Genomic DNA, 111,450 nt, shown 5'->3' with positions numbered 1-111,450 from the left:
GGAGTGTGACAGCTGGGCGCCTGAGGCGCAGCTGGGGAAACCGGAGTCAGTCACTCACCGGCTCCTCTTTGGAGCTTTTCTGGGAGTTTCCACAATTACACAACATTCGCCTCCTGAAAGGCGGCTGCACATTGTGACCTGGGGCCGAGGTTCTCAGTGCCCTTGGGGAGCTTGCTTTGAGGGACTCAGAGAGCCGGCCTGGCCTTTCGGTGTCGAGCTATCTCCTGTCATTTGTGTTTGCTGCGAATTCTGTCTCCTCTGATTGGTAACCATAGTAATGCTCGCCGCGTCCTGCCGTCCAGTGCGCAGAACACCGAATCTGGTTCCTTGCCATCATTTGAGTGAATGCTTCAGCTGAATCAGAGGAAACCCCAGTTTCATAAAGAGACAAGTAAAGACACTTCAAGAGGCAGCGATGCAGAGAGAGACCAAGGAGAAGGTGGGAGGGATGGAGACAGAGGACAGGGCCTTGCTGCCTGTTTAAACGTTCTCCCCGCTGGCCCCATGCCTCCGCTCAATTCTGAAGGGGATGCCTCAGCACCGGTGAGCTCTCTGTCACTAGAGGCACATACGCGGAAGCCAGGTGACATTTGGCAAGAGGTGAGGTGGAAGATCCCGGCATCAGAAGCCACCAAAACTTGGATCAGATGCCCTTCGTAAATCCCTTTTGGCCTCTGGGCTATAGGTGGGATGGTTCCTGGCCCCCAACCTATCCCGCCACTGGCCCCGCACTGATTCCCTCACCCCAGTGCCTCCTCCCTTTCTGGGTCCTCCCCAGGGGCACACGAGCCTCCCTGCCCTGAGCAGTTTCTCATCTGTGGTATGCTGAGAAAGCCACTGAGACAGAGGTGGGCTGTGGCGGGTGACGCCTGGCCCTGGGCAAGGGTGGGGCAAGTCCGGCTGTTGCTAATGGCTCTTCTCTGGGGCCTGGGGATCTGGGAGGCACCGACATCTCCGTGGGTCAGTGAGTCAACGAGGCAGGCAGGGTGCGATTCCTGGGGGAGCCGGTAGAGCAGATGGAGCCCTGTCCTTGGAGGACCCAGTACACGAGTGGCCCCCGGGCTGCCTCTCCCCTCTCAGCTCTTCCACAGCCTCAAGCAGCTATCTGAGGTTCCGTAGAGGCAGGGTGCTAGATGGGACCACGTGCCCAGAACCCTCCCTTGGCCTTCTCTGGCCAGACCCAGCTTCCGTGCGGAGCATAGCTGTGGAGGGGCTGCCGCCTTTCTCAGAGTCACAGGGTTCCAAGTCAGCAAGTGGACCCCAGGATCCACGGAGGAACACGAGGGACGCAGCAGGAGGGACTCAAGGTAGACTTCAGAGTGAACTTCCAGACAAGTGGTGAGTTCTCGGGGCATGCCAGCCAAGGAGGCCGAGGCCACAGCTTAGCTGAGGCTGACTAGGAAGAGGAGGGTGGGCCTGGGCTGTTGGACTCACGAGGGGTTTGCAGTGCGAAGGAGAAGGGAGGGGGACCATGGCGCCTGTGCGGGGGGGTCAGGGAACAGAGCTTTTTGGAACTGAGGAGGGGCAGCAGCAGAGCAACAGCCATCAGCTACCAAGTACCTGCTATGTGCCAGGCACTGTCCTGAGCACTTCACTGTATTACCTCATTTAATCCTTCCCTCAAACCTACGAGATTGGGCCTGTCCTTATCTCCATTTTATAGATGAGGAAAGTGAGGCATAGAGGATTAAGGACCTCATCCTCAGTCATGCCGCTAGCCAGGGCAGAGCAGGGTTTTGAACCCAGACTCTAGTGCCCAGAAGCTCAACCTTGTGGGAAGGTGTGATGGATGCGTAGGGGGAGCAGGTCCACTGAGCCTTCCTTTCCCGCCCCTCCTCTCTAGTCACGTCTCTGGCAGGCGGGCCTGGGCCAGGGGAAAGGAATGCAAAACCAGTGACAAATGCTGAGAGAGGGATGGGGAGAAAGGGAGAGGAGGAGGGAGAAGGAGAGGAAGAGAGAGAGAAACGGAGAGAGAGAGGATGGGAATGAGAGGGAGTGAACCAGGGCTGGTGTCTCACTTCCTGCTTCCCTGGAAGGGGTCTGAGGGCAGGGCTCACCGAGGCCCCTCCCAGGCTCAGCTGTCCTCAGGCAAGTTGTTGCCACAGGGCCCCAGAGACCAAGCAGGTTCCCCAGCAGAGCTCTACGGGGGGGTTCAGGGGGTCCCCCAGGCCTGCCTCTGAGCCAGCTAGGGAGGGGACTCCAGCCCTGTCCCCAGTGCAGGAGAAAAGGGGATGGCAACTGGAATCGGGACCCCACTGGACAGCCTTGTTTGTTGCCGGATCCCTGGGACCTGGCTCAGGGTAAAAGCCTGGGGAAAACTTATTCATTGAGTTAATGAGCAAGCCTCTCCCAATAACGGTGGGAGGGCGACCGTGCCTGGTCTCCGGGGCTGACTCTGGGGCGTCTAGATTCCGTCTCCTGGGCTGAGTCCTCCCAATCGGGAGCACCCCATGTCCTCAGCGTGGGGGATAAAGTGGGGGTGAGGAGGAAGATCGGACAGCTTGGGTGCAGCATCCCCCCCCCACCCCACAACCTTAGAAAGCAGTGATTCCCAGCTTTAGGGCCACCTGCCAAAGCCCAGGCCAATTAAATCACGTCTCGGGGTGGGACCCATGCATTAATTAGTATTTTTGAAACTCCTCGGGTGACTTCAATGTGCAAATTTGGGAATCAGTGGTAGGGGCTTTACATCTTCTCACAGCCTTCATGGATGCACTTTTGTACCTGGACCTCAAGTTAAAATCGGCCTGTTTCATGGTCAGGGCGAGGTTTTACTTTAAAAAAAAAAAAAAAGCATACCCCTGCATCTATATCTATGGCATTTATCTATCAGGATCCATTCGTACTCAGTGAAGAAGTTTTAGAAGTAAAGAAATAAGGGCCTGACCGACGTGGCTCGGTTGACTGGGTGTCATTCTGCAAAGCGAAAGGCCACCTGTTTGATCCCCGGTCGGGCACCCGCCTGGGGGCACATACAAGAGACACCCAACCGACGGGTGTCTCTGGCACATCCGCGTTTCCCTCTCTCTCTTTCTCCTTCCCTTCCTCTCTAGAAAAATAAATAAATACAGTCTTTACGAAAAGAAATAAAGATACTTAAAAAGGAAAAAGTGAAAATACCGGAACCTCGCCCTTTATGAAAATACTGGATAGTTACTGTTGACATCAGTTTATGTTCTTTATTTCTTCACTGCTTTGCAGTTGAAGAAACTGAGATAAAGAAGCATCAGGTAACTTTCCCAGCCCAGTGGAGCTACCGAGTGGCAGAGTCGGGATTTGAACCCAGGGTGCTGATGGAGCCCACTCCACCAGGTTGTGGCTGCTCTGAAGGGGCGAATGCAGGTCAAGGGCACCTCCTGTACCAGGGTTTGTGAAAAGAGGGGCTCCACACGGGGAAGAGGGAGGCAGCCCGCAGGCTGCGTTGTGTGTGGGGAGCAGGAGAATAGGGCCCAAGGCCACAGTCACCGCAGGCTCACGGCCCCACCCCAGCGACTGCTCTGACTCACCTCTGCCGGGCTCTCCGGCCTCACCCTGCTGTGGCGGCCCCTGGCCCGGGGGCTCCTGCTGCTGGTGGTGGCCCCGGGCCCAGGCACCCCGCCCCCCACCGTCCACTCCTCCCCGACCCGCAGTCTCTACCTTCTCTGCCGGCCCTCCCCCAGCTGTCACACGCGCTTCTCGGCCCAACGAGAAACAGCGAAAGTCAGCTGTGCAGCCGCCGGTCTGGGCCCGTGAATTCCTGAACACCCTCCTTTCTTCCCTGCCGTCTCCCTTTCTGGCCCGGCCGCGGTCAGGGCCCTTCCGAGGCCCTTTGTTCAGTCCAGGTCAACTGTTTCTCCTGCCCCGTCTCTCGCCTCCTGGAAGCAGGCCTCGGGCACATGTGTTGGCCTGGGAACCGGGGAGATTATCTCCACTTCGGTTCCCCAGACAACGCCGTTTACTTGGTAATAGTGTTACAGCTAAACATACACACACACACCCTGACTCCATGGTCAAAAACGCTGGGTTGAGCCTTGGCTGGTGTGGCTCAGTGGATTGTCAGCCTGCAAACCAAAGGGTCACCGGTTCGATTCCCAGTCAGGGCACATGCCTGGATTGCAGGCCAGGTCCCTGGTGGGGGGCATGCAAGAGTCAACCACACATTGATGTTTTTCTCCCTCTCTGTCTCCCTCTCTCCCCCTCTCTAAAAATAAGTAAATAAATCTTCAACAACAACAACAACACTGGGTTGAGCCAAGTCAAACTGGTTTCTCTGTGGCAGGACTTAGCAGAGCCTGCACTACCCTAAAGGCCCGAGGGCCTCTCTGAGAGGTGCTCAGAGCAGACAGTTTCCTCAGGTCCATGCCAGGGAGCCAGCTCTCCGAGGAACACACCTTGGGAAGGAACCCAGCAGAGGAGCCGCAGTGGTGAGCACAGTAGAGATGCCCTCAGCACCCTGAGGCCAGTGTCTCAGCCTGGATTCCCCGGCGAGTGGGCATCTCCCGATGCACTGCCCGAGGGCGCCCGAGGAGAGGTAAAACGGGCCGCTGGCCATGGGAACTGCCCTCTTTCCGAGCTGTGACCCCACCCGGCTCCCACTCAAAGCGTACTGGAATGCACGTCAGAGGGGCGCTAATTACAGGGACAGCCATGAATCAGCTCACTGACTGTAAGATCCTAAGAAGTAAACAACTCCCAAACTTTGGTAGAATTAGTACCAAATTTCTTGTGATGCACAGACGGGGAACGGCTTCCTAGAGGCCTAATCGGAGAGCAGACTGGCCCAGAGAGCGAGTCCCTGGGGTCGGGTCCCAGGTGGCCGCAGGGATTTATGTGGGAAGAGGGCCCAGGTGGACACGGCGTTTGTTGGGCACCCAAGGCGCAGCAGGCCTGAGCATGACACACCTCACGCGCGTGCGCATATCTGCCTGTCGCTTGTTCCGCCACACGGCAGCCCTGTCAGGGAGGAGCGATGGTGCCATCGCACAGAGGAGCAGTAACTAATCCCGGGCACATGGCTTACGAGTCATCCTCTGGTGCCCACAGACCCTGGCCCTCCCCCTGGCTAGGCCTTGGGCCCCCAAGGTTGTAGGATTTCCTTGCTCACTACTCCAGAGCAAGGCTAGCAGCCTGAGGACGCAACTGTGTGAGCCAGCACCTCCGACCCTGCGTGGGGCTCTGCACTAATGCTCAGTAAACACTAAAAGGTGAGTGAGTGAGAGATCAAGTGCAACAGCGACCCCCTTGTTTTGAACAATCTGCTCACGTTACCTCTTTCACCTCCTCAAAGGCCGCTCGCTCCACTCCGAGTCATGCCGAAGACCTCGGCATCGCCTACAAGGCCCTCTGCATTCCGGGATCTTCAGCTCCCTCGCCCGGTCTCCTACACTGCGCCCTCCCAATGCCGCTCCCTAACCACATCAGCCTCCGTGCTGTCTTTCAAACACACTAAGCAGGCTCCCACCTCAGGGCCTTTACACTTGCTGTTCCCTTTACTTGGAGCTCTGGCCTCCCTCTCTCATTTCCTTATCTCACTGCCGTCTCCTCAGAGAGGCCCTCCCTGACCACCTCTTCTAGAACATCACCCTATTACTTCTGTCCTCTTATTCCAAGTTTTCTTCGTAACTTACCCTTTGAAATTATCATTTACTTATTTGTGTATGTGCTTACTGCATTGTCCTGTCTTATCCGTGTTTGTTGTAAGCTCCATGAGGAGACAGGGCGTGTGTTTGGTTCACTAGGGCGTCCCAGGGCCTAGCACACAGCCTGCCCCATAGTAGTTGCTTAGTTAATCCTTGTTGAACAAGAGAATGGAAGAGAGAGGAGAACCTGAACTCTGTCAAACAGCGACCTCTGTGCTAATTTTCCCATGAGAAAGGAAAACAAGGAACTTTAATAAAGGAACCAAATTTACTTCAATTTAAGGCAGATTCCACACAGAGACCGTCTCAGACACAGGCACAGGACCAGACAGTGCAAACACACCACCGTCATGCATGACAGGGAGGGAGAGGTGCCGGGCAGCAGACAGGGTGGGCCTGGCCTCCGCCAGGCAGCACAGGACGTTCAGTGGGCTGAGGGGCCCCATGCAGCAGAGGGACTGGCATGCACGGCCTGCTCCCATGCGGGCAAAGGCTGGGCAGCTGGGCGGGCCCAGGGGTGAGATCACCTCTCTCGCCTTTCCCACGGCAGGGGCAGGGGCTGGGCCTCAGATGCCTGAGCCCGAGGCTGAAGGACTGGGGTAGTGACAAGATGGAACAAGTGACCCTAGAGCCAAGACGGCCTGGGGTAAGAGGTTGCACCGGTGAGGAGGAGCTGGGGGAGCTGGGGATGGGGCAGATGGACTCTCAGGGCATCAGAGCAGAAGGTAACCCCGGCACCATCCGGTCAACCCTCTTGCAGCGTGGATGTGGAAACCAAGACCCGGGGGGCAGAGGTCCTTGCCTGGGTTCCCACAGCAGGCAGGGGCTGCAGGCAGGGCTTGAACCCAGGCAGGGCCTGAACCCGGCTCCTACCCCTGCGGGATAAAGGGGCGATGTGGGAGTGCTGGGGCTGGGCTTTCCGTGCCCAGGCCCCTAGGTGGGCAGAGAGGAGTGGACACCAAAGATCCTGGGCAGCGTCCGGGGGAGGCGGGGTGCCAGGGACCGGGAGCCAGATGCGGTGCTTGTGGGCCCGCGAGCCAGGGAGAGGCTTGTGGATCTGTGTGTCTAGAACCTGTGTCGTACTGGGCTGCAGAGGCACCAGAGAAGACTGCGCCTGAGAAGCCTCCATTCCTGGCCCATCACGCGGCCTATGACCCACCGTCACAGCGTCCCCCTCAGGAGGCTGCGGGGTTCCCACCGCAAGTACTCGTCCCTGGGAGGGGTCCCAGGTTCAGGCACTGCCGCCAACCCATCAGTCTCACGGGGTTCGTAGGAGACGGGACAGGATAGATACTGGGGTGCGGGTCGGGGGCCAGGGAGAGGAGCAGACAGCACAGGAGGAGGGGAGGGAGCAGGGGGCCTGCCGGAGGGAGGCCCGGCCCAGGCTGCAGGGCCGTACAGAGCAGACGGGATTGTCCAGACGGGCTGAGGGCGGCCCAGTCACCCTGGTTGTTAACACCGTCCTGGCTGGTTAGAACCAAGTGCCAGGGGAAGAAGAGAAGAACAGGGCCCAGGGCCCTACCTGCACCACCCGTACCCCACAACTCCCTGGGTTTGGGCCATAAGCGAGGCCAGGACATCGGGAAGGAGTCTGCAGAGGCCTCACCCTCCGCCAGCCTCCCAGGCACACCGGGTTCCAAAGGCTGGGCCGGGCGGACTGCAGTGGGGTCTTAGGGACCCCGCACACCCTCTGGCCTCCCCCAGCCCCAGCCGCTCGCCGTGGGCCAGGCTCAGATGTGGGTGTGCAAGGGGGAGGCAGGAGGCGTGTGGGCTGGGGACTGCGAGGGCGAGCTCTCCGGGGCCTCCGGTGGGGGGCGCGGGCGGATGCCTTTCGCCTTCATGTAGGACACCAGCTGGTCCGGGATCTCAGCCAGCACGTCACGGGCCAGGCGTGCCATGCTCAGCACATGGTTGCCCGTGCGGTCCACGTAGTCCCTGAAGGGCACAAACTGGCCAGCGGGAAAGGCAGGATAAGGCAAGGTTTCCTGTTGGACCCCAGCCCCCCCATCCCCAGGCCTGGGATCCCGTCGCATTCCTCCCCAGCCCCTGCCCGCTTCAGCCCACCGCACACCGCCCCCGAGCTGCCCTGTGAACTCCCGGAGGCACTGTCGTCATGCCGCTATTCTTCCAGTCACTCAAATACTTATTAAGCGCCTACTGCATGCCAGACACATCACAGATCAAGATTCCTCAGTCTCTGGGGTTTTGGCACCAAGCACTTAGCAGGCACTCGGGCAATGCTGAAGGAATCCCCTGGCTTCCGGAGAGCAGGCCCTCTGGAAGCCTCCCGCCCTCGGGCAGAGCCTCACCCCTCTCTTGGGCCCTGCTTCTCCTCTTCACTCAAGTCAGTGCCCACTGGCTTCCTTCCAGGGGTGCCTCCCCAAACCAGGCCTAAAACTCACTCCTGCTTCCAGGCCTTTGCATCTGGGGTCCTACCTCTCAGACTGCCCTTGCTCTGGTTTCTAGCCCCCTAGCTGGTCTCCACACCTGGAATGACCCCTTCCCTATCCCCATTTTTTTTAAACCCAGGGGGCACGGAGAATGAGTTTTCAATTCCAATACTCCTAAACAGCAGGACTCTGTCTGCAGCAGATGCCGGGAGGAACTGTTTGCTGACGTGCCTCTGAGGCTTGGATGCACAGCGATTCAATTAACCAAGCAGTGCCATTCTTGGAGAGGGGCTACAGTGACACCAAAGACCTCCACCTTCTAGGGGCTGGCCATCTCACTGGGAAGGCGTCTGTGCTCCGCAGGGGTGCACGGAGGCCTAGGCGGAGCAATAGTGACGCTGGGGTGAGGCTCAGACCTGGCAGAGAGCGAGCGGTCCAGCCCAGAGAGAGCTGAGACCCGGGGACAGACTCTTGTTCCTTTCTGTGGTGGCCAGGCCACTCTGGGACTCCCAGTGCCTCTCTCCAGGGCCCTTTCCAGAAAAGCCCCCTGCAGGGGTGTGAAGGCAGCCTGGCTGGACGGGCAGGCAGGGGCTGAGCTTCACCTGGACGATGTCCCGCTCGGCCAGCTTCCCCCGAGAGGAGATCCGCACGTCATCGCCGTCCAGCTCCACCATGGCTGTGTGGGGAGGGCAGGCATGGGAGTGGGGGAGCTGACGGCCCCGGCAGGACAGGGCACTTGTCCCCCAACCCCAGGCCGAGACTGTCAGACCAGACCCCCGTGCTGGAGATGGGGAAACTGAGGGTAGGAGATAGGAGGAGCCCCCCAGCTGAGTCTCTGACTTCTGGCCCAGCCTCTAGCTGTGCCCCCCAAAACTCACAGGGTTGGATGAGGGAGCAGTGACTCAGGCCTCCTCTCCACTGAATTGGGGTGTGGGCGTGGGGCACACACCCTGACACACACACGCCCCCGTGCAAACAAACACACTGTGACCCCTCCCTGAGGACCCAGACAATCACAGATGCCAGGTGCGAGTGCTCACGCCACGGGGCAGGGTCTGAGCCTCCGGGGGAGCACCGGGGGAGGGGGGGACTCACCATCGAACTCTGCCTGGCCCACGCCGATGATGATGATGGACATGGGCAGTTTGGCGGCCTGTGAGACAGCAGGGGGTGGGGGTGTTTGGGAGCCAGTGGGGGGGCCAGGGAGAGGAAGAGGATTCGTGGATAGGGACAGAGAAGAAAGTCAGGAAGACGGGGAAGCAGTGGAAGGGAGAAGGATGGAAACACACAGAGAAACACAGAGAAGGCAGGGCAGAGGGAGAGAGGGCCACGGACACAGGCCCGGGGCGCAGAGGCCGGGCACCAGAGAGGAAGAGCAGGCCGACAGAGGGAGGCAGGAGGAATGGGGCACGGGTCCAGTTCTGCCGGACACCGTCCCTTCCTCCGCTCTGGGGCCCCCGTCATGTGGGACACCTTTCGTGTGGGCCTGGAGGGAAGGCCATCTGTAGCTGGGGCCGCCAATGCAGGGGACCACCCCACAAGAGCAGTCGTGTTCCTGGACCGCCCGCCTTCTCTACCCGGCCAGGCCAGCTGCGGTCTGAGCTGGTTGATGAGGGAGCGGCCCACCCAGTGTGATGAAGAGGTGGGTAGGGAGCTCACTGGTGGGACCAGTGCCTCAACCTCACAGCCAGGCCCTCCAGATGCTGCAGCCGGAAGCCAGGAGTGGTCTCGCAGAGGGCGGGGAGAGGAGAAGCCCGGCCCGAGTGTTTCCCTAAAGGAGTGGGAAGGCACCCCCACCCCCGGGCACTGGGAGCCCCCACACAGCTCACATTGACAATAGCCTCCTTGGTCTGCGCCATGTCTGAGATGACCCCGTCGGTGATGATGAGTAGCACCGAGTACTGGGAGCCGTCCTGTACCTCGGCTGCATTCCTGGGGTGGGGCCGGGGCAAGATCTGTCCAGGAGGCTCTGGGCATGTCATTCCCCACCACCCCACCCACCCGCACCAAGGTCCCCTAACACTTTGGTGGGGGCGGCTCTTTGGTTGGAAGGGGTCTCTTTAGGGTCAGGGTTCACTGAAAGGCAAGTCAACAGGAAGAGACATTCCCTCCCGCCTTCCAGAGGGGACAGGTGTGGGGGCAAAGGTCTTGTGAGCTGTTGGGATGGGGTGCTGGTGGCCCGGCACTCACCTGGCCACGTGGGTGACCACAGGGGCGAAGTTGGTGGGGCCGTAGAGCTGCACCGTGCGCAGACTCTGGTGGTACGCCTCCAGGATGCCCTCGATGCCGCAGCACGAGGGGTTCTCCTGGTTGCCGTTCTGCGGGCAGAGGACGGGGAGGCTGAGCCCAGGAAGGAAGGAGGGGTAGAAAGGTGGGAGGCTGGGGGGGGTAGTAGGAGAGCAGACCAGGGCCCTCCTGCACTCTTCTCTGGTGGGGGGCAGGGAGGGGCCCACCCTGAAGGGCAGTGCCTACTCTGGTGAGCAGGGTCCAGACTTGCTCCTCGCCCCACTCCCCACCACCTCAGGTCAGCCCCTCCCCCAGCCCAGCCCTGGCGGGAAATGACTGTGGCCTAGCAGCTCCGGAGGGCCAGGGCTGGTCCATGCTGCCGTGTGCTGTACCAGCACAGGGCCTGGCCCGCCCAGGCCCGTAAGAGACGTCTGCTGTGGGTGATCCAGTGACTGAGTCAGTGTCCCCAGCTCAAGGCAAGGAGGGAGGGGCGTGGTCTGAGGAGGCATCCCCACAGGGCCCCATCTCGGCGTCCACTCAGGAGTCCTGGAGTTACCTGCAGCTGCCCAAACCCAACCCACTCCCCCGTCCTCATTTCTGGGGCTCTGGGGGGCAGTGCAGCACATATCCGCTCCTGCTCCTCATGGGTCTGGTCAGGGAGAGGAGGCCAGCGCCCACTGTGGGCAGGCGGCTCCAGGCGCAGATGGGAGTTCTTGGTGAGCAAGGTGGGGAGTGGATTTCTGGAGGCCCTGATACAAGACCCCTTACACAGGGCAGGCAGCCCTCCCCCCTCTGCCCGCCCAGAGGCTACTCTTTAAGTCCCTGGGTGGGAAAGAAAGATGGGGAGAGCCCCCCACCCCAGCCCCCTCACCACTCCCCCAGCTTGGCCAGCCCTCAGCTCTTCCTCTGGGGATCTCCTACCAGCGGGAACTCATGGGACACCCTGCCGTCAGGGGGCAGCTTGGCCCCGAAGCCGAGGGCGGGAAACATCTTGTCGCTGTCATAGTGCTGGATGATCTCGCCGACGGCGGTCAGGGCCAGCGCGTAGGCGTTCAGCTGGTACGGGCTCATGTAGTGCAGCGAGGTGGACTGCGAGGGGTTCCCTGCGGCACAGACACAGAACTTCTGCCGGCCTGCGCACTCCCCGCCACCTTGGCTTCACGGTCAGAAGGGGGTGTCCAAAGGCTCCCCCGACTTTTGTTTATTTACCCATGATGCCACCTGTCTGACCACACGTCCCATCCTCTAGCAAAACCTGCCCGCTAACCCTTCAACACACACCAGGGTCCCACCCACCCCGCCTCCTCTGCGAAGTCATCTTTGTGCCGGCAGGAGAGCAGGAGCCTCCGGCAGACCTGCGTGCCTCCGACGCCCGCCCTTGAGCCTGCGCTCGGCACTCGGCGCACCAGCCGGGGCGAGCGCGGCGATCCGCAGGTGCTGGACGACGCCTCTCCTCTGCTCTGGGGCTCCAAGGCTGTCACCTCCCCAGAACTAACCCGAAGTCCTCACAAGGCCCCACGTGATCCAGCCTCCAGTCACCTCTGTCCTCCTACCACCCTCCCTGCCCCTCGGTCCCACCGCGGGGCCTTGGCAATGGCCATTCCTCTGCTCTGGGACGCCTTCCCACAGACGTAAGTACACGCGGCTTGCTCCCCGGCCCCCAGGTTTCTACTCTAGTGTCGCCTGCCCCGAGAGGCCTTCCCTGAGCAGCCCACTGAAAGTTACGGCCTCGCCCGGCCCTCCCGACCCCTCTCCCTCACTTCATTTCTCTCTATAGCCCTTGTCACCACCAATATTGTCCATGTTTTACTTATTTATGTAAAAGATTTTTAAAATTTATTTTTAGAGAGGGGGAGTAAGAAGAAAGAGAGGGAGAGAAACATCAACGTGTGGTTGCCTCTCAAGTGCCCCACACTGGGGACCTGGCCCGCAACCCAGGGATGTACGCCCAGACTGGGAATCGAACTGGTGACCCTTTGATTCGCAGGCCAGCACTCAATCCACTGAGCCAGACCAGTCAGGGCTATTATACCTATTTATTAATGAGAGGAAGTACAGCCTAGGCTGCAATGCAAAGGTACCAATCCTTCTCTACTTTCTACGAGCTGGGTGATCTTAGGTAAATTCCTTAACCTCTCCCCCTCCATCTCCTCACCTGCAGAATGGGGATAATAACAGACCCCACCTCACAGGCCTGTTCTGTGCATTGAACAGGTGTTATTATTGTACCTCTCTTCTTTGTCATTGTCACTAAGGCCCTTCTCCAGCTCTGATGTCCTGCCAGGCTACCTGTGATGCTAGGGGCTTCTGACCCGCCCGTGGAGTATGAGACCTGAGCATCTTCTGACAGGCACGGAAATGAGCTCCAGGCTCCGAAGGAGGTTGCGATGTTTCTCACAGTGTAAAGTTTGGCACTGATTGCCCAAGGAGGGGGTCAGAGGAGGGAGGAAGCCGGGGCAGCCCCAGCAAGGGAGAGGACCAGGGTTCCTGGGCTATGCGCCCCCTCACCGAAGACCACAGCGCTCAGTCCTGAGTCCCCTCCTCCCCTGAAGCCTGTGGGCTGCACTGCAGAGGGTGTGGGACTGGACCTGTGAGGAAGCGCCTCTGCTCCAGGCCTCTCCGTAGCCCTGAGTAGCACTGCTGTATCCCCCCAGGGAGACTGTGTGTCCTCAGGGCTGCGGCTCAAGGCCCCCGATCTGTTAGTGACTATGGTTCTGTCTTTGGTTCTCCAGGCCTAAGCACCCCTTCTTCAGTGAGGATGAGGCCAGAGAGTATGGGAGACCTGGCTGCCAGCCAGGGCCAACTACCACAGCCCCCGAAAACCCTCTCCTCCCTCCCCCATCAGTTCCTCTGCCCAACCCCCACTCACCATTGGAGGCTGTGAAATCGATGGCCACAGTGAAGTTGATCTGGGTCCTAGAAGAGGGAGAACAGCAGGGAAGTTACCTGTACAAGGGCAGGGCTGCGGGAGGGTGAGCAGGGCTGTACAGGGAGTGGGAAGCCTGGCTTGCACCCAACCCTGCTGCCGCCCGAGTCTGTGGCCTTTCCCTCCGGGATAGTGACGCCGGCCACACCCTCCCCCAGGGCTGTTGTGAGCCGGCAACAGTAAGAGTCAGGCAGCATGAAAGCTCTTTGAAGATGACGGTGCTCTGTGCGGGAAGTGATCATGGTTACTCATTTGCTCCCCAAACCCTGCCCTGGGCCCACCTGAGGCCAGCGAAGCAGACTTTCACTGTATTTCTGGCTCAGATATGGAGTCAGATTCAGTGTTAAAACTTATTTGACAAAAAAAAAAAAAAAAAGAGAGAGAGAAATAGGCGTACATCCCCTCAGGGAAGAACAAAACGCCACCCATGAAGCTGCATTGCCCCCAAATTGAACCTGAATCTGACTGAGCCTGCAGAGCCATCTACCAGTTGCCTGCAGGAAATACAGAGGACAGAGGAATGTGGTAAATGACACCAAGGGGGTTGTGGCCAGTAAAAGCCAGTCCGTGGGGAGTTCTGGGGCACCACCGGAAGTGACCCATGGACCGACAGTATAGGGATCACCTGGGGACTCAGAGGACCCTAAATCTCCTGCAGACCCACCGCATCAGAAGCCCTCTGAGGGCGCAGGAAGCTGTCTCAGCAAACCTTCCAGGTGTGAACGGGGGACCCAGTGGGTGAAAAGAGAATTAAGAGACAAATCAACCAACTGCAATACAGGGGTGGGCAAAAATAGGTTTGTAGTTGTGAGTATGCAAAACATGGTTTATTCTTGTATTATTTTTATTGTATTATTTACTTGTATTACAACTGTACACCTACTTTCGCCACCTGTGTATGGATCTTGCCTGATTTCTACTTCAAATATGCCACTTAAGAAACTTTGTAAGTCAATTGGGTAAATCTGAACACTGACTAGATGTTATTAAGAAACTTTCCGTTTTTAGGTGTGATTATGGTGCTTAATTATAATTGATAAAGGGAGTCCTTTTATTTTCAAGACACATCCTGAAGTATTGGGGGGATGACATCTCCAGGCTTTGCTCCAGAATAACTGCGTGGAAGGGAGAGGGCGTGAAGAAGATGGGCCATGAGCTGGTAGTTGTTGAATCTGGGTGAAGGGTACCTGGGGTTTCATCATATCTTCTCTCCAGTTTTGCGTGTGTTTGGGATTTTTCCATAGGAAAAAGTTAGCTTTGAGGCTTCAGAATCAGAGTTGAAATTGCTGAGGGTTTGGCTGTTCCAGGTTCTGTGCTAGGTGCTGACGGGGACAAAGATGGCAAGACATGAGCCCCTGAGAAAGCCCAGTCCGACGGTTCCACGCTGAGCGAGCCCAGCCGCCAGGGAGCTGGTTTAAAAAGAGGGTCCCCTCTTCCGGTTGAGCCAGAGACATAGGTACACACACTTCATTTCCTCCCACAACCACAAAAAGAATGACAGCTAAATCTCAAAACAAATACACCCAGCACTGCCAGAAAATGAAACTGTAGGGAAGTCTGACAACCAAGGATTTAAAGAAGCCACATTCATCCAGACAGGTAGGGGGGGTAGAGTCACCGAGAACGGCGGGGAGGTGGGGAGAGACAGTGTGGCACGGAGACGCGGTGGCCATGGCAGTAGGACAGGCGTGGGCGGTCCCACAGTCACTTGTGGTGAATAAAAATCAGGAGGTACACCTTGGGAGCGAGCAACTTCAGGTCAGACCACACGGCTCAGGGTTCCAGCACTGAGAAGATAAATCCTCATAACTTCTGTTGTAAAAACCAGTGGGGGTTGTGGTGGTAGAAGAAACTGCCAGATTTTCAGGAAACTCTGCTTAAAGGGCCTGCACAGTCTTGGAACATACACAAACCCACCCACTCCGGGAATCAACACCAGGGCAACAGCTGGAAGGGCACCAGTTGCCTATGGGGGTTGGGTGAAGTGTCTGGAAACGGGGTGAGCGCCAGGCAAACCTGCAGAAGCCAGGCAGCAGCACAGTCCCCTCTCTGAGCCCTCTCCCCACGCAGAGCCACAAAGCAGTGAGGTGGGTAGCCCCACCCTGACAATTACCAGAGGCTCTCCCCATTTACAGATGCCTTTTCTATATTAGGCCACGCTACCAAGACAGGGAGTCAAAGCAGCTCTACCTAATACACAGAAACACACATACGGAGACTGCCAAAATGAGGAGACAAAGAAATATGGTCCAAATGAAAGAACAGAACAAAACCTCAGAAAAAAGAACTAAACAAAATGGAGATAAGCAATCCACCAGACTCAGAGTTCAAAACACTGGCGATCAGGATGCTCAAAGAACTTACTGAGTAGAGCAACCACATGAAGGAAGAAATTAAGGTTACAACAAGTAAAATAAAAAAAATCTACAGAGAACCAAAAGTCAAGGGAAGGAAACTGGGATTCAGATCAATTACTTAGAACATAAGGAAGAAATAAACGTTCAACCAGAACAGAAAGAAGAAACAAGAAATTTAAAAAAAAAGGATAGTATAAGGAGACTTTGGGACATCTCTAAACGAGCCAACATCCAAATCACAGGGATGCCAGAAGGAGAAGAGGAAGAGCAAGAAATTTAAAAACTTATTTGAAATAATAGTAAAGAAAACTTTCCTAATTTGGCAAAGGAAATAGATATTTAAGTCCAGGAAGCACAGAGAGTCCCAAGCAAGTTGGACCCAAAGAGGAACACACCAAGACACATCATAATTAAAATATGGCCAAAAGTGAAAGATAAAGAGAGACTCTTAAAAGCAGCAAGAGAAAAGGAGACAGTTACCTACAAAGGAGTTCCCCCATAAGATTGCCAGCTGATTTCTCAAAAGAAACTTTGCAGGCAAGAAGTATTCAAAGTGTTGAAATGCGAGGACTTACAACCTAGATTACTCTATCCAGCAAAGCTATGATTTAGAATGGAAGGGCAGATAAAGTGCTTCTCCGAGAAGGTCAAGTTAAAGGAGTTCATCATCACCAAGCCCTTATTACATAAAATGTTAAAGGGACTTATTTAAGAAAAAGAAGGAGACCAAAACTATAAATGTTAAAAAGGCAACAAATTCACAACTATCAATCACTGAATCTAAAACAAAACAAAACAAAAACCCTAAGCAAACAAGCAGAACAGGAACAGAATCACAGAAATGGAGACACATGGAGGGTTATCAGCAGGGAGGGGGAAGGGAGAATGAGGAAAAAGGTACAGGGAATAAGAAGCATAAATGGTTGGAAGAAAATAGACAGGGGGAGGTTAAGAACAGTATAGAAAATGGAGAAGCCAAGAACTTACATGGAACCCATGGACATGAACTAAGGGGGGGAATGATGGAGGGAAGGAGGGTTCCAGGAGGAGGGGGACAAAGGGTGAAAAATTGGGACAACTGTAATAGCATAATCAATAAAATATACATAAAAAATAAAAAGAATAAAAGATCCCAGGGCACCACTCCCAGGAATGCTGGTTCCGTGGGTCTGAGATGGGCCCAGAACCCCCTTCTCTACTGCACATGCTCTGCCCTCATGTGGGATTCCGAGGAGGGGGTTCTGGGATCGCACCTGGGAAATGCTGTCCTGGGGGTTCTGAGCTGGGGCCAGGGATGACATACATCGAGGCAGGGCTCACCTCACCTGCACTCAGCAGATGGTGCCTATCAGAAACCACAGCCCTCTCTCCACCTGATCACAGCTGAACTGTGGCTCATGGACCATTCACCCCCCAGGAGGGGTGAAGGACACGGGTAGCAGGAAACCCAAGCCACGATCTGCTGGCCAGAGGCAGCTCTCCCCTCAACCCCCGACCCTCGTCTGCTGCCCGAGGGCAGAGGGTCCAGTGGATCCCAAGCTCTGAAGGAGGAGACACAGATGACGAGAGCCTGGCTTCCTGAGTGACTGCGTGAAGCCTCTCCCCACCCTTTCCTGCCACCCAAGAATGAAAAATAAGCCTTTATTTGTACTAAGCCTCGAGGGTGGGGGGTTGTTACAGCAGTTGACCCACCCTATTCATGGGCTGCTTCTTGTCACCTTCCAGGATGGAATATAGAGACTGAGACTTCATTAGAGGAAGGGAGACACTTGGAGGGTGAGAGCCTGGCTCCCTGGGCCATCCTGGGAGGGTGGTTTTGATCTTGAGGACTACGCAGCTTAGAGGACAGGCAGGCCTTACTTCTTAAGCAGTCTTCCCCTGCTCTGGGTTCTGAAGTGACTTAGGGAAGGAAGGGACTGGAAAGTAGGTACTTTTGCGGGGAAGTTCCTCCCTGCAGGCTCATCTCTCTTAAGGCGCAGCAGGGCAGAACACAGACTGCTGAGAAACCAGCTCCGTCTCTGACAGGGGGCGGAGGCGCCTATACCCTCCCCACCCCGCCCCACCCCTCCAGGTGGGTAGGGGAGTGAGGCCAGGGAGGAAAGGATCCCTAGACTGATGTCTCTGTCAGCTGCCTGCCCAGACACGCACACGGCTCTCAGTCCTGGAGCCAGCCTCCCCCTCAGGCTCCCCAGTGAGTGTAGAGAGGCGTGGGGCGGGTGGAGGCGGGGAGGGCCAGGGCGGCTCCAGTGTTCTAACTTGCCCAGTACACCAGGCGCCAGCTTTGCACAGCAGCCCACCCGCCTCCGAGGCTCCTTCTCCAGGAGACGCCATGGCCCTTTAACTCGGCGGTCTCCATCTGCACCCCACCCCGCCTGGTCGCTGCCCGGCAGGCGGGGATTTACTGTGGAAGAAATGTGGCCTGTGGTGACAGAAGGCACGCCACCACTGGCTAGGCGTGCGGCCTCCGGAAAGTTATATAAAACGAAGATCCTCCTCGCCTTCCCCACTGGGTTCTGTAAATTGGGGGTATTATGCGAATGAGAAGAATAAATAGGATGAGGATTGATTGAAATTAACAGCTACTACGGAGTGTGAGGGGTGGTTGCTTCATGGATCAAGAACAGAGCAGTACTGATGGGGGAAGGGAGCAAGGGCAGGGTCGAGAGTAGGCTCAGGAGGGGCAGGGAATAGAGGCAGGAGGCTTCCGGGTGACTGCAGAGAGGGCGTGCGCCCAGTGGGTGAAGGAGAGCTCCCGACTTGGAGACCGTGGGTTCAAGGCCTCGGGGAGCCGCGTCATGGGTGAGCAAGTGCGGCTTCCCAGGCCCTGACTTTCCCTCTGCCCTGGCGGCCAGGCAGCCGAGTGCCCACGCGGCTGGGATGAGCCTCTGGCAGCTGCCCTGCCTGTCTCCTTTCCAGACAGGTGTATCACTCACCTGCCTGCACCTGTGGGCTCTTGGCTACCCACACCCTGACCTGGCACCTGTCCTTGGCAGAGTTAGGCTGTTTTCCTATGAGCTCTTGGCTGAAGCCTCCAAGGCTTCCCCAGCTGCCCTGGCCTGGTTGCTGGAACCTCGGGTTTTTCCTGCTCCGTAAACTCGTGTTTGACCAACTGCTGGGCCTGGGACCACCCTGGGCTCAACCCCCATTCCCTCCTGCCCCTTATATGTCCCTGACGACAGCAGGCAGATTAATTGCTACTCCCCAGACAGACCAGAGATATCAGGAGCTCAGAGCAGAAAGGAATCTTAGAATTGGCCAGACTTCAACCTCTCAGAGTTCAGAGGAAACTGGCTCCCAGGGAGGGAGAGGAACCTGCCCCGAGCAATCCAGCAAATTCAGGGTAAAGAGGGGTCTAGAGCCTGCACCTCGTGCCTTCTGGTTCCAGGGCTCACCCTGCCTCCCTAAGCCCTTGGTTCTCTTTGTCATGGAGTCCCTACCACAACCAGGTGTCATCGCTGCGTGGGGACCTGATGCGACCCGCTGGCCTCTGTGGCTGAGGAATGCCCTCTTCAACTGTTTAGGATCCACGGGCAGGTAGGGCTCTGGAGAGTGGTCTGGACCCAGACACGGGGGGCTGCTCGGGGCCTCCCGCAGGCCAGGGTGGGGCCCGAGCTGCTGGAGCCCACCTGTGAGGCCCCTCCCCTCTCCCTGAGGCCATGGAACCCGGCCGCATCTCTTCTCACCCTCCTTTGATGTAGTCGAGAAATGTGCACTCTGACTCCACAGCAAACGAAAGCAGCGTGACCTTGAAAACAAAAGGAGCTTGGTCAGTGGGGAGCACAGGTGGAGGGTGGGGGGGGGATGGCTTGCTGACCCTGTTGGAACACTCTGCCTGCGCCGGTTTGTGCACGACATTGTATACAGGGCTCACGGCAACTCTATGACGGGCTGGTATCATCCCCATTTTATCGCCAAGGAAACTGAGGCTCAAAAAGGCCATGCGATGCGCCCAAGGACACTGTCAGCACGTGGCCACGTGAGCCAGGCCCTCCTGAGTCCAGAGCTGGCACGTTGCACCCAGTGCCAAACTGCCCCCCGAAGGACCCTGTCTCTGTCACGGGACCAGGGAGGTGCCAGCCACGGGCATGGTTTCCCGTGAGTGTGGGGCGTGGAGGGCAAGGGGGTCTTCCGGACGCAGCCCTACAACCGGCCGTGCTGACAGTGCCACACGTCCACACCCCGTCACTGTCAGTCCTGCGGTGTCCCGCTCTGCTCTGCACTTACCTTAAACCCTACTTGTCCCCTCACCCTTCTGGTGTCTCTCAGTCTCTACCCTCAGACCAAGAGCCTCTTAAGCAGCCATTCTTTTCCCAGAGGTGACGCCACCCAGGACCCCCTCCCCCCGGCAGAGGCCTCTTGACATATGCCCGCTGGCGGCTTTGGCACCAGCTTCACCAAGACTGGCAGCTTCCTGGCAGCTCATTACGATGATGATTTAGGATCGCAGAGACAAGCGAAAGCCTGGCAGCCGAAACCAATTAAATGAGGCAAGGTTGGGGCAGGGGACCTTGTACCTGCATCACAGAACTCCACTGGAGGATTCGGCTGCTCCTGCCGGTGCAGACTCAGCCATCTGTACCAGCTCGCTAGGTGGGCCGGTCCGGCCCCTGCTTGACCAAGCCGATGACCCGTTAGCCCCAAAATGGGAGAGTCTGTGAGAGCTGAGGGGGCCCCAGAGGCCCCACCCACTGTGGTTCCGGTGTTAGGCACTGGACAAGGCCTGCTTTCACTAGCAGGGGACTATGGCAGTGGCCCTTCCTGTGACAGTCACTAGGCTCCTTGGGGAGCTTTTAGATTAGCTTGCAGCCCCAGTGAGGCCCTCAAACCAATGACAAGAGTTTCTGGGGCACGGCTGTGGCAGGGCTATGGCCCTGGATCTTTTTGTAGCTCCTCGCCTGGGTCTAACCTGCAGCCAGAGTTGAACTCCACCCAGGCCCTGGGATGGTCTGAGACCCTAAGTCGCCTGACCACACGGATTCCCCCACAGACTTGCTACTCAGTGTGGTCCCTGGACCAGCATGATCAGAATCAGCATGATGCTGGTAAAAAATGCAGAAGTGCAGGTTCTTGGCATTTAAACAAGACCCCCAGGAGATTCTGCACACAGTAAGTGGGATGCGAGAAGCACTACGCAGATGGCTGAACCCCAGCCTGGAACCCTGGGAACTGGCTTGGGCATCTGTATTTTAATAAGCATACTGGACCCTGAGTGGTCTTAAATTTTTTTTAGTCAATTCCAGAGAGAATGGAAGGGAGGAGAAGAAGAGAGGGAGAGAAACATCAATATGTTGATGTGAGAGAGAAACATGGATCTGCTGCCTTCCATACATACCCTGACTGGAGCCACGCCCAAGACCCAGTCATGCGCCCTGATCGCAAACCAAACCTGCGACCTTTCGGTCTGCAGGACAATACCCAACCAGCTGTGCCACACCGGCCAGGGTCCTGAGTGATTCTTTTAAAGTGAAGATTGGGAAATGCTGCCGCAAAGGAAAGTCAAGAGACCCGGGCCCGGGCCTGCTCTGCCCCTAACTCACTGTGCGACCTAAAACAAATTGCTTCCTTTTTCTGGGCCTCAGGACCTTTATTTTTAAAGTAAGAAAGCTGGACAAGATCTGTAGTTTTCAAACCTTTTTTTAAAAAAACTATGCACCCAATATTTCTCGGCCAGGGGAGTTGCTGCCTCCCCTAGGGGCATTTGGGAAAGTGTAGGAGAATTCTGGGGTCTCACAATGACTGGGGCTCTACTGGTAGCCGAGGCCAGGGGTGCTAAGCACCCCGCAATGTAAAGGGAAGGCCTGCGAGGTGCAGAATGACTCTGCCTAAGTCTCCGACTGCATCCCCACTGAGAGACACTGCAGCTTTGGACAAAAGCACTACAGGGTGGGGCAAAAGGAGGTTTGCAGTTGTGAGTAGGTGACACAGTTTACAGTATCCTTGTATCATTATTTATTGATTATTGTAGTATCTTCCGGATAGACAACTGTAAGCCTTCTTTCCCCACCCTGTACCACTCTGAGCCTGTCTGTGAGACAGCTCCATTTGAAGGGGCTGGGACTCGCCCCCTCTGAGTAAGCAGACTGCTCTGCAGCTTACAGGCCTGTGTCTCCGCATCTCCCAGGTGTCTGTCATAGCCACCCTGTGCAATAAGAAGGGTAGGGATGCCACATGAGCCCCGTGTTACAGAGGGAGAAAATGAGGTTCCTCAGAGGAACCTCAGAGCCCCTTGAGCACGGCCTCTCCTGGGTCTGGAGTTGCAGTCTGCCTGACTCACGTGACTAAGCTTGGCTGCATTGGCTGATGGTAATCTGGACCTCTGGGGTGGCGAGGGACACGAAGAGTACGAGAGTGGACACGTTTGCCCTGCAAAGACATTGGCTTGGTCTATAAATGCGCCGTGGGCATATCTATCTCAGGGCCTTTGCACATGCTGGTCCATACTAGAATTCTCTTTCCCCAATATCTTCAATTCCTGCTCCCTCATCTTCTTTGAATCTCTGCTCAAATGTCCCTTTCTCAGAGAAGATTCCCTTGACTCCTTTATATAAAATAGTTGTTTTGTCCCTGGCATTCCCTGTCCCTTTATCTTATTTTACTTTTTTCCCACAGCACTCATAACCACCTGACACACCTGCATGTATGTGTACGTATTTATATTCATTTTCTGCTTCCTCCCACCAGAATAGAAAGGCCAGTAAGACGAACATTTCCATTTGTTGAATACATGCATGAAGATGAGCCCCCAGGAGCGGCTGGGCCAGTGTGGCCCCCGGATGGTCGAACTGAAGCAGGGGCAGTGCCCGTGGCCGCTGCCAGCTCTGAATTAACTGCAGCGCTGGCTGTCCCTTCTACCGCTTTCTAGCTCTGGGACCTTCACTGAGTCACTTTCCTGCCTGCAGCCTTGGTTTCCTCTTTCCTGACAAGGGGATGATAACAGCTGCCTCTCAAGGAAACAACCTGTGAAAAGCACCTAAACTGGGAATTTCCCAGAGGAAAGGCCCAATAAACGCTACTCCTTTTCCTCTTCCTTCCTGCAGGAAGTCCCACGGGAGTTTCTCTCTGGGATTTCTCATTCTGTATCACAGAGCCCGATACAAAGCTGAAACCCCGCCTACCGCCCACTGCCTACCCCGGGGCCGCTGCTCCGAGGGCCCCACCCCTCCCCACCCCTCCGCACCCCAGCTCTCAGGTCTGGTTCCCACACTGCACCAGCACAGGGACACCCATGCCTCCTGACACCAGACCCAGCTCTCGGGGCTCACAGTGTCTACACTGGGTGGCAAAGGGGGGGCGGTGGCTACTCACTGTGCCAGAATTCACATATTTCTTTTTCTTCATTTTCTTTTTTGGATTTACCACCTGCAGGAAAAACCAGTTACCAAATAAGAAGGCGGTTCCCAAACAGGCACAACTGGGTCCCTCGGGCTTCCATTGGCCCCGGGGTGTGGCCCAGACCCCAGTAAGCAGAGTGGGCTGAAAAATTGGGGGTCCCAGGGAGGAGGATTCAGGGAGGTACTGTGAGAGACTATCATTTAGATTTAAGCAACTGGGCTCCCTAATTGGACCCATAAGCAAACACACCAAGAATAATATTTATTTAATCTTTCCCACTACTCCTAAGTAGTTCCAAACACATCCTCCACCCTACGCAGCCAGAGAGGCTGGATGTCGCAAAGGGACCTGTCTGTGCCTGCCCCACTTTCTGGCTCGGGCTGCTCCCTCACCCGGAACATGCCCCCTCCGCCCCGACCAATCCTCCCGGCTCCCGGCTGCACCACCTCTGTCCTCACACTGCAGTTAGAAGCTCCGTAACTGCTCTTCACATGCAAGCTCTTTCCAAACCACATCTGTCATCAGAGAATGTATCAGAGCACTAGCTAGGCATGTAGTAGGTGCTGAAAAAAAAACAACCCACTTCTTGGTGGGTTAACTCAGTGGGTCACCTGGGGACATCCCCACCACCGGAGACATTAGGCAATCTTCTTGGTTGTCACAAGTGGGGGAGTGGGTAGGGACAAGGGATGCTGCTAACCGTCCTAAGAACACACAGGACAGCTCCCTGCAACAGAGACATGGAGTCAGAGATGCCGCCAGAGCCGAGGCTGAGATCTCCGGATGGTGAGGGTGACCCCTTGCCCTGGGAGCCTCCGCGGGTCTATCAAATGTACTGCGTTTGTACTCTGGTCTGAGCCTCCCCGGCACCTTTGATTTTCACATGGGAAATCTAGGCCCAGCCCTTCCCTAACCTCTGATCTCCACATCCACGCTGCCCTCCTCAGGTTGGTTTCCAGTGATCTCACCCCCTCTCCCTCATCACCTGTTCTTCCTGCAGGGGCAGCCAGCAGGTCTCTAGCTGAGGTCTCTTCTGTCTGAGTAACTACTGATACCCACTTTGGCAGATACAAAAACTAAGGCACAGAGACACCAAGTGTTTTGCTTAAGGACACACAGCTGGTGTAGGTAGTGACAGAATTAGAAACCAGGCCACCTGGATAACAAATACAAAACAAAACAAAACAAAACACTTAAAGGGTGGGGGTACCAGTTCCTCTCCTCTAGAACCTTTACTCCTGTTGGGGAAAAGAAGACATGTCCTGGGGACAGGTGACAAGAGACACCAAAGGGAGCTGTTAGAGGAAGAGCCACTCCAGGCGGGAGCACCAGCGGAGGCTCCCAGAGCAGGCAGTGCTGAAGGCAGGTGTGGAGGGACGGGAAGGATTTGGACACAAAGACACGGAAGGAGGCATACCAGTCAGAGGAGATGTTGGAGGGGAGGGAGCACAGAACAGGGGTCCAGTTAAACAGCAGGAGCATGGGGGCGGGGTGGGGAGAGTAAACTGGGCTGGCTGGGAACCTCAAATGCCAATTGAAATGTCAGAGCATCGCCCAGTGGGAAGCAGAGACTACCCAGTGGGATGAGCTCTAAGCTGATAGGGGCAGGTCCCAGCAGGCTCTGGGATGCTGGGACCTCATGGAGGTGAGTACGGGAGAGAAGGGGGGACATCCAGAGGAATGTTTGTCTGGTTCTGCCACCTCATGGCTGTGACCTTAGGCAAGTTACTTAACCTCCCTGGGCCTCAGTTTCCTCATCTGTAAAATGTGAATAAAAAGTACCTACCTCATAGAAAGATATGGGGATTAAAGGGGTTGATACAAGTCAAGTGCATGGGACAGGGTCTGGGATGTAGTAAGCACTACGTACGTGTCGGCTGTTATTATTTTTTATTACTACAACTTACTACAACCACCGCCAGCCCAAGTGACAGGCAGTGAGGGCTTCTGGGTGTTGGAATGTGTACTGAGCTATAGCAAAGCAGCATAGTCAAGATCTGACCACAGATCCCGGGCCCCGGGCATGGCTGTGAGGGTGGGAGAGAGGACAAGGTGGGGGCAACCAGGTAGACACAGGAGGAAGAAGAGCTGGATTGGGGCACAGGTGGGGAGCTCGGGTGAGAGGGCTGGCAAGCTGTGCAGATGGCAAGTGACAGTCTTCGGAGAGGAGCTCAAGACAACCTCAAATCCTCCACGGGCAGGAAAGCCGCCCAGGTGACGCGGTTCACAGACGCATTCGTGGGAAAACAGCCTACCAGGCAAGGTGTTGAGATGAGGGCTCAGTTGCAAACTCCAGTGCTACACTGTGCCTCAGTTTTCCAGTCTGTCCCAGGAGGGCTTAGAACTTTTAGAACTGAGTGCATCCCAAGCTTTACTCCAAACTAGCCCTCCCAGCTGAGAAGAATAAACACGGACTCCTGGGGATCTGGGCGTCGCCCGAAGACCTGGCCACAAGCACATTTCTTTGAAGTCTTCTATGTTGTCTTTAAATTAGCCAGTATTCCACATTTCCACTCTCTAATTATAACTTTTAATATTAAAGCAACGTTTTGTTCTCAGATCTTCATGTGAAGTGGCACTGAAGAGACGCCCTGTTTATCCTGAGGTTTCAGGCACTCCCCAGCGCACGCCCCCTCCCTGATGTACCCACCTCTGGCGGCCTAAGCAGTCGCACCAGGAGGTTCTATGCTTGGGACCAGCGCCCCCTAGGGGTCAGGTCGGGAACCTCCCACATCCCTGGGCTGGCGTTCTAAGCCTATTCCTCTCCCTCTCTTCACACCTCAAACCTTCCCAGGGTGGGTTTGGGACCTACCCTCCTGTACAAGAGGGGCACAGAGTGGCTCCCAGGGGCCAGGAGCTGCTCTGGCTCTAGGGATACAACAGCAAGTGAGATGCCACCCAGACACAGGGGCAGCGCCTGTGAGAATGAGGCCATAGAAGAGGAACCAGCATGCAGGTTCAGAGAGCCTTGGATGGTGTGACCGGCCTGGGAGGGGAGTGGGCCGAGGGAGGGGCTGGGGCCAGACCCTAGGGGCTAGTAGGGGTGTGACACAAGCACCTGCTGACACCGGCCCTCTGCCCACAGACTGCGGGTCACTGAGGCACGGCACCCACGTGAAGGAGCTGGGGCTTCACCCCATGGGTGAGAGGCCCTGCAGCTCTCAGCTTGGGTGAGGCAGCTTTCCAAATCTCCTTCACCCCCCCCCCACCGTGTGAAATGGGCCGAGGGGGGTGGAATGTGCTGCCCGGTTTGAAGTTGGGCAGGGATGTGGTCAAGTGACCGTTTCGGAGGAACTCAGGTTACTGACTGGAGGACAACGGGCAGTGGGAAGGCCATCAGGGGCTGTTGCAAAGCCCCCACTCAGGGGAGATGACGGTGGGGGCAGACGGGAATGAAGGGAACAAATGACAGAATATTTCATTGGTAGCAGAAGTAGGGCGCAGCCATGAATGGTGAGGGGCCACTGCTGCCAAGGATGGCCCCCATGGTGACAGCACAGGGTGGGCTGCAGGGAGACTTTAGACAGTGCATTCAGTTTGGGAAGGCCAAGTGTAAGGAGTGGTCAGCAGACAGCCGAACACACAAGTCGGCCAGCACCAGGGCCCGCCCGAGGTGAGGGTCTCTCGGGCTGGAAGCTGGTTCCGTCTTCAGGTGGTCTGCTAGAGAGCCTTCCCCGGGACACGCCACAGTGCGAGGCCTGCCGGGGGCTGTCAGAGTTCAATCCCCTTTCTGCCCAATGGCATTTCTATGAGAAGATAACGCTTCTGCTTCCCATGGCTTGTCCAGTACCAGGGAGCAGAGATCCACGACCAAGGCAACAAGTTAACCCCACCTTTCTGCTTTTAGCCTGAGAGGCCATGGCCTCTTCTGGTCTGTCAAGCACCCTTAGAAGCCGAACTCCGAGAGATCTAACCCCTTCCTTTCACCTCCCTAAAAATCTCCTTAATGGAGGCCAGAGAAAGACGGAGTCTACTTCTGCCTCCCTGGGTGGGGTGGGAGCAGGCAAAAACAGCCCTTCCTCTGTCGATGCAGAAACCAAAGCAATTAACAGTGAGGAATTCAGACATTCACCCACGCTCTGCCTTCACAATGGCCTTGTTCAGCTGAATTCAGTGCGTGGATGTCTAATGAGCACTTCTATGTGCCCAGCAGGGCCCAGGCCAACGTGAAGAGAGGCAGCCGAGAGGGCCGCCGCCTGCCTGGGGGAGCTTCGGCCTGGCTGGAACAGGAAGGACGGAGGGGTTCAGACTCAGCGACTCAAGCCAAAGCCAGCGCTTCAGTGCCACCAGCTGAGTGGCTGCTAACGTGGGGCTAGAGCCATTTGTAGGACAGTTGTGAAACGTAAATCTCCTGGCACACATGAAGGAGCCCAACACAGGACCCTAGAAGACAGCACTGACATCATGCCCACGCGGGGCCAGACACTGTTCTAGTAACCCATTCAGTTCACTGTGGCACGGCAGAGTGGTTCAAGGTAGAGTCAGGCTATGAACCCAAGTAGCAACTAGGGTGGGAAGCCAGCGTTGGAGCAGGAGCTGAGCTGGATGAGGGAGGACCCAGGGAGCTCCAGAGGGACAGCACAGGCCAGCGAGGTTCAGCCACAGAGACCGTCCTTTGGGGGCAAACGCTGTTCTGTCCAGAGAGAGAGTGGGGGCCCTGTTTTAGGTTCTCCAGGTCTAGACAGAGGTATCCTGACTCCTTTCCTCTGAGCCTCTCCTTCCAGAAAAGGCCCCAACACTGTTCTCATTGAAGGCAGAGGGCCATCTTGAGCTCAGGACCTCGGGTCTCACTTCTGGAACCTTCTGATACTGTCTCCCACCCCTACTTCTAGCCTCACACCTTGTTGGAAGTATTCTTTTGGGGGGCACTGTACCTATGTTATTTGGAGTCAGATCATCCTAGGTTGCTTGCCTCTTGGTTTTGCCACTTGCCGAAACGTGTCCTTGGACAACTCCCCTAACTTCTCTGAGACTCAGTCTCCTTCACAATAGAATGGGACAATGACACCCACCTCGAAGGAGGCCCTGCAGAAACCTCAGCCCTGCACGTTGCTCCCTGTGGTCCTCGGTGGCTGGGAGCTGTGTGCCATCAGAGCAAACCCCAGACACGGAGCGTCCGCCTCACCTCATAGATGTTGAACTGGCTCTGCCCGCGGGCCAGCTCCCGGTAGCTGGTGGTGAACTCCCCGATGAAGTCGTGGCTGCAAAGGAAGGCAGCCGCTGAGACCGCGAGGTCCCTGCTACATTTTGCCTCTGCCCCCCGCCCCCACCTCTAACACCCCTTCCCCGGGCTCCCAGTTCTGCCCAGGCCTCTTCTCCAGGGGCACACGCCAGCAGGGAGGCTGGGTCCCTGGGAGGAGTCCAGTGTCATCTGTGGAGCAAGAAACCCCATGGTCAAGTAACAAAAAGCAGGGCTCTGGAGAATGGGGTCCATTTCTGCTTGGATTCTTGTTTGAACAAACCAGCAGCAAAAGGTATTTTGAGGACAGCTAGAAAATTTTGAATATCAAATGAATATTAGTGGGTATTCAAGAATTAGTGTTCAAAGTATCAGGTGTGATAATGGCATTTGTAATTATGTAGGAAATACCTTTATTTTTTTAGACATTCCCAATAAGATATTTAGGGATAAAAAACCATGATGCCTAAAATTTAAACTATGTAACAAAAACAGATAAAGCAAACACGGCAACATGTAACCCTTGTTAAATTCAAGTGAAAGGCTTAAAAGTGTTCATTAAGCACTTCTCTTTACGTTTCTGTGTATTTGGCATTTTTCCTATAGTGTTTTTTAAAAAGACAATTAGCGCTGTGTGCATCCAGGCCACTGGAGGTGTTTTCTGCCCCTCCTGGGGCCCTGCACAAGTTTACAGTCAGTGCAGCAAAACCTCACACAAAGCAGAGCGCCCTCCACTGCGGCCGGCCGCCTCTGCCCGCCTGCGCAGCGAGAAGTGCCTACTGGAGACAAGGGGGTGTCCCTGGGGCCTTCCCGCCTTGAGTGCACACCGTAGTTTTTCTACAGTTAACAGCTCTCTGCATACAGACTGTGAACTCCTTGATGGTGGGACCCAATTGCAGCTGGTGGCTACCCCCAGCTTTCTCCAGTGAAGAAGTATGGAGGACTCCAGGGTAAGATGAGGCAAGTCACGGGTGGACACAGGAAGCCGACTTTCCTGTGACGCAGTTAAAGAGGAGAGGAGTGGGGGACAGGGGCGGTACTGGAGGCAGTGCGGGCACTGGCCAGTCTCCACGGGAAGCTCCAAGGGGCAAGTAAGCTCCTTGGAAGGGGCTTCACCTTCCCATCCACGTCTCAGACTTGAGAGGTACCAATGGAGACTGTGGGGTATAAGGCCCTCTACGACTCCCCTGCTAGTGCCAGAGAACAGAGAGGTCACAAGAGCCAGGACGGTATATTCGGATTTGGTTCAACAGACAAGTAGGAGCCTGTGAGGGTTCTGGACTAAAGCTGTGAGGCCTTCTCGTCCTCGTCTGTGAATTCCCAGTGACACTGGCTCCTTGGGGACACTAAGGAGGGGAAGGCACTGGCTTCCCAAAGACCCTGAGTGGGCACTGCCCTCCCACTGGCCAGCTCGGCCCTGATCAGTTTCTGCTTTAAGGCTCCTGAGTCCACTCGTTTGTGGAAAAGCTTCCCCTTCCCACTGCCTGAGCCCACCTTCTGTACCTCCGTCACCCGCACAAGGCTTAGCTCACACAGAGAACATGACCACGAATGCTCAGGGCATCACTACTGTCTATACCTTACAATATGCACATTTCAAAAATTCTGAATCCTCCTAAACGTGGGGAGTTTTGAGGCACTGGCTGGCCCTTCTCTGAGGAAAAGAGGCCTCTTATGCCCTTTGCACCATGTCCTGCAGAACAGAGGTCCTCTGGTGCCAGTGGATCTGGACGTGGATGAGTCAAGGGGCAGGGGACGTCCCACAGGAACACCCAGACGCCCTCAACCCCAGAACTGCCACAAGGCAGGGTGTGGGCACAGCTCTCCCCATGTGAGGGCGGGGCCCAGCCTCCCCCAGTGGCTGCCCCGTCCCTGCCCCGCTTCTGCACTTCTGCCTGCTTACCTGCCATCGCGATCCCAGTCGTACACCTCCACCTTGATGGTCCTGTAAGACAAAGGGCCCGTGGTGGGATGGGCTTGACCCAGCACCCACGTGGCCTGAGGATGGGGCCCCTCTCATGCTCCTGGGCCAGAGAGGACGCAGCAACATCCACCAGAAAGACACTGCCCCTCTCCTGCTCCCTCAGTGGACACAGCAGCCCGAGAGACGAAGGAACTGTCTCAGGGCCCGTTAGCAAAGGTCTTAGGGAAAGAAGCAGCCCCAGAGGTGTGCAGGGACTTTTCCCATTTTGGGGAGGATATAGGAAGCCAGCCGCAGACTTCAGTTCACCCCACCTTCTCCTAGGCTAGAGGGGCACGTGTCCCAGCAGAAGCCACACTGAATTTATCAGGGGTGGGGCCGTCACAGTGGGGCTATGCTGCCCCCCTGATCTCAGGCCTAAGCAGGGTGGGCTTTCCTGGGAGGGGTAACAAGACCGAGTGGCAGAACCCAGAGTGTGAGTGGTGGGAGCCAGCCCTGCATGTCAGGGATGGGCCGGAGCCGGCCGGGACAGCCTGCTGAGCTGTTCCGTGCCACGACTGGCTCCTGAGTGAGGGTGTAATTATCTTCACATTTTCGCCTGGCCGCTTTAATTAGTTTGTTTTGACTCCTGTGCATGGGGCTGGGCTCTGGGAGCCCATTTTATTTTTAGCCTGTTTCCCTGGCAACAGGCTAGCAGACCAGAGGCGGAGGAGGGAGGTGGGAGACTGCAGGTTAACCCTTGGTGCCAGTGGTCCTCCAGGGATTCCCCGGGGTGGAGGAGCTGCCAGGTCCCAGGGCAGGGGCAGGGCCTGCGGAGGTAGGATCCACGTGGAGGAGCCAGGCTCTCCAGCCTTCAGTTCTAAATGGGGCACACGGAGGCGGCTGCCTGGACCTGTTTTCCATGAACATCTCATCATCTCGCCCATCCATAGCCACGGCCCATCTCCTCGGGTCTCTGAGGACTTGGCCTTGGGCTTCCAGAAGCCCAGAAGGAGGCGCTGTCTCCCTTCGGATGAGCCTTCGTGGGGACTGGGAGGGGGCAGGTGTGGCTTGGCCTGCTGCTCTGGAGGGAAGGAATGCCTCATAGGTTGCGCACCGACTGGATTTTTGTTACTAAAATGCAAAATGGGGCAGGTGTAGAAGCCCACCTTTTAAAGAAATTCTTTAAATTCTTCTGTAAAACAAAAAGCAATGTTTCTCTGAGGTGAATTATTGTGGGAAATAAACAAAAAACTGGGCCCCTGAAGGCAGGCCGGTGAGCTGGAAAGAGGCCGGAACGTGGACTTGGAGCCAGGCTGCTGGCTGAGAATCCTGGAGGGGCCACTTAACCTCAATGAGCCACAAGCCAGTGCTTTAAGTTGGGATAATAATGTTGTTACAGAATAGCTGCAAAGACAAGTTGGTGAAACTCTCCTGGCACGTGGGTGGTCTCTACAGAAATGCCCCCTTCTCTCCGCTTTAGCATTTGGCCATACTCAAACTGATTTTCACATAAAATGTACTTAAACCTGGGGCACCCAAGCCTGGGTCCCTGAGCTCTGCAATTTCTGATTTCTGGAATGACGAGGCTGGAGTGACCTTCGTGGCATCCAAGCCTGGCTGTCTGACATGTCACCGAGGAGCTTTTCAGACACACAGTCCCCAGGCCCAGTGTTCAGCAGCTCAGGGCCCACCGGCTCTGCCATGCACGTTCTGGAGCGTGACCTGCGGCCCCTCATTTCCAGATGGGGAAACTGCACACTCAGTGACTTGCCCAGAGTCACACAGCTGGTGAGGGTCTGAGGGAAGACCCTGCCCCACGAAGTCTCCCCGCCACTCCGGAACCTTCAGCACTGCAGGGGACCTTCGGGGGCCCAGGAAGGAGTGCCTCTGCTCGGATCACTGACATCAGCCCCTGAGGTGACCTGATCAGTGACAGCCACAAGCTCAGATGTGATAGGAGGAGGACCCCAGTTACAGCCATAGCTTTGGATACCCCCCAAAACAATCACTGGGGGGGAGGGTTTTTTTTTTTAATAATCCCATGGCCAGCTGACCTGATTTAGTCTAGATTAGACTCCAGTATGGGTAGTTTGTGAAGTCCCTGGCTGATTCTAATGTTCGGCCAGAGCCGCTGACCTCTCTGGGTTTCAGCCTCGATTGCACCTTGGATCCTGGTGAGCTCTAGCAATCCTGAGGCCAGTGTCTCGCCCCAGAGATTTGGCATCAGTGGGTATGGGGTGCACCTGGCAGGGGAATTGTTTAACGCTCTGTGGGGGATTTGAACTTGCAGCTGAGGTGGAGACCACTGAGTGCGAGATTCCTGTGCAATCGAGGCTCCAGAAAAGGCGCATGCAGCCTCTGGAGGCTGCAAACCCCGGCGCTGGGGGAGAAGGAGGTGAGAGCAACGCTGCCCAGAGACAGGCACAGACAGACAGAAGCCAGGCGCAGCTCTGACTACTTGTTGACAGTTCCGTCGCCGCCCAGTCCTGGCTGGGCTGCCCGAAGGCCCAGCCTGCTGTGAACGGCAGGCCTTGGCTCCAAACCCCTTAGCATAGGTCCAACAAAGGCTCATGTTGAATTAGCTGCGACTTCTGGGGCCAGCACCCAAGAGAAAGAGCTCCTGGGAGAGAGACAATGAAATGGGCTCTTCTGCCCACAAATTGCAGTATTATTTAGCTTTAAAAGGCTCAGGACACGGAGCCCCTCGTCTGAGAGGCAGTGGGGTAGACAGGGAAGGCTGCAGGCTCTGGTGGCAATCCCAGCTCTCTGACCACTAGCCCAGCGGCCCTGTGCAACTGGCATAGCCCTCGGAGACCCAGTTCACACCTCTGTAAAATGGAATCGGAACACCAGCGTGGGAGTTTCTACATCACCCACACGGCCAGCATCGGACACGTGTTGTTCTGTTCCGTCTAAAACATCAAACCTTTCTTCCAAGCTCCTGTCTCCCAAACAATTCCCATTCACCATGAAAATGTCAGCTCTACGAGGCCAGGGATTTTTTTTTTTTCTTTCTTTCTTTGCTGCTGTATCTTCCGCTTCGAGAACAGCGCCTAGCATATATCAGGTAATATAAGTAGTGTTAAGAAATACCTGCTGGCTGACTAAACTTCAAACGACTTTGTGAAGTGGCCAGAAGTAACAATGCCCTCCCGCCCCAGAATTACAGAGGGAGGCCCAGAGCCCGCGGCTTTCCCCCGGTCACTACTGTGAGTAGCAACAAGCTTTGGGGCGGGAGCCAGTGTCCCGTAGGTCACTGGACGCCTGGGGCCAGAGTGACAGAGCGGGGTGTGCGTGAGCCTCAGCAGGACAGCAGGGATGAGGGACACTGGCAAAGACGCCAGGCTTTCCTCCCAGCTCACCAAGCAGCCCTGTCTATAGTCTCCCACGAACCGGGCTGCCAATCTGCCTCCTAATGAGCCTCCCCTGAGGCTGGAGGGCGCACATTTGCTGCTTCTGACAAGTCCCCAGCACTGACAGGCCCCGAGGGGTTCACCCAAAACTGACAATCAGTCCAACACTCAGAGAGGCTTCAGGGTGGCAGTGGAGCGGGGCCTCACTGGGGCAGGCAGCGAGACTGGACGGCGGCAGCGGGGTGCAGCCCGCGCCGCTGCACTGCACAGACAAGGTCGGCTTCTGCAGGGGCGCGCCGGGGGTGATAAGGCAGTCCCAGTGGAGGTCACACACACTGGCCTGGCCCCCTCCAGCGCTCAGCGGGAGGCGGGGCTCAAAGGAGAAGCAAGTGGTTCTTCCAGGGGAGAGACCGAGTGTGACATTTCAGAGATATGACAGCCTCCAGCTCCAAGGAACCCTCCGTCCTTTCCAGGTGAGGACCCAGCACCCTTAACGCCCTTTTAAAATCCACTCATTGAACTGCAAGCTGTGAGTGAGTGACAGCAGCCCAACCAGGGGAATCTGGTTTAATGAGGACAAATCCTCTAGTCTCTGAATGCTCAACAAGAGAGTTGGGGGGCTTTGGGGAAGGCAGGGGAAGGGCGTCTCGTCGTCAGCCCTCTTCACCCCACTGGAGGGCTGGACTGGCTCTGACCCTCATGCCATTTCCTCTGATGCCAGCTCTGCTCAGCTGGGTCACTTGAGTTGGCCTCACGTGGACGGGAGACATGGCAAACACAGGGGGATCCCCGGAGCACGGGGCCAGCCCAGAGGTGGCTTCTGGAAAGGAGAAAAGCACTTTCCCCTTGCCCTGGTGAGGAACAGAACCTGCGGCCCTCCCCTTCCCCGCCAGTGAGGTGGGCGTGTCGCCAGCTCTCACCTTCTAGGGTCACTGGGAAATTCAATACACACATAAGATAATGTATTGAAACCAATTAGGACACACTTTGCCCCGTATCCTAAAGACTCAGTAATGGTATTAATGTTAACTGGTTTCCACCCCCATCGTTCCAAGAAACTGGCCCCTTCTCAGCAGGCCCCTGGTTCCCACGCTCCTGGCCCTCTCTCACAGGAGTGGCCAGTACTTCGGTGTGAATTCCCCTCTCTCAGCTCCCTGACCACGGCCTCCTCCTCTTGGTCCGCTACTGTCTCTGACCATCCCCTCTTCTTTCTCCTGCTCCTGACCTGGTGCACGCCCCCCACCCCCAAGGGCCTTGAGCACCTGACCTCTGCCAGCCCCTCCTGGGGACTCCCAGGCCTCTGTCCTCTCTCACTAGCAGGGCACCGCTGCCTGCCCCACAGCCACTAGCTCTGGCTCCCTGTCACCCTCCCCATTTCCGTCAGTGGTGTCATCTTCTCCTGTCCCCAGTCGCCAAACCCTAGCGACCTCTCCGTCCTTTCAGCCCGTCTCCAGGCAGACAGCGAGTCCTGCCGAGTCTCCTCCATTCCACTCCAGGCCCGCGGACCTGGCCTGTGCCCTGAGCAAGGCTCTCACAGAGCCGCTTCCAAACACAGCCACTCATACCCTGTCTTGGCCGGTCGGCAGCACAGCGTCGGGGTCGAGAACACGGATTCTAGAGCCAGCCTCAGTTTCCCCACCTGCACAGTGAAGATAGTGTTAGTGTCTTTTTCAGAGCTGCTCACTGGTAGGAGGACTGAATTAGTTCATACACAAATTACCACGTCAGTGCTGCAGCAGCCTCTGCCACTATTATTATTATTATTACCTGTCTGTCTCCCACTGTGGCCTGGAAGTAGCCTAAGAGGGTGGCTTGGGCCTGACAGCTCAGTGCGCCCACAGCACCCAGCCTGGTGCTCCCTGGCTGGCCTGGGAGACAAGGCTGCTGGATTCCACCAAATGCTCTGTGAGGCTTTACAGAGATGCCTCCCTCGTCTTCCTGCACAAGCCTCCCTGCCCCCACACACTGCCCTGAGAGGGCCTCCCCGATGCCTGCACCTCCCGAGTAGCTGTTGGGCACGTGGGTTACCCTAGGGCTCGGCAGGCCTGCCCACTGCCGCCAAGCCAGTGTGATATTCCTGGCCCGTCCCTTAGTACTGCTGTCAGTATGTCAGGGTCAGTCTGTCCCTGTGTTGGAGAAGGCCCGAGGTGCCCAGCCGTCCTGGAGGGAGAGCAGTCTGGGCTCATCCCGGTAGGGGAGACAGCAGCCTGCTGGGTTTCCCCGGGACCTGCACCCCCCACCCCACATCCTCTCCTCCTCCAACGGCTGCACGGTGAGCCCTGGCCTCCGAGCCCGGCTGCCCTCTCACCGTCCCTGACAAGCCGGGTTCTTAGACCCTCGGAGCCCCTCCCTAGCGAAGCAGAGTGGTGGGGACTCGGCTGGACCCCTCAGAACCTCTAGGCAGTGAGGCTGAAGATCCCAATTCATTCCACCCCTTGGGACTTGCATTGCCGTGCTCTCCCATTCTCCAAGCTTGAATCTCCCGTCCCTTCTGCTCCATCTCTCTCCATCCCAACCACTGATCCCAAGTCCTTGTCCCCAGGAACTGACCCCCTCCCCCCCAACCCTGCACTGCAGACTTCCCTGGGCCTCCCGTAGCCTCGGTGCTCCGACCACTCTGTCCTCCCATGCCCTCCACTCTGGAAGCTCCAGGACCTGTACTGGGTGTGTTTGCTACAATTCTACTTTTGTCCCTAGTCCCATTTTGCACAATTACTTCACTGTCTGAAATATTGTGTGCATATCTGAGCTCCCTATGATCAGACACAAACTCCCTGAAGATGGAAATGAAGCTACATTCCCTGGAAAGCTGCGCAGATAGAGGCATGACAAGCATATAGTAGGTGCTCCGTGACCACCTGAGGAATAGACTGTGGTTTCCCAACCAAAAGGCAGGAAAAGGTACCACGTCATCTTCTGGACCATGAGGCGATGGGGTTCCTGGAAGCCCCTGTCACCCCACCACATACAGCCTGTCAGTAGCCATGGTGAGCAGGACCCCAGCGAGCCCGTTCTGATGCCTGCAGCCAGGACGCCCCCGTGTCCTTGTTCGGGTCCAGCAGAGGCTCCGCTTCCTGCAGGCTGCTGGGCAGCCCCGGCCCTGAGCCCCTGCCAGCTGCCCACCAGCTACAGCCCTCACCGGGAAACCAGGAGCACCTTACAGCTCCTGCGCCACTTAGCACAATTTGTAATTATATGTTCCTTTGTGTGGTGATTGGATTAATGTCTGCCTCCCCCACTAGAAGTAAACTCCACGTGGCTGGGTGAAGGGCGAAGACTGTGTTCTGTTCCTTGCTGACTTCCCAGCCTCTGGTGCAGGGCCTGGCGCATGGTAGGGAGTCAGTGAACATTTGTGGACCAACTGTGAACTTGCTGGGTTATGCACACCTGAGTCTCTCTGTGTGGGTCGTGTCACGGGAGCTTCGAAGCAGCCTTATACGGTAGGGAGATGTTTAAATGCACATTTTATAGACAAGGAAACTGCGGCCCAGACAGGTCAAAGTTTGCCCAACTCAACAGTACTTTTCAGTCACGGAGCCAATTAGAAACCAGGTGTACCCACACTCAACAACCTGCACCCATGCGGTGACGACGACGACGATGATGATGATAGTTAACATGTCATAGCAGCAGGCTGTGCAGCACCAAAAAGTTCCATGAGCTCTGTGTCCCACCCTCGCCCCCATTTATGGCAACTTGGCTGGCAGCGAGGGTCTCGGAATCCTGACTCCCCAGAATCCACCCGCCAAGAGCCGGGGCTGCAGGGACCAGGCCACCCCTGCATATCTAGAGCCCATTGGGCCTCCACCTGCACCTCCAGTGGGAACAATGGAAAGACAGGCTGCTAAGCTCCCAGCCAGGACACCCCAACATCCCAGCCTGGGAGGTTCCCACCAACGGGGATGCCGGACTGGGGGGAGGGAGGGGGAGGGCTGAAGGGGACGAAGGCAGACACTGCTCAGGGAGGAGAGGACAGGGTGGGGAGGCTCGCGGGTGCCACCCCGTGCGGGGCCGCCCGGGCGCAGCTCCAGGAGTCTCTGCTCTTGTTGAGGGGACTGCCCACACCGGCGCGAACCAGGCCCCCCACAGCCGTGCACACCGAGGGGCGTTTTCTCAGCTCACCGGTCATAGTCGCCGTTGCAGAGGGCTCTCACAGGAATGGAGAAAGTTTGCCAGACTGGATTTAGGGTGTTCTTCATGACCTCGGTCTTGTGGCAGATGGTGAACCTGGCAAAGAAGAGAGGGAAGGTGTCAGTCCCCAACCCAGGGAAGGCATAATAGAATCCAGGTCAACCGAGGGACTAGCTGGTTAATCTCTAGTTTCCAGGCAGAGCCACGGCTCTGTGAGGTAGGGAGCTGCCTGTCTCTAGCAGCATCCAGACGGAAACTAGATGGCCATTTCCTGGTGATGCTGCGGAGAGGATACTTGTGGGGGCAGGGAGGGGTGCTGTCAGGAGGTGCAGGTTCTGGACCCTGCTCTCTTGTGACCTTGAGCACTGCCCGTCCCATCTGGGGCTGCTGCCTCCTCACCTGTAAACCCAGGAGGCAGCCACTACCAAACGTTCTTCATCCATGGAAAGATTTGTGGGTGGGTGTTAGGGTTCTGCAAACCCCTGAAGTTGTCGGTGAAGTTAGGTGTCTGGGCTTCACTTGCTTGCTCTTTTCCTGTCCATCCCCTGAGATTCCCACGTTCATGGCTCACCTCACTTCCTGCAGGTCTGTGCTCAAATGTCACCTCTCAGACACGAGTACCTGCTGTGAGCACCACATCTAAAATGTGCAATCCCCCAGCCCCTGACATCCATAGTCCCCTTCCACACCACTTTCCATTTCACCTGTCACCATTTGACACGTGACACAGTCTAATTTTCTCCTTATTTATTTTCTGGTCTGTCACTGAAAGGCCGGCTCGGGAAGGGCAAGAAAGGTTGTGTCTCCTTTGACCATCGTATATCTCTAGTGCCCAAAACAGAGCCTGGCACGGAGTAAATTAAGTACTTTTTGTATGTTCATTAAGTATTTTTTGGAATGAATTAACGAGTAAATGTATTTCTCAGAGGAGACTTTCCATAGCTTTCTCTGGCATTTCAAGCCAGAGAATAAAAGCCCCTGAGATGATCTCTAAGACCCTTTCAGCTCTGAATCCTTGAACTTGCTCTGCAAACTGAAAGTGCAGAATTGGCTAACCCCCAGCATGGCACCCCTGCCCACTCCCCACACCATGTCTGGGTGGCCCCTCCTGGAAGCCTATACCCTGCCACATGGGGGCAGCCGGGAGCCAGAGGAGAGCTGGGGCCAGGGGCCGCCCCCCTGAGATTTCCCAGCATCCATCGCAGCCACCTCCCAGCTTGGAAAGGTCACCCAGGAAGGTGCCTGGGCTCCGCCCGTGCCCACACAGGCTCTGCCATTTCTTCTCTGGCAATTTTCAAGTCAAAATGTCATTTCTGTCACTGAGGCTCAGCGTCTCTCTTCTCTGCTCCTTCTCGCCCACCCACTGCAGTGTAGAGGTACACGTGGGAGGCCTCCCCGCACACCCAGAGTCGCTGATGACGTCAGGAATGGGATGGAGGAAGGAGGGGCCACAGCTGCCCGGGGCTGGGCCGGGCGGGGGGCAGGAGGAGGCGGCAGGGTGGTAGGACGGAGGATCGGGAGCAAAACGGGCGGGGAGAGAGCTTCACCCTCTGTGCAGAGGCCCTCACTGCACCATACCACCCCCCACAGGCACACGGCCCTGGGGGTCCCTCCGGCCTCCCCACCCCTTTGGGACCACTGCCTCCCCTGTCTCCTCTCTCCTGCCAGACATGCTTCCTGACCAGGTCTTCTCTCTGTCGCCCGATTTCCTCCCCGCTTGTTTCTCCCGCACCCTGTGTGGTCCGGTTCCTGCTTCAGAGACTTGCCTGAAACGCTTTCTTTAAGCTACCCCTCCCCCACCAAATCCACAGGCCCCTCAATCTCTGCTGTCCCTGAGTCCTCTCACCACTCAACTGGATTCATGATTCACGGTGACACACACTCAGGGGACACACAGGGAGCGCTAACCCGAGTCAGACGACTCGGGCTCCAGGCCCAGGGCTGCTCCTGCCATCTGTGCGGCCCCGGGAAACGACTCTCTCTGGGCTCCCCTGTCAGTGTAAAACGAGGGTGAGCACAGGGGCTGCCGGGCTCTGTTCTCATTACACGGATTAAGTCATTAATCCTCACAGTCGCCCTGCGAGCACACACGTGTACACAACACACAGAGCTGCGGAGGCTATAGCCGCACCGTCCGAATGGGAGCCGCCAGCTGCCTGTGACTACTTCCATTTGAATTAACTACAATGAAATGAAGTTTAAAACTCGGTTCCTCAGTCACACTAGCTCCATTTCAAGTGCTCAACAGCCGCACGTGCCTAATGGCAACCGTCCTGGACGGTGAGTTAGAGAACATTGCCTTCATCCCAGATGGTTCCGCTGAGTCAGAGGCTTTGCCTAAAGTTACACGGCTGGTAACCGGCAGCGCCAGGCCAGGCCCACGGGCAGCCCGGGAGTCCGCTCTCCTCCGCCACATTCTTACTCCCAGACAGTGACCGGATTGAATAAGACACGGTGGGTACAGTGCCGGCAGGACAGAGGCTGCTCTGTGGATGCCACCTTCCCTGTCCCTCCTGGTGCGGCAGGCGTGGCGGTCCACTCCCCTGGCTCCCTCATGGCCCTTCCTCCCATCCTCCCAACTGGCCATGTCTCCCAACCCTGCTGCTCTCCTCTTCGAGAACCCTGGATGACCTCCCTGCTCTCACCAGTCCAGCCTCTGACCCAGGCACCTGCCTCTTCCCAGAGGCCTGCAGACGGGCCGGCCTCTCAGGGGGCCTGTGCATGGGTTTCCCCAGCTGTCCTGGGTGTCGCCAGGGAGACTTCCAGCCTGTGCTTCAGGTGCAACTTGCCCCCCAGGGAACCCTCATGGCCTCCCACACCTGGCCAGCTCCTTTGCCATCTTTGACCCTCCCTCCACGGGGCAGGGGCTGTGACTTCAGGTGCCCCCAAGGGTCTCCGCATGGTCCTTTTGCCCCCCCCCCCCGTTCCTCCCCACTCCTGCCTCCCCTGCACTTCCACTGCGCCTCCCACCTGCTCCGTGTCAGCCACGAGCCTCTCCCTCTTCCCCGCCCCCTCCCATCCATCCTGCACATCCCTCTTCTAGATCAATCATTGGCAAATGCTTTTTGCAACACATACCTTTCCTGCCCCCAGACCGAACCCCTCTTCCCTCCTGGTCAGCCAGCCCCCACTTCTGAGACAGCTCAATGTGGCCTGGCTTTGTGTCTCTGGGGGGATCTGGGGGACCCAGGTGGACACTGCTGCCAGCACCTAGGACGCCACGCAGGCCTTCTCCTCCCTTCCTTGAGTCAAATCAACAAGAATTATTTAAAGAAATTCTGCCGGGAGTCCTCCGGTGAGACAAAGAACCCTATTGTTATGCAAATTATCGTACCTAATTTCCCTTGTTTTGTACCTTCAGGCTTAAAAATCTGTTTTTCCTGGAGCTGAAACAGGCCTCCTCCCTGCAGCTCCCCAGCCCCCCGACACACACATGCACTCACACGCATGCACACCCAGAATTTCAGAACCAAAGGGAACTTGGCAGAGGACTCTGCTTCTGCCCGGGCGCACTCTCTTTGCACACGCCTTTCCTTTCGCCTGTTATTCTTCCCCGTGCCTCCCCCGTGGACCCATTCTCTCCGTCTTTAAACCTGCTTCCCCTCCTCCAGCAGCGGGTTTTCTGATTAACCTCCCCAGTCCCATTGCTCCCTGGTTCTGCAGAATACCAGCCATAAGTGGCTTCAGCCTCCCACAACTGCGGAGCTTAAAGAGACTGTGGAGACCACCTAATCCAACTGGTTCATTTTACTGATGAGAAAACAGACCCAAGGAGGGGCACGCTTTGCTTGGGGCGCCACACAGCGGGCGGGAGGGGAAGACCTGACCCTGACCCTCAGCCTAGAGTCTGCCCCTCTGTGTACACCGCTGACCTACATTTGCAGTGCTTGTGTGTTGCTGTCATCCTGCGGGCGGCTTCTAGATTAGAGAGGGGAGGAAAGGGGGCTTCAAAAACAGGTAGAGTTTGAGTGAAGCCTATGGTGAGGTGTGGGGCCGGGTGGGGAAAGAGTGCAGATTCCCTGTGCTGGGGGCGCAGTAGTGGGGGACATGCAGCAGGGGGGTGTCCGGGGGGCCATGGGTGGAGGAGGACAGGGTTTGGATATATGGACTGATTTGCGTGGAAGAGGGAAGGGGCCCCTATTCCGGCCTTAGCCCTATTTTCACCCATTCCCCTCACCTCCAACATATCCGACACCCACCTTTGCTGAGACCCTCAGGGTGGCGGTGCTGGCTAGGAGGCTGCCGCCAGCCCTCAGAGGCCCACCCGCGTGGGCAGGACACCACACTGGAGCTCTGACTTCCATCCCGATCCCCTGCCCTCTCTAGAGCAGCAGCCCCAAGGCAGCACAGGGAAGAGGGGGACACAAGCCACCCTGCTGGCAGGTCGCCACACCCCATCCATCCCAGACCCCAGGAAAGGGGTGACGTGTTGCCAGGGAACTCACGTTCCATCCTCGTTGCTTCTGTAGAACACCAGAAATGGGTCGGACTTCCCAAAGAAATCCTTCTTGTCCAGCTTGTTGGCACAGAACTGCATCGTGGCGACGTCCTGATGAGGGGGAGAGAGCGGAGGTGTGACGTCAGAGGAGGCTGGGGGCCGATCGCTGCGGAAACGCAGCTTCAGGGCCCCAGAAACATGAGGATTCCAGGCACCCGCTGGTTACAGAAAGCAGCGTCTTGTGTGTGTCCTGCATGGACCCAGGGCCAGGCCCTGGGCTGACACTTCCAAAGGTCTCCCTTCACCTTCAACCACAGGCCAGCAGGTCTAACGGCGCGTCTGTGGTGAAGCAGGTGGATTCCGGAGCCAGCTGCCCCGGTTTGAATCCTGGTTCTGCCACTTTCTAGCTGTGTGACCTTGGGCCAGGGAGGTAACATCTTGGAGCCTCAGTTTCCCCCCTGTCACATGGGGCCACAACACACCTCAAAAGGATGTTGTGAAGAATAATGAGGCCACGTGTACAAAGTGCTTAGCAGAGGGCAGGCCGTCGCCACCACTCGACCAGTGTAACACGTGTGATTTCATTACTATTTTACTGAGCAGCTTCCAGAGGCAGAATGACTAACCCCAGACCACTCTGAGCTGGGCCTGCACATTGTCCAGTCGCCTCACTCCTCACCCATTTGTGTGGCTCCTGCAGGACACGTACATTCAGGCGTCACTCCCGCACCCACTAACTTGCGAGAGGCCCAGTCCACTAACCTCTCAGGTGACCCAGGCCCGGCTACAGCTGAGGCTCAGAGCAGGGAGGGACTCCGCTGAGGCCCCCAGGCAGAGCCCTGGGTGGTGTCTCACTCCCCTGACCAGGTTACGGCCCCGTCTGACCCAACACTCAGACCAAAAGCACGGAGGGTGCTTAGGCCCCGGTGAGGACCACTGGACCCCCCGCCCCTCACATGGTGCCCAGCCCCGTACTCACTGTGGCCGACAGGACACTGGGTAGAGATGCCCCTACATCCTCCTCTCCACCCATCCCCACATGGCCTCTTCAACCTGACAGCTTTGCATGCTGACAAATCACTTGTCAACTGGCCAGAGCTTGAGGCTCTGTCCTATAGTCCCTGGGGCCTGGCCTGCCTTCAAGGGCCAAGGCCTGTGGGGAAGCCACCCAGCTTTCTCATGCTGCCCCCTCCACTCAGTGAAAAAGAGGGTGTCTTGAAAGTAGTATCCTACAGCCCAGCAAGGACCAAATTGGTGGCAGAGATGAAGATGCTGTCTCCCACAAGCTTGAAGATTATGGTCAAAGGTTGGGGTGTGGGTGCAGTATAAAGGGTAAGAATATGGCTGCTGAAGCCAGGCCGCCTGCTTCAACTCCATCCCTTACTGGCTGTGTGACCTAAGGCAAGTTACTCACCCTCTCTGTGCTCAGTTTCCTCATCTGTAAAATGAGGGTACTGGCAGTGCCTACCTCATATGCTCGTTGCAAGGATGAAGTGAGTTAATCTGAGAACAGTACGTGGCACACACTAAGTGCTCCGTGCCTGCAAGTGGCTATGATTATTTGAACACTTTACCCCTCCCCCCAAGACAATGTGTATGGCCTCTGTCCCTGCCCCACCTCCACTTCCACCCCCTCACACACCTTCCTTCAAGGACATCTGACAACAGCAAATATGGAGCATACCTCCATTCACTCACTCATTCATTCATTCGACAAACATTTATCAGATACTATCTATGTGGGCCCGTCACTGAGCTCAGTGATTTACAGCCTTATCATATTTAGGCCTCAAAATATTTTTTTTTCACTTTTTACAAATGAAGAAGCTGGAGGTCCGAGAAGCTAAGTAACCTGCCCAAGATCACCAGCTGGCAATGGGAAGAGCAGAAATTGCACATGCATGATGTCAACGTCCTGCCCACTCAAGCACACCCTCCGCCTCCCTGAGAGAGAGCACATTCCAGTTCCTGAGGCCACTTCCCTGCTTTCCTGGGACTCTCAGCATGTCTGGGCAGGGGGGGCTGGGCTCCTGGTGACCTGCGACAAAAGTGCCCCCTGAAGGGAGGCTCTGGGGAGGGGCAGTGCTGAGGCCCAGGAGCCAGCACATGCCTGACCCTCATCATCACCCACCTGAGAGGGAGGAGGAGGCTTGACGGGGGCTTCCAACACCCAAGAAATCTAGGACCTCAGACCTGGAATAGGAGAATGGCTGACTCACTGAGCACTTACTAGTGCAGAGCACTGCAGGTATGCTATTCTTGGCCATTATTTGCATACATCATTCATCGAGCCCTCATAACAACTGTATGAAGTAATTCCTCTACTTTCCTTTTACTGATGAGGAAGCGGAGGCTTTTAGAGGCTGCCAAATGCCCAAGGCCACACAGCAGGTAACCCCGGCAGGCAGACTTCAGGACTTCCCCCCACCCTCCCACGGAGATCTCTAGCTTTCAAAGTCCATCCCTGGCAGCCGTTGTGTCTCCCGAGGGGAAAGCTCCAATCGCATCCCATGCTGGCTGGAGCGTGTTAAATGCCTCCTGGGGAGCTCCACCCCACAGCCTAGAGCAAGGAGGAAGCCTAGGACCTGGTGGGCTCCTCCCAACACTGGCTATATAAATTGTGGGGTCCGTCGTTCAAGAAGTATTAAGACATTTCAGGACAGTGATGGCGGAGCATCCAACCAAGCACAGGCCCTGTGTGACTGCACAGGTCACCTGCCTCTGGGGCTGGTCCTGGCTCCTCCCACCGAGACCCCCAGCAGGGGCATCAGAAAACACTGGGGGAAGACTGGACTCTGCTGAAGAGAGTAGGGGAGGGGGCGGTCCCAGCAGGGAACCAGGGTGCTGAGTTCTGGGGAGTCCCAGTAGTCCCTCCAGCTCTCTGAGCCTCAGTTTCCTCATCTGTAAAGTGACATGTTGAACAGGATGCCTGCTACTATCCTTTTAAGCCGGGAAGTTTAGGCTTCAGTGCCAAGGCCACGGGGAGCACGCTGGGCCGGGGGCCATCAGGGGAAGGCTAGCACTCAGGGGACAGCCTGGGAGTCTCGGGCCCTTCCGGCCTCCCCAGGACACAGCTGTGTTGTGTCTCCAGACATGACCCCACACATCTGGAGGTCACCTGTGTGACACCTGCACTTGAACGAACACAGGTGAACCGCACGCTACAACCCGCCCTATAAAATAAGCACACATCTTAGAAACGACGGAAAGAGGTAACACAGAATCCAGGGGCAAAGCTTTTATTTTTGCTTCCTGGGGGAACCCTCAGGGCCCTGAAAAGTCAGGAAGGGGAGGATGCATATTAAAGAAAACTGAAGGTGGAATTTAGTAGACCATGCTTCCGGGACTGTTCAGTGCTGCCCCCGGAGGGCCCCTGTCCCAGCACAGCGCCTGACAGGGAGAATAGCACAAGGGAACCAAGGCCACCTGCATGGAACCCCAGCTCTGCCTCCCACCAGCTGGGCGGCCCCGGGCAAGCAACTTCGCCTAGGTCTTCGTGTTCTCCCCCGATTAACGGAGTAAAGGTGCCGCTGTGCGCCTATGCCAAGTTCTGGTCCACAGGGCCCAGGGCAGAGCATCTGTAAGAGCAGGAGCCGCACCTGCAGAGCGCCATCTTCCACTGGCTGACCCGCGCGAACTTGCCCATGTTCAACAGTACTCACCTGTGACAGTGGCAGTGTGGTACGGTTCTACCTCTTACGTGACAGGCACTGTTTTTCATCCATTAGTTCACTTCATCCTCCCGACAACCCCATGAGTATCATTATTATTCTCATTTCAAAGATGAGGAAACTGAGGCACAGAAAGGTTAACACCCTTGCCTGAAGCCAAGAAGCGAGGAAGAGAAGCTGGGGTTGGAACGAGGCAGTCTGGCTCCAGAGATTAATAACAGACTCTAAGTCACGAACCCGAATCATCAAGATGAGTTTATGTTCTGTAGCCTCAGTCTGAGAAGTCAGAGGAGTGTGAAATCCATTTTAGAAAGGCCTCCTCCGTGCAAACTAGTTAAAATTTAAAAAAAAAGAAAGAAAGAAAAGAAAAAAAGACTGGCTCCGAAACTCAGCTAACTGGAAAATCCGCCAGTGAGCCCCTGCACCACTTCCCCCGTGGGGGCACATCTGTGAGGTGTTGCCAGGGCCTCGCTTTGTTCCCCAACCTGATCTGCCCTCTGTAACGCAACTGAGGCCAGAACACTTGCCCAAAGCCCATTATAACAATCTGTATTGTTGTGCTATCGTGGAATCCATGGGGATAAAACAGACCTTAGAGAGATTAGAGAGATTTCTAGGCTGTAACGAAGGCAAGCTTCCCCCATAACGGGTGTGCACCCTGTGGGGAGTCCTGGAGTCTAGGACCGGGTTAGTTGTCTGGGGACTGCGCTTTCGAAGGTGGCTCTGAATTGTGCCGACAGACATAAGAACAAGGCTTCAACTGCTCCCCTTAAATGAAGGCTAGTGCATGAACCAACCCTCGATATGTGTGTGAGCCCAGGAACAGACTGAGGAGGGGTGGTAAGATGGCAGATGGCCTGGGCCAGGAGCGTTAGGGGACAGAGATTCCGGCAGTCCCGCCCTGAGGGAGGGGCTCTCTGTGCATATGAAATGCCGTTCCCAAACCAGAAGCCTCTCTGGAATCAACTGCAGAGAAGATAAAGCAGCTCCTGCAATATATAATTTCCTGCAATTTCTGCCTTTCACCCTATCTTTTTAAAAAACATATTAAGTTCTTCTAAAACAGCAGGATTGCCTCAATTTGCATCTTTCCACATGTTCATCAGGCTGCTTGAGAGACCTCAGCAAACAGCCTTCCTCTCCAGGGTGGCCTGGCCCACTCTAGCAAGTTAGCCCGCCCTGACCCAGAAGAGGACTGTGGAGGTCAGAGGTCAGGCCCAGAGGTCAGCACATGGGACGGAGGCTGGAGAGGGGAGCCACACCCGGGAGGAAAGAACAGAAGGCTGCTGTGGCCTGGGTCTGGCTGGCGGACCCTACGGCCAGAACATGAATAAGGCAAGTGCAAAATTTAACTTAGTCAAAAATCTCAGTAATCAAAAAAAAGATTTTAATGTGATATTTTTAAAAATAAAAATCGATGCAAAAAATCCATGATAAATAAAATATCAAAAATTTAAATAAAGTCATTTTACAAGTGAAGAAATTGAGTCACACAAAGCTCAAGCCACTTGTCTGTGATCACACAGCTGGTGACATGTGACATTTGGTCTTGGTCCAGAACCCAAGTTCTTTTTTTTTCTTTTTTTAAAAATTTTGTTTTTTGAGAGAGAGAGAGTGGCAGGGAGGGAGAGAAACATCAGTTAATCAGTTTCTGTGTCCAGGGACCAAATCCACAACCCAGGCGAGCGCTCTGAGAGAGAATCAAACAGGCGACCGTCCGCTTTGTGGGACGACACCCAGCCAGCTGAGCCGCGCCAGTGAGGGCCAGAGCCCATGTTCTTAAACCACTCCGCCCTGCTGCTCACACGCTGCACCCTAAGGAGCGCTTTTAAATAGATGATGGAACTATGGTGACATTTACTGTCTCCTCTTTAAAGTTTGCTGGGTTTTCCTAAAATTAGTACATTGTCTTTTTTAGTCAGGAGAAAAGAAGACATCAATTAAAAAGAAAAGGAATCGTTGGCCACAATGGCGAAACTCAGCACGCCAGCAGGAGGGAACACAGCCCGGAGCTGGGGGTGACTCTGAACAGTGACCCCCGGGAGGGCTTCTGCACTTAACTCGGGGGCACAGAGCCCTGTCTGGCTGAGATAAGGCTGCAGAAGCAGCAGACCAGGGGTGCTGGCGCCCAGGGACATCAGTGAAGACCCCAGAGACTAGAGTTCATCGAACGCGGATGGCAGGGGAAGTGGTCTAGGAGACTGGGCCTGTCTTTACACCTTGACTGTAATAACCACATCGAGGTCAAGCTGGCTTTTCTCTGCCATCTTAATGACCGACTCTGCAAACAAGTCAGCCAGTTGTGCGTCTGTTGATTTGGTCATTCAGAGGCTGAAAACCCTCAACTGACCATTTTTCTTTCTATTCATTGAGGCTGTATGTCTGGGATACCAAGCCAAACCCATCATTTAAAGTCAAAAGAAAAATGGAACAATTCAGCAATTCAGCCAGTGAGAATGTTCACTGCAGTATTAATTATATTGTTGCTTATAAGAGAATAAATTCAATGAATTATGACCCATCCATATAGTAAAAGAATAATATGCAGTTATTAAATACATGTTTTCCAAGATTATCTTATGACATGGGAAAACAAATCTGGATAACATACTCTACTGACAAATAAAATAAAACTGAATAAATGTTGTACTAATTACAGGGAAAAAAGCACATACGCGCTCACTGCGAAGAAAGCCTTGGAGGCAACTCATGAAATGTCAACAACGATCATCTCTCAGTGATTCTTCTATTCTTTGCATTTTCCAACTTGTCCGTTACGAACATGTTATTTTTTTAGCAGCAGGAAAATGTGTTTTGTCTTGTCTTTTTTTTTCCACTAGGGAAATGATTTCTAAGAGCAAAACATCACAAACGAACTTTTAAAAGGATGATGGTTGCACGCACGTCCACGCTAGCCACAGCACGCACCTTCCCTAAACATCACCCTGCAGGCTCCCGCGCGTCTCAGGAACCTCCGCCACCTCCCTGGCTTCACCTCACCTCTTTCTTCTCCTCTCTCCACCTTCCTCCCAGGCCTCTCCTGAGGTTTGTCTTTAGGAAGATGAGGATTCTAACTTCCCTGCGATTCAGGACGGCTAAGTTCCCCTGCTACAGGGCCCACACAATCTGGCCCCCACTCCCTCCCACGCCCTCACCTCTCTGACATCAGTCTGCCCTGGCCCAGGGTCTTAGCAAAGCTGTTATTTTGCCTGGACCCATCCATCTTCTCCCAGGTATCTGCGAGGGTACACACCCTCACCTGTATGCATTTTGGCATTATACAGTACTGTCCGCGAATTCTTCTTTAGGACAATGAAGAATGCTACAGATTATTTGTTATAAAAACAGAGGCCATGGGTCTAACAAGGCTGAGAATCACTGCTGCGCTGTGATTGCCGGTTGGCATTTCTGTCTCTCACACTCGAATGGAAACTCTGGGAGGATGAGGGCTGAGCCCAAGTGTATTTGCTGAAATGAAATGAATGAACACATGGCAGGCCGGTGACACCTAAGCAGTGAGGACCCCCAGGGCCGCTGCAGTGTGAGGCTTGTGAGAGTCACACCATGGCAGTGTGTGTCCTGACTGGGAGGCAGCCACTAGGAAACTCCTGACCCCAGAGTGAAGCAGGTTTGGGTGACCCACAGGCCTAGGGGGAGCTAAGGGCTCTAAAAGGCGAGAGCAAGGAGCTGCCTCCTCCCTGCACAGCAGCACCCCTGCCTGTCTCCAGAAGCCCACCGCTCACCAGGCTTGCGAAGGGCTATTGGCCCCACAAAGCCCATAGCTGTTCATGGACCATGGAGGCTCATGGCTTCCCTGTGGGTGAAGAAAAGACTCCCTGAGGACTTGGAGTACAAGGCAAGTGCTAGAATCCTGCGGGCCCCTTCAACCTCTCTGTGTCGGTAGCCTGGGATCACTCATACCCACCCAGCCCCAGTCTGTGGTAGGAATCAAAGAGAGACTGTAAACATGAGTGTCCTTGTCAGCTGAGAGGACTGTGCAAATCATGGTGGCTGTTACATGGGACAATAATAAACAATAACAGTTTTACTGCTGAGCATAATTAAATGGTGATTCAGAGCCCTTGAGGAGCTTAAGCTCATCGTTGTCAACATCAACTATCACTGACCAGTGTTTTGGATCAAATGGGATTGTTGGAATTTTCTTGACATTTCAGTTCCAGATGAGAAAGGCTTTTCTGAAACCTACCGAAGTGTGCGGGTGAGCACGCTGGTGGCCTGCTGGAGTCCACTCTAATCCTTTGCTGGTCCCCACCCACCCCCGCCATCCCGGGGGTGAAGGGAGGGTTTGTCTACTTCGGCAGAATGTATTCACTGGAGCAGGAAGCTCTGCTCTGGTGCAAACCGTCTCTCCACTCCACCCTCTTCCTTTGATCCTCCCACTGAATTCGGAGCTGGAACGACAGAGGAAAAGCCGCTCAGATGTAATTATTTTAATTCAGCCAGATGCTGGGAATTAGTCTCTTTTCCTTGCAAGTATTCTTGGGAAACTCAGCCAAAGATGGCCCAAAGAAAAGGAGCTGACAATCTCAGGGAAGGAGGGGACCTCCACCCCCCACCTTGTGCTGGAGCAGCTTAAATCCAGGAAACTGCCATCCTCGGATGCAGGAAGGAGGGGGGCGGGCTAGTCGGTAGTAAATGCAAACTGTTCACGGTCCCATTTTCTGGGTCTAGTTTTCTAGTCCCAGAAAACTAGACCAATAACAGTACCCAGCATTTTCTCGAGCATTAGAAATTCCAAAGCATTTTCACTTTTATGACCTTATTTAATTATAAACTAGAGAGGAAGTCACTGGCTGAGCTAGAAGCTTGGGGGCAGGCTGAATTCAGGCTTCAAGGAATCCGGTCTTGGCCAGGCACCCGTTGGGCACAGTCCCTCCCCATTAACCCTCACAGCAACCCTCCGCGCCCAGGCGCACAGGTGGAGAACCTGACTGGAACAAGCTCCAGCCTCCCGTCAGCCGGGTTCTCTCCCTTGACTGAACTCCAGTAGTGTCCAGATCAGGAGCACACAGAGGTGTGGTTTTCAGCATCGCCACTGCTGTGCTTCCTGTTCATTCAATCACAAGTTATGATAGGACCTTGGGAGCACCTACTGCGTGCCCAGCCCTCTGCTGGTGCAGACCCGGGACAGGTTCAGGCCTGCCGCCAAGTTCCCCCAGACCCCCTGAGGTGAGCGGACCAGCTGAGGAACCAGAAGCAGCGGTTGCATGAGTTGCCTTAGCCCTTGCTGTGCTGCCCTGTCCCATCCATCCTGTCTCATTCTCCAGCTGGAAGCCCCTGAAAGCAGTTCGGGACCCCACAGGCTAGTGTCCTGGCTCTAGAACCAGGCTGCCTTGGTTCGGTCTCTTCCACTCAGAGGCCGTGCGGCCTTGGCAGTCACTTAACCTCTCCGTAAAATGAGGACCATAATATACCAGACGTTGTAATACAGCATAGTACATATTACATTACATAATATAATGCATCAGATAAACAAGTTGATACATGTCGCCGTTTAGCACAGTATGTGGCTCAGAATAATTGTTCAATTAATGTTGGCTAATGATTTATACCTCCATACCAGTAGTTTTCAAAGTACGGACCAGGAACCCCTGGCCCCGGCAGGGGAGGTGGGGGGAATCCATGAGGCCAAAACTATTTTCAAATAATGCTAATGAGATGTGGGATCTTCTAGAAGTTACCTGATGGCGACTCACAACAGACCGACTGCAGACGCACACGTGAGAATGCAGTTCTCGTGTGTCGAGCCAGACATTAAAGAGATTTACAAACATTTAAAACAAGCCACTCCTCTCACAATAAGACCTTTGTTTAGGAAAATACAGTTATTTTTCAAAAAAGGTGTTATTTATGTTAACCAGGAATAGGGTAAACTATTGTTATTTTAAAATGCATTAATACGTAATTTAAAAATTCTTCTCAATTTTAAATAAATATTGATAGCTGACAGACAGAATAGCGGTGACGACTTCCCAGGCAGCTCAGCACATCTCGTTTCTCCTCATCCCTCCCAGGCCCCTACCTTGAGCCGGACCCGGCCCCACTGGAAGCTGGTCCCAGGTCGTCCCATCACCTTCCCCTGCGGCTCCTCGTGAGCCTCCTGGGCGGCCTGGGGAGAGGGTTTCAGAGCCAGGCTGACCTGCGCTGGCTCCCTGACTCTGCCACTTCCCATCCTGTGCCGGGTGACTCAGCCTCCCGGCCTCCATCTCCGCACCCATAACACGGGGACAGCAGTGATAGCTAACTCCCAGGGCTGTTGGTGGGAGTAGTGATAACTCGTGTACAGTGTCTATCGCTTGACAAGTAAAAACTATACTTGATCATTGTGATTAGCCATTGGGTCTTCCGAGCCCTTTCAGCTGTCCCCATTGGCTGCTTCTCCGCAGTCCCACGGCAGAAGTAAAACCAAAAGCTTCCTGGGATTGAGACTCTGCTTCCCAACATGCACACATATTCACACGCACGCACACACACACACACACGCGCTCTCACATCCGGCCAACAACACACCCTCATTACCTCGGCCCTGTGCAGGGAGGCACCCTACTCTAGAGCTAAGAGTGAAAAATGACAACGAAACGCCAAACGCCCAGGCTCTATGACGGAAAAGGCCCCTCTGCTGCCAGTGTCGGTGCCAAGGCGGTCTTGGCCCAAGGACACAGAAGCGGCAGCATGACAGGAGCGGAGGGGGCCCTGGGGCGGGAGCCAGGGGACCAGGCGCCCTGGCCCAGCCCTGCTGCGGACCGCGGGCCACCTCCCTCCCCTCTCTGGGCCTCAGTCAGCTCAGCTGTAGAAAGGACTTTCGCCGTCTAGCTTCGATGTTACAGAATTCTGTGACAGGCAAGACTGGGGGGCCAAGAACACACGTGGTCCCAGGGTCCAGGCCAGCCTCCCCTCCTTGCCCCCCTGCCCCGCACACCCCAGGGCCTGTCCTGGAGCCCCTCTGCCACTCACCCTACAGTTGCTGAGCTCCTCGGCGGACAGGATGATGGTGCCACATTTCTTCCCTGGGATGCCGCTGGGAGAGGAAAGATGAAAGGGTGGAGAACCAGACAGACGGAGACAGACAGACACCTGGACACTCCCTGAGCGAGCCCTCCTCACCTGCCCCTGCCCCCCTCCCCCCGCCCACCCGGCAGATCTGCCCGAGCCGTGGAGGAGACGGAGTCCCCTGAAACACTGGCAGTGTGGCCTAGCGCCCTGCTCCCGGGGCCCGGCCCCAGGCCTGGAGCCTCCCCACCCCGGCTCCCCGAGAGCCCACCAGGAAAGGTGGCAGCGGCAGTGACAGTCCTAGAATCGGAAAAGCATCCAGACTCACCCGGAGGCTTCCAGACCAGTGTTTCTCAAACTTTCCATCCAAAGACCACTTCTGTGGGCAAAAGACCTTGTGGGCTAGCCACCCCGCCCTGCACCCAGCTGACCCCAGAACCCCAGAACATTCCAGCTCCGAGCCACTCTGACTCGTGTCGGGAGAGCAACAACAGGGAGGGAAGCAGAAGGGCCGGCCTCTCTCCCATGACTACTGCCCCTGGGACAGCTTGGCTGGAGTCTCTCTCCCAGAGAAATCCCAGACCACCATGCAGATCCTCGGGGAGATGGGCAACGAGGACCTGAGGTCAGCCCGCCCGGGAGTCCCTCCAGGAGGGTGAGTTCCCCAGATGGGGCTCTGCCCAGGGCACCTGCCCCTCTCTTCCCTTGTTTAGGAGAGACCACTCCCCGGGCACCAGCCCATTCCACCCTGATGTTTAGGGCTAAGTGAGGGTCCCAGTGCAGCCCAGGGCCGCTGGGAGACAGAAGGAAATGTCAGGTTGTCCTGCAGCTGCAGGACTTTGAGCTCCTTACTGTACCTCTCTGAGCCTCAGTTCCCTCACACAGGAGCCGGGTATGACTGCAGCATCGTGTTACTAACATGCACACACAGCGCCTGGCGCAGAGAAGGCCCCCAAGGAGCATCACGGTCCCCCTGCCCCCTTCCTGTCCAACTGTGCAAAGCTCATAAAATCCAGTCCCACACTTCAGGCCGACCCGGGGCCACCCAAGTGCTGTCTGAGGAGCACATTTTGAGAACCACTGATGGAGCTCTTCTCAGCACCGATTCTCGGAGGGAGGGGCTCTCAAACAGAGGAGGCAGGGGAGGCAGGAAAGCCGGTCCTAGGGGCTGATGAGATAGCCAGATGTTCCATACCAGATGAGCAGGGGCTGCATCTGGAGGTTCCCCTGTCACAGGCAGGTAGCAGCGCCTGCTAGCTTGTCCCCTTGGACAGGGCGGCTGAATCGAGCGGCCCGGAGACTCTCCCCACCACCTGTCTGGCCCTTCCTGGTAGTAGAGATATGATTTGTTTGACCAGGCGATAAAATCCTCACGCCAGCCTCCTCGCCCAAGGCGTCTCCATCTGTTCCTCTCTTTGCCTCTGAGTCCCGGTTCTATTTCCAGTCTTTCCTTCCCCTCTCCAGCCCTGCTCCCACCTGCTCGGCCTTCCTTTCTGTCTCCCCCGCCCGCCCTCCCTCTGGCCGTTCTCACGCTCCTCTCCGTTTCTCCCTCCGACTCTGGCTCTCTTTCCATTCGCTGCTCCTCTACTCCCTTGTAAATCAACATCCACGTTCTTCCTGGGCTGTAAGCCTCCCTGGGTCCCCTGGAGACCCCTTTCCCACATCCAGCTGGTCTGGTGGCCAGTGGAGCTTTCCTTACTCAGCCAACATGCTCCTATTCAGGAGGCACCTCCAGGCTGCTTCCCCAAGCCTACACTCCTCCCCTGCCCCCTGCTGAGGCAAGGACCCTCCCTCCAACAGGACAGGAGGAGAGGGAAGGAGTGGGGAGGGTCTGCATTGCCCACTTTTGCACAAGGCCAGGCAAAAGCAGATGGTCAGAGTGGAGGCTGGCCCACCGCAGCTGGTGAGCAAATGTAGAAAGTAAGGACTTAGCTGAAGCCACTCTCTGGACGAGACTGACATCCCTCAGTGGGAGCCATGGACAGAAAGGGAGAGAAAAATCGTGTCAGAGGCAGAAGAAACCAGGCCAGAGGGAGGAAGGGAAGGGAAAGTGCCCAGACCCTCTGACTCCTATCAACAGACCCTACCTAGACCCCGCCCTGCTCACAGAAGTTCCATGAGCCACTGGGGCTGCAGAAGCTCGAGCTCCAGCCTGGATGGGGGCAGGGACCAGCTGCAGAGTGGCCCAAAGTGCCTGAGCCCTTGAGAAGGGACCCAGGGTCCTCTCTGTCCTCCGGACCAGGGTGGCGTGCACAGTGTTGGGAGCGAGGACTGGGCCAGGACTCAGAGGCCCCTCTGCAGAGCTGGCTGAGTGTCTGAGGACCCGAGGGCCAGAGAGGTCTGGTGACCTACCCGTTGGACACAGCCGGCATGGGTTTGCCCGTCCTGGAGTTCAGGCTGAACGCTCCTATCCTGCGCAGACAGGGAGAGAGAAAGCCTGTCATGAGCCACCTGTTTCCAGAGACCAGAGTGCTTGCCATCTGGATTCTTGGAGACTGGTTTCTGGTGTGAATCAAACATCAAAACAGGACCAAAGCCACGGGTCAGGGGAAGGAGAACTCTTCTTCCCAAACCTTGTTGTAAAGTCCTGGGCAACTCTAGCTCAGGGGCTCTCAGAGTGGGGTCCCGGGCAGCAGCAGCAGCAGCCCCTGGGAACGCGAATGCAAATTCTCAGGCCTCACCAGGACCTGGATCTGAACCTCTGGGGGCAGAGCCCGAAGTCCGTGTCCAACAAACCTCCAGCAGATGCCGATGCCTGCTGCCGCCTGAGAACCACCGCGTTCCCTCTCTGAGCCTCGGCGAGCAGGCGGTGAAGTGGGGAAAGGCTGAGAGCATCACCCGAGATCAGCCCTGGAACGGGGCCTGGTGAAAGGGAGCCGCTCCCGGGCCTGGCCGAGGGGACAGCCGCCCTCACACACGTACACCTTCAGTGGGCAGAGCGGGTCCCCCTCCTTCAGCAACACCGAACGTCTCCACCAACCTCCACCCTTGAGGTCCTGCTTGCCTTTGAAGGCGCAGCTCCCTTGCCATCTCCTACCCCGTCTTCCTCAGTTCCCCAGGGGCACCCTCCGCCAAGTGTGAGTCAGGAGACAAAGGCAGAAACCAGACCCGACCGGACCCAAGTAGCTCATGAGCTTTTGACCAAGCAATTGGGAGCTGAGAGGGGTTGACACACACTTACTCATAGGATCCCACGTTTTAGAAGCTTCAGAGCCCCCTAAACCTAGGCTTGCTCCCTGTTCTCAATAAATAATAGCTATTATCATTTTCTGTGAACCCAGAGGAAGTGACCTTTTGGGGGACAGGGAGGTCTTTGTCGGTGTCCTGAAGTTATCACACAGTTCCTGGGGGGGGGGGTCAGAGACAAGGGCCTGGGAGAGAGACCACCCCCCTCCACACACACAGTAACAGGTTCTGCAGTTATCGATCATGGTGAGGGGTGGCATCCAGCGGGAACTTGGCAGAAACAAGCTGGGGGTTGGTGCCCGGCCCGGCCTGACCCCCTTTTCCTGCCGACCTGCCCACGCCCGCGTGCTCATCCCAGTCATCAGGCCTCTGTTGCCTGGGCCCTGCTCCTGGGGTTTCCTGAGAAACAGGGAGGACAGAGGTGACCCCCACCACCTGGCCAGCCCCGCTGGTCCCCGAAGCCATCCTCAGACTCCACTGCGAGAAGCCTTGGGACTCTTCACCCCAAAGCCTGCTTGGAATAATGGCTTTCTCCTGAAAGCACGCAAGCCCCTGCAGTGCAGGCAGCCAGGGGCAGGGTGAGATGGGGAAAGCTTCACCAGACCCCGTGCTGGCCCGCAGCAAGGGTGAACAGTCTGAGGAACGCTCTGTGTGAGTAGGACCCTCCATTCGAACAAACCCCAGCTCTCCTGCTTCCCAGCTGTGTGGCCCTGGGCAAGTTACTTCCCCTCTCTGGGCTTTGGTTTCTTCCCTCCTACAAGGATAGGAGTGGGGGACTAGATTGTATCTCAGAGCCTTCCTAGGAATGTGGGGCTCTAATAACCAAGCTGGGATCCCTCCAGGGTAACTGGGTTAAAGGCCCCGCAAGGGGAGGACCCACGGGGTCTCCTCATTCTTAATCATCCTGCACGACTGGCTGACAGCTTTGCCACCCTCTGAGCCAGCCCTCAGCGGGGCAGACAGGACGTTGGCCCGTCACCGAAGAAGGAACCCAGACAGGCCCCAGTCTCCTCTACACTTACGTGAGGGGCTTTTCCAGGCGGCTCCCGGGGGACCCCACAATCTCTCCAAGGGTGCAGAAGGCCTGGCCCAGGAAATCCTGCAGATCCAGGGTACAGAAAACACCAGTGTCACCCACGCCGCTCACAGCCATCCCAGCTCCCCCATCACCACCCTGGAAGTGTGAAGGCTCTGAAATGACAGGATACAGCATTGACACACACTCGGTGTCACGGTGAAGCCAGAGGCTGACTCAGAGCTTGACATTTAAGAGACTTCAGAATCACTGGGCAGTCGCAGGTAGAACTCACGTGTTTGGATAAGTCAGGGCTCTTTGAGTCAACGTCGTATCTGCAGGGAACACAGAGAGGTGGTGATGGCAGCCGGTGTCCTGCCCCGCCCAGTCTGGCCCCAGGACCCCTGCACCACGGAAAACAGGCTCTGGCCCCAGAAGAGCTTTGACAGAGGGAGAGGCCAGTGGGAACCTCCCAGTCACCGGGGGAGAGAAGGGCTCCCAGAGGTGGAGCTAGAGTCCTCCACACCCAACCGGCAACTACGCAGGGGGCTTTTTCCCTGCCCCACCTCCCTTCCATCTCCTGAGGAGGGTAAGGCTAGACTTCAGCTAATAGTCACTTGTATTCCGGGCCAACCCTGAGCTTCCTCTAACATCACTGCCCCCACCTTCCCTAGTCCTGCGGCCCCACCTCCCACCACTGCAGCCTCCCCAGCTCCAGACTCAGCACCATCTTCCACTCACAGGTCGAAACGGAGGTTCTGCTTCTCCTCGAAGAAGTAATCCACAATGAATTTGCGCACAAAGTCGGGGTTGAGTGTGTTGTCGATGACCTCGGTTCGTCCGAACTGCAAGAGGAGATAAAACATGGACCTCGGGACCAGGCTGACAGGGCAGGGAGCAAAAGCCAAGCCTCTGCTGACCGCCCCATCCCCAGTCCTGGCGAGAGCGCCTCCCTCTAACGATGGACACTGTCCACATTGTGGCTCCAGTGGTACTCTCCCTCTCTCTCCCTCAGCTCCGCCCAAGTTGAATGGTTTTGATACCAGATACCTGAGCAGGTACTTGCTTCTCTTCCCCACCTCGCTGCCTTTGCCTATGCTGTCTTCCAGCTGGCCTCCCCTGCTTGGCCAGTGCCATGTCCTCCATTCCTTCCAGGTCCCTGACTGATGTCGCCTCCTCCAGGCAACATTCCTGATTCCTCCAACCGGAGTTTTACTTTTCCTGAACTGTCTCATTGGACTTGCGCCTGCCCTGACGACTGCCATTCTTCCCTGACTGGTTGCCACTGGGTGTGTACCCACTGGACGCCCCTGCTGTGAATGCAAAGACAAGAGACCCAGATGGTGGGATCAGGCCCCACCTCCTGGCATCCGCGGCCCTGTGTGAGCTCTGCCCTCGAGTGTGGGCTGGACCAGGCGACTCACTTCTAGTGAACAGACCAGAGCACAAGTCACGCCCAAGATTACGTCATCGGGACTGTGACGCCCGTCCCGGGCACCCTCTCTCGCTGTCTCTGGCCGGCCCACTTTGATGAAGGCAGCGGCCGTGCTGTGCGCTGCCCTGTGGAGAGGCCCATGTGGCGGGGAACTAAGAGCAGCCGACCCATCCCTAAAAATCAGAATCCTTCCAACAGCCACTGCGAGCTCAGAAGTGGACCCTGCCCCAGCTGAACCTGGTGACGACTGAGGCTCTGCAAACACCCTGACCATGGCCTTGTGAGGTAGAGGACCCCACAGAGCTGCGCCCCAACTCACGACCGTGTTGTTTCATGGCTACACTCTGGGTCAGTTTGCTACTCAGCAGTAGGTAACTAACACACAGACGTGACTTTCCTGGTATCCCCTGCAGCATATACTCCAAAACTGTTCACGCATTAGACATTCAATAATTGGACACATTAAACTCTCCCAAATGACTTAAGGAAGTGTCTTCCTATTTCTGGGCATCGGAATCACTTGGAGGATTTGTTAAAACACAGACGCAGGCCTTACTGCCAGAGGTTCCAGTTCAGTAGGTTTAGGGGGGGCCTGAGAACTTGCATTTCTAAAGATGGCGGTGATACTGCCACTGCTGGTGCAGCGACCTCCCTTCGAGAACCAGTGGGTGACACTGTGGTGCCCAGAACCCTGAGCTCCCAGGAGGGCAGTGCGGGTGAGACTCCGGGCCGTCACTTCCATCCAAGTAGCTCTCTTTTACACATCTGTTCGATACACTGGACTTTTCTGATGAGATTTTGTTTCAGAAAAGGGACATGGGACTCAAAGACAGAGCCCCAAAGCCCTGCACTTGGCGCTCCAAGAAGGGCGGGCACAGTATTCTCCAAAGTAAACAACAGGCATATACACAATAAATATTTTAAATAGGTTGTTCATCTTTCTTAATACATAAACATTTTTTTTAACTTACATAGTAATTTCCAAAACAAAAAGTCAGTCCTGAGTGCTGGTCCTCCCTGACGGGGCTCCGTAGCCCAGACAAATGCCAGCACACAGTCCCTCTCACACGTGGTGGGCAAGGTCCCTGCCTGTCACTGGGACATACCCGAGTGACCCCTTCTACCCTGAGTTAAGTTTGAAACCTGCAAAGGGAACCTCCCCCTCCTCCCCAAGGCAGGGCGGGGCCATCCGAGGAACACTAGTTTGGCCCCTCGGTGCCTTCACCCCCTTGTCTACAGCCTCTCTCTCCTGTCAGTTCCACCTGCTAACTCTCCTGTGCCCGCCTCCTGTGCTATCGCCTTGGACTGGGCGCATCATTTTCTCAGCTCAGCCACAGCGGCAACCTCCCAGAGGGTCACCCATGTGGGCCAATTGCTTATGCCTGACAACTCAGCTCCCAGAAGTCCTGCTCTCCAATTCCCAACCCCTCCCCGGGCTCCCATACTCCTCCTCATGTCCCTACTGCTGCACTTACCGAGTCCCCTGGCGATAATCTACTGAGGCTCTTTCCACCCGACTGGACTGCGCTGCTCGAGCAGCAGGAGGATCCACACTCCTCACCTGTGCAGCCCAGGACCTGACACTGCTCAACAGTCACAAGCTCACAGATGGGGACAATCATCGCCCCAGGAACTGCGTTAAACATTCTTTAATCACTTTGTGGCAGACTTTCTCCGCTTTATTGATGAGAAAACAAAAGCACAGAAGAGTTTAGTAATTTGTCCAGGGTCACATGGCTAATAGTTGCTGACATCCAGGCAGAAACCCAGGCACTCTGGCCCATGCTGTCTAAGCCACGTTGTGGTACACGTCCCAGGGGCAAGGACAGCAGAAGCTCACCGCCCCCAGGGGCTGCTACACAGCAGGTACCCAGGAACTGATGAATGAAGGAAGGTTTTGAATGAGGAAATGGATGAGTGGGTTAGAGTCCTAACTGCTTCACAAGCTAATTGTGTGCCTTGATCAGAGCCTTTGAAAGCCTCAGTTTCCTCAACAGAAAATGGAAAATACTCCTTGCCCTGCTCACTTCTTAGTTATTATCCAATCAATTCAATTATTAATTCGATGAACAGTTTTTAAGCACTTGTTATATAACCCAGGTCACATGCTGGGTGCTGAGCTACAGACATAAATGAAACATGAACCCCATACTTAGGGGCTTCTCTGTCATTGGTGGGACAACTCATAAACAAATAACTACTGTGCAGTGTGCTAACTGTGCTAACAGAGCTATATGCAAAGGCCTAGGGCAAGGCCCTCCCAGACACTGGACACTGGAATCATGGGAAAGCATGAAGTATTGAAAGGTACCAAAAAGCAGATCACTGGGTGCGCCGTTTCACCTATTAGTCCAGACGTCTGATTTCATAGAGGTCTGCATCTTTCATTATCTTTAAAATACTTTACAACTCTGCAAATCATAGAAGGAATAGAGTAATGCAAATGATTCGTATCTGTAGAAATGCAAATAAATTTAGTTCAGTGGTATGCAATTGATTATTTGATTATTACCTTCTGGCTATTGACTAACTTTGCATCTATTTATGAATTAACTTCAGCATTCCTGATTTCCCATTTGTGTGCGTTACTTGAATTTCAGTAAGTCCTCACTTAACCTCGTTGATAAGTTCTGTGACTTTAAGAGGAATGATGTACAGCAAGACCAATTTTACCACGAGTTAATGATATAAATAAGAGTTAAGTCCCTTTGGTATCTCAGTAACATACTAAATCGACATTGAACGAAAGACCTTATTTGCAGACCTGCTGTACTGTAACATCTTACTGGTTCCTTCATTAATTAATGAGTTAAAGAAACGTTTGCTATGTGTTCATTTTATATTCGTACAGGATTAATCATTTTACTTTTTAAAAAGTCCTCACCCAAAGGTGTATTCATTGATTTTAGAGAGAGAGGAAGGAAGGGAGGGAGGGAGGGAAAGAGGGAGAGAGAAATGGTGATGGGCTGCCTTTGTCGAACACCTTTAAAAACTCCTCTGGCAAGATTTCGAATAAAGCCCAGACGAGAAGGAGAAAGCATTGCGTCGCACACTTCTGTCCCCACCCCACTGCTGGCAGAGGCTCCAAGGAAAACACCCGTTAGGGGAGATGACAGGGCTGCTTTGCAAATGGCACTCGAAGCTTCAATAGATGGGAATTCCCCAGAGATTGATTTCTGCTGGAGAAGAAAATGGAGTTCCCCTGGAAATAGGACACGGGGTGGGGGGGCAGGCAGTGGGGGGCTCTCCAAGGACCCCAACACCTCCTGGAGCAGGAAAGGGGACAAGCCCTCGGGGCTGGGCAGTGATGAATTATCAGGATGCAGGGGTAATTAACATGTGCACATCACAAAGGACTGGGAAATCTACAGCCTGGAGACTTCCTAAAGGTGTTTATAGCCTTCATTACTTGGGCTAATAACAAAGAGAAAACATGCGAAAACTTGAATTTTAAAATCCAAGAAGCCTCCAGGTCCCTGTCAGGGCCGATTTATACTCCTATTAATGATGGTATGAACACAACTGAGCTGATGTTCAAAAAAATCAATGTGGCTGTATTTCATTTTACCCAGAATTGTGGAGTTTTCAAGTGGAAAGGGACTCGGCATGAGGTGCGAGCAGCAGGAAGCACGAGAAGGCAGGTGGTCTGACTGTATGACGGGGGGAGCAGGGGAGGGAGGGTTAGCCCCTTACCACCTGCAATCACAGCCAAGGCGGCCCTGCACACTCTCCCAGCTCCCTGGCCTATCAGTCCCGCCTTCCAGTCCTTCTGAACCCCTGTGTCCATACTCTGGGGTCTGAAGATGGGGGCAGGGGGGCTCAAGTTGCCCACAATCTGGGGCACAGGCATTCTCTGATCAACAAAGCTGAAGAGAAGCCCCCAAATCTTTGTTTTACCAAGTGATTCTGATGTAGAGAGCCCCAGGGTAGGCGGGGGAGTGTGGACGGGGTGGGCTGTGGTGTGTAATGGGAGAGACAGAGCCATCCATCTAGGTGAGGAGGGCCTCCCTGATCCCAGGGGCTGGGCAGTCTCCCAGGGGAGAAAGAAAATACAACAGAGAAAGAAGCCTGGAAATTAGGGTATTCATTCACCTTCGAAAGCTCCCCTGGCAACAAAACCCAGAAGGAAAAGCTCTTGTCACTCCACAAAAGTGTCTCCCAAGAGGTCCTAACAACTCACGACTAAGCCTTGAGAATATCAACGAAGCAGCATTAACTACATGTCATCAGCTACAGTGAGACCCTCAAAGGGGAGGCAACTGGAAACCTCTTTGAGGACTAAAGCATCATGCGCGTGTCGGAACTTAGGGGAGTAGGAGGGCAACTGTCCCTCCAAACCGCCCTGGGGTAAGGGCCAAGGGCAGGGCTGAGAGCAAGAACCCGGGTAAGACAGGTAAGGCGAGAGACTGCAAGCAACTCAGCGAAGTCTCCCAACACCTGAGTCAGCTCCTCACCATTGCCCAGAGGCAGGGTGGCGGAGAGGGGAAGCCGGGCCAAGAGCCCAGGACCCCCACTGGCACAGTCTGTTGCTCATTATCCACATGAGACAACATGGAAACCGCTCAGAGACTGCTAATTCAGAACAAACCATTCCTTCTCCAGAGGAAGATAGAAAGGAATGTGTGAGAAGTACCGCCGTGTCTGCATGTTGCCCTTCAGCACCTGTGAGAGCCCTCACGCAGCCCTCCTGTAGCCCTGCTCTGTGCCAGACATCAACTGTTTCCCGTATAATAACTTGTTTAATCTTCACGACAATCTTATTAGGCAATACTAATACTATTCCCATTTTACAGATAAATTAACTAAGATGAAACTCAGAGACACAGCAAGTGGGTAGTAGGGAGATGATTTGAACCCAGGCAGATTTGGCTCCATGTCAATAAGGATTTGAGGTAGTCACTAACCAAGAAGAGGTTAATACAAAGAATGAGGCCGGAACTATGTTCTATCCAGTCTTTACCACTATTTTTTCTTCTCACCACTAGCCCAACCTCTGAATTCTTTAGTGCCTACTGTCCCTTCTACCTTGTTGACTCTTCTTGTGGGGTCTGTGGGGTCAGGTGGCACCAGTGAGTGTCCCTGACCTATACCTCTGCTCGCCCCCATCCCTTCTAAAGCCCCTGTACTCACACATACACACACACAGCCCTGATCCCTCCTGTGATTTCCATAAACATTCATTGATTAACAAGTTGACCTAGAACCTAAAGATCTCAGAGCTGGAAGGAACCAAATCCTCTCAGCCAATGAGAAAAGAGAAGCAGGAAAGAGGAAAGGGGGTTGGGGTGCTCGGACAGAGGTCACACTGCTGATTAAGGGCTGTGAGGGGCTTCTGGTCAAGACAGTGTTGTAGGGAGACACGGCCCACCTCTTCTCACAACCACGTCAAAATGACAACTCAAATATAGAACCACCACTACTCAGGAATGTTAGAAATCTAGTTGAATGGAAGTCTGACAACTACAGAATTGAAGAAACCACATCCATCCAGACTGGTAGGAGGTACGAGGCACATGGATGAAGAATGGGCTGGCCCCACACCCACATGGATAAAAATTCGGGAGGGATATCTTGGGAGCAAGGAGTCCCAGATCCACACCAGGCCCCCCAGCCCAGGATTCCAGTGCCAGGAAGAAAAGCTCCCACAACTTCTGGTTGCAAAAACCAGCAGGGATTGAGTCAGTGAAGGAGGCTGTTGAAGCCCCAAACATTTCCTCTTGGGGAACACACACAGACTCACCTACTCAGACTTGCTCCCTCTGAGCTCCAGCACCAGAATGGCAGCTTGAAGGGCACCAGTGGTATATACAGGGAGAGACTGAGTATCTGGCATCAGGGTGAGTGGAGGCCATTGTCCCTTTGCTGAGCCCTCCCCACGCAGAGTCAGCAAGCTGGTGCCATATATGAGACTCCATCAACCTGACACTGTGTGACCCACTTTGGAGATCAGTAGAGGCTCTACCCCACCCAATTCATGGGCCTACCCAAACTGCTTTTCCATAAGAATAGCTGGTTTTGCCTTCTAAATCCTATCAAACAAGCAGCATCTAGCTTCAGTGAGCTCTAGCAGCAGCCAGTTTAGAGTTACAGCTTGGCTTCACCTGGGAATCTCCCAGCCCAGCACCAGTAGCAGCCATTCCGGATTGTTCTGTGGCTCAGGCAGGGTGCCCTAGGCAAAACACTGGTGGGCGTGGACCTTGTCCTGCACCACCCAGGAAACCACATGGCCAACCCACCCAGTGGACGGCTACGGACCACGTTGGAGCACCACCACCCTGCCCCCTGCATAGCTGATCCTTCATAGATGGCAGAGACTTGTCACAGCCTGTCCTTGCAGCTGGCTAGATGGCTGCATTGATCCCACCCATTGATCTGCTAACAGCAACCAAGGCTCAACTACAAGAGGAGAATGTACTCAGCCCACATGAAGGGTACACCTTGAGTACCCAGCTTTGGTGACAGGGGAGACTGTGCCACTGTACCCTAGAGGACACCTACTACATTAGGCCACACTAACAAGACACAGAGTCAAAACAGCTCCAGATAATACATAGAACCAAACACAGCGAGGCTGCCAAAATGAGGAGACAAAGAAACATGGCTCAAATGAAAGGACAGATCAAAACTCCAGAAAAAGAGCTAAATGAAATGGAGATAAGCAATCTTTCAGATGCAGAGTTCAAAACACTATTTATAAGGATTCTCAAGGAATTTAGTAAGGACTTCAGCAGCATAAAAAAGACCCAGTCAGAAATGAAGGATATACTAATCGAAACATAGAACAATTTACAGGGAAGCAACAGTAGAATGGATGAAGCTGAGAATCAAATCAATGATTTGGAACATAAGGAAGCAAATAACAAGCACACAGAGCAATAAGAAAAAAAAATCCAAAAAAATGAGGATGGTATAAACAGCCTCTGGGACAACTTCAAGAGGTCTAACATTTGCCTCAAAGGGGTACCAGAAAGAGAAGAGAAAGAACAAGAAATTGGAAATCTATCCACAAAAATAGTGAAAGAAAAATTCCCTAATTTGGTGAAGGAGATAGACATGCAAGTCCAGGAAGTGCAGAGAGTCCCAATTATGAGGGATGCAAAGAGGCCCACTTCAGGACACATCATTATTAAAAAGCCAAAGGTTAAAGAGAGACTTTTAAAAGCAGCAAGAGAAAAGAAATTAGTTACCAGATAGGAGAGGGAAGGGGAGAATGGATGAAGAGGTAAGGGGATTAAGAAGTTCAAACAGGTAGTTACAGAATAGCCATGAGGATATAAAGTACAGTAAAGGTAATGTAGTAGCCAAAGAATTTATATGCATGACCCATGGACATGAACAATGGTGGGGGAATTGCCTAAGGGAGTAGAGGGTGCTGGGTGGAGGGGAGGCAAAGGGAAAAATCAGGACAACTGTAATAGCAAAATTAATAAAATATAATTGAAAAAATGAAAAATAAAAATAAATACATACATTTAAAAAAGAAAGAAAAGGGCTATGACAAGAGCCGAGGTCACAGGAGTGCCCTGTTCTCCCAGAAGCCTGTCAGCATTCCTTTCAGTTTTCTTCCTTCCATCAAATCCTCCTCCTCCTTCTGCTTTGTGTCATGACTTCTCATCTTCGAAACACGTCCACACATCCAGGATCTCATTTAACCCCCCGCTGACCCAGTGGAGCCCATATTATTGTCGTCCCCATTTTATAGATGAAGGACCTCCCAGTGGCCCCCAGCCATGAGGAAGGGCGTCCAGGGCTCCTGGGAGTGACAGCATCACCATGGTCCCCTGCCTCAGTAATGAGTGGGTAGCTCTGCAAGCATAACAATCTTAGTGGTCCTGATTTAAGCAGCTCTTGCCTTTTTACAAATTACAGCTGGGTGAAGCTTGGAGACCTCCCCCCAGCTGCAAAGCCCCCGGTGACTGGGCTGGCCGGGACAGGAGGCCAGGGCTGACAGACTGCTCTCCACCACAAAGCTGCGCGCCCTTCCCCAGCTGAAGCGCCCCTATAATTTTCATACATTACGGATGGCTCCTTCACTGAGGGGTTCTAAAAGCCCTGCTTCAGAGCCTAGCCCTGGCCCCTCATCAATCATGTTCACCGTGATTAAACTGGAGGCCAGAAAGCTATCCAACTTAAACAGAAATAGGAAAAGAGAATGTGTTTGGCTCTAGGAACAGCGCCAGGATGGGCACCCAGGGCTGGGGAGGAGGAGGCCCGAGGTCTGGGCACCTGGAGGGAGGGCATGGCCCGTGGACAGGAGCATAGAAAACCTGTTTCCAGACCCACAACCATCTTGGATCTAGAAAGTTCTCTCAGGTTCTCACACTGGAGGGGTTCGGGATTCTGTAGCCACCCCTCCTTGTAGAGTGGGGAGAAAACCAGGCCCAGAGTGAGGAAAGAGCTTGCCTGAAGTCACACAGAGAGAACCATGACTTCTCGGCCTGCGGGCCTCCCAGTCCCCTCCCTGTTTTGCTGAGGCCTCCGGGTGAGGAAGGGCAAAGATGAGCGAGGAGGCCAGCAGCGGCCTTCCCGGTGCCCAGAGCTACACAGAGAAGGTTCCCCCTCCGGCCCCAGACACCAGCAGTGGCCTGTGAAAATTTACCAAGCTTATAATGAAAGACTTCCAGCCTAAAAGCTTAGTTCCTAATTAGCCATTGTTCCAGATGATCTGTTAAATTATCCCAGCTCCTGGGGAAATAACCCTTTTACCAATAAGCCTGACTGCCAAGCTGCTGGCAAACTGCTCTCCACCAGCCTGTCCCCTGGAGGCTGCACGCTGAGCCCGGGTCTGGCTGCAGCATGTGGGGGGAGGGGCCTGAGCAAGCCCTGCCCTAGAGGCGCTTGTCCCCCAGCACATTCCTAACATCCACAGCTCCTAACAAATGGCATCGGGATGTCCGAAATGCCATCAGTAGTTCCTTCCTTCAGGTAAAGCACTGGTCGCTCACTCAGGGCTGCTTATAAGAAGAGCCATTATTGAACATTTTCTTCGTGCTAGGCACTTCACATGAATTAGTTCATCTAGTCCTCACAGCAGGCTCCTAAGCCTAAGCACTTGGCCAAAGAGCTTTGCTGGGAAGGTGGTAGCCGGGATTTGGACCCAGTCACCTTGACTTCGGAGCCCACGCTCTCAACATCTCAGCCACAGCTGTAAAGTGCAGCTGGACGCTAACACAGAAGAGTAAACAGATCGGTCAGCCACCAAGGGACCTGGCCTGGAACCTCAGGGTTTACTGGGATAGCAAACTCCTTTCTTCAAATGAAACTGTGGGCTCCCTGCTAATGTATTGCCCAGAACGAGCACACACCTCTGCCCGAATGGGGGAAGGGACAGGAGTCACACACAGATTCACAGTTGGCCCCTGAGGCACCACCTCCAACTCCGGAGCCAGAAAAGGCCACTCTGAAAGTCCACACCGGGCAGATGGGGGGAGCAGGGAACCGGACCACGTCAGACCCCAGCTCTGCCACTTTCTAGGAAGCCCCTGGGCAAAGCAAGGGCCCCTCCGTGCCTCTGCTTCCTCACCCAGGGTGTGGTAAGGCTCGGGGGAAGGGGGTGCTGCTGATGTGGAGACCGCACAGGGCAGTAGGACTGTCAGTTGTCCTTCCGTCAAAGAAGCGGCAGCACAGGGGGCAGAGCCTTCCCCCAGCTCTGTCTGATGGTAGTATATAAGTATAATATTTACAAGCATTGGGCACAGCCAGGCACTGTGCTGAGTGACTGTCATTTACTCCAATGAGCGGGCGTTGGGGCCCCATTTTACTGGGACACCGCCTCCCAGACTTACGCATGGCACCACTCAACTCCAGTGGCACCAGCCCCTCAGAAGGGTCTCCCTCAACCCCTCTAACTAAAGCAGCCCCATCTCCCCGGTCACTCTGTCGCATTACACTTTTTCGCAGCACTTATCAATCAATCCCTAAAATTATCCAGTTTCTTGGCTGATTACACTAAGCTCTCCAGAGCAAAGACTCTGACCGTCTTGTACTCCACTATGTGCCTGGACCAGTATATAGCATATAGTAGGTGCTCAACAAATGCTTGTTCACCGACTCCAGAAACTGTGATTAAATCTAAGACCCACACTCCCAACAGTGAGGCACCGCCCTCTGCCCTGAGCTGACCTCTCACCTCTCTCCGCCACTATGGGCCAGTCAGACTGAGTCACTGCCATCTCACCGGCACACAGGGCATTCTCCCCGGCAGGCTTCGCTCCTGTCAGGCCCCATTCCTGCAGTACTTTCCTTCTCCCACCATCCTTCAAGTGCCACCTCCTCCAGGAAGGCTCCCAGCCTTCCTGGATCTCTCCCTGCTGTGAAGTGTTGAGAATTCACCTCTAACCTATTAGGAGGGCTCTTGATCTAGTTATAATCTGACACGTGGGTTTTTCTAGAGGAGCTTTACTAATACACTTATCAAGATGAAGGAAAATGAGGCTTTTAAACCATTCTATGTCTGTGTCTGGTCTCCCCAACTCCCCATATGGTCTCTAAGGACAGGGAACTCCCTGCTTTGCACCCAGGAGGATACCAGAGTCCCATTCAAGTTCTCTCTCTTCCTTTGGCCTCCACAGGCCTATCTATAGAATAAAGTGTGTAAACAGACAGGTACATGCTCTGCTCCCACAGCCCATTGGTGATACTATCAAGGAGAGCTGTCTGTTACCGGTGCCTACCTGGCTCCTCCAGCTTGTCCTGTGTTACCTCTAATCCTCAAGACAATCCAGGAGGTAAGTATTGCTAGTTGCCCACTTTACAGATGAGGAAACTGAGGCTCAGAGAGGATAAATGTCTAGTACAAGGTCACACAAGTCTAGGCCTGTCTGACTTCCAAGAACTGCCCAAGAACCGCCCCTCCTCTGGTTCAACAGGGAGAGAACCCCAGTTTCTAGCCGTGTCACCCGGGGCCGGTTTCTTCACTTCTCTGTGTCTGGGGATAATCTGCACCTGGCCACAGGGTGGTCATAAGGACTGGGGACGATGAGTATGCGATGCCAGCTGCACAGCAGGCGCTCGGTCAGTAAGGAGGCTGCTGTTACACAGCAGATGTTCTGAACACTTTGGTCGACTCTGAGTCTCCGATTCTTAAACAACTGGGGTCATGGAGACCAATGTCGGCTGCTGGGAGAGGCTGTCTGGGAGGCTCAGAGAGCACTGAAGGTGGAGCGGAGTCAGATAAAGGCACGGACATGGCTGGAGGATTTCCTCCGGAAGGACAGATGAGGGCAGGAAGTCCACCCGACGGTCTGGGTGCAGGGGAGGGACAGAGCGAGGAAGAAGGTGGGTAACAGGCCGTGAGGTAGGGTGGGAAAAGCCTGGAGTCAAATAGCTTGGGTCTTTTTTTATTGTCTATAGTCTATTATTTTGTTATTTTTTAAATGAATTTCCTCCATCCTAGGCATGGGAGTTACATTTGAAAGATGCTGCTTAAAAGGAAATCCCTGGGCCCTGGAGAACCCTGTTAACAGGGGGGAGTTAACAGTGATGTTTCACAGCCACTAGGAAGGTGCAGAGACACACGGGGAGGTTAGAAGTGTTGAACGAGCCCCTGAGCACTTGCACGAACTGGGCATGAGAACCTGTAGACACCAAGGCTCTTATGCCTTGGGAGTGGGTCTGGATTCTGACACCCCTGGGCGCTCCCACAAACAGAGGCTGTGGTGGCCTGATCGCACCAACACTGAGCTTCGTCCCATGTCTGCCTTCAGGGAGCCTTTCAGGCAAGAGACCCTGAGACATCACTGAGCTTACAAGGACCAGAGTGTGACTGGGGCAACTTGCTCATATTAGACTAGAGTCTAACCAAACCATGAGACCATATGAAATTGCCAACATTTTCAAATTGCAAATCCACATGGTTCAACCTAACCTGCTGGTGCCTGTGGCAGAAATCAGCCCGAGAGCAGCTTCTGTGGCCGTGTAGGCCCAGGTGTTGAGGTTGTGCGGAGCGGTGCTGGGCCTGCACCCACCTCTGACTGTGGGTGGCTGCTGGTATCTGCCCCAAAGGCCCGAAAGCTGGGGACAGCCAATGGGGTTAGATGGCTTCATAACCGATGCGAATTCCAACTCTGCACCCATGAGCTGTGCAGCCTGACACAAGCCACTTCCTCTTTCCCAGCCTTAGTTTCCGTCTGTGACGTGGGCCAGTCACATCTCCTCACAGGTCGCTGCAGCATCTGGATGAGCCAGCAGAGCACACAGCAGGACCCGAATCAGAGGTAGGTCCTTTCTTATGGCCATTCCGAGGGTATCCAAGTAGGAAAGGTTCTGACACCAGGCTAAGAAGTTTCATCTCAGAGGCTTGGGGGCCAGGTGGAACCCTGAGCTGAGGTCGTAAGAGCCACTGGAACCAGAGAAAAGCCCTTTTCTGTCCAGGAGGAACCAGAGGAGAGAGAAGGAACCAGGACACTGCCTGCCAGGGGTGAGCGTGGGCGACCTTCGCAGCCTGAGCAGGGAGCATGGAGGGGGTCTGGAAGGGGGCAGGAGGCAGAAAGACCACCACGCAGACAGGCAAGTTCTCACGGGCAGACTGAGAGGAGGTGCCCCCGGACAACACAGGAGGGGACAAACGCACCGAGAGCAGGGATCCCGCACTGGCAGCGGCCGCCGCCTGGCAGCCGGCGTGCCAAGGTGTGGTGCTCTGTGGGCACGACACAGTGATGATGATATCCCTGGGTGCGGCCTTTCCTGCAAGAGCCCGGATGAGAGACCCTTCCCACACGGGCTTGGGATACTGCCCTTCAAGCCCCTCTCTTCCTGGAAGCCCTCACTCCTTGGACTTCAGGTGCTGCAGCCCCAGGCTGAGCAGGGGACTCCGGTGTTACAGGAAACCTGAGTATTCAGAAATGCTGGCTGTCACTCTGCACTCCTGATAAGGGAAGACTTGGTTTAGGTCAGAGGACCTCCAAGTGTGGCCATTTCCATGGAGATGGAGCACCCGAATACTCAAACTGGGCGATGTCACATCGCAATTGATATTTCCAGGCATTTTGAAAATATTAACTTACTTAGCCTTCCCGAGAAGGTCTCTTAATTCCACTTTACATGTGAGTAAGCTGAGAGTTGGAGAATGTAAATACCACACCCAGGTCACATAGCAAATATCAGAACTGGGATGGGAATGTGCAGGGTTTTGGACGTCAAGTCCAGGGCCTCACCTGACAAGGCATCTGACTGTTATTCGTGGTGTCCTTAGGGACCAGGTAGAGAAATATAGGGTGGGTTATAACAAGTTTTGTGAACCCTAGGTGGCCGAACAGCACACCCCAAAGGTCAACAGGAGAACTGAGGCCTGTCTGGGCTCTGTTGGAGGGTCCCCCCCCAACCCCCGCCCCGCACTCCCGCCCACCATTCACCTGGGCAACGACGACAGCTGGCCCAGGACCTGGAGACAGAACCAGGACGCTGAATGCAATTGTAATTCAATGTGATCTTCACAGGCCATACAACAGACTGGTTCTACCAAATGACCCACAATAGAGATGAATGTAAAATCACATTTAGACTCAAAAACTCAATTTCCAAATCTGAGCGGAGGGAATCCTTTGTGAACAATGGTTCATGTGAGAAACACACAGGAGCCCCGAAACTTGATGTGAAGAACGTTGAAGACAGCTGTCACAAAGGCCACTGGACACTGGATAGCACAGACGGGTACATGACCCTGAGAAACAGACCCACAGAATGCAGAGACCTGGGGAGGGGCGTGCCTGGGTAGATAAGGGACGAGAGACAGTGACACAAACAGAAACTACTGATAGAAACGGTCACACTCCGAAGTCTGCCCCAAAGCAGGCTAACAGGGCCCTGTGAGCAGACTTCAGACAGTGAGGAAAAGACCACAGGGAAGAGAAGATCAACTTTGTGCATCTACGGAGGGCAGAACTCGGAACAAGGGAGGTTTGCCCTTCACGTAGAACTGCTACAGTCTTTACGTCATGTTCTAGAAACCATCTTCCCATTAACCTCACTGTGCTTCAGTTTGCTCCTCCGTGAAATGGGACAGACACTAATAAAATTAATAATAATAATACCTCCCTTGTAGGGTTGTGAGGGTTAAGTGCTCAGAACAGACCCACACGTTACTGTCATACAGGTGCATGCCATCAGCATCATATGGCTGTCACTGTCACCTCCCTGAACTGAAAGTGAGCTCTGCTGCGTGTAAACAGTGCCTGGTCCCTCCTGTGTCCCCAGCATTCTCCCTGTCACAGCTCACTGAGCCGACGGTATGTGAAGGCCCACGTCAGGGTGCTGTGATAATATTGTTCCAAATACAAGGCGATGAACCGTCATCCCCAGCTGGTGCTAAAATGTTCAATGGGCTGAGCCTGCTCGGGAATAGACTGAGTGCTCCGGTAGGGACGTGTGGGCGTACCCTGCCGGTGGTACGGGTCTATCAGAGGGATACCCTAAGATTTGGGAAAACCCTCTCCTCCTTACTAAGGGGCCTTAGCCAGGACAGCCACCTGGCAAGGGAAGGGCAAGGACCAGCCCCCCGCCTACACTTTTAAATGGGAAACCAAGAGGCACTCCCTATTATGTTTCTCCTCCTGCTAAGAGTGTTTCTGGGACCCTTCCAACCTGCTCATCCTTCCTTCCCCTGGGACATGCAGAAGGCTCTGGCAGGACTTGATGCAAATAGTGCTCTATTTCCTGGGTTAAAATCCCATCTTAAGTCAATTTTCATAAAAGGCAGTGACACATTTAGGTGCCGGGATGATGGAGCTTTCTCGGAAGGCATTAAAATGACCGAAACAGTTAAAATCAGCTGCAACCCAGCAGCCAGGGGCTGCGAGAACAGTTTTCATCCTCTGCCGCCTTGTACAAACCTGGGGTCTGGGCCCTGCCTAGAGGAACATTGACTTAGAGGAACTGGAGGGCCTGAGCTTGACTCCCTCTGGTCACAGGGAGGAAAGATTCCAGTAACAGATGTTTGCAGTGAGCCAGCAAGTGGAGTGGTGGTAACTGGTCTCTGCTCACTGTCGAAGGCGGTCTTCCATCCCAGGGCCAGTTCCATAGGGAGGGATCTGGGTTTTTCTTTAAATTCTCTATTCCTAATACTTTCCTCTGGGTGTCATACACAGAATCAGGCACAGAAGGAGGACCTCAGTATGTCTGAGTGCATCTTCTCTTCTCCAAAATAGCTTGAAGCCTGTGTTCTAGGGCTGCTGCCGGGGCCCGGGGCGGGTGGCCCCCACATGCCCCACAGTAATGTAAGGATCACTCGGAATCAGTAACCTGACAGGCAGCCAGTGCAAGAGGGGCACGTGGACCTATCCCTGTCACGCTGAATACGGGAAATAAGTCTCTGCCGTGAAAGTGTCCTCCTGGCTGCAGGGGGCTAAGAGCAACACCCTATCTGTGGAGTCAAGGATGCAGGGCCAAAAAAGCTTGCCCAAGCCAAGCTTGTCACTCCTCTCCTAATCTACTCCCCAAGCCCAAACTTGGTTTGCATTCCTCAGTAACGAGCACCCAAACTTCACCTTTGTCCTGTTATTTCTCCCCAAATCTATTGTTCCTTTGCCTACAAAGTATAAAAAAGGTGCTGGCTCACCATTCTAGAGAGCATCGTCATTTCAGAGCGCATCATCAATTACGATCTCCCACGCACACATATCAAGTCGGTTTTTCTCCTGTTAATCTGGTGTCAGTTGTATTATTGGTCTAAGAACTCAAGAGAGGTGGTATGGGCGGGGGAGATTCTCCCCTCCCCAACAATACCTGTGGCTGAGTCCTGCTGCCACTGTCACCCCTGAAGGCTGGGCACAGTGCTCACTGCCTCTGGGAGATGGAGTCCGCCTCCCTGATCTCTAGGACCCCTCTTGCTCTGGATTCTGACCCCATGACCCCTCCTGTCCTCAGCCGAACAGCCATGAGCCCCACTCAGCTGCCTCCTCCTCTGTTTTACCCGTCCACACTCTGAACACCAGCCCCACTCATCTGCTCGCTGTCTGTTCCCGTGTCCCCATTTGTCCCTCGGATCCTCTACTCTGCTCTGTGCCCAGGAGGCTGACTCGCATAGACCACATCAAAGTTCCCCCCAACCCCTAGGTCTTCCAGTGGGTTCCGCCAATGGGAAGTGCTGGCAGAGAGCAGAGGGTGGGAAGAGAGTGAGGCTGCCTAGGCTAACAGCGTCCCTCCACTGAGGGTCCCTGCTCCTGTCTGGAAGCCCCTTCACCCCCTCAGGCTCCCCACTGTCGCCAGCCTTGTGATTCATCACCCCTCACTGGTTTCCCTGAAACCTGCCCACTCCTTTATAAACAGTTCTTTATTACATCCATCCTCCAGCTACCCGGGACCTGGCCTGACCTGCCGATCCCGGCCTCCCCCATACTTTGCTTATGCCACAGTCCCTGCTGCCGGGCCCCATGCTGTGTCCCCCGAGGTGGCCGTTCCGCTGCACTGGGCTCCAACTCGCTGATTCAGCCTCCTGAAGCTTGTCCTGTGCCCTCTTCAAGTGAGGAGATTGGATCACAAGACCCGTGAAGTTCCCTTGCACCCACAGCCTCCTCTTTTCCACAGCACGCGCCCCGTAGCCAGACAGCTTGTGTTCAGTCAAATTCCATTTTAAAAAATCCAATGAGCTATGAACACGGCAGTAACTTTCTCTCCTCTGAACTCCCGTTCTCTTCTCAAGGACACCTCTCACCATTTCCTGTGGGGGTCATTCATGTATGTGAGTCTCCCCTTCCAGACCGCACACTCCCAAGTTCCAGCTGGTGCTGTTCCCCTGACTGGCTTCCTCTGTCCTCAGCACCTGCACCCGGCTTGTTGCCCAGCACCCCATAAATGCTTCCTGTTACAAATATTGACTGAAATGGGGTTGTGGCCAGCAAGGCCCCGAACACTCAGGACGATGCTGTGCAATGATATTGACCGAGCAATGACCACGTGCCAGGCACGTTACACCCACCACAGGCCTGCAAGGTGGATATTATTCCCATATAGTATGTGGAAACTGAGGCACGGAGAGGTTAAGCAACTTGCTCGGGTCCTGCCTCCAGACAGAGCTGGAGTCAGAACTGAAGCACAGGTGCGTCTGACGGCCAGGCCTCCCCGTTTGCCTCTGCCGTACGCTGCAGGTGCGGGGGCAACAATCCGGACCCCAACCCCAGTGGGAACAAGTCTCAGTTACAGAATGCAGCCTCCAGCGGAGCCGTGCCCTTCTGAGGAGGCCTCGCCACACTTTCCTGAATGAATCACTAAAGCATTAGCACATTCCTGCTTTCTATGAAGCTTGGCCAAAGGCCTCAGAAGTAATTAGTTCATTTAAGTAGGTTAAATGTTTCCCCTGCAATCTGGTTTACGCTTCAATTGGTGTAGAGTCTTGGAGAGTGAAAAGGTAAACTTTAGCCCAGCCCCTGTGCAAGTATTTCCTACGTGTTTTTTGGATAAAATTCACTCCCTTGGGTTGCTTGCTCTAGGGCCACATCTTGAGGAAACGAGGAGCAGGCAGGGGAGGCTCTGGCCAGGCCCCATGTCACTGAAGCTTCCTTGGCTGTTCTCATGCTGATCATGCCGTCCGGCAGGGGCTCCCCAGGTTCCTGGCAGAGCTTGGAAGCCAAGCTAAGGAGCTGGGACTGGTTCAAAGCTGAGAAGAGTCACTGAAGGTTTCTGGGCAGGGGGTTCACCTAACTCAGTGTTCACATTAGTCAGAACCACGGGATGGCCGCTGTGAGTGAGCCAAGGTGTGACATGGGGTGCCCGTGTTTCCCAGGCCGTGGACATCTGCTGGGCTGGTGCGTCTTCAGTCCCCAGTCTCCCCCAGACTGGGGCTCCCTGAGGACAGGAAGTTTCCAGTCCACCACTGGTTTCGTCCTGCAACAGCAGGACAAGACTCCACCCTCTGCACACCTGACCATCCTTCCCTTGGGTTCAGATGCTGTAGTTACAAACATCAGGTGGGGTGTCTCCAGAGATAGACAAATAAGTGGACTACGGTCAGGGGCAGGCTGGTGTTTCTGGGGTGGGAAAGGGGCAGACCTACCTCCCTCCACTGCTTGTTCTCCATTCCTTGAGTATACATGACACATACTGTGAGGAGAGGAGGAAAAACGTGTTAACACACCAGACAGGCCAAGAGGAAGGTGGTACCTCAGAGTGGGGGTCTCTGGAGGGTCAGGATCCTCAGGAGACTTGGGCCTGGGTAGCAGTGTTGGGTCTGGGGGGATTGGTCAACTTGGAGAGTGGGGCCCAGAACATTGGCATGTCTGGGAGGAGTACCCTTTGGGAAGGGGGTCAGGGGCCGTTTGCATCTAGGCCTGGGCAAGGGAGAAGTGTGAGGCAGGTGGACAGGTGGGCACCATGGATGACTTGAAGGCAGAGGTAGAACAGGAAAGCATCTGAAAATCACCTCATGCCTTTAGGGCTCGAGGTGGCCTCAGAAGACCTATTACTATCCTCACCCCCTTCACTGATGGGTCAACTGAGGCCCAGAGGAGGTCAACGACCTACTTGAGAGGCATATCTCTGGGCTAGAACCCTGTACCAGTTTTCCTGGGGCTGAGAACTTTAGACCCAGACCCCCGAGCCCTCCCAACCCATTGGGTGGCACTGAGGCTTCACAGGTACGGGGGCTGGGAAGGGTTGTTCTCCAGGCAGTGTTGGTGAAGCAGCCTCGGTGCACCTGGACCAGTGCCGGGCACGTACGGAACGCTCAATAAGGACTCCAGTGGGGGCTGCTGCGATCAGCCCCGATGTGGTTACTGTTATTATTATCAGGGCAGGACTTACATGGGTCAGACTTGGAGAACATGTCTTTGTCCAAAAGGTTCCTGGAAGAAGGGGAGAGAGGAAGAATTAGCAGAACCCAGGAGGGGAGGATCTCGGAGGAATCAGGCCGTGACCGAGACCTGGAGGCTGCTGCCACCAGCCCGGCCTCGGACAACACAGCAAGAGCAGGAGGCGCCTTCTGCACTGTTGATTTCGTTCATTAAAGCCGACAGGGCGGGCGCTGGAAGGTCTTCAGCTCAGCTCTCCAAGGAGTGTGGCTTTCTACCTAGCGCCCCACCATTGCCACACTCACTCTGGAACCCTGGTTCCCCCAGCCCCTCACTCTTGGGCCAAATCTCAATCTGTCCAATGTCTTAACCGGTTCCAGGAACTCTCCTTTTACTCCATGTCTGTCTCTCAAAAAATACAATCAAGCCATCGAAATGTATCCATCCAGTGTCCCGTTCTCTCAGGCACAGCTCTTCTTGTAGCCAGCTTATTCCATGTCCCATCTGTGCTTCTGGATTCATGGATTACACCTCCCAGGGGATGCAGATTCATTGAACAGGATCCTCCCGTGGTCAAGGCCACAGCTAACACATGGCCCTGGTAATCAGACTTGCGGGCATACAGCAAGATGATGGTCACAGCCTTTGGGGACTGCAGGTCTTTAACAGGTGTGAGCCCTGCCACCCTGCCTCTGTGCAATCACGGCTCCTGATCTTTGAACCTCAGCCACAGATTGGGCGCTGTGCCAGGTGTTCCGCAAATACAAGCTCCCAGTTCTCACCCTGTCCCACAAGGTGCACAGGCATCATCCCATCTTACGGTCGTGGAAGCGGAGGCACAGGGAGATCAGGCGAGGGTCTCTCCTGCACAACTGCTGTCCCTCATTCTCCAGTGGCCTGCCGCTGGCAGGAAGCAACACAGGAAGTGACTCAAGCCCTCTGAGCCTCTGTTTCCTCATCTGTACAATACAGCAAGAGCACCAGCCTTGAAGGTTGTCGAGGCCCTGTGGTGTCTCCTCGGCCCTCCCCATTCCTGCATACACCTATGGTTTCCTCCTGCTCCTCTTCCCAGGGCTTTCTCTGGCAGGCGGGCTGCAAATAGCAGGTAGTTTATACAGTTTACACTCAGAGGGCAGCCCTCAGCCAGTGATGGGCAGGAGTTGGGGAAAATATACCACTTCCTCACTCCCCTCCCCGCTCTCACCCCGAGTCATGCTCCACCAGTCTCCCGGAGGGGCCCAGTGGGGCAGAACCAGGGAACCTGCTCATTAAAGACCAGTGCTGACCGGGCAAAGCCTCACCCACACACCCCATCCCCGAAGGAGCTTCCTATGAGCCCCTCCTGCCTGCTGGAGCTCCACCCCCACCCCTTTCTTCACTGCCCTGAAGTTAAGCTCTGCCCTGGCCAGCCCTCTCAGCCTCACCATACCTCCCCCCTAGATGCCGATGGGGGGAGTGGAGAGGGATCATCTTACCTCTCGACCCCCACTCTCCCCCCCCAAGGGCCTTTGTGCCACTTGAACCCCTTTCTCAGAGAGGAGAAATGGTCCACATGGGTCTGTGTGGCTTCCTGACAACCAACTCCAAACGTCAGAGCTGGATGGACTGTCGAGGTCATGTGCCCCACCTTCTCCTGAGGAGGGAACATGCACCCAGATAGTGGCCACTCCTCACAGCTCGTAGTGGTCGAGCGAGAAGGATCTAGAAAGAAGCCTTACCCTAAGTCACCATCACTAAAGCCATCAGGAGTGACAGCTTGACCCCATACTCAACTCAGTGCCCCCATAACCCCTGTCCTGATTTGGAAGCCAAAGACCAGCTGACACACAGACAGACAGACAGATGTAGTAGCAACCTGGGGCCAGCATGTGGGCCCCCCCCCCCCACTGCCTGAGGAGGCCCCAGGTTGTATTCATGAAGCACCCAGTGCCAGCCCTCAAGCAGATCCCCAGGGGTGTCTCTGAGAAAGAGATCCCCAGATCCCACCCTCCACTCCAGTCCCTTCATTCGGGGGCCTCTCCCAAAGGTGGCCGCCCTCAGCTAGCTCCCCCTGATCCCACAGGTGCACAGCTCCTCTGCTGGCTCCCACCACCCCTCCACCAGCCCTGCTCCCAGCCTGCTGCCACTTTGGGAACCATCTGATTAACTCCCCAGCCCAGGGCAGAGAGCCCCAGGGGAAATGGTGAGTGAGGCAGCGCTCTGAAAAGTAGGCGGCAGGGGCTACAGGTAGGATACCACGTCACGCATGCTCATTCACACCCAGGCGGGTGGGCCGGTACCCGGGTTGACTTTCCCCTCCTGCAGCATGCTAAGTTTGGAGGCAGGAGCATCTGTGTTGATTTAAACAAAGGACAAAATGCCTTTGCTCCAGAGATGACTACAGTGGTGGAAACTGAGGCACGGTGAGGAGCTAGAAAGTAAGAAAAGGATTGGGCAGAATTTCTCTACTACAGAAAGTGCTGCATTTTCTCTTTGAATGCTATAATGAAGAAATTCGATAATTACCTAAAATTCTAGAATGGCCACATTGGAAGGGACCTCGGAGGTCACTTTTTCCAATTCCTTTATAAATCAGGATTGTAAGATTCAGAGAGAAGGGAAGTGACTTCTCCAAGGTCTGGATTCCTTCCAAGTCTGGGTCTGGAACTCAGGTTTAGTCCGGTCTAACTAAGCTAGTAAGAAAGAGGGTAAGATCCTGGATTTCAGCCTTTTCAGCCTAGAGGCGTGTGTGTGTGTGTGTCTGTGTGTGTGTGTGTGTGTGTGTGTGTGTAGGAGGGAGGGAGGGAGGGAAGGGTGGGGGAGGGGAGAGAGCTCAAGCGAATGACCAAGAGCATATGTTCAAAGAGAAGCAGTCAGGCTTTCCTCGGCTTTGTCTGCCTTTCAAGCTGGGCAAGAGGCACACAGCTGGACTAAGAAATAGAATCCAGACACCTACTTTGGGTGGCTCTCTGCCCAGTGACCTCAGGACTCTCACTGCACCCTGGGGCATGTGTCACCCTGGCCACGCACCCAAAGGCAATGCCAACCCTCCTCCCTCCACACTGCTGAGATCATGCTTACATCCTTCCAGACACACTCTTATCCTTCCTCCTCGACAGACACTGACCAACGGCCCTTCCCTCTCCCCTCCCCTGAGCTCCCTCTGGTCTGTAGTGTGCAACCCTCTGAATCATACCCAGCATCCTCTGGGCTGCAAAAGCAGGGGTGTGTCTGTCTCCCACACTGGCTGTGTGCTCCTCCAACACAGGACCCCACCTCTGCCTCGAGCCAGCCCAGCCCCTGACTCAGAGCAGGGGCCCAGCAAATTGGATGGATGAAGGCAGAGCAAAGCAATGGCCAAACAGGTGAACGAGGCCCTTGTCTCCGTACTGGCACCTGGCCATGGTCAGGGCAAGCCCTGACACTTCCTCTTAGTTGGAGAGCCTAATGGTTAAATGCATGAGCTACGGTCAGACATGCTAGCTCCATATCCCAGATCTGGACAAGTTACTTGCCTTCCTGTGCCTCAGTTTCCCCAGCTGTAAAGTGGGGCTAAAAGCAGTTGCTCCCTCAGGACTTCTGTGGAGCACTTGGACACAATGAGGCACGTCAGGTGGGTCAGCTGTTGTGGGCACAGTGCTGCACAGAGCAGTCACTCCCGTGGTGGATGCTCAGGCTCACTTGGTGACAAAGGAGAGACAGGATGGGTGACATGGCCACCTCTACCCTCACTGTTCCAAGGAAGCCCACCCCCTCCATACACATTCCCAGCACCCTGTTGAAAGTGTGTGTTGAACGCCCCCACAGGCTGAGGGCAGTCCCCTCACCCCAGCCTCGGGCCCCTCTTGGCCTCCCTTCCTTGAGGACCCTCTGCCCAGGTCCCTTCGCCCTACACCCCTCTCTGACCCCTCACCTCGTCCACACTTGCCCCACCTGTGCGTCACCCCAACCACCTGTCCCGACAGACACCGCAGGGCCCACTGAGCCTGCCCTCCTGGCCTTCAGATGGCGGCTTCGCCCCATGAGCGATGGGCCTCTCAACTTCTTGGGACTTGTCCCTTCTCCCACTTGTAAGAAGGCAGATTCTTGGGCCCCGTGCTCGGATTCTGATTTTGTAGGTCTGGACAAGGCCCCAGGAGCCCTGTTTAAACAAGTCGCACACACACACTCACACACACGCACTGTTTCCAACGATGGCAGCCCAGATCGCACACATCGGGACACCGGGTCTCGGGGCCTCCGCTCCCCGCTGTGACAACGTCACATGCGAGCCCCGGAAGGCTCTTACGTTATCCTCACCCGATCGGATCTGCTGTGGACTCTGAGGCTCAGAGAGGGTGAGGGACTTGCCCACAGGCAAGTCAGTAAAAACCCAAGGGGCAGGAAACCCGGTCCTCAAGCAGGGCCTGGACCACAAGGGCACAGACAGACCAGACCCTGAGGCTTTTTCTCCACCTTCTATCTTTGGAGAGCTCAAAGAGAAATTTTTCCAACGGACAAATGTATTTTTTCCACAGAAGAACATAAAACCCTTCAGCTGACCACTCAGCAGCCTGGAAATTGGCTTCCTTTGTTCCTCAAATCAAGACCAGGCCAGCAGAGCTGAGGGCCCTGTGCCTCTGCACGCTCCTCCAAGGAACCACTCCCATTTCAGTGGCAGCAACAGAATGCCCACGACTCGGTGCTGAGGTCACAAGTCTCCAAGGTCCCAGCAAAGGGAGAAAGCGCTGCGGGGGGGGGGGGGGCTGAAATGAGAGCTCCTGGCTGGTGATGAGGGAGGAAGCCAAAGGGCAACTCCTCCCATCTGGGAGACTTAAACATGTTTAGAGAGGGGGCTGTCAGAGAGAGGGAAAATCCCACCCTCAGGGAGCCCCAGTCTGAGGAGACACAATCGCTCTTGAGCTGAGTTGCTGGGTGGACTGACTGCACATCCCTACGTGTCTCTAAGAAAGCCCACGAAGGTGGCGTAGATGCCCTGAGCAGGGACTGTGGCTACAGCGTAGAAAGCGGGAGGGTGGGCGCACCCATCCTTGGCTGTCCTGGACTAGCGGTCCTTAATACACGGACCCCCTGAAACTGTAAGCAAAATGTGGCACATTGGTACATGTAAAGGCATTCTTGATCTTAGCCAAACGGCCAAGAAGCAATATGTAAATGAATTCTTTTTAGAGGGGTTTCATCAATTCCCAAAGTGTTTATTAGGCTGAAAAAGTTAGGAAAACAGGGCTCATTTTATTTTTCAACAACCCTCCCTAAGCACCCCTCCAACCCCTGACAAAAGGTGGGGATGTTGAGAGCACAGACTTGGAGCTTTGTGGCTGGGTCCCAAACCCAGTTCTGCCTATTATTAGCTGTATGACTCACTAGCTCCTTTGTGCCTCAGTATCCCCACCTGTAACATGGTGGGAATAACAGTCTTCTCCTAGGGATTTTCTGAGAAGAGAATTCACATATGCAAAAGAGTTGGAACAGTGTCCAGCATGCGATAAGCTTCAGTCCGGTGCCCGATACACCGCTCGCTACAGGCCTGTGGAGAGCGAAGAGGCTTCCAGCGATGCCCACGTCCCCACCCTGCTGCCCGGTGCTGGGCTGGCAGGAGGGCGTCGAGGGCTGGCACGCCCTTGCCCACACTGCCAGCCTACTCTGCTGTGTGGCCTTCCTTGAGGAGAGCAGACAGGACGGGGACGCTGCTATCAGGGACAAACAGGAACCTGAGGAGTCCCACAGAGACCCCTGAGCTTGAGGGGCCCCACCAGCAACACCCCATTTTCTAAGGAGCAATTCAGCACCAAACATCTGGCCAACGCCCCAGGCAGGCAGAGTGAAGGAGCAAAGAATGCTATCGCCTACAAATCCTCTGCTGGATACTTAATCTGCGACACGCTATCCACCCTACAAAGCAACGCCTGGAGGTGGACGTCACCCCAAGTGCCGGGCAAGGCAGCTGGGCCGAGAGTTGTCCCTGGTGTCACCCAGCTGCCAGGCAGCATGAGGATCAAACTCTGAATCCCAAGCCCACACATCACCAACACCCAGGGTTCCCCGAAGACCCCTCTCAGCCAGAAGTGCCCCTCAAACCCTCACTCTGTTTCTTGCCACCAGCCCCATCAGGGCTGCTCCCCAAGGAGTGGCCCGAGGAGAACTGGGGGCCTTTCCACCTCCTCCTGCCCTGCTCCCATCGCACAGGCAGAAGGAAGCTGGGGCAAGGCTCTGGGCCAGCTGGGGAGGAGAGCGACCTTGGCGCCCAGCCCCTGCCACTCGCCCGTCTCCCCTTTCAGACCCCATCGGAAAGTCTCCTCGCCAAGGTCTAAAAGTAATTTTCACATGGCTTAGAGCAAACTTCTTCCTGGGGCTATTTGCATTATTATTATTATTAATTATTGTAATAATTACCTCTCCCATGCTGCGTGGCCAAGGGGAGAGAGCATGAGCTCTGGCCGGCCTCAGATGCATCCATGCTGCAGTCTCCGGGGCCACGTCATAATTCTCTGACCCTGGATGAGCTACTGAACCTCCGTTTCCTCATCTGTGCAGAGGGCCACATACCTGCCTTGCGCAGTTGTTGTGAAGACATAGCGTTTAACTAGAAACATCGGAAGCATGTTTGACCCCTCTCTCCCTGTGCCCCGCGTGCTCCCAAGTCTTTTTTTTTAATCCTCACCCGAGAATGTCTTTTTATTGATTTTAGAGAGAGAGGAAGGGGGGAGAGAAATATTGATGTGAGAGAGAAACGTCAATCAGATTGGTTGCCTCCTGCACGCACCCCGACCAGGGATGCAGTGCAAAACTTAGGTACGTGCCCTGACCAGGAATCAAACCCACAACCTGTTGGTGTACAGAGGTGACACTCCGGCCAACTGAGCCACATGGTCACGGCCATTCATCAAATCTTAAAAGTTTCTACTTAAAAAACACATCCCAAGTCTGCCCACTCTTCCCCATGTCACTGTCCCCATTATCTCTCACTTGGATGCTGCAGTGACCTCTTGCCTAGCAATGTGCTTCAGTTCCTGCCTCTCCCCTCCCCCTGACCAGTCCATTCTCTTACAATACCCAGAGAAAATATTTACAAGGCCAATCAGATCACATTACTCCTGTTTAACCCTGCCCCTAACTGCTGTTGGAATAATAAATCAAACTCCTTAGCATGGTCACAGGTCATAACCCGTAACCCCATTTCCTCTCTGAGCTCATCCTCTTCCACTCCTCCCTGGGGATTCCCGCCGCTCCAGCCACACCAGCCTCCCTGCAGCTCTGCAAGAATACCAAGGTCTCCTCCGCCACTGGGCCTTTGCACTTGCCCTTCTATCTGAATCACCCTCTCTCTAGATCCTCCCCCAGGCGGCTTTCTCACCCATTGGCTCTCAGCTGAACGTCACTTGACTATCTTGTCTAAAACATCCTCAACAAACACACATCTATTTGAAGCGCACTTATCTGTATCAGACATTATTTAATAAAAAGTGTATTTGTTTATATTCCCCACCACTGATGCCAGTGGAAGTTCTGTGAGAGGAGAGAGCTTGTCTGTCTTGCTCACCACTATACCCACAGGTCTTTGAACTGTGCTTGGCACCAAAAAGCCTTTTAATAGCAAATGAGCATCAGTATCAGTTGTCGAATGAACAGATGTGTCAGTAGTTATCAGTTATTGGTACCTACATCATTATTGAGTTTATTTAGCACATTCTACTTTATACAGGACTACACAAACATAGTCTTTTTTTGTCTTCCTAACAATCCTACAGGATATGGACAGGACCAATATTTCCCCCATTTACAGATGGGGAGACTGAGGTTAGAGAACTTACATGACGTGGCCAAGGTTTCAGAGCAGGGAAGTCAGGAGCTTCATTGCCTTTCAGTGTCTTGCCCAGAATTCTTTAGGACTGAAGGGCATCAAGCTATCCTACTGAGACGTTCAGGCACTGTGCCAGGCCGGCAGAGGTGAGCGACATTAGGAAACAGAGGAACCTTGCAATGTTTTGAAATCACACTAAGTCTTCTCTGTTTGCCCAGGAAACTGGCAGGAAGACAGGAAGTCAGGGGTCCAGCTAAGCTGTGCTTGGATAATCAGTCCCCAGTCATCTAACACGGGCTGTCCACTGACTGCAGGAAAATCCAAGGAGCTGGTCCTCAGAGAAGCCAAACCCTACGCCCCTGTATCCCCTAGGCAGACTCTGCCTCCTTGCAGCAGAGTTTGAGGCTCCAACAGCAAGCATTCCTCACTCTTCCCGTTAGTAGAAGCCACATTGGTTAGGTATTTGATGGCGACTCCCGCAAGTCAGAGTTCTCGTTGTACTGACGACTGAATTGTATACTCCCCAAAACTTATACATTAAAACACTAGCCCCCAATGTGATAGTATTTGGAGATGAGGCCTTTGGAAGGCAGTTAGGGTTGAGGTCATAAGGGTGGGGTTATGATAGGACTAATGCCCTTAAAGAGACACACCAGAGAGCTTGCTTTCTCTTTCTTTCTGTCATATGAAGCCAGGAAGAAAGTCCTAACCAGAACCCAATCATGCTGGTGACCAAGTCCACCCATCTGGGACTTCCATTCTCAAGAACTATGATAGCCTTGGCTGGTGTGGCTCAGGTTAGAATGTTATCCCATAAACGGAAAAGTTGAGAGTTTGATTCCCAGTCAGAGAACACGCCTAGGTTGCAGGTTTGGTCCCTGGTTGAGGATATACGAGGCAACCAATCAATGTTTTTCTCTCACGTTGATGTTTATCTCCCTCTCTCTGTCTTCCTTCTCCTCTCTCTAAAAATCAATTAGCGTGTCCTCAAGTGAGGATAAAAAATTGTGATAAATTTCTGTTTAAGCCACTCAGTCTATGGTATTTTGTTATGGCAGCCTGAGCTGACTAATATACTACTAGTCTAGGGTTAGACATGAGACCCAGCTTTGTCTCTTGAAATAGAAGAGGAAATCTACTGAAAGATTCTGGGAGAGGTTGTGCTTTCCAGATAAAAATAACTATTTAAAGAGAGGTCTTTGGCTCTATGCCTTGCTTCTTATCTTCGGACGTGGCTGTGATGCCTGGAACAGGCAGCCATTTTGTAATACTGAGGCTCACCATTTGCATGGTAGCAGAGTACAAAGTTAGCTGGGCCCTTGATGGCCAAGTGAGTTGAGTAACCAGCATTGAGATAACCTACCTTCAGATTCACTGTGATCTGAAAATCTATTTTGGGTTTGAGTCACTACCAAACATTTCGTTACCTATAGCTGAAGTACTCCTAACTGAACCTGACTCCTCTGGGCCCAAAAGCTTTACAACTTCATACCCCTCTCCTCCTCCCCACCCTTTCTTCCCAGTGGTAGGTCATCTTCAGCAATGGCCTTGGGTCTGAGCTGGGAGAACTGAGAGCTAGGAAAGGAGAGATAAGTTACCACCATATGGTCTGCATGCATGGAAGTCTGCCTGCCATCCCATGATGTTCTGATCTCTGCTACTTGGGGATACCTCCAGTTCTGAGTTTGCCTTCCAGAGTTAGAAGCATCCTTGAGCAAGAAAGACCTCTCCCATCTCTGAAGAGAAAACATCTACTTCTTGGTCACATGGCTGGTAGCTAGGACCTTGCCATGATTCTCACGGAGACCCCTATTCCCAGCCTCAAGAAGCCCTTGAAACTTTAAAGTTCGAGGAAACTAAATTTGAATTCTCCTTTCCAAAACATACTAGATGTCTAATTTTGGTAGGTCCTTTTAACCTCTCTGAGTCCTGGTTTCCTAATCGGCATAAAGGGAAGATACTATTATCTACCTCATGGGATTGTTGTAGGTTAGAAAGATCCAGTAATGTGGTAGGGAGAAATATAAGATAGTGCCCTAGATTCCCACCCCCTGGTATACAAACCCACATAACCCCCTCCCCTTGAGTGTGGGTGGGACTTTCGAATATGAGGAAACACTCACTCCTGTGACTATTGTTATTTTACATAAGACTGTCAGAGCAGACTGGGGAGAGACTCTCCTGCTGGCTTTGAAGTAAGCTGTCACGTTAGGAGAGGTCCACGTGGCTCGGACCTGAGGGCGGCCTCTGGGAGCTAAGAGATACCCCAATCCAACAATCAGCAAGAAAACAGGACTTCAATCTTACAGCTGCAAGAAACTGAATTCTGCTAACGACATAAAAGAGCTTGGCTTGGACCCCGAGCCTCAGATGAGATCTAGTCCCTGCAGGTGCCTCGATTTCATCCTGAGGAGACCCCGGGCAGCAGAGCCAGTGGTGCTGTGCCCGGGCTTCTGACCCACAGAAACTGGGAGATAACAAACGCCCGTGTTTTAAGCTGCGAGGTTTGGGTAATCTGTTACACGGGAATTGAAAACTAATATAATAATCTTAGTTTGAACCAAATTGCTATTTGAGTAGGTCAAAAACAGTCGAGCATGGGAAATTGCACATGGTTCAGCCTCATACAGATGCGAAATGCCTAGCGCTGTAGCAAGCACTTAATAAATCCACTGTTATTATTCCCCTGGCTCCACTGAAGAATGCCTTGGCATATTCAATAGCTGACCAGACCTCTTTTTCTAGTACTGGCTTTGACAGCTGCCTCGCTGGCCCCAGGCCCTCCTTCCCCAAAGCCGCCCTCATCAGAAGAAAGCCTTCAGAGCCCATTCACACGCCTTCTGACAGGCTCGGGGCACGCAGCTCCCGAGCTAGACTGCCTCTCCTGCCCCAGGGCACCAAAACACCAACCTGAACCGACAGCAGAAAAGAACATCTCTGGAGCAGAGGCAGCAACTGCCCACAAGCCCCCCGCCAGCTGGTCCAGCTGGTCGGTGAGGGCAGCCGCTTGAGAGATGCCAGCAGTGCTGAGCAAGTCTGCCTCTGGACTCCACCTTCCCCCCTTGCCTTCTCTAAAGGTCTCGGAAGCCCCACCATGTGGAAGTGTGCCTTGCTTCTTCCAGCAGGACCCTGCGGAAGTGCGACGGTTTCCTGTTACATAAAAAAATGCAAATCGCTCTTCCTAACCAGCAAGCTGGTCCCGATCCCTGCATCAGATGACATAGAAAGTAGAAAACTAGTGTGGCGCTTGGGGAATGGACAGTGCACGGGTGGGTTTTGACTGAGTGTACAGGGAGGCGAGCCCAGTCAGCCAAGGTCTGGGGCAGACCAGAGGAAGACCAGTTTTGTGGCTCACACTTCCACAGTGGCTGCTGGTATCTGGTTCCATAAACCATCTACCTTCTCACTCAAAACCTCTAAATGGATCAGATCTCCAGGCCCTGAGACTCAGCTATAGAGACAGATTTTTTTTTTTTACTTTCAGGTGCCAAATAATAAGCAACGTAAATGACTATTCATGGATTAATCGTCTAAGGTAAGTATCACTATACTTCCTCTGTAGAGGAGGAAAGTGAGGCTAAGTATTTTACCCAGCGTCACAGGGACGGAACTGGAATTTGAACCGAGGTAGAGAGAGCCCACATCCCAAGTTCTTAACCGCTGAGCCCAAAACACAGGGACTGTGTGATCTTTGGTCCTAAGATCATCAAAGTCAGTAAAAACCAATTATTTGGGAGTAGACTGGAGGTTAGCCCGGGAGACACACGGACTCCCGTCCGCCCCACGGTGTCGTCCGCCTTCAGCAGCGGCTTGGTTGGCCTCTGCTGCGATCCTGTGCTGAGGCTCTGACGAGCCCCTTTACCAGGCAGCTCTGCTTGGCTAAGAGTGCCCTAGGCAATAGTGGGGGTCGGGCCCTCCCTAAGCAAGAGCAGAGAGCTCCTGGGGCCACAAGAGGTGGCAGGGACCTGCCTAAGGAGCAGAGAGGGCGGGGAACTGGGCCCCAGTTCCCTGAAAACACGGCCTCCCTCGACCCCACCTGGCCATTCTGAAGCCCCCTGGAGTTCTCACCCCACAAACCCCTCTGCCCATCCTACTGTTCCCTGCCCACCAGCAGGTGTCAGCTAGATGCTAAGTGCAGGGGCACCCCATAGCCTCCTCCTGGGGCCCAGTCAGTGCGGCCGATGGGATGCAGGGCAGAGGACCTGACTCACATTATTCGGTAACTCTGGAGTATAGAATACAGTGGAGAAAACCATTCTGTTCAGCTCGCCCTCCTCCCCATCCTCCTCCTCCTCCTTTTCTCCCTGCTCCCCCTTCTCCCCCTCCCCGTCTTCTAGAACCTGGACAGTTGGACTTGGTTGAGGCAAAGAGATGGATTTACAATTTCAAACCCACCTAGATTGTTTTCTGGCCTCCCCTCTGTCCCCGGTGACTCCCCACTCCTCACTCTTTCCTATCAAAACCCATTTTCCACCCTCTGCCTTTCAGAGACCAGGAACAGCGCCTGGGGCAGCCCTGCTCAGGCTGATGGACCGTGGGTCCCAAGAGGGAATGAGCACCAGGGTTGATCTCAGAACCACATTCCCCAGATCTCAAATGCATCCCTCGGTACCTTTTAGGCAAAAGATCTGACACATCTGTTTCCAAAGAGCAACCAGGAGGGGCCCAGTATTGCTGCCTTACAATGATTGATGATCGTTGTAGCTACTTATTGAGCACCAAGAGCCAAGCAAGTGCAAAGTAGTGTGTTGGTTACTTCCTGATCCTCTATTCCTGTAAGTTAATTCCTCCAACAGTATTTGTCAAGCACCTGCTACGACCTGCCAGACACTCTTCCAAGCATATGAGTTACCTGGCAAATGAGGTTTCTCATTGTTTGCAAATGGGGGAAACCTAGGCTAAAGTCAGCCCCAAGTGGTGGAGCAGATTCTATTCCAAGGGGTCCAATTCCAAAGCCACAATGCATGTGCCTCCTGCCTCCTCTCCTCACCACTGGAGGAGAGGCTCCTGGGCCTGAGTCAGGGGATCTCTGCCCTCAAATGCTCAGATAGTTGCTTTGGGGGAGGAGGGATGAAGTCTACACACCTGAGATGTCTTCTGAGACTGAGTGCTCAGTATGTGAGTGAGCCCATGGCCCAGCCTGAGTTCTCAGGACCCAGAGGACCCAGGAGACAGTGATGTAGACTGGGTGTCTGGTGGGTGAGTGGGTGAGGATGGCTGGAAGTGGGGGCATGAGGCCAGGCTTTTTGGGATGCAGGGCGTGAAGTGGCAGAGATGAAGGAGGGCTGAATCTGGATGAGGAATGGGTTATTGTTCATGGGCTTGGAAGTGGGAGGCCCCTGAGACAGCTCTGACACAGGCGTGATTGAAGGCTGGGGTGGGGGGCGGGGAGTTGGTTACAGGGAAGTGTGACCTGCTGGGGAAGGGAGGGAGGGCTGTGGCAGCTGCTGATGGCTGAGGTGGTGAGACTGGAGCCAATGGGCCGTCAGGGTTCTCCCGGCGGAGCAATGGCAAGAGGCATATTGCACTGGGAGATAATTCTGACAGCACTGTGTGTGGGACCTCGGGAGTGACACATGGGAGTCATCACGGGAGCCCAGCACAGGGGGGCAGCTACGTTTGACATCAACCCTCACCCTCGCTCACCCTCACCCCCCGGCCCCTCCCTCTCTCACCCCCCAACCCAGGTCCTCTGGCTCTATCTACACCTCCCCACCGCCTAGAACACCGGGGTGGAGGCTGTGAGGGTGGGTGCAGGGTCCGACCGAAGGGGCCCTAGAAAAGAGGATGGGGTGGGTGGACCGGAATAAGGGCACAGCCAGGACTCGAGTCATTTGGGGCAGAGGGAATGGCTCCGGGGACCTCGAGGTGGGCTATGCCTAGGCCACAGTGCCCCACACGGTCCCAGCAAGACAGTAACCCTAGGCCAGCCACAGGGTGACTGCACTAGGGAAAAGTCCCCCCATCTCCACCGATACCCCTGATTGCTTGGGGCAGCTTTCTCCTCCGATAGGAGAACCGGGCAGATACCCAGCCCTGCAATGAATTTACCCCCAAAGCCTGTGTGGTGTGACTGAGGAGCCTGGGGTGGGAGCTCACAAAACACACGCCCCCTCCCCTGCTGGACTCTAAAATTACACACTCAGTGATCTAGTCCTCGGGCTAAGATTTTGTACCCAAGTTATTGTCTTTTTTTAATGGTACCACTAAAATTGTTATCAATTATCCACACCTCTATGAATGAGTCAGTCTGATCCTTTTCTGGGAGTCGGTTTCGTTGTTGGAGGTGAGAAAGGCTTTTAGGATCGCGGGGTCTGGGACGGTGAACGGGTGGGGAAGGAGAGGGTAAGGGCGCTGTGGGGAAAAGAGACGAAAGGAGGGCAGGAAGGCAGGGGCCGGGCACGCCTGGGAGGGATGGGGCAGATCACCCACTTGTCGATTTGGGGAGGATTTGATGAGAAGTAACCTGTGCGAAGACCTGGGTATCGCCTTTCACTCCCTCGCTCTCCCGCCTCTGGAGCCTGGCCCCCATTCCTGCGTCTCCATCTCTCCTCGCGGCAGCAGCCCTGAGTGCAAACTTTCGGGTATACGACCCCAAGCCTGGCTTCTAGTCCCTCGTCGCCACCCGCGGGGCTCTTGCTAGACAGGCGGGGACCTAGGCGGCGTGCGTCCTGGAGGCGAGGACGCGGCCCCGGGGCTCCGGGTCCATGGGCGGGACAGGGGGACCCCGCCAGCGGGCGGCTCACCTGCAGGACACGGTGATCTCCACCTTGGTGGCCGGGATGCTGCCCGCCAACGAGTCGAACTCGCTCAACGACGTCATGTCCTCGGGCTGCTCCATCTCCTAGCGCGACCCTCACCCCAAATTAGTCAGCCCTTGGGCGATTCACGCCTTCTTCCGAGCAACTGAAACCCCGGGCTCGCCCCCTACTCAGGAGCTGAGGCTGGGCGGCGAAGGGAGGACAGAGGAGCTCGAAGAGGGGGCGTGGGAAGTGAGCGAGGGAAGGGGGCGGAAGGAGCGGGGGCCGCGGATCCAGGAGGGGGTGCGGGGACCGCGAAGAGGAGGCTGGGGGCCCAGCGGAGCTGCGGCGCAGCTGGGCGAGGCGGAGGGGCGAGGGGCTAGGGCGCCGGGAGGGACGCGCGGAGCCGTGGAGAGGGGCGTGCGGCTTCGGGCGGGGGCAGAAGGGATGCAAGAGAGAAAGGGGGCGTGGGGAGCTGGAGGGGCGCGGGCGGCGGCGCTGGCGGGACGCGAGCAGCGCGGAGCCCACAGCGCCGGGGCTGATCGCCTCTTCCTGGGTCTGGGCGCGGGCAGCGGCGGGGCTGGGGATGCGGCTGCGAGCGCCACCTCCTCGGCTGGGGCTCCGGCTCCGGGTCACCGGAGCTGCGGGAAAATCAAATCTGCCCAAAGCCGCCGCCTCCCGCCACCCCGGCCGGGCTGCTAACGGGGCGGTGAGCGCCGGAGGGGGCTCCCGCAGGGGCCGGGGCGGGGCCGCGGGCGGGGTCTGCGCGCCCGGGTGAGTGTGTGTGGGAGCGTGTCTGTGTGTGCGCGCGTGGCAGGCGTGGGGACGCGGCTCCAGATGCTGGGAGCCTGGAGATTGGAGGGGGCAGCCTGAGACGGTCCTGGCGGGGCGCGTCTGCATCTGCGCGGACCCCACTCCCCCACCTCCTTGTGGTGGGGCCTCCACCTGGGCGGGGGGAGGGAAGGGGTTGTATGAACCCAGGGCACCTGTGCGAGAAGGGTCTAAACGGGGGGAGGGGCAGGTACAGGTACAGAAGAGACCCCGCACACATACCAAAAGTGTTGGGGAGTTCTCTGCCGAGTATGCCCCCGTGCAAAGTGTGTGGGGGCGACCCTAGAGCCCCGAGGGGCCGCCTCAGGTTTCTAGTGAGCGCCGTTGGGCCTAGGAGGGGTCGCCGCCTGGGCTGGTCCCCACTGCCTCTGACTCCTGCCCGGCCTGGCCACGCCATCGGCCATCTAGGCCACGCGCCAGCGCCGTCCCCACACCTGGCCCTTTATGACCACACGCCTGAACCAACCCCGGGTCTAGAAGCTTCCTCCACTAGACTGGGAGGGTGGCCTTAGAGCTCCTTGGGCTTCTAAACCATCAGCACGGAGTAGGCGCCTGCTGTGCCTGGGGCTCTGATCCCTGCCCTGGGAGCGAGAGGGACTTTGAGGCACCTCTCGGGCGTCCTCGCTCCCCGGCCCGGCCCCACCCAGCCCCAGCTCGCCCTTCCGGGCCTGGGGCCGCGGCGCTGTGGCAAATTCTCTGGGATGCGCACGCAAACTCGTTTCCAGAAAACCGCCTGCAGCCCCTCCTCAGCCTGGGCCTAAGCCTTGCTGAGACAGAGCCTGCTCCGCCGCCCACCTGACTTGTCTCTGTGGCAGGGGCGGGGCGCGGGCGGGGCCGGGCCGAGGATCCCGGAGGCCTGACCCCGGAGAGCCACGCCCCCTGGGTCCTGGCTTTGGCAGCTGGGCCCTAACTGGTGATTGTGTTTGAAGTCAATTTCCCAGCCCAGCAGATACAGCGTGCGTCAAAGATAAACGGAAGGAAACACTCCTAGGCCTGGGTTAAGTGTTTTCCTTTTACCCGTGGCACCGTACTGGCTGGACTCGGTTCTGCCGCCTGAGACCGACAGCAAGGGGCAGGGGCTGCACGGCTGGCAGGGGAGGCCCCACTACGGGTCAGGCAGCTCACTCTCTCTACAAGGAGAATAACTGGGTCTCCTTTCCTGAGGGATACAAAACTGGGCTTGGAATCTCTATGTCTTTCACACCCCTACCCCCACATATCTGTCCTAGACACTGCCCCAAACGCCCTTGAAGAATACATTATTCATTCATTCCACTAGTGTTTACTGAATGTCTGCTGTGTTCTCGGCCTGTGCTAGGGCCACTTGGGAAACTTCCTTGAGAACAACGATAAGCATCATTATGTTTTCAAAGGGCCTACACTAGGCCAGACATGCCCAGTTTTAAATCCTCAGAGTAATTATAGGTGTGAGTTATTATTATCTGCATTTAATAAATGAGGAAGCTAGTGCCCCGAGAGGCTAAGTAGCTTGCCCATGGTCACCCAGCTGAGAACTTGGCAGTGTGAGAATTCTAACCCAGGCCATTGGAAACTAAAGCCCGACTCTGAACAAGAGACTTGAGTGCCTCTTTGGATGGGGCCAGACAGCCGAGTGACTTAAAAGCTCTTTCTGACACTGGGCCATGCTGGGGAGGGCCGTAACAGGGAGCCATGGAAGACTGTTCACATAAGTGGTCAAATTGAAGTTCTACTGTAGAACCTTTTGATGTGGCAGCATCTGTAGTTGAAGCCCCTGGGTCTCTCTCTAGAAATATTCTCGATTTGTCTCTCTCTAGTCCCTCTCAGTCATGGCATTTCCACTGCTGGCTCTTTGCCAAAAAATTGTATTAGGTACCTGCTCTGCACCAGGCACCATCCTAAGCTCAGAGAATAAAGATGCACAAAGAGCAGTATTTGTCCCCAAAGAGTCCCCAGGCTAGTGGGGGCCTAAGACACGCATGTGGGTCAGCCCCAGTGCAATGTGAGCAGTGCCTTTGAGGTGTTACAGGCCCTGGGAGTAGAGAAGCACGACCCATAATGGTCCTGCCCCAGGAGGGCCAAGGGAAACCAGAAACAGGAGGTGACATTGAAAAGGACAATGAAGATGACGTCTGGTTTCCCTGAGAAGCAGACCCTGGGAGGAAGATTTGAATGGGAAAGCACTGTGTGGGGAGTGTGGAGGTCAGACAGGGACGGTGGCCAGTGACCAGGGCGGACAACCAGGACCCATCCTCCCCGAGAATGAGACCATGCCTGAAGCTCAGCCTGCCAGAGGGGTAGGGGAGCACGGCATGTAGACACCACCTGAAGTCAGTCACCGGTTCAGTGGCTGGGGGCTGCCTCTGGAGGGCGTTCATGCCCTGGCCCTTCTGGCCTGACCAGCACAGAGTGGCAACGCAGGTTCCAGAAACCAGAAAAAACTTCAGGCAGACACATGAACACTGGCACTTGGCGATGGGGCTGGAGCACACGGAGAAGAGGCAAAGTTAGGGCATTGACAGGACAGCGGCTGCTACAGACGATGAACTTCTGCCTGGAGAACAAGGCTGAGCAGGCACTCCTGGCGGAGGACGAGACTGATTAAAGGCCAGAGGGCTGTGTTTGAGGACCCTAGTGTGGCTGGAGCACGTGGTAGGTCACAGAGGGAGAATGTGAGACCAAGAAGTGAGGGACCACGATGTAAGGCCATAGGCCTCGACCTCCTCCAGGCACAGAGGCTTTTCAGAAGGGGGCACAAGGCAGGCTGATCTGAAAGACTTTGCCCAACTACACAGTCAAGCAGTGAGCCCCAGAACACAACACTTGCTGATCAGGTCCAGGGCAAAATGTTCACAGTTCCTGCTCAAATGAATTGTTCATGGTTCAAAAGTGGCCCATGGGCATTGCCATCCGTTAGGTCGTTTCTCCTTTGAGAGATGTAACTGAGGTCCCTAGTGATGTCCACACAGGTCAGCAGGGGCTGCAGCCAGGTTAGAGTTAACCACGGCCCCGGCCCTCCCCTCCCGGCCAAGTAACCAACACTCGTCCCTCTGATTAAGAACTGCGAGCACGGAATGGGCCATGCCCAGAAGATCTGGGATCATCAGCATCAGCATTTTGCCTTCGCCATCTAAGACTGCAAACACGCTCTCCTCTGACCTAATCCGTGGTGTTAATGACGGCCAAGCAATTTTGAGAGGCAGCTCTCAGCATTGATAAGGAGAGGAAAAGCACCACAGGGCTTTGGAGGCACAGCTCCTCACAGACACAGCTGCTGCCCTCCCTGCCAAGGCTCCATGTAAACACTGAGTTTACATCCTCCTGTGTGAAGCTGGAGGGGGTGCTAGGAGAAAAGGGACAGAGAGGAGAACAAGGAATGTGCATGGGACAGGGAGGTGGGGGCTGCCCATACTGCACCTTAGAACAAACTCGAAAAAGGTGTTCTTTACTCTGGGTAAATGCAGCCCCAAGCCAGCCAGGGCCCATGGCTTGTGGAGCATGGCCGATGGGTTAGTACTGAGCCTCCACTTACTCCCTCGGCAGGGTGTCCCTGTGCAGTGAATACCCTGCCCCGCCACCCATGGCAGCCCGGGAGAGAGAAGGAAATATAGAGAGCATGGCAGGAACCTGAAACCACAATGACAGTAAGGAAATGGGTGAAATGCGGTGTCTGATTCCACCCATAATAGAAATGCTAGAAGGGGCTTGGTTGGAGACCATCTAAGTTAAGCCTGTTCTTTTACTAAAAAGCTTAGAGATGGGGAATGATGCACTCAAGATCACCCAACTCTTCCTTTGATAAGAAACTCCACTAGTAACAGCAAGGGCAAGTACCCAAGAGCAGTGAGCACCTGACTGGGAAGGGATGGGGAGAAGACACATTCTCTTGGGTAGAGGAAGAGGTAAAAGCTCATCACAGGGGTCTCCACACCTCCAGCTCCCATTCCTCCTGGAGGGCGGCAGTCTCACTTGCCAGATGTTCCACCATCCCAACTAAAACCCCACACTGGCCCTGCCTTCTCCTAGATCATAGCGCGGGCTAGCTCTGTCCACGTTTCACCCGGACAAAGGGAAGCCCCAGGGCTCTCCCGCTGGCCCTGCAGCCTTTCCTTCCCTTAGTATCCACCCCTCCCACCCTGTCCTGCCCCACCCTAGCATCTGTCTGCAGCCCAGCGGCTACTGACTTCCTCTCGCACTTCTCATGCTCTCCTTTTCCTTCCAGCTACTCATGCTTGTCCGAGAGAGAGAGGCCTGCCTGCCCTTACAGTCCAGCTTCTGGAATATTCACACCACCCAGGGCATCCGCTTGAACCAAAGTCAGGCTGTGCCTCTCCTCTGCCTGAGACGTCCCCTGGCTCCCATCTCACTCCGCTGGAAAAGGACTGACTGGGCTGCAGGCCGTCCCCACCCGTTTTCCTGACCTCTCCTACTTAATCAGGCCTTTCTCTGCCCCTCACTGGCCCCACTCCAGCTACACTGGCCTCATGGGCCCTGCAGGCTCCTGTCTCAGGGCCTTTGTACCGCTAAGTGTTCCTTAGCCTGGAACACTTGCTTCTGGGTCCCTCAGGTCCCTGCCCACATGCCCCCTCCAACCACACTGTCTAACACACTGTCTTGTTACTCTCATCCTCCTGGTCTTCCTTCACTTTTCCTCGTAGCATTATTCTTGTCTGTTCCCTCAGCAGAACCCAGGATTATGCAGGCAGGGATGTCGTCTTATTTGCTGCCACATTACCAGTTCCTAAGACAGCCTGACACAGAGTATGTTCTCAGTCTGTCAAATAGCAAGATGGAAAGTCCACTGCCCCAGAAACACGGACCCTTTCATAACAATTCTTCAAACAGGGCCTGAGTCCCCTGCCCCCACCCCAGTGCCTCCCCCAGCCTTCTGTCCAGCAAACATTTATTGAGCACCGGCTATGAATTCAGTTATTGAATTGACAACTATCAGATAGAGAATCTTTGGGCCCTCGTGGCCAGGACCACAGAGAAGGGAAGGGATTCTTATGAATTTATTTTTGCTTACTGAGAACATCCCATGGAATAGGCACAGAGGTGAGAACTGGACACCCATCGCACACATAATCCTCAGAGCAAGTCTGTCTGACAGACCTGTACTTCCCGGTGCCATGAGCTCTGCTAGACGAACTGCGGATAGAGATGATGGAGACCAGTCTCCTTGAAAGCTCCATCTAGTGGATTGGAGCCTTCGTTTTGAGGTTTTTCCCTAGGAATCTGTAGAATAATGGGCATTATCTGCTCCATTTTATAGATAAGGAAAGTAAAGTCTGAAATAGTTCAGTAACTTAACTTGCCCAGGCTCACACAGGGAAGTGGTAGAGACAGGGTGCGAACCCAGGACTCTGTGGGGCCGAGGCCCCTGTATGTGCCCGATACCTTGCAGCCTCCTTCCAGTCCTCGCTCGGGGCCTGTCCAGAAGCCTCGGTGTCCCCCAACATGGCCTGGGCCCCTGCCCTCACAGGTCCACAAGGCCCAGCCCAGCACACGGTCTGTGTGCTTCCACTTTTCACCGTGTCCCATGCAGACGTCGGATTAGAGACAATCCAACTCACCTAAATTTTATAGATTTGGAAACTGAGTCCTAAAAAGGAAAAGAAATTCGCCCAAGGTTGTTTTGCCAAGAAGCAGCAACTACAGATAAAAGGGAATAGGACCTCTGATTAAAGTCAGTTTCCAGGATCTTTTCTTCTCTCACTGCAGCTCTTTCAAGGGCTAGGCCCCCTTAGATGTCTGTTCATTGATGAATGCCTCCGTGCCATCTCTGGGCCTTCCACAACAAGGGCAGAGGTGACTGTACATCTCCCCATGCCCGCCATCCGGCTTTCACACCCAACCAGGGCCACCGCCCGGGCTGCCCTGGCTGGTACCGCCGCTGCTCCCTCTCGGCCAGGCCCCAGTCTTCCCCACCTCACACATGCCGTCTCCTCCAGGGAGCCAGCCCGAGTTCTCCCAACCTGACTGTATTTCTCCTTCCACTGAACCCCCAAAACACTTCTCTATTTTCTCCTCTTCCCCCTAGCAGGGGGTATGCCTGAAGACCTTTGTCCTTGGACCTTGGTCCTCCAAAGCCTGGCCTTTCCCAGACTTCGGCCTCTGGCTTTTAGCTGGATTTAATTACATCTGAAAACATTATCGGCCAGTCAGCTAGTCTGCTCTTGGGCTTCCTGAACTCTCTCTCCACCTGAAACAAAACTGTTTCCTCTTGTTTGAGCACCTTGGGAAATGGAGACTGAGTCCTCACATTTCTTCAGGAGCTCAAAAGCACACTGCGCCCCTCCCTGAAGGCCCGGCCTCCCACCAGCACACTTGATGCCTGGGTGCGGGGAACAGCTGGATGTTTACCTGGAAGGCCGTGATCAATCCCATTCACAGAAACCCCTCTCATCTCTCCCCTGCCTCAGTTGCCATGGGACCTAGGCCTCAGGACTCTCTGACCTCCCCACCTCAGGCTAACGGGTGGAAGTCAGAGGTCAGGGGCTGTCATCTCACACCAGCCCTGAGATTGTCACTGCTGCTTCTTAGCATCTCCCCTGGCTGTATCCACACTGGGGCAGCCTGGAAAGCTACTGTGGGTGAAACAGGCTTTTTTAAGCTATAAAATCATTTTCATGCTGAGCTGCCTGCATTTGCCTGCCTGCCTGCTGAAGAAAACGGAAACGTGCACAAAATGCCACCAGCCTGGCTTTGTGCAGAAGCTGAAGTCCTGGCGGCCCTGCCCCTGGAGCCTGCCTGCATCTCCAGCTGCCTGCTGTGACTTCCCTGGGCTTCATTAACTCCGGGCCTTGCACTGGAATGGGGAGCTCATCAGACACACTTCACATATTGCCTCCTCCAGCCCTGGCTAAGAAGAGTTGCCCTGATTACAGGGAGTATGTGTTCCCCAGTTCTCTGATAACTCTATCAGGAGCCAGGGCAAGGCTCAGGTGTCAGGCTGGGGGAGCTGCTGCTGGCTGACAGCCTCTCAGAGGCCGCCTGCCCGTCTGCCTGGGGGCAAGAGGTAGAGTGCTGGTGTCTCTCCGGTCTCTCGTTCATGTTGTGACCTTGAACCCCTCACTGTACCTCTGCTTCTCAGGTTCTGCCAGCTTAAAATATGGGGTTAATAGTACCTATACTCCCACCCCCTCCAAGTGGGTATGAGATAAGGATGTGCTGGGAGTTACCTGGAAGAAAAATACCATCAGAAAATTGTCCAACTTTAGACCAGAGGGACCCTTCTGGCCAAGGCCCCTTGTTCTACAGATAGAAAAACTGAGTTGGGGGAAGGTTGTCAAGGTCACACAGTGATCTGGCTTGAAGACCAGTTTCCAAACTTTTTGACCTGGAGGAGGGAGCAAAGAATAGTAAGGAAGCCGTCCCTGTGGGAGTTCAGGGTATGGCGGAAGGCGACAGCAGACCCCTGGCCACCTGGAGCCCGCGTCCTTGAGGTGGACTCAGGTATGAAATGGACAGCACGCTGCCTGTGCACAGGCCTCAAGGATCAGATGGAATAATGCATGGAAATCTCTGGCCCCTGGTATGTTCCCCAAACACGAGGTCCTTCCTTTCTTTCTCTGGTTTTATGTTTAACAGCATCACAAATGCTTTCAAAAAGGGAAGCACAAAGGAAACGTTTTCTCTTAGTGCTGAATGCTGCCAAAAAGACAATCTCGAACCTTGGATTCCCTTTCCCTTGGGGACTTTCCTTACACACTGAATGTAAAATGGCCATTTTCCCCGTCAGCATAATGAGGAAGCAGAAATATTGCTCCCCCGCTCCCCACCACTTCTGCTGCTCGGAGCTTTGTCACAGGTACGGGGCCGGCAGCTTCTAATGGAGCTGTGGCCAGGTCCTCGTGGAGAGGAAAGTGGTTTCTGTGATTCGATGAGTGGTGAGGCGAACACAGTTATGACCCAATAAACACACTGATCAGGGCCGTTTGTGGATGTTCTTCCCTTCCTCCGTTCCTCCCGCTAGGCCTTGGCAGGCCTGGTTCAGGCTCTGTTTGGAAGGACCCTGGAGACAGCCAAGGCTGGGGCCTCCCAGCCAGCGTGGCCTGGGGACCCTTTAGGACAGGGCAGTAGGTGTGACAGTCCCGCCTGTGAGGCAGGACATCCAGTTCTAACCCCTGCTTTCCGAGAAAAAATCATCTTCTTTCTTTCACTCATCTTCCTCATTTGTATGTCAGAGGAGGAGGTAAGAGGGCTGAACTTGGGACCGGAAGTTCCCAGTTCAGGTCTCAGCCCTGCCTTCTACCAGCCATGCAATCCTGGGCCCGTTATTCCATCCGTCGATCACTCTGTACAAGCCATCAGGCTGCCTGCTTCTGGTCTTCAGTTTGCTCACCTGCAGATGGACACGATAATGCCAACCTCGTGGCTGGTTTGGGGGATCAAGAGAAAGATATATATAAGATGGTTCCTCAAACCATGGAACAGAGAAAGGGCAACAATAGCTTTTCATTTTCTTCTAAGGCTTCCTCTGGTTGACCATCTCTGATTCCATGAAAATATGTGCTGTTGCTGTGTGTTAAAAAAGGAGCTCCAAAATTACTTGTTGAATAAAGGAATTCAGCTGTAAAGTGAACTATTAAGTGGCTTATAGGGAACTGTCTCTCTCTGAGGAGGCCTGCTATGGTGTCAGCCCCTGGTCACAAGGGCTCACCCGGCCTTACTGTGCAGAGCCTTCTCCACCACCCAGTGCCAAGACAGGAAAGGGGGGTGGTCAGACTTGCAGGCAGAGCGCCATCCTCAGCCTGCTCAGTGCCAGGCTGACACCTCAACCCCTCAACCCTGGGCCCTCGCGGTCTGAGCAGTGGCTGGCTGGTTTTCTCCCTCCAAGGGTGGCAGGCCTGGCCTAGAATCCTGGAAGGCATTAGGAGACCTACCTTTCAAAGAAGCCGTAGTAAGGCTAAACTGTATTCGCAGTGGCCTCTAGTGGCAAATTTTCAAAATACCATACATGCTGAATGGAACCGGCAGTTGAAGGCATCTTTTCAGAATGAATGACCTAAATTCAGAAATTCCAGGTTAAAAAACCACCTAGTTCTGATCTTTGCTTGATGAACCAAGAAACCAAGTCCAGAGGTAAAGTGATTCCCCAAGATCACGCAAAAGCCTCACATCTCTGTCCCCAAACCTTGCCCCAAACTGGCCTTCGGTGATTTCAGAGGCAGTCAGGGATCACGAATTACCCATCTGGAAGAACAAAGGAGCCAATTTCTAAACCAGACCGAGCCAGCCTTAGAACGAGTCCTTGTTTTCTTCCAACTTTGCTTCTCTCCTATCTGCAAAAGAATGTTGCTAGAAGACCCCCTATCCTGACATTCACCTAAAGAACTGTAATCTGCTCCACAGCAACGGAGCTCTGAGGCCATGAAGTGATTTGTAGGCAGTAGACTCTGCTACTTAAACAAATGTTCTTTTCAATGTTTCCTCCCCCACACGTTGCAAGAATGTAGTGCCGGAAGAGGCCACAGTGACGGCTCAGATTGGTTTGAGGATCTGGGCATAGGAATCCTTCCCCTTCTGCAGGGGAAGCTATTTTGACATATTCTGGAGATACGATCCAAAAATAAATCAAGCTGAGGACTTCCAGAGGGCTTAGTGGAAAGGCTTTGCTGCCATACCAGCTTAAGCCTGCATTTGGAGACTTGGAGTAAAGCTGCTCTGGATCTCCATCTTTTCCTGAGAGAACAATTTATTTGATCCATTCAGCAGTAACTTCAAAGAACTGCATTAAGTGCTGAGGCGACAAACGGAAGGGAATAGGACACAACCTTTGCTCTCAGAGGTAGGCCCAGAGGGAGGGAGAGGTCAGGCTGCTGATAGCTCTGGATTAAGAGGTGGGAGAGGCACATGGCAGCTTCAAGGGCCACTGGTAATAACAGTTGTTTTCTAAATACCGGTCCCTGTTCTAGCTCATTTTATCTTCACAGTAGCCTTATGAGGTTGGGACCATCATCCCCATTTTATGGCCGAGGGAACTAAGGAACAAAGAAATTAAAAAACTATCACTACTGGACTTCCGCCAAGATGGAGGCGTAGGTGGAAGCACTGTGCCTTCTCGTACAACCAAGTTTAAAAACAACAAAGTTTTAGCAACAAAACGCAGCCAAACCACAGAAAATTGAACTACATGGAAGTCTGACAACAACAAACCCTTCAGCTAAACCAGTAAGAGGGGCAGAGCCAGAAGCAGAGCGGGGTCAGGCAGGAAAGATCCACCGGACTGACCCAGGCACGCAACCCAAGTGCGCCAGCAGCCATGGGCGGATCCCAGGTGTGGAGAAGCGGGCGGGCCCACTGAGGGCTCATTGCGGTCACACATTCGCGCGCAGATAAACTGGTGAAGAAGCCAGCAGTGAGATGGACACGGCAGGCCCCAGTGGCAGGAAGTGGCAGAGGGAACCGCCATTGTCCCTCTCTGACCCGGCCCCCACATACAGTGTCACAAACCAGCGACCTGGGTGGCCCTGCCCTGGTGAACACCTAAGGCTCCGTTCCTCATATGTAACAGGCATGAACAGATCAAAACATGGCTCAAGAACATCTCAGAGCCCCAGAGCCGATAAATCTAAGCAATGAAGAAATAGCCAAACTTTCAGATGCACAGTTCAAAACACTGGTGATCAGGATGCTCACGGAACAGGTTGATTTTAGCCACAAATTAGAGGAACATATGAAGGCTAAACTAATAGAAATGAATGGAAATGCATAGGAAACCAATAGTAATGGAAAGGAAACTGGGATTCAAATCAAAGGAGTGGACCAGAAAGAGGAAAAAAAGGACCAAACAGAAAAGGATGAAGAAACAAGAATCCAAAAAAATGAGGAGAGGCTCAGGAACCTCCAGGACATCTTTAAATGCTCCAACATCCGAATTATAGGGGTGCCAGAAGGGGAAGAGGAACAGCCACGAGTGGAGAACTTATTTGAACAAATAATAAAGGAGAATTTCCCCAATCTGGCAAAGGAAATAGACTTCCAGGAAATCCAGGAAGCTCAGAGAGTCCCAAAGAAGTTGGACCCAAGAAGGAACACACCGAGGCACATCATTACATTAGCCAAGATTAAAATGAAGGAGAGAATCCTAGAAGCTGCAAGAGATAAGGGGACAGTCACCTACAAAGGAGTTCCCATCAGACTGTCAGCGGATTTCTCAAAAGAGACCTTACAGGCAAGAAGGGGATGGAAAGAAGTATTGCAACTCATGAAATCCAAAGACATACATCCAAGATTGCTCTATCCAGTAAAGCTTTCATTTAGAATGGAAGGACAGATAAAGAGCTTCTCAGATAAGATCAAATTCAAGGAGTTCATCATCACCAAGCCCTTATTATATGAAATGTTAAAGGGACTTACCTAAGAAGAAGAAGAGAAAAAAGATGAACAGTGAAAGGACAGCAAACTCAGTTATTAAGAACCACACCTAAAACAAAAGCAAACTAAGAGGACAGCTAGATCAGGAGCAGAACCATAGAAATGAAGATCATATGGAGGGTTGGCAACAGGGGAGTGGGAGAAGGAGAAGGGGGGAGAAAGTACAGAGAATAAGTAGCATAGATGGTAGGTAGAAAATAGATAGGGGGGAGGGCAAGAATAGTAGGGGAAATATAGAATCTAAAGAACTTGAGACACATGGTCATAAACTAAAGGGGGGGAATGGTAGGGGAGGGGGTGTGCAGGGTGGAGGGGAAGGGAGGGGGAAATAGAACAACTGTAATGGCATAATTAATAAAAAAGGCAGAAAACTCTACTTGAACAATTAAAATTTAAAAAATAATAAAATATATAAAAAGTAAAAAAAAAAAAAAAAAACTATCACTACTGATAAGCAGAGGCTGGCATCTGACCCCCGGCAGGCTGGTTCCAGAGCCCTCGTCCTTCAATGTCATAATTGCTGGTATCTCCCCTGCATTTTCTATGATGCTTAATAACTGCACCACCTTATCTGCTCTGGCACCCACGGTATACTAAGGTGGAAAGGGAACAAAAGCCACTTAGTCCTGGGAGCCCAATCTTAGCAGCCAAAGCCAAAAACAGTTAAAGCTCATCCTGGCTTTGAGTTCTCTCCACTCTTCCAAGATCACCCCTGGTCTAGCAGGAGGAAGATCACATCCTGGGCCTGAATGGCCCATGCTCTTAGGAACCACCCCCCAATTTCACATTGGACATACATGACCTCTAGGATCTCGCCACCCAAAATGTGGTGTCTGAACCAGCCGTCACCACTCCTGGGAGCTGCAAGAAATGCAGAATCTCCGGATGGATGCTGAAGCTGGACCTGCTTTCCAGCAGACTCCCCAGAGACCTTTGTGTGGTGAAGTGTGAGAAGCCCGGGGCTAGGGCCCTTGGCACCATGTACTTTATGGTCTGGGTGCCAAACTTCTTACCCATCTGAGGGACACTTGTTTAAAGGCTTCTTTCATTGGCTTGTCCACTCACAACTTAACGCCTTCTCTAGAAGTCTAGAATCTCCTGCCTTCCCACTGAAGCTGTATTTCTCCCATCCCTTGATTAGCGCTGGCAGTCCCATAAACTATCTCCACTAATCTCCATCAAAGTTACAGTCGTCTTGGCCTTCTCAAGCTCCACCCTCACCTCGCCCTGAGATGTGACCAACATGGGCAGTTCGTGACCTAGCATCCCAGCTTTTATGAGACTTCTGCTAACCTCTTGAGAGGGTGTGTTGATATTCAGAGGATAAAAGGATCAACTAGGATTCCCTATAAACAAGTTCCCTTTACACAGACACAATTTCTACATCTCTGGCTAACTGGCAGCATCTTTACAAATTTTGAAACAATTCGAGTTTCACTCTTTGAGGTCACATCCTTTGTGAAAACCAGTCCCACTCACGCTCACGGGTGAGATCACCTGGGCACGTTTGGTGCACTCCCCCAGAAACGAGGACCTGCGCCGGTGCCGCTCTCCTCCCGAGTGCGCTCACAACCTTCTCGAACCAGCGAGTGTGACCCACTCTGCTGACCTAGGTGAAAGCGGGATTTTCAGGGTTCTGATTCTAGGAGGTACCTGGATGACTGTGTCACTGTGTCATTCCAATTATGTCTGCCCAGCCCAGGCTTAAAGAAATGCATTTCTAACTTCCCAGAACAGTACTTTGCACCCCCAAACCAGCTATGAGAAGTTACAAAGTCATTTACATAGTTTAGTTGTTGGGTTTTCTTTTTTGCTGAGAGAAAAGAGAGAAGGATGGAGAACAGTTAAACATGGGAAACGCTTGGGGAACAGAACCTTGTTTGGTCATTCCATGGAGTAAGTTGCCATTTCCAAAATGCATGGAGTGATAAGGAAACATGTTTAAGCTACCAGTTTAAGAAAGCAAAACATCACAACACATACTACTGCCTCTGAGCCCATGAGGACAGGCAGGTGTATCTCTTGCAAGTTTGAGGGATGGTTTAGGTCTCTCAGCATACCTGCCTGGCTAACCTACAGGGAATTTCTCCTTGCTCAGAAGTGCTAATCGAGATCACAACTTCTTTCTTTGGTTCTGCCTTTTTAAAATCAGATTTGTCTTTGAATGGAAGTCCACTGGAGATCCACAAACCTAAAATGATGTGAAATCTTGCAGATGATACTACCAGATAGTTCATAGGTTAAAACAGCTTACAGAATCTCATCGAACACTTAAAATCAGACCACTGCAAAGATTTCAACCAATGGCATTTTATTTCAGAAGTTTCTATGTATTACATAGGTATTAACTTCCTTTCTCTCATCACTCCTACCCCGTAAAAAAAAGACCAGAAAGATTTTCTTAAAAAACTTAACATAAAATCTGTTAGTTTCTCTAGTCTTAGGTTTTGAAAAACTTAAGTGATACTTTTCCTTTATGAAAATGCTGTTTGTTTGTCTGTTTAAGAATTCACAGCCTGTCTTTATGCTCACTACAGATTTCTCTTCCTTCCTGGGGAAAAAATGGTCAATGCTTCTGCTTCCTTTAATAAATTCATTTCTTGATTATTACACATTATCATTCTCCACTTGACATCTTCTTAGAAACTTGATTGTTGGATGTATTTTTCATTTGGCAAAAATCCAACGTGGCTTTGCGTGGGATGTCTAAGTGTCAGAAACAGCAGTGTTGATGTTCTGGTTTTGAGAGGGAAAATATATAGGAAGATGCAGACACGCCAGGAAGAACAAATGCAGGAGACTGGAATAGGGTGTGCAGAGTTCAGAAGGCTGACAGACACTACTTGGTTTTGAATTCTGTGGCCATCAGCCACCAAAGCCTACAGTGTAGGCCAGAATATAAATCTTTGCAGAAAGAAGTTTGGCTGGACACTGAGAAATGACCGAGTTTGCTTCATTTTCTTGCAAGTGCACGAGAGCAGACGCACACGTGCAGGAGCAGTGTGGGTGGTCCGCAGTGAGCAGCAAGCCGTGTGTAACCGTGCACAGGCATTTCTGCAAGTGCTCTGTCAGCCTAGATTCAGGGAGCCACAGACAGACATTTTCATCTCTAACTCACCCAAGACCCCAGGCCTCCTTGGCTCCATGATTTGCAAGGCCAAAATCAAAGTTCAGAGTTATTTGTCATTTTAGGTCATCGAGAAGCTGGTTTGCTGGGCCAACTCACAAGACCTGGTATGCCCCTCAGTGCGGCAAGACTACCCAGAAGGGTACGCCTTGATGATCTTCACATCGTCCACAGGGCGGTCCTGAGAGTTTGTTTCCACCATTCCTACTCGATTCACCATTCCTATACCCTGGCATACACGGCCAAAAATGGTGTGTTTGCCATCAAGCCACTGGGTAGGAGCTAGGGTCACAAAGAACTGACTGCCATTGGTATCTGGCCCTGCATTGGCCATTGCAAGAATTCCAGCCCCTGGTGGGAAAACGAAAGAGAAGAAAGAGTATGAATAACTCCGACAGCTCTAATCTGGAGCTGCTGCACCATTTTAGGGATGAAAAGTAGTCAGTCTTCATTCTGGCCTCTATCATCAACCACCCTACCCGGACCACCTCCCCTCAGGGCAGGCTCTCTGCCCTTGCAGAGAGCCCAACAACTACACCACCCTGACTACCTTACTTTGTCTTCACCTACTCCCACCCCCAACCCCACCTCCATCCATGACGATCTTCACTGATCACTGGACCATATTCCCCTAAAAAAAATCCATCAGGGTTTCCTGCTTCTTTGAGGAGGCTTTTGTTTTCCTATTGTTATTTTATAAGAGCAACATTCAACAAGTAGAGTCTACAACACTCAGACCAGCACTCTGATTCGTTCAGAGCTCTGAGAGAGGCGCCACTTTCGCTAATCCTCCAGGCTCTCTGTGGCGCCGCAGCTGGGCAGCTACATGGCACTGTGCCACCATGTCTGGCTTTCACCTTGAATCACAACCAAAAGAATGAACTTTTAAAATCTACTCTCCTGCTCTGACCAGTGTAGCTCAGTTGGTTGGGCATCATCCCGAAAAGCAAAAGGTCACAGATTTGATTCCCAGTCAGCAGCACATGCCTGGACTGTGGGTCTGGTCCCTGGTCAGGGCATGTACAAGAGGAAACCAATCAATGTTTCTCTCTCACATCAACATCCCCCCTCCCCTTTCTCCCGTCCTTCCCCTCTCTCTAAAAATAAATAACATCTTTAAAATCTACTCTCCCTTCCTACCCAGTCCAGCCAGATCATATACTTACCTGTGAATTTCAAGTCTGGATGAAGTTCATCTTCAAACTGCTTGCCATAGATAGATGCACCTCCTCGACCTGCCACATTAGAAGATGAGAAGCCAGTCAGCCAGTCCCACATTCAGGGTTAAAGGACTTTTCAGAGCACACGGAAGAAAAGGCAGTGAGTGCGCCACGCCCCCGGCTAGGTGTCTGCAACTACGCAGCCCAGCAGCGGAGTCGAGCACTGACTTTGGAAACCAAATCACTGGTTTCACTCAGGTAAGATGTGTCTTTTCAAAACAACACCAAGAGTGTTTTCTTACTTATTAAGGTAATACATGTTCACTGTCAAAAATACAGAAAACACAGAATGTTATCAAAAGAACATTAAAGGCCCCTGTAATCTAACCATCTACAGATAATCACCATTTATAGTTTGATGTGTTAAGAGGCTTCCTAACTTTTTAAACGTTTTTATGAGGACTGTAGATAGCAGTGCCACAAGCCCGCTCCTGCTGCCTATCACAGCGCTGCTAATCAGTCAGCACTCTTCCCTGCCGAGCTCAGACTTGCCCCTGGACCCCAACCAACCCAGAACTCTAGGCAGCCAGTTTTCATGGATCAGAGATGAAACCTATCTGCTGTCCTTACCCTAGATGAAGGAACATAAAACTCATTTAACTCAAAGACATCTAGCTCATGGAGAAACAGGGGCAGTGGTAAGTGGCAACGTGGCAGAAAGGAGAGGCAGTATATCATACGAATGTGAAGAAACACGGGTTGGGAGTGACCTGCTGGTGCCATCACCATCTCAGACGACTAGTATTACAGTACCACAAGAGCCTGGTGCAATGCTGGGCACCAGGTTTGGTTGTCAGAGCAGAAGGACTTTTGCTGTTGTATTTAGTCAGCCATATGCATTGCTGAAGTGCTTTGGTTTCTCCGAGTTGACCAGCCAAGACAAACTGCCTAGAACAAAGTGAACACTGGATTTACCAGCTTCCTCTGCCTGCCCTGCAGCCAGAAAACAGCCCGGCCGGCCACAGAGAGCTCAACCTCCTTTTATGTGGCCTGCTGTGCAAGCAGCAGGTTAAAACACCATGTCCATCCCCAGAGGCCTCCGGGCCTGGGCTGCAGTGTTTCCTTGGTAAAAAGTCCTTTGCTTTACCTTTTAGGATGCTCCCTGTGACAGGAAGCCTGTCACAGCCCCCGGCTCTTTGCAAAGAGGAATGGGGATGAATCCTAAAAGACTCAGAGGAAACCTCCCACCTGGCCCACTCTTATGCTTCTGGAAAATTACCGAACTACAAAACTATGTAAAAATCATTCCAAAAATTCTAACCTGCCAGTATACCTCCAAACAGCAATTATGTAACCAATCTGTTGCTCCCTCCAACTAAGAGGCAAGGCTCCCGACTGAGGTTTTGGTGTGTGTGGTGAGGGGGCGTGGGATGTCAGTAGAAAGATGAAGATGAAGAGAGGGCTGAAGATGAGAGAGGTCTCAGAGGGCTGTGGTGGCCAAACTGAGGTCAGGCCCTACACCCAGGCCTTGAGTGAAGAAGGGGAGGGGAGGTTAAGGTCCACACCATGAGCTGAGCCTTGGAAGTGTGATCCCTGCAAGCTGAGGGCTGCCAGAATGAAACCTCAAGGCCACTGAAACCCATCACATAAATGGCAACAGAAACAAGAAGAGAATTTCAGGAGGCACAGGTGAAGCCTGGGTGCTCAGCCACCAGAAGGAAAGGAGGCCCCTTTTTACACACTAGGCAGAGTCTGACCAAGTGCAACTACTTTGGGCATCTGCAGCACCACTTACTCATAATACACTATCTTTTCATAACCTAATTTGACTCAGTAGGGTTTGTAGCAAAATGTCAGCAAGACAAATGATTCCAATCAAAACATTCCTTTGGGCATGTGGAACAGAGGAGTGCTGGGAGGGGGGCAGAGAGTGCTAGAGAGGTCTCCAGTGCAGAGCAGCCTACACAGATGTCAATAACTACTTACGAAGCTGACAATTTGAAAGTGCTGCTGTCAAAAACTTGCAGTGTGCCTGGTCTAGCACAGACAGAACAGAGAGAGGCACATACCTGTTTCCAAAACTCTGTATTCTCAAAGTTCTTTTATCCTCCTGTCTTCTCCTTTAAGCATTTATTCAATGTATTTAATATTTCAGACATACATAAGATGAAAATAATATGACAAACAACTGTACACCTTCTCCTTAAGAAACACAGTGAGGCAAACCCATCACCGACCCCATGCACACACACCCTGCATCCCTCCCCAACCCCTCTTTCCCCAGAGTGAACCTGCTTCAAAGAATCACATTGCTTCTCAGGTACTCACTAATCTGACCAGGAGTTTGTCATTTCCATGCATTTTCTTTTTTTATTACATATTTATGCATCCCTAAAAAAATGTATTGTTGTTTTACATGTTTTCAGGTTTATATAAACGTGTTATACTCTGTGCATTCTTCTGCACTTGGCTTTTTTCTGTTCACCACTGTGAGAGTCATCCACTTTGTTCCTCGCAGCTTCCTTGAATGGAAAAAGAGAACAGTAGCACTTACGTCTCTTAGGACTGCTCTGAGAACTAAATGAGGTAATGCACGGAAACTGTGCAGTCAGGATATAACGTGAAGCAAACACAGTATCTGTGATGATGAACTTCCTTTAACCGAAATAACCTGAGCATTTTCCATGAGAAGCAACTGTGTGTTGTGATCCCAGGTTTATTTCAATCCTTCTGTCCTCAAACCTCCACCACTCCTCGCTGTGGATAACTTTCCTTCTTATCTCACTGAGAAAAAGGCAGAAGAGATCTTCCCATGTTCTTACCACCAAATCCACTTCCCTTCATATACTGTTACCCATTTACCTTCCTCCTCCATTACTAATACAGTATGAATAAACTGTCCTTATAACTGTCTTACCACCACGTGCTTAATGAATCCCATTAACCTTTAAGGAACTTTGCAACTATAATTTTCCCCTCTTCTCTAACAATTTTTCTTCCGAATGGATCATTCCAGCAGCATAAGAACACAGTATGCATATTTCCCACCCTAAAAAACAAAGCAACTCCAACTCCTACTATCTCCCTGTGTTTGTGCATTTCATTCACAGAAAAACTCCTCAAAAATGCTGTCAACATGGTGTCTCTGCTTGCTCTCCTGCCTCTTGAATGCTTTCCATTCAGACTTTTGTTTCCACCACTCCAACAAAAGTGCTTTTGTCAAGGTCATCGGTGACCCAGGTCATTAAACCCAATGGCCAATCCTCAGGCTTCACACCTTGCTTGATCCATAAGCAGCATCTGACAGCTGATGTCACCCTTCTTGAAAACCCAGCTTTACTGACAGCTCCTCATTCTCCTCTTCTTCCCGCTCTCCTTTCACAGGTGTCACACCTGCGTTGATGTGTGAAGACCTCCTCTTCCAGCCCCTCCCCCTTCGCCCTTGTATCATTCCCAGGTGTTACCCCAATAAAGCTCTTCAGTGTCTAACTCTGTTTTGGCATCACCCTCCCAGAGGACCAAACCCCACAGAACCACTATCGCCCTAGTCCAAACTCTAAGTTC

General features: G+C 54.0%; 2 protein-coding genes across 4 annotated transcripts in view; both read right to left on the bottom strand.

Moving 5' to 3' along the window:
* Positions 1 to 5,895: 5,895 nt before the first annotated feature.
* CPNE5 (copine 5) lies at positions 5,896 to 92,098 on the bottom strand. Of its 3 annotated transcripts, XM_053671468.1 has the most exons (22): positions 91,417 to 92,098; positions 76,904 to 76,944; positions 76,158 to 76,204; positions 57,478 to 57,581; positions 57,032 to 57,071; positions 56,744 to 56,820; positions 54,888 to 54,947; positions 52,864 to 52,914; positions 52,500 to 52,563; positions 41,861 to 41,964; positions 37,407 to 37,511; positions 29,932 to 29,973; positions 27,975 to 28,050; positions 22,823 to 22,876; positions 19,201 to 19,262; positions 13,104 to 13,150; positions 11,156 to 11,337; positions 10,199 to 10,326; positions 9,838 to 9,940; positions 9,104 to 9,161; positions 8,611 to 8,684; positions 5,896 to 7,567 (listed from the first exon to the last, which is right to left on the bottom strand). In XM_053671468.1, the coding sequence occupies exons 1-22, from the start codon at positions 91,509 to 91,511 to the stop codon at positions 7,349 to 7,351; spliced, it is 1,833 nt and encodes a 610-aa protein (XP_053527443.1). In that variant the 5' UTR covers positions 91,512 to 92,098; the 3' UTR covers positions 5,896 to 7,348. The 3 variants fall into 3 exon arrangements, with proteins under 3 accessions (XP_053527443.1, XP_053527444.1, XP_053527446.1); XM_053671469.1 differs by lacking the exon at positions 52,864 to 52,914; XM_053671471.1 differs by lacking the exons at positions 5,896 to 7,567; positions 8,611 to 8,684; positions 9,104 to 9,161; ... (6 more) ...; positions 27,975 to 28,050; positions 29,932 to 29,973 and adding an exon at positions 34,851 to 34,923.
* A 13,791-nt stretch (positions 92,099 to 105,889) lies between these two features.
* Positions 105,890 to 111,450, bottom strand: part of PPIL1 (peptidylprolyl isomerase like 1) — a 16,131-nt gene continuing 10,570 nt past the window's right edge. Inside the window, exons 3-4 of the mRNA XM_037146225.2 lie at positions 107,893 to 107,961; positions 105,890 to 107,077 (exon numbers count right to left, since the gene is read on the bottom strand). Coding sequence (XP_037002120.2) covers positions 106,857 to 107,077; positions 107,893 to 107,961 — 290 coding nt within the window. The 3' untranslated portion in view covers positions 105,890 to 106,856. The remainder of the gene's footprint in view (positions 107,078 to 107,892; positions 107,962 to 111,450) is intronic.

Source organism: Artibeus jamaicensis, unplaced genomic scaffold (assembly GCF_021234435.1).
Source record: "Artibeus jamaicensis isolate MK-2021 breed Jamaican fruit bat unplaced genomic scaffold, CSHL_Jam_final contig_1803, whole genome shotgun sequence".
NCBI lineage: Eukaryota > Metazoa > Chordata > Mammalia > Chiroptera > Phyllostomidae > Artibeus > Artibeus jamaicensis.
This window is presented reverse-complemented; position numbering and strand designations above follow the sequence as displayed.

Bases quoted from the DNA above. Each gene is read 5' to 3' on its own strand.
- CPNE5 (XM_053671468.1), bottom strand. From the start codon at position 91,511: ATGGAGCAGCCCGAGGACATGACGTCGTTGAGCGAGTTCGACTCGTTG. The intron at 54,948-56,743 runs GTAAGTGTAGAG...CTGTCTGCGCAG, and splicing joins CGCCTGGAAAAGCCCCTCAC to GATAGGAGCGTTCAGCCTGA. The intron at 11,338-13,103 runs GTGAGTGGGGGT...TCTGTGCCGCAG, and splicing joins CGATTTCACAGCCTCCAATG to GGAACCCCTCGCAGTCCACC.